The 144,179-nt window shown below is 40.8% G+C and overlaps 1 protein-coding gene across 1 annotated transcript; it reads left to right on the forward strand.

Annotated features, from left to right (window-relative positions):
• Positions 1-1,001: 1,001 nt before the first annotated feature.
• Positions 1,002-87,417, forward strand: LOC110558245 (pyroglutamylated RF-amide peptide receptor-like). The gene is made up of 6 exons (XM_021653051.2): positions 1,002-1,562; positions 72,537-72,695; positions 79,240-79,301; positions 82,672-82,907; positions 84,097-84,194; positions 84,886-87,417. Exons 1-6 carry the CDS (start codon positions 1,226-1,228, stop codon positions 85,242-85,244), a joined length of 1,251 nt encoding a protein of 416 aa, XP_021508726.1. The 5' UTR covers positions 1,002-1,225; the 3' UTR covers positions 85,245-87,417.
• The last annotated feature ends 56,762 nt before the right edge of the window (positions 87,418-144,179 follow it).

The following is a 144,179-nucleotide window of genomic DNA, read 5'->3' on the forward strand; positions in this document are numbered from 1 at the left end:
GATGGAGGCATTTTCTTTACCAGTTTCCTCTTCTCTGATAACCCTACTTTGTGTCAAACTGATAAAACAAACAGACAAACAAAATAAAACAGTCAGGACAGTATCACCGACAAGACAAACTTCTTGGTGTTTCCAATAATAGAAGTGCAAACTATATCCATACAAAAATTAGTTCGTGTTCTTTATAGCAGTTTCATTGTTAATAGGCTAAAGCCAGAGACACCCCAACTGTTCTACAATAAGTAAACTATTAAGTAAACCAGTCCATATCAGCAATACACCTCACAACTTGGGTAGATTTACAGCATGTTGTGTGAAGGGGGAGAAGATCACACACACAACGTATATCTTGTCTGATTCTGTTGATGTTACACTCTTGATAGCTTGCAGAGATGGCTAGAGGTTAGAGCTGGTGGAGGGTAGCGTGTGACCACGAAGTCCAGAGTGTGGTCTGGATGGTGACGGAGTTTCGTATCTCGATTCAGGTGCCAGGTCTGGTCCTGGAATCAGGACATAGTCACTGTCTGTCTGTCTGTTTCCTTTCCATCTCAATCCCCCTGTGTTTGTTACACACACACACACACACACACACACACACACACATACCTCATATCTACGTCACATCATTTCTGGGTTTGTACTGTACCATACATAGTTAAGACACAACAGAGAAAACTACGTCTTTGTGTGATACTCTCTTTTTATGACTGCAACTTTTTTTCTGTAATTAGTATTTCAATGCAGAAAATGCTTAATCCCCATTTTGCCATGGGTAGTTATGGCCCATACATGATTTCACAAGAGGAAAACCATGAAGCCCTTCATAACCTCAACAGCAGTTTTCATTTTAGCATCATAAGCCTGGGCTGGGGCAGCAGGGCGCTGGGTGTCTCCTGCCCAGGCAGGATGGTGGATGCTGGGTGCTTTACTGCGGAGGCGGAGGCGGCCCTCCAGGGGCTGGGGAGTGCGCGGAGGGGCGGGGTTCAGCTCTACTGGAGTCCAGAAAACTGTGCACTGAGCCTCACGCGGCACCGCGAGGCTTCCGAGGATCGCAGCGCCCGGCTGGGAACTTTCTTAGAACTGCAAACAGTTTGGCCAGCGGCTCTGACTTTGGTTTGGTCGCTGCTAGCCTCTCTCGCGGCTGGCACCGAGGCGCGGCTTCTCTCCCGCGCCTCCTCGGCCTCGGGCGGCTCCACGCGCGGCCGCGGCGACTCCGGAGCCCGGCATGCCGTGGAACTTGACCGCGGAGCAGCTCTCGGAGCTGCTGCGGCTGCACAACCTGACACGCGCGCAGTTCATCGCGCGCTACGGGCTGCGGCCGCTGGTGCTCACCCCGCAGCTGCCCGCACGCGCCAGGCTGGCCCTCCTGCTCGCCGGCTTACTCATCTTCGCCCTGGCGCTCTTCGGCAACGCCCTGGTGGTCTACGTGGTGACCCGCAGCAAGGCCATGCGCACGGTCACCAACATCTTCATCTGCTCCCTGGCGCTCAGCGACCTGCTCATCGTCTTCTTCTGCATCCCGGTCACCATGCTCCAGAACGTCTCGGACACCTGGCTGGGGGGTAAGGAGGTCCCTGCTGGGCATCCTGCTCTCTGGTCTCCTTTTGTTTCTCCATCAAGAGAGCCGCTGAGTTCTTGGAACTTCTCTGCAGGACTTGGGCGTTTGTTTCTTTGTTTTATTTCCTTTTCCGCTTCTGCTTGGGGTCAGCACCCCTCCTTGTCCCGCAGATATACTGGCTGCGGTAAGGATGAAGTACTGTCCTGGGCAGGGGTGATTCCTCACTCATTTCCGCTCCTTCTCATGATCACAAGGTTTTTCCCTTGTGATTTTACATTTTAATTTACATTACAATTTTAGAATAATCTTTCAAATAAAAGAAAAACCCACTAAGGTAAGATTTTTCACTCCTTGCCCCCAACTTCCAGGCTTCCTTCCCAGTTGCTTATGTGGCTCCCAGACAGGTTTTTGCAGATATTAGCTAATACGCAGACTTAAAATCTTTCACAAATATATACTAGAGAAAAAAACTGTCTTGGTTTAGTTCTTTTTAGTAGGCGTGTCCCCTCTTCACTTCTAAAGGACAGGGAAAAATGCCCTTCATTAGAACAAGGAGTGGAAATGGCAAAGAAATCACCAAGACTGGAGTCCAGGAAAGAGGCAGTGGGTGGAATGGAAAAACCTCAGGACACTGGGTTCCCGGGGCCTCCAAAGAGCTTCAGCAATGTTCTCCCAACACCTCCCCGGTTTCCAGGGGACCTTGGGCAGGAGTACTACTGCTAACGTGGGTGCTATATCTGGTGGGTGTGCTGAAATTCTTATAAAGTGGTTGTAAATGCATGAGAAATGGATCATTATGCCATCTCCCCCTGCTGGTTCTGCCCCTAGGCTAATTTCTTTAAACACATGGAGGCGTTTTTTTTTTAAATCTCACCTTACCTACCACTGGGGGATTACCAGTTAGTACTTTCAACATTGGCGTTTTTCATAAACTTGAGCTGCATTAATTATTGGAGATAAGGATACTAAATTGCTCGCTGTCATTTCATCTGTGATGTATTTTCTAAAAAGTGTCAAATATAGAGTGCATAACATGGACTTGAAAGTGATCCGGAGTATAGATGATTGTAAACTGATTATAAAGTAGAAACTTTTTGTATTCTCTGATAAAATAATTGCATTTGGGCATTTTAGGGATACCAGTTACAGCTAACTCCATCAAATTAGTGGGAGCATTCTGCATTATCAAATAGAACTTGCTTTTGGAGGAGAAGTCATAGAGTTGCTACTTTCCCTGCTCACATATGTGTTTAGAAATATATTTTTATCTCCTGGGTGGTTTTATCATCACTGTGACAGTGAGCACGAGCAGCAAATCTTTGCTGGCCGTGGAAGGACCAGGTTTACTACTTTGGCTCTATCATGGGCTAACTGAGCATGCCTGGGTCTCAGTTTTTAAACAGCGTGTGAAAATCTGGAGAAGTTTGCAAATAGAACGAGGCAGATTTTCTCACCATGTTGAGGGATTTTCTCACCATGCTCAGGCAGGTCACAGATCTTCCCGAGTCACCAAGCCTTCTGCCTCTCCTTCTTTCTTTGGGGAAGATATGTCACTCTAGCTCCCAACTCTTAACCAAGGGCCATACGTTGTTCTTTATTTTATAGAGATGGTATAAGAGTAAAGTACGTTGCAAAAGTGGTTTGGAAAAGGTTATTGTCCCAAGTATGGTAGGACAAACCTCTAAGTTGAGTACTGAGAGGGGTAGAGAGGAAGGAGGATTTTAAGTTCCTGGCCAGCTTGTGCAGCATGTTGAAATTATGTCTCAAAACCAGAAACAAAACAGTAAAGTGGTCATGTCATGGAAGTACAAGGTGTTAGGAAGTGTTTAATTATAGGTGGCATCTCCTTATTTATCTAGGACAAGACTTACAGAATAAATAATATTCCATATATTGAGTGACCAACAACAAAACTTAATAAAAGTAGAAATGTCTACAGAGAGACTGGACAAGAGAAGATGGGAAGAGAAGTAACTTGTATATTATAAGTTAGGATAGTATTGCAAAATTCTTTTGATAAATTAACAAATGACAAACTGAGCTTAATGAGAGCTAAAAATTAATTCTTATTTTACTCATTTGATAAAGTGATAGAGAATCCATTAAATGGCAAACTGTTTTTTCCAAAGTATATCTGCACCCTTGTGGGTCCTCTGGAATAGAATATACCCCAAGGGAGCCAAGATGATATTTAATATTTAGAAGAAGCTCTAGTCTGCTCTTGGACCATGGGAGAGCTGAGGGGGCTTTGGTGGACTACGGTGCCCAAGCTGGGTCTTGAAGGATGATTCAGGTCATCTTCCACAGAGGAGGATGCTGCAGGAGCACGATCAGCTCACAATCTGGGGAGAGGAAGGTCTGATGATTTAAGAACACCGTGGCAGGTGTTTCAAGAATACATGGGTGGTATGTGGGGAGTGGCAGGGCATAGGAAAAGAAGACTATTGTAACTGAGGAGGAAAATGTTATATGAAATTGTAAAATATGAATATTGCTAAAATGCCTCCAGGGATAAAGTGGGTCAGACGGTGACGAGAGAGAGAGAGAGAGAGAGAGAGAGAGAGAGAGGCTGCCTCCTGGAAGGGCAATATAGCCTCCTCCAGAGCTGTGGGCAGGGCTGCCACATTTTCTAGTGTAATCACTATTTCCATTTCTCTTCCTCTCTCCTTCCCTAAGAGAAGCCATGAACATAGATTTTTTTTTTTTAAATGATACTGCCATCTAACTCATATTTAAAGAGTAAAATAAAGCATCTGTTTAGCCTTGGTCATACATAACCCACAAGCTTTATGTTCCCAGATTTTTCTAAACATTCCTCTTCTAAACATTTTGACAGCAGTGGTCTGTGAATGACTGCCTTTTCTTGTAGTTCGCTTCTCTCCCATCCTAGTTTCCTTTCCATTCCTGGGCTAAAACACCATGACCAAAAGCAAACTTGGAGTGGAAAGGGTTCATTTGTCTTTCACATCTGGATCATGATCCATGGTAAAGGGAAGTCAGGACAAGAACTCAAGGCAGAATCTTGTCGGAAGGGACTGAAGCAGAGGACATAGAGGAATACTGTTTGTGCACTAGTAGGCTTGCTTTCTCTGCTTGCTCATACCACCTAAGAACATCTTCTCAGGAGAGGCTCTGCCCACAATGGGTTGAGCCCTCACAGTAGCCATTAATCAAGAAACTGCCCTTCAGACTCGCCTGCAGACAGTCCGATGGAAGCAATTTCTTAATCAAGGTTTCGTCCTCCCAGACCAACCACTTTAGCTTGGGTCAAACTGACAAAGAACTAAAAGGCATATCTGCCTTCTTAGTGACCCCAGGTACCTGCTGAATGAGCATTTTACCAAGACCCTCAGGTGAGATGTGTGTGTGGCTGGAAGCTGGTAAGCTCTGTTGTAAAGCTGCTGCTTTTAAACCTTCCTGCAGAGACTCTCCTGGAGGACTCTCAGAAAAGAAACTGCTTGTGTGGGCCCTCTTCCAGACAGGAATTCTCAACTCAGATCCAGCTTGCTCTGACTTTTGGAGCCTGTGGCACTCAACAGCTCTACACAGGGATTGTGTCAGGATGTTTTGTTGTGGGTTTGAAATTATCCCTAGTTGGGAGCATTTACATCATAGAAATCAACAGCTACAAATTAGGCCTGAAATGCAAAGAGCCAAACAAATGAAAACATCAGTCAGCCTCTGCTGTGGCACCACTGAGCCAAGACCTTGTTTCTTTCCGTATCACCAATGATAGCTCAGTCAGCATATCTGTAAACATGAGTTAATTTGCCTGAATTTCATTCCTTAGGAGATGCACCTGATTTTCAGCAAGTTACGTTTACTTTTTATCCTTCTTTACGATGTGTTAAAGATTCCTGTGGCTTCACCGAACAAATGTGTTTTGTTTCCAGCTAAAATCAGAATAATTGAGTTTGCTCTGACCAATTCTCCAGAGCACCTTTCTCTAGTTTTCATTAACTCCTATCTTCCTTTTACTCCCTTTGCATTTCTATACCCTTTTTACTTTTAACAGTCCAGTCTTGATGCCTGAGCATGGAAGCAGTGTGCAATTGCTTCTCTCATGATTCCTTTCTGTGTGGAGGTTACCGTCAGGTCTCATCTCTGGCAGACTCTAAGCTCCGTGCTAATCATTGCTTGAAGGAGGGGTCTTGCACCCGAGCTGCAGCAGAGGCTTTTACAATAGCACATCCTCTCTGCGTCCAGGGTGCCCTTACCATACGTTCTACTTCTGCCCAGTCTCACACCAGTCTCAGTCACACAGGTGGTCAGCATTTTGCTGCAGGTGTGCTGCAGGTGTGAGGAAGCAGCATCCTTGGGGGCTACTTGGAAGGGGAAGGGAGTATTCAGGGAAGAGATGGGAGAAGAGGGGTGAATCTGTGGTGGTCAGCGCTCCTGAGGGCATGGTTCTGGGCAGTAAGGAGCAGGACTCAGCAGGCAATGCTCAGACCCTAAGGGGTTGGAACTGGGGACAAGGGGAGGTCTAGAAGAGAGAGGTAACTTAGGGAAAGAAAAGCTTATGGCACAGTGGAACTGTTCTGAAGATATTCCAGAAGGAAGTGAGACACCAGTCCTAATTCTACCTACGTTTTAGGTTCTAGGCATCAATAAGCTGAGACAGAAGTGTTTGGGAGGAGCCTGCAGTGATTGTGCCCATTTCTTCCTACCATGGGTGCAGAGCAGACAGGGCAGTCTTTTGAACATGCAGAACTCAGTGAATCCTCCCACACTCTTGTGTGGACAGTGACAGTAATTTTTCTAACAGCCACTGGAAAAGTAACCAAAAGCAGTTTTAAAAAAGAAGAGGTTCCCAAAATATCCTAAGTGACAGTGGCAAGCTCAAGAGTGCTCATCACAGATGGCTTCCTTTTGAAAGGTGCTCACAGGGAACGGAGAGGTAAGAAGCTGGATTTCCTCCTGGCTGACCTGACCCTTCTCCTGCAAGGAATGGTTCTTAATCTTGTCAACTCATAGAACCTCTTGAGCCTTGTGAGGTATGGATACCTAATTCCCGCCCACACAGATATGGAATTCTTTGGAGTGAGGGTGAATACTGATACTGTGCTGTCAAAGTTCCAGAGATGAGCAAGCGTTATGATTACAGCTAAGGCTGAGAACCATGGAGGCAGAGGAAATGCCTACAGTAGCAACAGGGTTAAAACAAAGAAATGATGAATGCAGCACTTTGAATAGCACTGTCCTATTAGCATGCACCAGCTAGGCTTTGTTTTTAATTTAAGGAATAGAATTTAAAACTGCTTGTAAAATACAGATGGTATTGTATATATAAAATAAAAGTTCCGCAGAGACTCATGGCAATTGTATTACATGCAGGCTGGTGTGTCTTCATCAAAGCCCTTAACCTTTTTGGAGTCTTTTAAGATGATTTTAGGATACCCAACTCAATCTCCCCACACATACACACACAGGTGAGCATATTTCTATATACACATGCACACACATACATCTTATACACACACTACATTCCATATATACCACAGTACATATGCACACACACACACACACACACACACACACACTCACAAAGGTAGGTTGGAATGAAAAACACAAGAGTAGAATAATTAATAATCTCCTTCATAACTTCAACATAATTAGCACACTTCACATCAAAGGTTACTGGTCTGTTTTACCCACAGCAACTGCTGTGGATGGATGATGCAGGGGGATGACTCTTAGGCTTCATTGGAACAGCACCAGCTTCTCCTGTTAATAAGCAGAGCTTTACACATGACTTTATGTGAGATATGTAACAGATTTTCACTAAAAGGGAGGGAGAAGAGAGGGAAAGAAAGAGTATGCATGTGCACAGCTAAATGTATTAGGTTAGTTTTTAGAAAATGGTATCCATTTGGCCTACATGTTCAGAGTGATAGCCTGGCACTCTTTTGGCTTTACTACTTGGCTAGGGATTAGGGAACATGAGTTATGTTTGCTATAAGTTTCCCTTTTCTATGACACTTTAGACATTTACATATAGTGAAATTGTTATGATATCAGGACTGCTGTACATTTTTCTTTTTAAATCTATTAACAGGAATGATGGCAACTGTTTAAAAATGGTCTTTTTTTTTTTTAAAAAAAAGAGAAGTATTAAAAAAGGAAAAAAAAAGGACTTCAGCAAGAGTTACTCTTGAGGTGAAGTGAGGGATTGGGCTACGTGGTAAGCCCCTGGCTGCTCTTTGCTAGCCGTCAGTCTGGTACACATTTTGAAAGGTAATGGCACCGTAAGTCAAGAGAGTCACTAAGTTTTCCTGAGAGATGGAAGGGCACCAGTAACAGCCTCAGGTTTTTGTTTTGTTTTGTTTTGTTTTGTTTTTTGTTTTTCATACATTTGTTTTTTAAGATTTATTTATTTATTTATTTTTCAATGCAGTTTATTTAGGAACCTTGAACAATCATCTGACCCTGGGGAAAGCCAGCCCACAGCCTCAGGTTTTTATTTGAGAGAGCCTTTCTGCTTGTGTCAGTAGTAGCTATAGTTACATCATAGGAAAAGACAGCAATGGCAAAGCCCCAAAGTTTTTCTTGTTCCCTTAACTTGTGGCCCAAACTCTTTTCAGTTCTTACGCATGCGTCCTGTGATGGTGGTAAGCTATAGTGCTTGGGAGAAGGGCTAGACTCGCTCCTAACTGAATAACGTGGGTAGAATAGGTAGAGTAGGCAGGTCATTTCTGCCATGACATCCTGGACAACTTAATGTCTTCACCCAAACTACACAGGCTTCAGCATCCAACCCGAGCCTTCACAGGATTCCTAGAGATGCCTCCTGGAGCAAGACACTACTCAAGACAGTTTCTTAGCTCTTCCTTGTGGGAAATTATTTCCAGTCATCTCCCTACTTTGGTTTCAGTTGATCTTAGGACTTCTCACCTCAATACAGACTAAACAATGGCACAAAATTCTTGGCTTTGTGTGTTCTGCTCCAGCAGAGTGACTCATTGACTATGTCACTGGTCCTCTTGACCTTTAACTTTGCTGTTTTTCTCTTGGACTAGAGACACAAATTGCTGGTACCAGGTAGATCTTGCTTGTTCTTTCTGTGTGGGAAATGAACTTCTTGAATCTGAGTGGATTAATATGGTTTCCTATTAAATGACCACATGTGTGACAGGTATGGCAAGCCAAGCTAACAGCTGCACCAGAGACACTTGTGACCCATTAGCTATGAACCTGCTGGGGAATGTTTGACTGCTGGAAGAGAAGTTTTTCTGGAGGAGGAGAATAATCAGGGATGAGCAGTGAGCTTCATACAGTTGGTCACAAGCATCTGTGGGGCTGAATTTAGCTGCTGGGTCTCTAAGATCCTCAAACATACGTCCTCTGCCTTTGATTTCTTTGATGTTCACCTTCATAGCCCAAGTCCCAAAGGAGGCTTTCTGAGATCAAGATGAGCCCCCGTCAACTGCTCCGAGTCAGGCGTGGACACCACTCTCTCTCTGCCATTACTTTTGTGTTTACATCCTCTGGTGGGCCAACTCCCGTGCTCCCAGTTTTCCTGGCTGCCTGTTGTTGCTGAGACATCATTGCAGGTTAGTGGATGGTGTTAGATACCTGGCCAGTTTCCTTTCAGTCTGTGATGCTGGCAAATATTCAGAAGAAGACGAGCTGCCTTCCATTCACATATGAAAACTGCAGTTTTCCAATGAATAGTACTGAGATAAAAGCGTACTTTTTAATGTAACTTCACAAAACTTAAATTGAAACAGACTTCATTCACTTCCTATGACAGAGTTTCTAAGAAAATTGTACTCATACAAATTCGACTGTAGACCATTCACATAATGGAACTCTGAAAAGATAGTGAGTCTGTGCCTCTCCTGTGAGAAAGACAAAGGCAGTGCAGGGCTGAAACACCAATGTATCTTATGGAGCCACACCGCTTTGGCTGCCAATTCTGTTGTACAGTTTATTAGTTGTTGTATTATCTAGATTGTACAATACATGCCTGGCCTTAAATCACCCCCTATAGAGGACAATAGTTATAAAATTACACCCAGTGCTGTCCCCACAGTGTTACACGAAGCAGTAGAATTATATGGCGAAGATGTAAGTTGAACAACTTGCTCAATTCTAGCAAAAATATGAAATCACATCCAGTTTTTAGGATTTTTAGGACTTTAACATGCATGTAATATTTACATCTTGGGGATGAAGAGATTGCTTACTTGTTATAGGCACACTTGTTATTCTTGCAGAGGACAAGAAATGGGTTCCAAGCAACCATGTCAGGCAGCTCACAATCACCTGCAACTCTAGCTTCAGGGGGTTCAGCACCCTCTTCTGGCCTCTGTCCCTTCACACATGTGGTACACACTCACGTAATTGAAAATAAGTCTTTAAAAGTTATTTTTATTTTTCACCTATCTCTTTCAAAGCCAGGTGTGGCAGCTCATGCTTACAGTTTAAGTTCTTGGGAGGTTGAGGCAAGAAGATTGATGCAGATTTGAGGCCCTTTGAGTTACTGTGTGAGACATTGTCTAAATAAATAAATAAATAAATAAGGAAGGAAGGAAGGAAGAAAAGAAAAAATCTTCAGTATATGAATGAAAAGAGATCAATATTTTAAAAACTCATTGTGGAACTGAAATTCACTTAGAATATAACTTGGCAAACACAGTATTTGACATGGGGGCATTTAAAAAATATATATAGTTTCTTCACTTGTACTCTTGGGAAAACAGATACACTTGGAAGGACTGATGTGGGAATAGGGATCTTATGCATTAAAAGGACTGAGAACTTACCAAGACCTCACTGAAAGGAGACTACAATTGTTACAAATTCAAAATGTTGCTTTTTAAGTATTGGTGTGTAGAATAGATTTTTATCAAATAAAAATGATTAAAATAAAAACTGGAGAGAAGAGGTAGCTCAATTGGCAGATTGTCCAGCATGGTTAAGGCTCTGGATTTGATCACAGCACCATATAAACCAGGTATAGTGCTACACACCCCAAATCCCAGCACTTGGAAGGTGGGATAGGAGGAGCAGAAGCCAAGGGCATTCTCAGCAGCATAGCAAGTTTTAGGCCAGCCTGAGATCCTTGACACTCTGTTTCAAAAAGCAAACCCATGGGGGTGAAGAAATGGCTCAGCAGTTAAGAGAACTGACTTCCAGAAGAAGCAGGATTGGTTGCCAGCACCCATTGGTGGCTAACTCTGGTAACTCCAGTTCTAGTCGTGTCATACAGGCAAAACACCTATCCACATAAAAAATAAAAATAAACCTCAAATAAAAGAAAGTATCAAGAAGTTTTTAAAAAACTGCCACTATGCTGTTAATAACATCTTAAGTACATTCATTCTGTATTTGTACAAAACAATTGCTTTAATTCTATCAATTTACAGATAATGTATCGAATTGTTATATAATAATCATTTCTTCTATTGTAGAAATATTAGGATCCAGACTGGCCCTTTCAACCTAGAAAACAGAGAACAGTGCTGCCAGAACCAGCGGCAGATCCCTAGGGAAGAATAATGGGGGCAGGACTGTGAAACCTCTGCTGGGTTCACACTGCTTTGGTAAAACCTGCAAGGCTCATGGGACCTTCCAGACTGTAGGGATAATATTGAAATATTATATAATATTGAGCATAAAGTGGTCCTCCAGACTTGTTTTCCTGCCTTTTAACTGAGCAAAGTTTTCAACAAGTCACTTGTGACAACATTGCTCACATCACTCCTCTTACACACACACATCCTCAAAACACACACGCAATCCCCTTTCGTTATGGTCACACATGGGTGTTTGTCTGTGCGTGTCCTTGCTGTCTGATTCCTGGCCTGGAAAGGAGAGGAAGCTCTGCTGTCTTTGCCCACCATGTCCAGGGGTACTGGGAAACAATGATGCTGGTTCCAGGTGTTGAGTGCTTTTCCCCACAATGCATAGATTTTTCTTGGTCTGGATTGTCATGAGCCTGACTGTGTGCTTCAGAGATGAGACAATAACCATGTACTCGGTACATTATCTTCAGTTCACAGGTGAGAAAGGGGGGTTGGCTCCAATGTACTATTTTATCAATTATCTGTTCTGTGGAATACACGGTTAGAGAAACCATTGCTTACCTCTGGAGGGGCGGCACTTTCATCCTGGATCAAATGAGGGCTTCTTACACCGCCCTCTGTGGAGTCACTCATAAGATGACAGTCAACTAACGACCTGTTGGGCACTCATTATTTTAGATGTCCCAAGGAAGGGAAAAGCCATCTCTGCCCCAGGTGGTTTCCTTCCTCAGGGGAGGCCACAATTCCTTTCATGGAGCCGCTTCAAACGCTTCAAACAGGATAGCCCTGCCCCCTGAGATTGGAAATTGCACAGTGTCATCCTGTGACAGAGCAAGTCATCTCTGCTGGAGATTAAGTTCTGAGCGACCTTCCGCATCGAGAAAGGTAGCCAGATCTACAGAGCGGAGGATGGAATTTGTAGCCTTCTATTTTTCTGCCTTACAGTAAACGATCTGTGCTCACTTGGGATGGAAGTGCTGATGCTGGGACTTAACCTGAAGAATCTGCCTCACTGTGAGGTTTTAACCACAGTGGTGGTTATCCTAGGAAATTCACCTCAGTGACTCATGCCCTCATCACCTGCTGCAACATCAGTAAGAGCTCTGCTCTCACAGTCAGTTTCTGAAAGGAAAAATTTTCGTATTTTCAGAGACCATTGTGGAAAACTCTTCTGTTAACTAACTTCCCTTGACCCTGCACTGGCAGGAATCCTAGCATTTGTATGCACTCTTAAAGCATAGAGGCGCTGCGGTGCTGTTCAGTAGATGACAGATACCACACACTCAGTTTTTAGATGTTTCTCTACGCCGACTGAAGACAATAAAGAATTTATTTTTAATAGCACATATTTCATTGGATTAAAAGCGAATCTGAGTATCAGTTTGAGCCTGATTCAAGCAGTGACTTAAACCAGCAGGTTCTGAGAAAGAAACATGAGTACAGCCTGAGACTTTCTTAGTGGCGAGGCAACAAACCCTTAGACATTAGAAATGGCCACTGTTTAAAAAAAATTAAATCAGTATTAAATGAAATAAAATAAAACCCCTCCAGTTAATTGATATTACAGTATAATCACGGAGTGTAATATGTTGGCAAGATGCTAGAGTAGCTGGTTGGTTTAGTGAACTCAAAATTCAAACTTTTATTTTTAGCGGTGAGAAAACAACATATCTGGGTAATCTTATGGTCTTGTGGTCATTTGCTTATCTAATAATTTCACCTCCCAGCGTATTAGTACTCTAACGTCAGAAGCTATGTTTAATCTAGCAGCCTGTTGAGCAGTTCCTAGCACAGATTCTAGACACTTGTATGAATGAATTAGTGAAGATCATCTCCCACTGTAGTCATGTTTGAAGCCTTTGGGGGATGGTCAGTATTCATTTCTGTGACGGCACTGGAAATTGTACCTACTTTTTTGGTATTTTGTACAGGCTTTATTTGGTTGTAAGGAACAAAGATTCAATTTGCCTCAAGTAATTGATGTTATGGGATGGCTTATTTTGTGGCAGTAATGAGGGAAGCTAGTGTCTTTTGAGTATAAGACAAGAGGTAGGTAGATGTCATGGAAACTGAAGTAGAACTAGAAGCAACAGCTCTCTGAAGCTCAGCAAAAAGTATTCACCATCTCCAGGCTCAGCCACAACTGTGACTTTTGCCCTTCTCCACAGTGAACAAAGAACTACTAATTAAGGTTGATTACATTTTATCACCAATTTCTACTTACTTGATATATTCTGTCTTGTTAATTTTCCTAACTTCTGCTTTCCTCTTTATTCATGGAAGGGTGAGTAAATCCTTGCCCTCAAGAATTTGCTAAAGCACAATGTAAAATTCAACTCAATGTGGTTCAATGAACAACGCTATGCAAATGAATCTTACTGTTTAATCATTTATTGAGAGGAAATTTACAGGGATTTCAATCAGCTGCTCACCAAAATCTTAAATCTTTCTCTTACTTGAGTCTATTCAAGTCTTCCTGCTTCACTCAGTGTCAGCTCACAGCTTCGCTTTGCAACGTTCACGTGTCTTCTCAAGCTACTAACATCAGCACAGAGCTGGTATTCTGACTGGGGCCTTGTGTGTAGTGAGGACCTCAAGGTCCCCTTAATGCCCCTTAATGCTAGCTCTGCTTCCCATCCCATTTGAATCCCATTTGATAAACTTGAATAAACAAGTTTATCAGGTCATCCTTTGGACACCCTTGACGTCCAGTTCCTCCCCTCCACTGTAGTAAGGCTTTTTTAATCTCCTCCCTTTAGCCTTTTTGTTCTTCACTTTTCCATCCCCAGTTTCATTCATTCAAATATCCCTTCCCACTTTCCTCATATCATCCATCACTAACTCCACCCACCTGTTTAATTAAATCCAGCAGAGGGTACTCGCCATCAAGCATTTCCTTTTGGTAAGGATGGAGGGAAGAAGAGAGAAGGAAGGGAGGACAACTCTGACCATGGTGTTCGACTTTGATATTGCTGTGAGAAAATACCCAGAGGAAACCGTTTAACGGGTAAGACTATTTTGCTTTGTGATTTTCAAGCTATCAGCCCGCCCTGAAGGGAGAACTTGTCAGCTTTAGAGCAACTCAGCTGGCTTCATGGTGGCCAGAATGCAGAGAGAGGGAGAGCCTGGGCTGTGCCAGTTCTATTTCCACATCCTGGTCCCCAGCTTTTGCATGGTAGTGCCCGCATCAGGGCTCATGTAGCCTTTGAAATAATCTTCTCTAGAAAGGCTCTTAAAGATCACCAGAGTGTGCCTTGATAATCTTCTAGGCGTTTCTTTTTTTTTTATTTTTATTTTTTATTTTTTTAGGTGTTTCTTAATCCATGCAATTAGCATAAAGATTAGGTATCACATGCATTAATATATTTTATTTGTCTTTATAATACCATTTTCTCAAATCCTTGTGGTGCTATTCTTTTTTTTAATTTTATTATTTTTTTTATCAGTTACATTTTATTAACTCTGTATCCCAGCCGTGTCCCGATCCCTCATTCCCTCCCAGTCCCTCCCTCCCTCCCTCATCTCCACCATGCCTCTTTCCAAGTCCACTGATAGGGGGGACCTCCTCCCCATTCATCTGATCCTGTTTTATCAGGTATCTTCAGGACTGGCTGCAAAGCCCTCCTCTGTGGCCTAACAGGACTGCTCCTCCCTTCGGGGGTGGGGAGACCAAAGAGCCAGTCATTGAGTTCCTGTTAGAAATAGTCCTTGTTCCCCTCACTTTGGGAAACCAATTGCTTACTGAGCTACCACAGGCTACATCTGAGTGGAGGTTCTAGGTTATATCCATACATGGTCCTTGGTTGAATGTCAGTCTCAGAAAAGACCCTGTGCCCAGATATATTTGGTCCTTGTGGAGCTCCTATCCTTTCCCCATCAGACTAACTCCCCTTCTTTCTTATGATTCCCTGTACTCTGCCAAAGGTTTGGTCATGAGTCTTTGCTTTGAAAACACTGCTAGTTAGAGTCTTTCAGATGCGCTCAGTAGACTCCTGTCATATGTTCAATGCACATCCCATCTGTCTTTCTAAACGAGGATTGATCATCTTACCCCATGTCCGCTCAATTGATTATCTTTTTTAGGTGTATAGATTTCGTGGTGCCATTCTTACCCATGGTTTTTCTCCATATCTTTATGAATTCATCTCCTGTTTTAACCTCATTATTTTTTTCTTTATTGTCAAGAAAGACGAATCTCTGCTGGTTTGACTGAGTTTTCAACTTGATTGAACTAAGAAAGCTTCAGTCAAGCCTGTGTGTCTGGGAGGTTATATCCCAATGATTGACATATGTATCAGAGACCAGACCCATCCTGAATCAGAGGAGATCCTAAAGTGGACAAACTGCCTGGATGTGTAGGGCATAAGTGAGAAGGCAGTATTATTTCAAAGGCTACATGCAAGTCACTAAGCTTCTGTGTTCTCAGTGACTGAGGCTATCCCTGCTGCTCCCTGCCGATGTCAGACAGCTCTATTGACCATTCAACACATATGCAGTACTAGTGACTCTCTGCAGAGCCTCCAAACTTTCAGAGTCAGATCAGTGCTACTGTGGTGCTGCTCCTCCTTCAGGGGGGAGGTGAAGCTCATGAGTTCATGTCAGAAAAAGTTTCTCTCCCGCTTACTAGGGTACCCACTTGGATATTGAGCTACCATGGGCTATGTCTGAGCAGAGTTTGTAGGTTATATCCATGCATGGTCCTTGGTTGGATAAACAGTTTCATAGAAGACCCCTGTGCTTAGATATATTTGGACCTTGTGGGGCTCCCTGTCCCCTCTAGGATATACTAATTCCTCCTTCCTTCATATGATTCCCTACACTCTGCTGAAGGTTTGGTTATGGGTCTCAGCATCTACTTTGATACGCTGCTAGGTAGAGTCTTTCAGGTGCCTTCTGTGGTAGGCTACTGTCCTGTTACTTGTTTTCTCCTATTTCCAATGTCCATCCCCTTTGTCTGTCTAGATGAGGATTGATCATCTTATCCCTGGACCTCTTTCTTGTTTATCTTCTTTAGGTGTACATATTTTAGTATGTTTACCCTATCTTATAGGTCTATATAAGTGAGGATATACCATGTGTGTCTTTCTGCTTTTGGGATACCTCACTCAGGATGAATTTTTTTCTAGATCCCACCATTTGCCTGCAAAATTCATGATTTCCTTGTTTTTAATTGCTGAGTAGTATTCCACCGTGTAAAAGTACCACAATTTCTGTATCTATTCCTCCACTGATGGATAGCTGGGATATTTCCAGGTTCTGGCTATTATGAATAAAGCTGCTACAAACATGGTTGAGCAAATGTCCTTGTTGTGTACTTGAACATCTTTGGATATATGCCTAGGAGTGATATAGCTGGATCTTGAGGTAGCACTATTCTAATTGTCTGAGAAAGTGCCAGGTTGATTTCCATAGTGGTTGTACCAGTTGACATTCCCACCAGCAATGGAGGAGGGTTCCCCTTTCTCCACAGCCTCTCCAGCATGTGTTATCTCTTGAGTTTTTGATCTTAGCCATTCTGATGGGTATAAGGTGAAATCTCAGGGTTGTTCTGATGGCTAGGGATGTTGAACATCTACTTATATGTTTCTCTGCCATTCTATATTCTTCTACAGAGAATTCTCTGTTTAGCTCCATACCCCATTTTTTAATTGGGTTACTTGAATTATTGTCTTTAACTTCTTTAGTTCTTTATATATTCCAGATAACAGGCCTCTGTCAGATGTTGGGTTGATGAAGATCCTTTCCCAATCTGTGGGCTGCTGTTTTGTTCTGACAACAGTGTCTTTTGCTTTACAGACGTTTTTAAGTTTCACGAGGTCCCATTTATTGATTGTTGCTCGTAGGGCCTGTGCTGATGGTGTTCTGTTCAGGAAGTTGTCTCCTGTGCCAATGAGTTCTAGGGTCTTCCCCACTTTTTCTTCTAACCGATTTAGAGTATCTGCTTTTATATTGAGGTCTTTGTTCCACTTGGACTTTAGTTTTATGCAGGGTGATAAATATGGATCTATTTTCATCTTTCTACATGTAGACATCCAGTTAGACTAGCACCATCTGTTGAAGATGCTGTCTTTTTTCCATTGAATGGTTTTGGCTTCTTTATAAAAAATCAAGTATCCGTAGATGTGTGGGTTTATTTCTGGGTCTTCTATTCAGTTCAATTGATCCACCTTTCTGTTTCTATGCCAGTACCAAGCAGTTTTTATTATTATTGCTCTGTAGTACAACTTGAGATCAGGGACGGAGATACCTCCAGATGATCTGTTGTTGTACAGGATCGTTTTGGAGATTCTGGGTTTTTTGTTTCTCCATATGAAGCTGAGAATCTTTTTTTCAAGGTCTGTAAAGAATTGTGTTGGTATTTTGATGGGAATTGCATTGAATATGTAGATTGCTTTTGGCAGGATGGCCATTTTCACAATGTTAATCCTACCAATCCATGAGCACGGGAGATCTTTCCATCTTCTGATATCTTCTTCGATTTCTTTCTTCAGAGACTTGAAGTTTTTTTCAAACAGGTCTTTCACTTGCTTGGTTAGAGTCACCCCAAGGTATTTTATGTTATTAGTGGCTATTGTGAAGGGTTGTTTTCCTGATTTCTTTATCGGCTCTTTTGCCTTGGGAATACAGGAGGACTTCAGAATTTTTTGAGTTATTTTTGTATCCAGCCACTTATCAGCTGAAGGAGTTCTCTGGTTGAATTTTTGGGGTCACTTAGGTATACTATCATATCATCTACGAATGGTGAAACTTTGACTTCTTCCTTTCTGACTTGTATTCCCTTGATATCCCTTACTTGTCTTATTGCTTTAGCTAGGACTTCAAGTACTATGTTGAAGAGATATGGAGACAATGATCAGCCTTGCCTTGTCCCTGATTTCAGTGGGATTGATTTAAGTTTCTCTCCATTTAGTTTGATGTTGGCTATACGTTTGCTGTATATTTCCTTTACTATGTTTAGGTATGTTCCTTGTATCCCTGATCTCTCCAAGACTTTAAACAAGAATGGTTGTTGGATTTTTTCAAGTGCTTTTTTGGCATCTTAGGAGATGATCATGTGGTTTTTACCCTTCATTTTGTTTATATGGTGGATTACATTGATGGATTTCCATATATTGAACCACCCTTGCATGCTGGGATGAAGCCTACTTGGTCATGGTGGATGATATCTTTTCCATGTTCTTGGATTCAGTTTGCAAGTATTTTATTGAGTATCTCTGCATCAATGTTCATAAGAGAGATAGATCTGAAGTTTTCTTTTTTTGTTGGATCTTTGTGTGGTTTAGGTATTAAGGTGACTGTGGCTTCATAGAACGAGTTTGGTAATGTTCCTTCTGTTTCTATTTTGTGGAATAACAAAATAGAAATCTCTCCAATAACAAGATTGGAGTTAGCACTTCTTTGAAGGTCTGGTAGAATTCTGAACTGAAACCATCTGGCCCTTGCCTTTTTTTGGAAGGGAGGCTGTTGATGGTTGTTTCAATTTCCTTGGGGGATATAGGGCTCTTCAATCTTTCTACCTGGTCTTGACTTAATTTTGGTAGATGGAATCTGTCAAGAAAATTGTCCATTTCTTTTAGATTTTCAAACTTTGTGGCATATAGGCTTTTGTTGTACAACCTAATGATTGTTTGTATTTTCTCATTGTCTGTAGTTATGTCTCCCTTTTCATTTCTGATTTTGCTGATTTGGATAGTTTCTCTCTGCCTATTAGTTAGTTTGGCTAAAGGTTTGTCTATTTTGTTGATTTTCTCAAAGAACCAGCTCTTGGTTTCATTGATTCTTTGAATAGTTTTATTTGTTTCTAATTGGTTGATTTCAGCCCTGAGTTTTATTATTTCCAGACATCTGCTCCTCTTGGGTGTTTCTGCTTCTTTTTTTTTTCTAAGGCTTTCCGTTGTGCCATTAAGTTGTTTGTATGAGATGTCACAAATTTTTTTCTTGAAGGCATTTAGTGCTATGAATTTTCCTCTGATCACTGCTTTCATTGTGTCCCATAAATTTGGGTATGTTGTGCCTTCATTTTCATTGAATTCTAGGAAGTCTTTAATTTCTTTATTTAATCCTTAAACCAGCTGTCATTGAGAAGTAAGTTGTTAAGTTTCCATGTGTGTGTAGGCTTTTTGCTATTTACATTGTTGTTGAGGTCCAGCTTTAGTCCATGGTGGTCAGATAGTATACAGGGGATTATTTCAATCTTCTTGTATCTGTTGAGGCTTGCTTTGTGACCAACTATATGGTCTATTTTGGAGAATGTTCCATGAGGTGCCAAAAAGAATGTATACTCTTTTGAGTTTGAGTAAAAAATCCTGTAGACATCTATTAGGTCCATTTGAATTAGGATATTTGTAAGTGCCTTTATTTCCCTGTTTGGCTTCTGTCTAGATGATCTGTCCCTTGGTGATAGTGGGGTGTTGAAGTCTCCCACTATTAAGGTGTTGGGGTCAATGTGTGATTTAAGGTTTAATAATGCTTCATTTACGAATGTAGGCGTTCTTGTATTTGGGGCATGGATATTCAGAATTGTGATGTCTTCTTGGTGGATTTTTCCTTTGATGAGAATGTAGTGCCCCTCTATGTCTTATTTGATTAATTTTGGTTGAAAGTCTGTTTTATTAGATATTAGGATAGCTTGTTTTTTGGGTCCATTTGCTTGAAAAACAGTTTTCCAGCCTTTTACTCTGAGGTAGTTTTTATCTTTGTTGCACAGGTGTGTTTCTTGGATGCAGCAGAATGTTGGATCCTGTTTCCGCACCCATTCTCTTAGTCTGTGTCTTTTTATTGGAGAGTTGAGTCCATTGATGTTGATAGATAATAATGACCGTTGAATGTTATTTCCTATTATTGTGGAGTTGGTGTTACTGTGATTCATTGCTTGTTTTCTTTTGATTTTTTTCTGGGAAATTATCTATAACCTATGTTTTCTTGGGTGTAGTTGTTTTCGTTGGATTGGAATTTTCCTTCTAGTATCTTCTGTAGGGCTGGTTTGCTGTTCAAATATTGCTTAAATTTAGTTTTGTCATGGAATATTTTGTTTTCTCCATCTATGTTGATTGAAAGCTTTGCAGGGTATAGTAGTCTAGGTTGGCATCTGTGGTCCCTTAGAGCCTGCATGATATTTCCCCAGGCCCTTCTGGCTTTCATAGTTTCTGATGAGAAGTCCAGTGTGATTCTGATGGGTCTACCTTTATATGTTACTTGGCCTTTTTCCCTTGCTGCTTTTAGTATCTTTTCTTTGTTCTGTAGATGAAGTGTTTTGACTATGATGTGCCATGAGGAGTTTCTTTTCTGGTTTAGTCTATTTGGTGTTCTGTAGGCCTCTTGTATATTTATGGACATCTCTTTCTTTAGGTTGGGGAATTTTTCTTCTATGATTTTCTTGAAAATATTTTCTGGACCTTGGAGCCTGGAATCCTCTTCTTCGTCCATTCCTATTATTCTTAGATTTTGCCTTTTCATGGCGTCCTTGATTTCTTGGATGTTTTGTGTTTGGGATTTTTCTGATTTTACTTTTTCTTTGAGAGAAATATCAATTTCTGCTTGTATATCTTCAGCACCTGAGATTCTCTCTTCCACCTCTTGTATTCTATCAGTGATGCTTACCTTTGTGGTTCCTTCTCTTTTCTCTAAGTTCTCCAGTTCCAGGGTTTTCTCAGTTTGTGTTTTCTTTATTGATTCTAATTCTGTTTTCATGCCTTGCAACATTTCCTTCATCTGTTTGAATGTGGATACCTGTGTTTCTAAGATGCTCTCTATTTTTTTGTTTGTTTCCTCTCTTAATGCCACTACTTCTCCCTCCATTTGTTTGGCTATATTTGCCTGTGTTTCTTTAAGAGCTTCATTCACTTCATTTTTCTGTTTCCATTTGGGAGGCCAAATCTTTGAGAGATTTATTTGTTTCCTCTTTAACTGTTTGACTTTCTATAGCTAGTTCTCTGAGAGATTTGTTGGTTTCCTCTTCATGTGCCTTAAATAACTGGATAATCATAGCTTTAAAATCATTTTCTTGTGTTTCTGCTGAGTTGGAGTATCCATTAATTTTGGGGGTAGCTGGTGAAGCCATGATATCTTGATTTATGTTGGTTGTATTCTTTTGCCAACCCCTGGCCATTTGGTTATCTGTAGTGTTCACTGTTTGTTCCTGGCTTCTGCAGATCAGACTGGTCTTTCTCTGGTGTCTGGAGAATTCTTCAGGGAAATGAGAGAGGTCCAATGGTTTCAGTGTGTACGTTGGTGATTCAGCTATACCTGTAGGAGGAAAGTTCGCAGGCGCAGAAGGGCAAATGCAGGGTAGCATGTGATCGAGCGTGTGCTTGTAGGTGTGTCCTAAGGGACAGGGTGTTGGAGAATGAAGAGGCCTTCAGTGTGTGAGTGCTTTGCAGGCACTGAAGGTGTTGCAGGTGCTTAAGGGATCGCAAGCGCTGTTGAAGATTGTGGGCGTGTACTGTTTTTGCAGGTCTGCTAGGTTTTCGTGTCTATTCAGCTGGTTATCTGCCACTGAGGGGTTGGATGGCCAATACAATCACTGGCTGGGCAGCCCTGTGTAGTCAGTACTGCCACTTGCAGACTTGGGATTTGGGAAGGATTGTACTGCAGATCTGAGTCTCTGTGTCTGGCACTCTTGGGGCGTGCGCTCTGGCAGGGTGGGGTTTCTGGTGGTGCATGCACTCCAGCGGGGCCTGGTGGTGGGGGGTGGGGGTGTGTGCTCCGAGGGTCCAGAGCTCGGCAAAAGGGCACTAGGCAGGGCATGGGTTCCTCAGATGTGTGCTCTGCGGGGTGGCGTTCAGCAGGTGGTTACAGCTCTCCTCAGTGGCTGAGGAGCCTGAAGCCCTGCCTCTGCTGTCTTAGGCCCCAGGCACTGAGCTTTGCGGATTTGGGCTCCAGGAGGGATTGTACTGTGGAACTGAGTCTCTGTGGTTGGCACTCTCTGGTTGGCCTGCGCTCTGGCGCTGGTAGTGGGTGCTTTTCCTTGTGGCAGGGTTTCCGGAGGTCTGTGCATTCCTCTGGTGTTGTAGGGTTTCTGGAGTTGTGTGCAATCTGGTGTGCCTGGGTTTCCGGAGGTGTGCACGCTCTTGCAAGGTGGGATTTCCGGTGGTGGGTGTGCTCTGGTGGGGCGGGATTTCCCTTTGGAGGGGCAGGATTTCTGGAGGGACCTGAGCTCCGCTGAGCTTCTTGTGGCTGGATCAGGTCCCGGGGTGGGGTGGGAGGGGATGCTCTGCAGGTCCGCAGCTCCGCAAAAGGGCCCTAGGCGGGCCGGGGTATGGGTTCCTTGGATGTGTGTTGGAGGGGTGGTGTTCAGGGGGTAGTTACAGCTGTCTGCTATGCAAAGGGGTCTGGAGCACTGTCTCTGCTCTCTTACTCCCCAGCTGTATGCTTTGCACTCAGTTACCTGGTTCTGTGTGCAGGCTTACCTGCGAAGGAGGCCCGGACAAGGGAAGCGCCCGATCTAAATCTACAAGCACTTCACTCTTCTGTGGTGTCCTCTCTCCTCTAGAAATCCCAAAAGTTCAAATTCTAGTTTTGATTGTCTCTCCACTCACCAATTTTGGAGATTCGTGTCCTCTGGTTCTTCAAAACAGTGCGCTCTGTTCCCCGCCATCTTGGAACACCCCCATCAATCTATTTTAAACTTACCTCAATACAGGACTTTATTTGTTCTGTAAAACTATAAAAACTTCATGAAACTGCTTTCATGTTGGAACGTGGAATTTGGGGTAGCCCAAATCTGTGATGCTGGGCCATGGTTACTCGAAATGTCTCCAGAATAAACTTCCTCCTAGTCCCTTCAGATGAGGGCTCTGGTCTTAGCACAGACATTAACAGTACCTCGTGTCAAGTATTATTACTAATCTGAGTTGGATTTACTGCTCCCAGGGCAGAATGTGCCAAGCTGCTCTTCAGATTAAGATGGGAGGATTGCTGGGCCTCAGGAGGGAGAGTTTGTACAACCTAGGACTGCATAACTCTTTCCACTCCCAGAGAAGAGTTACATTTGCTTTATCCCCATCAGATAATCTGGAAAGGGCACACATGTTGAGGTGGGAGTCAAAGGAGAAAAGACACTAAGGAAAAGAAGGTATCTTCTTGATTAAACCATCTGACCTCCATTACAACACAGGTGGGTCAAGAGACTACAGTACTAATTTGTGGCCTAGTTACTTTAGTTATAAGAACACTTGGGTTTAGAAGAGCAAATAAGATTTCTCCAGTACAGTGAGGTCAGCTTCCTACCTTAGAACTTTGGTGCCACTTTCACCAAGAACTTTGTTAAAAAACAGCCTCAGATACCATCCCTAGTGTGCGTGGCCAAGTTTTAGAACGGGTTTTACTTTTCTTCTGGAAACTATGGGATTGCTAATTTTTTCCAGTGTATAGGCAACCACAGGGTGCTTTCTCTTGGCAAATCAATGTGGCTGCATATTTCTTCTGCTTCAACACTATACCCACAGCATGATTCCTGAAGTAATTAGGATTTCTTTTTTTGCAGTGAATAACTGCTGTTCCACATCACTCTGCCAAGGATTGATGTAAAATTTAATATGTGATATGTCTGTCTCTTTGGATTGTTGATGACTGACTGACATTTGGATGAAGAAAATAAAGTGGGTGGATTGGTTAATTTTCAGATTACAATAACAAATAAGCAAATTAGAGAAGAAAAGGTTAGTTTTGGTTCAGTTTTGTTCTCTCGTACTAAGGGAGGATGGTGGTTGGTCTATGGGGTTGGAGTGTGTGGGATAGCCTGTACACATGCATGCATATTGTGAGTTAGAGAGCTCAGGGGCTGGGCTATAACCTTCCAGGCGTATCCTGGCAGGCTTTGTCTACCAGTTAGCCCCCAAATCCCAAAGGGTTCACAACCTCCCAGAACAGTGCCAACAGCTGCAGACCAAATGACCAGACACCCGAGTCTCTGGAAGACTTTTTCACCTCAACAATAGGTAAGAATGTCTTCACAGTACGCAGAGTCTTTATGAAACTTTTTACTCTGATGTAGTTGTCCACTTTTCATTGCTACAATTAAGTGCCTACATCTCAGTGGTGTTTTATAGCAAAAAGCGTTTTATTTAACTCACCATTCTGGAGGCCCAAGGACCCACCTTTGGTAATGGTGCTCTTCCCGGTAAAATTTCCAGATGAGGTAGGGTATGACATCTCAAGAGTCAAGGATTGCTTTGTGTGTGTGTGTGTGTGTGTGTGTGTGTGTGTGTGCGAGAGAGAGAGAGAGAGAGAGAGAGAGAGAGAGAGAGAGAGCTGTGTGATCTTTCTTTCCCTCACACTATCTCTAGTCAGTCATGGGGGCTTTACCCTGATGGCTTCATGGAATTATGACTACCTTGGAATGGCCACTTCTACATACGATAGTCAGATTTATTTCACCTCCTCACTACTTTATGATTAATGCTAACTCAAACATGAGGTCCAGAAGGGACAAATTACAGCTTGTTTTTAGAGAATTACCATATCTCATAATTATAATTAAAGAGGCAGAATGCTTTTTCTCCCTTCTATGGCCTTATGCAAGTGCTTAGATTGGTGTCTAAGAGATTATGTCAGAGTGCATCCTTCTGAAAATATTCTGATAGAGGCAACTGTATTCTGAATCAAGGAATTTAGAGCTAGAAGTTATAATCTAGTAATAAGTTAGGAAGTCTTTTGGTAAGCATTAGGCGTTAGAAAACAACAACAACAACAAAACCCAAAATGCATAAAAACAGAAAGCATCAGAGAGCATAATCATGTAAACTTTTAACTATAAATACACATTGCTACATATTTGCTATATTTTGAAGCTCAAAACTCCCCCAAAACTCTGGTCATGTGTTAAAGGTTTGATCCTCAGGGATATTAGAAACGTTCTGAGGTGGGAGCTAGGGGCAAGTCTTGAGCCATTGAGGGATGACTTAGAAGGGGATAGTGAGAGCTCAGCCTCTTCTTACTCCATAGTTCATTTCCTGGCATGAGGCAAAACTGATTTGTTCTACAATATATTCCCACCATGATGAGCTGCCTTGATCCAAAAATCAAAGGGATAATTCTTCACGGGCTGGAAGCTTCAAAATGAGCAAAACATTAGCATCTATCTTTATCTGCTAGTTACCTTAGGCATCTGTTAGAATGATGTAAAGCTGATGAGCACTCCCATCTGAACCATATACCATGGTCATAATCAAACCCCTAAAGGGAATTAGCAAATGCAGCTGACTGTAGCAAATTAAACCTGTCAGTGGGGGTATGGCAGGAGACACAGCCCAGAGCTGCTACCAGCAGCCTGGAGGAGTTCTCTTAGCCTGTACAGACCCCCACTCTGTTAAGGCTGCATCTTCAGCTGACCAAAAAAAAAAAAAAAAAAAAAGAATCTCAGGATGAGTTAACATGAGGCAGATTTGTAGTTTCTTAGGAATAAAGTTGAACAGATTTAAGCATAGGGATATTAACAGAAAGAGAGGTCTCAGGGAAAGAAGAGGACAGCATGGGTATAGGCTTCACAAAGGGCAGTTACACTTAACAGTTGTCATTTATGGGCTTTGGGATCCCATTGCTCAAAGGGTTACTCCATCTCTTTTCCCCTTTTCAGTAACTGATATCGAAGGGTGGCTCTAGAGGCACCTTAGGCAGAACTGTAATCTGATCTTAAAACCGTAGATTGCAATAGTTGCATAGGGGACTTAATGTCTTTTACTATAAGTGGGATTTTTTTTTCTCTGTGTGAGATACCAAGAAAATTGGAGGTTCTCAACTGGAAAAGGAGGAAGAGAAGGCCATAAAAGTTTAATATTTAAGCATAAATCATTTTTATTTCAATAGTCCTAATTTAAATATATCCTGTTTTTATACAGATGACTTTTACAGCAAATGCTATTAATTGTGTTGGAATTCTGGATTCTCAGCCAGTTCAACAGGCTCTGGAATGTGGGGCTCACTTTCTTCTTATGTCCCAATAACTTCAACTATCTTTCTCTCATGCCTCAGTTTTCCTTTGAGATGTTGGTTCCCAGTCTTAAAGGCTGCTGATGGCTGAAGTTCCATGTTCTATAATTTATCCAGCCTTCTGAGGTTAAACCCTGCCTCTGCAAGGACTGACAGGCTCAACCTGCTTGGTGTAAGGGAGGTCACAAGCATGTGTGAGGAGCTGGAAATCAGCAGATCCTCATTCAGCAGACTCTGTAAGACAAGATGTCATTCTCAAGACATCAAAGCACATGGAGCATACATTATTCAGCAGATTGTAGTATCAAATGCTGAGATTAGTGCCTAAGATTTGAAGATATATTCTACCATGGGGTCACTGGGAGATAGAGTGCTAGTAAAAGCCAGCAAAGTAAAAGACAGACTCTGATATAGATGTGAGTATGCAGATGTACTGAAGACATGGTTCTGGAGCTGTTAAGTATGTGTACCCAGCTCTCTATTAATGCCACAGGTGCCCTCTTATACTGCTGTCAGTATATCAAGACACTTTAGTCTTGTAGTACAACTATTCTTAATTAACATTTGAATTTAGATGTGGGATCCATTGAGCTACAAATAAACATACTGATGGTTGTGTATTGAGAATGTGCCAAACACAAAATCATAATTCCAAGGAAGAATCCAATGGTGGAATGGACAAAAGAAATACAGTGTGAGATTTTAATTATCCAGTATATAGTATGCCAGTAGTGCTTAAAAGGAAACCAGTGAAGCAAACAAAAACATAAATCAAGGATACTAGTGATGAATTTATTAAATGAGGTTTCTGAAGCCCCAAAAACATTATAGGCAACTGAGCCTGCTGTTGGTTGCCTGCCAAAACTGAGTAGTAAGATTCCATTGCTGAAGATACCACACACCCTATTTCCAGGACATGGAAAAGCCAAAGTGGAACTGAGCTGGAATTCCTTTTTAATCTTATTTATATATTTATTTACTACTATTTATTCACTTTGTTTTTTTAAATTTTTATTAATTACAGTTTATTCACTTTGTATCCCCTCTGTACCTCCCTCCCTCCTCCCCTCCCAACACCATTCTCCCTCCTCCCCTCCCAATCCTATCCTCCCTCTTCCCCACCTGTGTCCCTCTCCCAGTCCACTGATAGGGGAGGTCTTCCTCCCCTTCCCTCTGATCCTGGTCTATTAGGTTTCATCAGGAGTGGCTGCATTTTCTTCTTCTGTGATCTGGCAAGGCTTTTCCCCACTCAGGGAAAAGAGGGGGTGATCAAAGAACAGACCAATCAGCTCCTGTCAGAGACAGTCCCTGTCCCCATTACTATGGAACCCACTTGGATACTGAACTGCCATAGGCTACCTCTGTGCAGGGTTTCCAGGCCATCTCCATGAGTGGTCCTTGGCTGGAGTATCAGTCTCAGAAACGACCCCTGTGCCCAGACTTTTTAGATCTGTTGCTGTCCTTGTGGAGCTCCTGTCCTCTCCAGGTCTTACTATCTCCCACTTCTTTTCTAAGATTCCCTGCACTCTACCCAAAGTTTGGCTATGAGTCTCAGCATCTACCTCGCTATCATGAAAGGTAGAGTCTTTTGGAGGACCTCTGTGGTAGGCTCTTGTCTTGTTCCCTGTTTTCTCCCTCCTCTGATGTCCATCCTCTTTGCCTTTCTGAATGGGGATTGAGCACTTTAGCCGGAGTCCTCCTTCCTGATTAGCTTCCTTAGGTGTACAGATTTTAGTATGTTTATCCTATATTATATGTCTAGTATCCACTTGTGAGTGAGTATATACCCTGTCTGTCTTTCTGCTTCTGGGATACCTCACTCAGGATGCTCTTTTCCAGTTCCCACCATTTACCTGCAAAGTTCATGATTTCCTTGTTTTTTTTTTTTATTGCTGAGTAATATTCCATTGCGTAGATGTACCACAATTTCTGTATCCCTTCCTCAAGTGAGGGGCATCTGAGCTGTTTTCAGCTTCTGGCTATTACAAATAAAGCTGCTACAAACATGGTTGAGCAAATGTCCTTGTTGAATACGCATCTTTTGGATATATGCCTAGGAGTGGTATAGCTAGATCTTGAGGAAGTGCTATTCCTAATTGTCTGAGAAAGCACCAGATTGATTTACAAAGTGGTTGTGTAAGTTTATATTCCCACCAGCAATGAAGGAGGGTTCCCTTTTCTCCACATCCTCTCCAGCATGTGTTGTCACTTGAGTTATCCATCTTAGCTATTCTGAAGGGTGTAAGGTGAAATCTCTGGGTTGTTTTGATTTGCATTTCCCTGATGACTAAGGATGTTGAACATTTCTTTAAGTGTTTATCTCCCATTTGATATTCTTCTGTTGAGAATTCTCTGTTTAGCTCTGTACTCCATTTTTTAATTGGATTACTTCATTTTTTGCTGTTTAACTTCTTGACTTCTTTATATATACTGGATATTAGCCCTCTGTCAGATAAAGAGTTGGTGAAGATCCTTTCCCAATCTGTGGGCTGTCGTTTTGTTCTAACGACAGTGTCCTTTACTTTACAGAAGCTTTTTGAGTTTCATGAGGTCCCATTTATTGATTGTTGATCTTAGAGCCTGTGCTGTTGGTGTTCTGTTCAGGAAGTTGTCTCCTGTGCCAACGAGTTCAGGGCTCTTCCCCACTTTTTCTTCTAACAGGTTTAGTGTTTCTGGTTTTATATTGAGGTCTTTGATCCACTTGGACTTTAGTTTTGTGCATGGTGGTAAGTGTGGAGCTATTTGCATTTTTCTACATGAGGACATCCAGTTAGACTAGCACCATTTGTTGAAGATGCTATCTTTTTTCCATTGTATGGTTTTGGCATCTTTGTCAAAAATCAGGTGTCTGTAAGTGTGTGGTTTATTTCTGGGTCTTCTATCCATTTCCACTGATCCACCATTCTGTTTCTATGCCAGTACCATGAAGTTTTTTATTACTGTTTCTCTAGAGTACTGCTTGAGATCAGGGATGGCGATACCTCCAGTAGATCTTTTATGAGCTGGAATTTTTATTCTTTCTCATTAACCCCATGTTGATAGAAAGTGCTATGCAGGACATTTGTCATCAGCAGTCTTTCTCAGTTGTGGTCCGTGAATACTACACTGCTAACCAGTCAGACACAGTGTGCCCCCTGGGCATTGGTGACCAACCATGTAGGTTGAAAAACCCTTTCTAAGGTGTGTGAAGCTGCTCCAAAGGGGAAATTTTATGTCTGCTACTACAAACCCGGTCAAAATCTCACAGCTTAGAGATCACAATGGCTTCCTGGTGGGGAGGCCATTGCTGCTAATTTGCAAAATGAGCATCATCTATCTGCCAAATTGCCTTCTGAATAATTACCTTTATGCTCATAGATTAGTGCTGTCGCCAGCTTTGGTTGGAGAAGCTGCTTTGGGTAGTGGGCACTGATGGCTGAAGAGATTCATCACTTGTCAAAATGCTGGAAATAAGTGACTGTTGAATACTTAGCCATGAGTGAGATGCCATGGAAAAGGGGGCAGAACGAATGTCAGAGCTGGATGAAGGGGTAGAGTGCCATGAGACACTATCTGCTGGGCACAAATGATCCTTGAGTTCATGGTAGTTATGATTACCTGGACAAGACCTGCCCAAGATTGGGCCCATCAAAGTCCTGCCATGGAGGATGATAGGCTTATGAGAACCTACCTCTTTCTGAGCAACAGCAGGCAGATACTAGTTGCTGGTGGAAGAAAATACATTTTCTTCAGTTGCTTAGCTACTTGGAAGCTGCCCATACTCCTGCAAATAAAAACTCATGCTCTTATTGTAAATGTTGGAACCCAGATGTAAATCTTGTTTTTATTTCCTCAGACTAGGGGATGAGATGACACCCATACTCAAGCTGTAGGAGTACATGGCTTGGGCTGAGCCCAGAACTTATCTTTTGTTCTAGCTATCTCTAGTCCTAGGCCTGGAAGCTTCTAGTCTCCAGTCTATTGTTCTGTAATCTGAATCTGGGAGGCTTCAGCTCCTAGCCTCCATCTGCTAACCTAGGCCTAGAATGTTTCAGCCTCTGAGACTTACTGCTGAATAAGCTCAAATTTTATAGCTCTTTCTGAACTCTCACTGGCTGGTTCAATTTAGCTCTTTTGACCCAAACGCCTCTGCAAACTGACTGCTTTAATCTGGGTTCTCTCTTGGCTTCTGACTGAATTGCTCTGGTTGGATTCGAACTAACTCTGGCAATATTTTCTAATCTTCTGGCTCCTTCTCATTCTCTGGCTCCTTCTCTTTGCAACCTGTCTCTGTAAAACTGTCCCAGTAAAACTGCCACACACACTGCTTCTCTTCTTTCCCCTTCCCCTTTCATCTTCCTATGCTGCCCTTAAGTAGCCTCTCTTTCCTATCTTTTTCTCAGGAGAGTTGGGAATATCTTATCTCTGACTCTCTCTGATAGATCATTCTCTGATTTGTCACTTTGTATGACCGTCAATTAAAAGACACTTTCAAACTGGCTTCTTCCTTCTATAACCTAATCTTACTTTCATTGCTTGGGATTAAATGTATATACTAAGGATGTGTTTTTATTTAGCCAGATCATATTATAATCCAGGTGTGTCTGCATTCCATCCAGATCACATAGACCTAGAAGGTCTTTAAATATGATCCCTTGCCAGAGCAGCCATGTCGCTGGATTGAAATCCTCTACATCTATAAATAACCCTAATTAAACACAGAAGAAGCAACAAATAAAACCCTATGAAAATAGAAGAAAGGAGTAGTTAGGGAAAGGAAGGGAATGGAAAATGGATGAGAGAGGTCAATAGGGATAAGATGGTGGACATGATCAAAATACACCATACACTTGAACAAAAATGTCACAATGAGAATGTTATTACATGTTAGTAATACATGCTGAAATGTTTTATCAAAAATAAAATTTCTTTTTAGAATTTTTTTAGAAAAAACTCCTTGTCAAAATGTATATCTACTGTAAAACTTTTAGTTTAATATGTTTTATGATTCCAGTGAATGCTATTTTTACATAAATAATCTATGTTTCTAGCAAGATATTTTAGATGTTTATTGGTTCTCTGTAATACTTGCTTCAGAAGATTAGCTATGAGGAGTAGCTATCAGGCACTCCTGTGGGCTGTTTTTCTGGGTATTGAAATGATAGATCCAACAAAGGGCTTCCCTCAAGTAGTCTTTTCTTGCCAACTATTCAGTTGTGTGGGAAGAAAATGAGTCAGTAGACAGAGGATAGCAAGGAGCAGGCTTGGTCAGGGTAAGGATGACAGCAGAGTAGACATTGGAACAGAGTATAGAGCTGAGTCTAAAGAGAAGTAAAAAGCTACAAAGTACTGGAGAAGAGAATCTGCAGGCCCAGATCACAAGAGGAGTTCCCGACAACAGTTCAGTCTCTAGGTTAAGCGTCTCAGACAGCTGGCAGAGATCTGTGATGTGGCAGCTACCAAAAGCCTAGGAATCAACAACACCTCGACATATAGGCAAGCTGTGACGCCAAGTGTTATTACCAGGGGCAACCTAGACTTCAGGCTCCTAATATCCCATGCGTGGACATCAACTGTTACAGTGGAGGGACCCACGTGCTGCCACTCTCACATGCCTAAGACCAGCACTTGAAGAGGCTCAATTCACATCTGCCCACAGGCAGTTGATTAACCAATACTCTCATTAGAAAACAGACATCTAAAATAATAATAGTAATAAATATAAAAGATAGAAACAAACAAACCTGGCTAGGACAAAACAAACAAACAAACAAACAAATAGGAAAACAAAGAGCCAAAGAAAAGGTACAAGAAACACATAGAGACATAGAGATACACATATTGGCACACACACAAATCTCCTAAAATTAAAAAATCAGAAATCATAATGTATAAGTGAAAGTCCTGAAGGGTAAGAAAAAAGAAGAGTGGAAAAAAAATGCTTAAACAAAGCTTGTGAGACAAAGAACCTCCAAAACTACCATTGAGTTTATTTTTGTTGGCCATCAACTATCGGGTAGGAGACGTGGTTTACAGAATTGAAACTCCTTGTTTTTAAAACCCTACTTTATTTGGGGTGTTTAGGCCTCTACCTATCTTTCAACCACTTAACCCTATGTAGAAGAGAGTGGGAAGAGGGGGCACAGATCTCTTTAGTTCTCACGGTTGTTTAGGGTCAGTGGGTCATTGGGGGATATACCAGTCTCTGGCAACAGTAAACGTGGCAATCAATCTCCTCTAAGCTGCTGGTGCCCCAAGCATTTATCTCCATCTGTGTGCTCCAAACCACCACACTGTCCATCTCTCTGGTCTCTCCAAACTGCTACACACCACAGGCCAACACTGCATACCACTCTTCTCTTTCTCAGCTCTCAAATTTATATCCTCAGAGCCCTAGACCACGCCCCTCTTCGTGCCCACAGAAGGCATGAGGCAAAAGCTGTGCCCTGCAGAAGACAACTAACAGTTATGGACAAACTATGACCCAACTAAAATCCAACTTGGGATGAAAACAAAAACTTATTTACATAACTGAGTGGTTAAAGAAACTAAAATGTCCATTACAAGGCTTTTCCCCACATTTTCTTCTATCATATTTAGTATATCTGGCCTTATGGTCAGGTCTTTGATCCATTAGGATTTGAGTTTTGTGTGGGGTGATAAGTATGAGTCTGTTTGCATTTTTTTACATGCAGCCAACCAATTTGACTAACACCATTTTTTTTGAAGATGTTGTCTTTTAAATTTTTTTTTTTAATCCCAGTGTGTATTTCTGTCTTCTTTATCAAAAATCAAGTATTTATAGATGTGTGGATTTGTGTCTGGGTCTTCAATTTGATTTCATTGATTAATGTGTCTGATTTTATACCAGTATATCCTTGTTTTTATTTCTGTACCTCTGTAGGACTATTTGAGATCAGGAATGGTGAAATACCTCCAGCAGTTCTTTCATTTTTCAAGATTGTTCTAGCTATCCTGGGTTTTTATTTTTCCATATGAAGTTGAGAATTGCTTTCAAGGTCTCTAAAGAATTGTGTTGGAATTCTGATGGTATTGAATTGAATCTGTAGATTGCTTTTGGTAAGATAGCCATTTTTACTGTGTTAATCCTACAGATCCATGAGCATGGGAGAACTTTCTATGTTCTGATATTTTCTTCAATTTTCTTTTCTTCAAAGACTTCAAGTTTTTATCACATAGGTCTTTTACTTGCTTGGTTAGCGTTATTTCATTTTATTTGAGGCTATTGTTAAAGGTGTTGTTTCTCTGATTTCTCTCTCAGACTACTTGTAATATATAGAAAGACAACTAACTGATTCTTGTGGGTTAATTTTGTACCCAGCTACTTTGATCAAATTGTTTATCAGTTGTAGGAGTTTCCAAGTATAATTTTAGGGTTACTTATGTACACAATCATACCTGAAAAATAAAGATACTTTGACTTCTTCCTTTTCAATTTGTATTTTCTTGATCTCCTTTAATTGTCTTATTGTTCTAGCTAAAAAGTCATGTTGATTAAGCTAAAACTTATATTGATTAGGTGTAATGAGAGTGGAAAACCTTGTCTTGTTGCTTATTTTAGTGGAAATGCTTTGAGTTTCTCTCCATTTAGGTTGATGTCAGCTGTGGACTTGCTGTAAATTGTCTTTATTATATTAATATATAATTATAGTCCTGTAGAGTATCCCTACTCTACAGGACTTTCATCATGAAGAAGTATTGGATCTTGTCAAAGTTTTTTCTATGTCTAATAAAATGAATTTGTATTTTTTCAGTTTGTGTATATGGTAGATTATATTTATTAATTTATGTATTTGGGGCCATACCTGCATCTCTGGGATGAAGCCTACTTGATCATGGTAAATGATCTTTTGATGTATTCTTAGATTCTGTTTGCAAAAATTTTATTAACAATTTTTGCATCTATGTTCATAAAGAAAATTGGTTTGCAATTATTATTCTTTATTAGGTCTTTTTGTGGTTTAGGTATCAGGCTAACTCTGGCTTTGCGAGAACAATTGGGCAATGTTCTGTTTTCATTTTGTGGAGTAATTTGCAGAGTATTGGTTAATTTTTCTTTGAAAGTTGAGTAAAGTTTGTATTAAAATTCTGGCCCTGATCTTTTTTTTTTCCCTTCTTGGAGACTTTTAATTACTGCTTCTATTTTACTAGGTGCTATATGTCTGCTTAAATCGCTTATCTGATCTTGAATTAACTTTGGTAGGTGCTGTACATCCAGTTTTCCATTTCTTTTTATTGTACAATTTGGTGGCATATGGATTTTTAGAGTATGTATTTATGATTTTTTGGATTTCCTCGGTGTCTGTTGTTAAGACCTCGCCCCTCCCCCATTAAGCCTTTAATTTTGTTATTTTGGTTCTTTTTACTCTGCCTTTTTAGTTAATTTTGCTAAGAGTTTGTCAATCTAATTGATCTTCTCAGAGAACTAATTCTTTGTTTCATTGATTCTTTGTCTTTCTTTCTTTCTTTCCTTTTTCTTCTTTCTTTCTTTCTTTCTTTCTTTCTTCCTTCCTTCCTTCCTTTCTCTTTCCTTCCCTTCTTTTCCTCCTTCCTTCCTTCCCTCCCTCCTTCCCTCCCTTCCTTCCTTCTTTCCTTTTTACTGTTTTCAGCCCGGAGTTTGATTATTTCTTGTCACCTCCTTTTTTAAAATTATGATTTATTGTTTTAGTTCTTTAGAGCTTTCAGGTATGCTATAAAGTTACCAGTATATAATCTCTCCTTTTTTTTTTTTAATGCAGGCATTTAGTGCTGTAAATTTGCCTTGTAGAATGGCCTTCATTGTGTCCCATAAGTTTGGGTAGATTGTGTTTCCATTTGATTCAATTCTAAAACTTTTTTCATTAATTAATTATTTCACTTTACATCTTGATCAAAGCCCCCTTCTTCCTCTTCTCCAGTCTGACTCTTACATCCCCCTTCCCTTTCCCTTATTTCTTACTTCCTTTTTCCTCAGAGAAAGAGGCCTCCACATGGGTACCATTCTGGCACATCAAGTCACAGCAGGACTAAGAGCACTTTCTCTCACTGAGGCTAGACAAGGCAGCCCACCTAGGGGAAAGGGATCCAAAGGCAGGCAATAGAGTCTTTTATTTCTTCCTTGATCCATTTTTTCATTCAGTAGACAGTTGTTCTGGTATTTTTGTTGATATCCAGTTTTAACCTGTGGTAGCCAGATAGGGTGCAGGGTGTTATTTTAATCTTCTTGTATCTGCAGAGACATGCTTTGTGTCCGAGCATGTGGTCAGTTTTGGAGAAAGTTCCATGAAGGGCTGTGAAGAAGGTATAGTCTTTTGTGTTTATGTGAAATGTTCTATAAATATCTGTTAAGTCACCTAGGTTTTCAGGGAGAGTGTGGCTTGTGTGTTGACTGGTGAGACAAAGTTCTAGGGTGAGGAAGGGTGGTTGTGGGAGACTCTGCTTGGTTCTCTGGGAGTCTGGCAGAGAGGAAGAAGAGGCCACAGCAGGTGTTCTGCTACAAAGTTGGAGATTAGACTTTGGGATTGGAATTGGAGGATGCAAAGGAAAGTGAAAATTTACTGCTTGATTACCTGGCTGGCAGTATGGCCAACAACAAATCCAAACCAAACCAACCAACCAACCAACCAAACAACCAAACAAATAAATAAACAAACCTGAGTCACAGTTGAGAAAGGGGATGCAGGAGTGATGCTCATGTAGACTCCCTGACAAGACCTGTGCCCTAGATGATGTTTATGCATGGCTCTCTGACAGGAAATGTGTCCAGTAGCCTGCCTGTGCCAGCAAAGCCCAAGAAGCCTTCTCTTGCATCTTCTAAACAAGCTAATGAGAATCTAATTTTCAAGGTTCCTCTGATGCTCTGGAGTCTTTAAAGGACACAGCTAACTATTCTGCAGTTTCAAAGGAGCAGACAGTTCTGGATGTTCCCAGAACTCAAACTTCTCAAGAAGATTTGTTGGCAGAAATGGTACACACACACACACACACACACACACACACACACACACACACACAAACTCAATAGAGACAATTCTTATCCTGGATGTAAATTGACCCAGTAAGAAGCATGGAGATGAGTTAAGCCCAGGGAAGTGGCCTGAGTGGTCCAGAAACCATAGATGCTTTTGGAACGTGACAGTACCAGGCTGCTCATAAAAGTGAGGATGAGTGTGTATACTGTCTTCCTTTTCATCTTGCTGAAAACAATGTGTTTGTGCAGCTAAATTATGGTGCCATGTACTAAACCAGACTGGCCCTTCATGGATTAATAGAATTCTAGTACTGGTGCCAGCATCTAGTGAGCAGCTCTGCCAGTGATTCTCAGCTCGGAAGAAATGGAGCGTCCCTCCTACTGTTTAAAACACTATGTAGGTTTAACATTCATTATCTGAATCCAGACTGTACATACTGTCATCCCAGCAAGGCATGCCTTGGAAGGGATTCGACACCAACCAGAAAATGATAGCCCAATCCTGCTGGCAGAAAAACATACAGTTTGAAAGCCTAGCCAGTGAAAAATTCTACAGAGCTTACCATGTCTTTGAAATTAGAATACATCACTTTTATAACATGAAGTTTATTGCCTAGGTATCTGTTTTTTTCAAGGTTGTAACTATATTATTTTCAACACGGTTTTTGTTTGTTTTGATTATGAACAGTTTAAAGAAAATGGAAATTCTCTGAAACCCTCAAGGCGTGCTTGGACACTGCTGTTCAACGTCACCGTTCATTGGTCCTGCAGCTCAGGGCGGCAGTACTGTGCGTAGCCCAGTGTCTTCAAAGATGGCACCGCTTTTCTAAAGAAAGCAGAAAGAGCAGTGGCCACCAATACCAAGGCATCATCACACCAGCAGTTCAGATTTGCCTCTCAAGGTTTAATGAGTTTGTTTTGAGAAAGATGATAACACAGACCTCTTGGTATGAGTGCTACATTGGCAAAATGGCCCCTAGGTCACTCGTTTTCTGTGAGAGATGGCAGATGAAGAAGAAAACCAAAACTGAATTTACATGGAATGCCAAAACCCAGAGGCTTGAAGTGATGGCTGACATGAATCAAGCCCTAGTAAGCTCAGAGAGTGGCCATGCTCTCAGTGGTAGGGTTCTAAGAAAAGAGGAGGAGATGGATGAGGGAGGCAGGAGGCAGGGGGCAGGGACTCCCAAACCCTTGCCACATTTTAGCACCAAATGTTAGATCAGGATTGATTCATGCAAAGTGGTAAATAAAGGAGAAAACTTTTATTTTATTCTTTGTTTTTTTGCCCTTAATTTTACAATTTACTGTTAAATCCCTGCATTGTAGCTGGTTGCTATTACAAAAGGAGAGAGGGGTAAAAAAGAAGTAGAAAAAAAGATGAAGCAAAAGCCTCCAAATCTTCTCCCAAACACACTCACATGAGTACATATGTTAAGTTAGGCATGTGGAAAATAGCAGTTTTGTGTACAATAACATTTAAAAAGTGTAAAAGTGAAATGGTCACACATTTTATTACTCGGTATTTCTAGGAACTAGTTTTGGGCATGAAAACAATTACGTAGAAACCATGAACCCATTATACAATCATATTATCTGAGCAAAAGGAGCACTCAGTCGATCAAGCGGAAAGCTTACATCTTCACTTCTTTGAGACGTATGAAAGGTCAAGTGAAAGCAGAAGATCCAAAGGCTAAGTATATGTGCACATGTAGGCAACGTGATTTTCTATTTTTTATGCAGAGAGGGGTGCATTTTGAGAATGTACCTTTTTGAGGAAAATTGATTCCTTTTGTCATTTCAGGCCAAAAGGTTTATACTTTCTGGTTAGTAATGAGGGTAAACTACATACATTAGTATGCCTGTGTATCTCAAATAAAAGAGCCTGAGAGGAGGAGAATGAGACAGAGGTACAGTACAAACCTGGGATGCTCACTGTCATTAGCCATCACTGTTTATCACATATTTAAACCCAAGGTACTAGTTCTGCCTGGCCTGTTCAGTACAGACATTTGCTGCTCATTAGATCCAAAGCTCAGTTGGATATTTTCTATCTGGGAATGGCTGGAGACCTTTGCTACATATACTTTATAGTCTTTCTCTCTCTCTCTCTCTTTGTCTGTCTGTCTGTCTGTCTCTCTCTCTCTTGGCTTTTTTATGACAGGGTTTCTCTGTGTAGCATTGTGTTCTGTGTCCTGGTTAGTCCTGCAGCTCAGGGCAGCAGAACTGTGTGGAGGCCAGTGTCTTCAAAGCTGATGCTGCTTTCAGTTTTCTCAAAGATGACATGCTTTTTTAAAACCCAACACAGAAAGAGCAGTGGCCACCAATACCAAGGCATCATTACACCAGCAGTGTCATGGATTCATTTTGTAGACCAGGCTGGCTTCAAACTCGCAGAAATCTGCCTGCCTCTGCCTCCCAGCCTCCTCGCCTGGCTCTACAGTGTCTCTTTATAGGAATCCAACAGTGCAGGTGTACCTAACAGTTGGGTAAGGGACACCCCATGGAGTTCACATTTATTTATTTTGAATCTTAAGAAAGCCTCTTCCTGAAATCTCAGTTAGAATCAATAAATAAGATGGGCATGGTGGTGCAGGCCTTTAATCTCAGAGCTCCAGAGGCTGAAAGAAGAAAGTGAATCTCCGGGTTTGAGGCCAGCCTGGTCTACAAAGCAAGTTTCAGGACAACCAAGGCTACAAAGAGAAACCTTGTACTGAAAAACAAAAACAAAAATCCAGAAATGAAGATGGAACCAGAGTCTTGCAAGGAGAAATCTTGAGGCTATAAAGGCAAACTGCCAGGACAGATAGAGGAGGAAGTAAGGGGAGATCCCCATGCCTGAGAAGGTTAGTCTCACAAAATGCCAAGCAGAAAGATCAGGGAGAGAAGGTTTCAGGATGAAGAGAGAGTAAAGAAGTATCCACTCCAAATGTGTTTTGGATCCACATCATACAGCTGCATGAGCTTTGCCTCCTGGCTACCAACCCATGTGGTGGTACTATAATTGTATAGTCTTTTCCAAGATTTCTGAGTCTCCATTTGGGAAAAATTTGGATTTGTCTGCTCCCACAGCAGTGCTATGTCAGAAGTCTTTATCATATCTAATGTCACACAGAGTCCTTTGACTTACTTTATAGTTGATATAACTATACAGATGACCTTTTCCACAGTCAGTTCAAAAATAATTTTTTTTCTGTTGTTGTGATACTTGATCAAAGCAACTTATAAAAGAAAGAGTTTATTTGGGCCTTCTGGTTCCAGAGGGTTAGAATCTGTGACAGTTTTGTCAGGGAGCTTGGCCAGGTATTTTGGTAGAGCAGTAGCTGAGAGCTCACATGTGGATCTTTAAGTAGGAAGCAGGAAGAGACTCTGGGACCCACACCCCCAGTAACACACCCCTTCCAATAAAGCTATAGTCCTAATCCTACCTAAAGAGTTTACTAACTGGAGGCCAAGTATTCAAGTATATGAACCGGTGCAGGCCATTCTCATTCAAATAAAGCAGTATTTATAATTCCTTAAAAATTTCTCTAGGATTTTTATTACCACATTCAATCTATATTTTTGGAGAAAATTGGCATCTTCATAGTGTAGCCACTGAGCGATGCTGAGCTCAACTCATAGTGTTAGTATAAAATAAGGTGCTTTAATGATTATTTCTTTCCCAGCACTTATGCTTGTGACTGTATCCCTTTGTGTAGAAGAGGGGACATTGCTGATACAATTAAGTTAAAGATCTCTCGCTGGGGTATGGATTATCCAGGGGCTCAATGTAACTAACACAGATCTTCATGAAAGGAATATCAGAAGCAGATAGGGATGTGTGAAGATTGTCTGAGAGCTTGAGCTGATGAAGGGGCACAGTCTGGAATTGTCAATGTGGCTACTTTTGGACCAACAATAGTTGACATAGGCCAACCAACCTACAACCAGGATCATTCTTACCTTCTGGGTTAACTGGGACTGAATCTCCTACTACATCTTTCCAACATTTTTCAGCTGCTAACATTACACCAATCAAATATTGGATCATGGAACTGAGGAAAAGACTTAAGCCCATTTTCTTTAATTGGTTTGAAATATAGTTCCCAAGTGAGGTTTATGGGTTATTAGGGTGCTCTGTCTTTATTGGATGCTTATCTTTTGTATTAGAACTATGGTAATGTCACAAATGATGACACCCTTCATTCATTGTTGTTTCAATTTGACTCCAAGCCCGGAACAATGTGTTCCTCAAAGGAAACTATTTTGTTTATAGTAATGGACTCATGGATTATATAGAGGTCTTTGAGGAGGGTTCAAGCAAAACATGGTATAAGAAATTGAGAAATTTAAGTGAAATTCTGGATGTAGGGTATGTGTGTGAGTGTGTGTGCATGTGTGTTATTTGGACATATGCCACGGACCGGCCCAGTCGGGCTCCTGGCGTCCGAGGGAGAACAAGGCTTTGGACAGGAAGACACAGTTTCGGCGATGAATTGACAGACAGAGACACCTTGATGGTTTTGGCTCTGCTGCACTTTACTGAAGTCAAGCTAGTATTTTTATAGTGATCTCACAAGGAAGCACCTTAAAATGGGCATGCTTTCCAGAACATTCAGACTTTTACCAAGGATACAAAGTTTATGTTTTAACATAGGGCAGTGCCCACAAGAAATCTTTGCCTAGAAACTTTCTGATCAACGCAAACAAGAAACAAAAACCTCAAACTATGGTTTCATTATCACTGACTAGTGAAGAGGAAAGTCAGGAGCTGTAATAGCCCTCCAAGCCAAGTCGAATACCTGTCAAAGTCTAAACACACCTTTGTCAACCATCCTCCCTAATGTCCTGCTAAAGATTTATGATCTTCCCTAGGAACAAGACGCTGAAGGGAGGGGCAAACTTGTGCCAGCTGTACTTCTCATGTTATTTTTTCTTAAGAAGGAGCCCATTATGTCTTTTACTATTCCTATAATGCCTTTTGATACTGAATCTAATTTATTACCTTTTTAAAATTTATTCTTTTTACATTTTATTTTTATTAAAGCCTTTAATAATTTTACTAATAATAAATTTCTTTATAAAATTAGTTGTACTGTTTTAGGAGTAACAGAGAAAGTCAATCCAGCCTCAGAACCGCAACTGAAAAAGCGTAGAAATCTCAGGATGCGTCTCTTTGCCAAACGAGGGGGTCTGCCAGGGACCTTCCAGGGAGCGAATTTCCGAAGAAAGCGTGTCTCCCGCCCTGTAGCACATGCTACTATGGCAACACTGTCGTGGGTGTAGCAGACATATGTGTTCCAAAGGGTGTGTGTGGAGTCAGAAGACAATCTCAGGTGTTGGTCCTCCCCTCCCATTTTGTTTAACACAAGGTCTAATGACCCAGATTCTGCTGTCTCTGTCTTCCACTTTCTTATAGGAAGACTGGACTACAGGTGTCACTGTTGTGCCTGACAGTTACATGGGTTGTGGGTCTTCAAGCTCAGTGCTGACAGGCTTGCTCAGAGAAAGCATTACCCACCAAGCCATTTCCTTAGCCCTAGATGCCTTTTAGAAACTTATTTGGAGGATGTAGTTAAGAGTGCCTGCTGCTCTTGCAAAGGATTCATACTGTGTTCTTAGCACTTTCATGGTGGCTCACAACTATCAGTATTCCAGTTCTAGAAGACCGTATACCCTCTTCTGACCTCAGAGATTATACCAGGCATGCTCATGATAAACAGACAGATCTGTAGGCAAAAAAAAATTATACACATAAAATAATTAAACAAGCAATCATTAAAAATCATTTGGACCTGATGCATAGTTCTGTTTTTTTGTTTTGTTTTGTTTGCTTTGGCCAGGTAACAGCTCTTCCGAGCTCTTAGGAGAAAATGAAGTCTGCACACAAACTCTGGCTAAAATTCTGGCTGAATTTAGTTCAGTAACAAAAATCTACTGGAATTGAATAGGATAGAGCCTGGGAAGTTTTCTTAGAGTGAACTGGATGGATTTGGCTGCCAGTGCTTCTGAAGACAGTTTGATTTCCCTCAGGCAAGCTGAGCTCCTGGTGTGCTTACACATGCCCATCCTCACAGAATATTGGTATGATCTAGAAGTTGTAAAGAAGTGCTTTCTGAGAAACACCATTTATATGTACAATATTTATATCATACTTACTTCCTGGGGCCGTGTTTGTTTCCTGTTGTTGTTTGCTTGCTTGTGTGTTTGTTTGGTTTTAGAGATAGATTCTCCTTCAGCAGCACATGCTGGCCAGGAACTTGTGGTCTTGCTGCCTCAGCCTAGGTTCTGTTTTGACAAGTGTAAGCCACTGAGCCCAGTTGCTACTTCTTTCACAGCTGTTGGGCCATAACAAATCATTGATGTCACGAAATCAGAGGCAACTTTGAACATGAAAAAGTCATGCAGTTCTGTGCTTTGACACTTGCTAAAAATAGATTCTATGGATCATTTACCAACTTGATTTCACAATTAATTAAAATTATTCCTGCTTGTTTCTTCATGTTCAATTTGTATGAATTTGAAAAGGACCTTTTCTAGAAACACAGACTTCTGAAACAATAATTCAAATAATGTTATTCTAATCAGTTGTTTTTAACTGAAAACACAGGCGTGACTCGGGGGCTGGTACATGGCTCAAAGGGTACAAGCATTTGCCTTGTGAACCTGAAGACCTAAGTTCAACCCCCAGAACCCACATAAAGAAGGCTGGACACTGGCACACATCTCTAATCCCAGCATGCCTAAGGTGAAATGGAACATGGACACAGAAGAACTGCCCAGTTGCTCATGAGCCAGCTGGCTTGAGTGTACAATGTGGCAGAGACGAGACAAAAACAAGGTGGAAGGAAAGAAAGTTGTCTTCCAGTCGCCAAAATCGTACCCTGTTACCCATATGTACACTCACATCATATATGTTTATATATATAGCATCTGTCTACGTACACATAGTAAAATAAAAAATTCCAGGGTGGGAGACCATTCGTCTGCTATGAAAAGTTTGTCTTTCTTCCCTATAATTAAGATGAATAGTAATTTCTTCTCTGTCTCCAACTCAACTCTACCTTAAAAAGAATACTTCTTGCTAGAAATTTAGAAAATAATCCACAAATAAGCATCACTCAGCATTCTTGTAGAGAAAAATCACTCTTTATCATGGACCTCAATCTCTGAGGGTTTGATGTTAGATATTACAGCGTAACTCCATTTTATTGAGTAGGCTGGCTACTTTAGAAATTTTTTAAATTGAATGATATATTAAAGACCCCTGGATCTTATACATATTTAAATTATGTACATATGTAATTAATAAAGAAGACAACAGAAGACAGCCATGCAATGTTATCATTCACAATGGCCAAATAGCACACTAATTTCTTTAATTCAAACATATTAGGTTCTCACCCTTAGTTATTGCTTACAGCCTCTCGTGAGTTAGGTTTCCTCTGATTAAAGTGGCCGTTCTCTCTAAAGCCATCATTTGTGTGGTGTGGAGATGCTGGGTTTGATGAATAAAGAGCATCCTTACTGTAAGCCAGGAAGCAGTGAAACCACAGACCGGGTCCACTCCATGGGACTGTGGACAGAAAAGGTTAATTGGAAAAATGGCTGCCGCATGGCTATCTCTTGGGTAGCTGAAGAGAATACCCAGAGGTGTCTGGGGAGTCCAGAGCCGCCATGGTTAGCTCTTGGGGACAGAGAAAGGAGCGAAATGGGAAAAAGCCTTGCCAGTTTAAATAGAACAGGTGGAAGAGGAAGCTGTAAGCTGGAATAGCCTGGGAATTAGTGTAGAGTAGGAGAGACTGCGGGCGTGGAGGCTAGTGTGGGGCTCATCCATAGAGACCCAAAGAGGCCAGTGTGGGACTCATCCACAGAGACGGGGGAGGCTAGTGTGGGGCTCATCCACAGAGATGGGAGGAGGCCAGTGTGGGGCTCATCCACAGAGACCGGGGGAGGCCACTGTGGGGCTCATCCACAGAGACCGGGGGAGGCCACTGTGGGGCTCATCCACAGAGACCGGCTTTTAGAGGTAACCAGATGCTCTATTTGCTTGAGGCAGGAAGAGCTAAGGGGAGTAGCTCTTCTTGGCCCACAGAAAACAGGCTCACAGGTTCCTGGGGAAGCCCAGACTGTTGTCCTGAGATGGTCAGTGCTGCCTTTTGGAATGTGGGACAATTTCTAGTTCTGTCATAGGGGAGTTTCTGTCAGTTGTAGCAAACGTGCAGTTCACTCAAAGACTCCCACTGTTTTTTCACCAGGGAAAATAAACAGGCTGCACAGGAACAAATCTGACTGTTAGCACTTTAATATACGTAGCTGTTCTCCTACTTTTGACATAACACCCATACATCCATCCTAAAGAGAATAAGGGATAGTTTATTCTGGACCCATCTCGAGTGAACATGGCCCAGGAACACAGATTTAGGTTATCCCAAATTCCATGCTCCAATGTGGAAGCGCTTTCACGAAGTTCTATAGTTTTATAGGACAAGAAAGTCATAAATAAAGGCCAATCTGAAATATGTTGGTGTACACATTAGAGCGATAGACACAAGAAAGATGGGGGAATGTTTTCTATAGGTCTAAGATCACACTTTTAGCTTTTGGATTGGTGGGAGTTAGTGGTCTGATAAGTTAAAGGGTTTTTTTGTTTGTTTGTTTTTCTTCTTTGTTAGTCACAAGATGTTAGCTCTGACACACAGGTAGGCAGGAAATGGCTGTTCTAGAGGGCTAGAACTACCCCAAGATAATGGTATAGTTCTCACTAGTCAGCCAGTCTCTGCAAGGTAGAGAGCTGTATACTTGGTAAATGTACATAATGACTATATAAAATCCCTATATTTTCTTATAGTTTTAAAGGTATTTCTGAAGGTCACTTTAAAATATATTTTGTTGACTCAACAAATTCTTTCTAATGCTGACTCTGAGCATTCCTGTTCATTTCCCAGCTTTTTAAAATAAGTAATTCCCTTCCTGTTGCTACACAATGGGTTGCTTTAGCATTCTGAACACAATAAAACCATTACTTCTGATTTTTGTATTATTGTCTTAATGTTTAATGGGGGCTCATTTTAGCCTATTATTTGAATGGTCTATTTTCTGGTCATTAGTGGGAACTAGAAAGCCAATTCTGTTATTTTTTTAAATAGCATTTTTAGCAATTAGAATAACAAAAATTAGACTACTATTATAGATAGTTTTATTCAGGTGAATTGGTCTTTTGGCACAGATATGCCAGAGATCTTTATCATAATGTGATCAAAGGAGCACCCTAAGGGGAAATAGAGGGTTCCTGTGAGCTAGCTAGGAATTCTGTAGCTGAAAAGCTCCAGGTCTGGAATCCATGAGGTTCTCGGTGTGGATCTGTCTCTCTAGGCCTGGCTTCTCAAGTCAGGAGCCACAGGGAGACACTTCCTTGCTCTGCTCATAGATGCATGAATGTTACAGGCTTGTCTGAGTCCAGAAGGCAGGATGCAAGAGTGCAAAGTGGGGCCCTAGAGTGGTGAGTCAAGATCTGTACAGATCTGTGTTGTGTCATTAGTGTTGTGTTAATTGCTCCCACGTTCATATCATGTGAGTTTTTCTGAGCATGTTCCTTTAGTTGCATGAAGCCTAGGTAAGGAAGGGCTTCTGGACTTTTCTTGGGTGCTGCCCTTTACATGTAATCCCACACGTTACATGCGGAGAAGGAACCTTTTCTTCCTCCACATTTACTTTACTGCTGTCTCCTGAGGACAACAGGGGACTGCTGGACATTGAGAGAAACATTTCAGAGTAATAGGGAACAGGTCGAACAAATAAAACCTGGAAAGAAGAGGGTTTGTTTGTTTGTTTGTTTTTATAGAAGGGGATTTAGAGGCAAACGTTAATTTGTAATTTTACTTTAATGAGATATTTTAATAGATGTCTCTTCGCTTGCTATTTTTCCCATGGGATTCTTACTCCCTTCTGAGATGAATGTGTCACCCATTCTTGATGACTATGTAAGAAAAAAAAAATGGGGCCAGCAAGATGGCACAGCACAAAAAGGCTTTCTCTTCTAAGCTTAATGACCTGAGTTGGATCCCTGGAGGCCCACATAGTGGAAGGAGAGAATGGACTTCCCCAATTTTCCTGTAATTTCCATACACACACCCACACACACAATAAATAAGAAAAGAAAAGATGCCTTCAAACTTAATAAGACGTTCTAAACAAAATTATATATGTACACATTCTCAAGTTGTCCTCTAAATGAAGTTGGAAGAACATCAATATCACAAGTGATTGCTTTGGAAACACGTCTGGTGTTCTCAAAGGTAGGCCTGTGCTTAGGGTTAATGATGCAAGAGGATGTGCTACCTCATTTGACTCAGTGTGAGGTGTTCTCTGCAATTGTTACTTAGTAAAAAAGACTAGCTGTAAAGGAGCTGGAAAAGATGCTAAAGTTCAGTGTCATGCTGGGAAATCGGATATTCAACTTCATTTAAAACATCAGTCTGCAAAAGTTAGGCACAATGATAACCTGTAATGTATCAAACCGGTGGACATCACTTAATGGCTACGCACCCAGAGTGGCAAACTTGTCTCTGAACTTGGTGGCCTTCAATTGCTTTGTTTTTCTTGTACCTCTATGCAAAGCATTCTATAAGCATGAACTTGAGACTAAAAAGGGATTGCAGCTCCTTAGTTTCATACCCTGAAATGATAGCTATTTCTCTTGAAAATCCATCTAGAGGTCCCTACCAAGACATAAAGATGATAAGGAATGTGCCAGTATTTGAGGTTCATTGTTTGACAGAATCTGCCTGCTTCCATCCAGTCACCCGTTACTACACATCTGCTTCTCCCTCCTTTCCTTCCTTCCTTCCTTCCTTCCTTCCTTCCTTCCTTCCTTCTTTCTTTCTTTCCTTCTTTCTTTCGTTTTCAGTTTTCTTTCTTTTTCATGAATTACAGGTCACTTGTTCCCCTATTTCTATTGCAGATTGTTCCTATATCTCCTTACATGTTTATTAATTTCTGTGTGCTAGCTGTTCTGCTTTGTTAGAAACATGTTGCTAATATAGAACAGCTGAACACAAACTATTTTATAAGAAAAGGAAAGCTTGTACGAATTTTGTAATCAGAGAGAATGTCAAGTCCAAAGAAAACTGCAGTTCTCCAGATTCCAAAAGGTGGTCTAAATATCCAGAAATGTATCCACTCTGGACTATGGCAGGATTTCTGGGGAACAGATAAAAGGTAGCATTCCTCAGTTCCCACCTACTGAAAGGAGTCATTTCCCTTATCTCTGGAAGAAGGGACAAATGGCTATCTCTGGGGCCTATGAGCATATCAAAGCTCATGCTGGTCTCCAGGCTCCTTCAGCATCACACACACCTGTTATACATTTCAAAGTCCATGCTAGTACCCTAACCTAACATTTCCTGCCTCCTCCCCTACCCTGAACTGTCTCCAGCTCATAGGCTTCCTACTTCCCCACTACTCATTCTCCTTATAACCCTGGTATTCTTTATACTCTCTCTTTCTCTCTCTCTTTCTTTCTCTCATGTTCTGTTCCTGCTTCTCTCACTATGTTTTCTTTATTCTCTATACTCTGCTATTATCTCCTCTTTCAGATTGCTCTGGCCAGATCCAGTCTGGTGGCTATGTTCAGTTACTTTTTTCTCTCTCTGCTCTGGACCCTTTCCGATGCCTCTGGCTGTTCTCTCTCATACTGACAATAAAAATCTCGCTTTAACCATGCTATAGAATGTTCATGTTTATACAGGAAACTATTCTAAGAATATTACTTATGATATGATAGTCTTCCACTCAATGGATGTAACACTCAATGGAATTTGTAGGGAATGTGACATTTTAAGAGATCAGAATACATTTTCAGATAGTCTGTCCCACTTTCAGAGACAGGTTACTAAGCTGAAGTGCTGTTACTTGCTATAAGAATATAGTGACTTTGCAAATCAGAAGCAGTCTCCTCTGGAAAGACTTTCAGGACAAGGAAAGGTGCTTACCAGTGAAAGTATAGGAGCTGAAAGTATACACAAAGAAGAATTGTAAGAAAAATGCAAACCTGTCTCTCTATATATAAATTTATTCTTTAGACAAAGAAGGATCTGATCAACAGGAATGCCATAAAAATTGTGCAGGAAAATAGCCTCCAGATTTAAAAGGAGCACCAGAGCCAAGAAGGAGGAAACAAACAAATAACCCCCACAACCAAACAAATTAAACAGAAAAGAAATAGGCTTCAGCATGCCGTTATTTCAGAATTCTAATAGTAAAGAAATCGATAAAGGCTTCCTAGTAATACACCAGGGTATTTATAAAGAAACAAAAACAGAGTGACTATGTTTATACAAAGTCACTGGCAGTGCATGCCAAAGTCAGCACAGCTGGGTCCTCCACATTCCCCTTTAAAGGAAGGCAATATTGAGTATGCCATTGCAATAGCTATTTTCTTTTTTTTTAAATTTTATTTTTCTTTTTAGTTACATTTTGTTAACTCTGTGTCCCAGCTGTATCCCGCTCCCTCATTCCCTCCCCAACCCCACACTCCCTCCCTGGTCTCCTCCCTGCTCCTTTACAAGTCCACTGATTAGGGAGGACCTCCTCCCCTTTCATTTGACCCTGTTTTATCAGGTATCTTCAGGGCTGGCTGCAAAGTCCTCCTCTGTGGCCTAACAGGACTGTTCCTCCCCTGGGGGGGTGGGGAGGTCAAAGAGCCTGCCCTTGAGATCCTGTTAGAAATAGTCCTTGTTCCCCTTACTTTGGAAAACTACTTGGTTACTGAGCTACCACAGGCCACATCAGAGCAGAAGTTCTAGGTTATATCCATAGATGTTCCTTGGTTGAGTGTCAGTCTCAGAAAAGACCCTGTGCCTGGATATATTTGGTCCTTGTATAGGAGCTCTGCAATAGCTATTTTCAAATAGCTTATTTTGCTCATTTTTCAAAAGTTCCTTGGAAAAGACTTGTTAAGAACAAGACTGAATTACAAGAAACACACCTACCGATGGAGAGGTGGTAACTGGTGTGTCCACTCTGGAGATCAGAGTGGAGAATCTGCAAAAAGCTAAAAATAAATCTACCACATGACAGAAGCATCCATGGCAATCAGCAGGTTGCTAAGGGCAGTGATGCAATGTTTCAGCCTTTTCTGCAGGTCATTCTGTTTCAGGGAGCAAGTGAAGTCATGATTAGCAAATAAGCAGTACAAGCAGTACTTTCAGTAAATCACTACATAAATCAACCAATCTGTATCCAATAATTCATCCTTATTTAACTTTACCAGCTACACCACTCCTTGGCATATGACCAAAGGACTTGACATCCAAGTCCAGATACTTGCTCAACCATGTTTATGACTGCTCTATTCACTGTAAGGGAAGAAATGAAAACAACTGAATGTTCTTCAACAGATGAAAGGATTTGATTGGATTTAAGGCTCACTGCTTGACATAGAACCCATGTCCGACACTGCTTTGTCAGCCAAGAGCCTGACTATATAGGCATAGACCTAGGGAAAAAACAATCCCAATTGTTCTGTTAAAGTAACATAGAAATAAAATGATTTCTGACAACATTCTGCTATACTCATAGATAGTGTCTTAGCCTTCGCCAGAGAAGTTTTCTCTGCAGGATATAGGAACTAATACAAAGATCCAAAATTGGTCAATGTGCAGAGAGTGAGGGGCCTTGGAATAGTCAGTTCTAAGTGGGACGTTTTCTTTCTCTCTTAAAAAAAAAGATTTATTTATTTTGTGTATATGAGTGCTCTATCTGCATGTATATGCCAGAAGAGGGCATCAAATCCCAGTATAGGTAGTGGTAAGCCACTATATAACTGCTGGGAATTGAACTCAGGACCTCTGGAAGAGCAGACAGTGCTCTTACCCACTAAGCCATCTCTCCAGCCTCCAACTGAACTTTCTTTCTTCTTTCTTTCTTTCTTTCTTTCTTTCTTTCTTTCTTTCTTTCTTTCTTTCTTTCCTTCCTTCCTTCCTTCCTCCTTCCTCCTTCCTTCCTTCCTTCCTTCCTTCCTTCCTTCCTTCCTTTCTTCCTTCTTTCTTTCCCTCTCTCCCTCCCTCCCTCCCTCCCTCCCTCCCTCTCTCCCTCCTTCCCTCCTTTTCTCCATTCCTTCCTCTTTCTTTCTTTGACAAACAAATACATGTTTTACTGATGATCAGGTACCAGCCTTTCCATGACATGGAGTCTTTAAATAGCTAATGAGAAATTTTATGCAAAAGACTTATCAAATAACTAACTTTAACCTTTACTGATGATCACAGCTTCTTTTCATCAATATCTTTCTCTCGGGAATTAGCAACTCTGTCAAAGGGAAGTACAAAGATTGGAAGAGTCAGTAGCAATGGAAGACCATAGGAAAACTGTGCCTTCCAGACACAACAGGACTGACACATGTATAAATTCGCAGAGACTGTGGAAACACACAGGGGCCTACATAGTTTAAGCCAGAGGGGTCTGTCTTGGGGTTTTGCTTGCTTCAGTGAAACACTATGACCAAAATAGCTTGGGTTTATTGGTTTTACACTTCCATAGCCCTGTTCGTCATCAAAGGAACTCAGGACAGGAACCTGGAGGCAAGAGCTGATACAGACGCCATGGAAGAGTGCTGCTTACTGGCTTGCTCCTCATAGTTTTCCCAGCCTGCATTTTCATAGAACCCAGGACTGCCAGCCTAGAGATCACACCACCTACAATGGGCTGGGTCCTCCCCCATTAATCACTAATTAGAAAAATATCTTATAGGCCTACCTACAACCACATCTTATGAAGGGTTTTTTTTTTTTTTTAATGAGGTTCCCTCCTTTCAGATGACTTCAGCTTGTGTCAAGTTGACATAAAACTAGCCAGCACAGTGTCCCAATGCTGAGAGGGGACCCCATCCCTAACGTAGACGGTATCTCCGATCGATAACCACTTATAAAGGAAGTCTCACTGTAAAACTATATAAACTATACTTGAGGGCAAGCCTCACAAGCAGCAATAGATGACAGACACAAAACAATCTCTATGTCATGTTTTGAAATGTTTTGTCTTATAATGCTTTCTTTGAGAATTTTTTTCTATTTTTTTATTTTTTATTTAACTTTTATTAATTACACTTATTCATTTTGTATCCCCCCATAAGCCCCTCCCTTCTCCCCTCCCAATTCCACTCTCCCACCCCTTTCTGCATGCATGCCCCTCCCCAAGTCCACTGATAGGGGAGGTCCTCCTCTCCTTCTTTCTGATCTTAGTCTATCAGATTACATCCGGAGTGGCTGCATTGTCATCTTCTGCGGCCTGGTAAGGCTGCTCCGCCCTCAGGGGGAGGTGATCAAAGATCAGGCCAATCAGATTATGTCAGAGGCAGTCCTTCTTCCCATTGCTATGTAACCCACTTGGACACTGAACTGCCATGGGCTACATCTGTGCAGGGGTTCTAGGTTATCTCCTTGAATAGTCCTTGGTTGGAGTATGAGCCTCTGGGAAGTTTCCTGTGTTCAAATTTTCTTCTTCTGTCGCTCTCCTTGTGGAGTTCCTGTCCTCTCCAGCTCTTGCTATTTCCCACTTCTTACATAAAATTCCATTCACTCTGCCCAACAGTTGGCCATCAGCATCTGCTCAGCATCTGCTTTGATAGTCTGCAGGGCAGAGGCTTTCAGAGGCCCTCTGTGGCAGGTTCTTAGGTTGTTTCCTGTTTTCTTCTTCTGGTTTTCAGAGGCCCTCTGTAGCAGGTTCCTAGGTTGTTTCCTGTTTTCTTCTTCTTCTGATGTCCATCCTCTTTGCCTTTCAGGATGGGGATTGAGCATTTTAGTTAGGGTCCTCTCTTTTGCTTAGTTTGTTTAGATGTACAGATTTTAGCGGGTTTATCCTATGTTGTATGTTTATATGAGTGAGTATATACCATGTGTGTCTTTTTCCTTCCAGGACAACTCACTCAGGATGATCCTTTTCAGACCCCACCATTTACCTGCAAATTTCATGATTTTCTTATTTTTCATTGTTGAGTAATACTGTATTGTATAGATATACCACAATTTCTGCATCCATTCTTCAGTTGAGGGGCATCTGGGTTGTTTCCAGCTTCTGGCTATTACAAATAAAGCTGCTACAAACATGGTTGAGCAAATGTCCTTTTTGTGTACTTGAATCTCTTTTGGATATATGCTTAGGAGTGGTATGACTGGATCTTGAGGAAGCACTATTCCTAGTTGTCTGAGAAAGCGCCAGCTTGATTTCCAGAGTGTTTGTACAAGTTTACATTCCCACCAGCAGCAGAGAAGGGTTCCCCTTTCTCCACAACCTCTCCAGCATGTGTTGTCACTTGAATTTTTGATCTTGGCCATTCTGATGGGTGTAAGGTGAAATCTCAGGGTTGTTTTGATTTGCATTTCCCTGATGGCTAATGAGGTTGAGCATTTCTTTAAATGCTTCTCTGCCATTCGATATTCCTCTACAGAGAATTCTCTGTTTAGCTCTGTTCCCCATTTTTTAAGTGGATTACTTGGTTTGCTGCTTTTCAGATTCATTAGTTCTTTATATATACTGGATATGAGTCCTCTGTCAGACAAAGGGTTGGTGAAGATTCTTTCCCAATCTGTAGGCAGTCATTTTGTTTTGATGACGGTGTCTTTTGCTTTACAGAAGATTTTCAGTTTCATGAGGTCCCATTTATTGATTGTTGTTCTTAGAGCCTGTGCTGTTGGTGTTCTGTTCAGGAAGTTGTCTCCTGTACCAATGAGTTCTAGGGTATTCCCCACTTTTTTTTCTTAGCCGATTTAATGTGTCTGGTTTTATGTTGAGGTCTTTGATCCACTTGGACTTCAGTTTTGTGCAGGGTGATAAGCATGGATCTATTTTCATTTTTCTACATGTAGACATCCAGTTGGACAAGCACCATTTGTTGAAGATGCTATCTTTTTTCCATTGTATGGTTTTGGCATCTTTGTCAAAGATCAGGTGTCCATAAGTGTGTGGGTTTATTTCTGGGTCTTCTGTTCAGTTCCATTGATCCACAATTCTGTTTCTATGCCAGTACCATGCAGTTTTTATTACTGTTGCTCTATAGTACAGCTTGAGATCAGGGCTAGAGATACCTCCAGAAGATCTTTTATTGTAGAGAATTGTTTTAGCAATTCTGGGTTTCTTGTTATTCCATACGAAGTTGAGAATTTTTCTTTCCAGGTCTGTAAAGAATTGTGTTGGCAATTTGATGGGAATTGCATTAAATCTGTAGATTGCTTTTGGTAAGATGGCCATTTTTACTATGTTAATCCTGCCAAGCCATGATCATGGGAGATCTTTCCATCTTCTCATATCTTCTACTAATTCTTTCTTCAGAGACTTGAAATTTTTTTCATACAGGTCTTTGACTTGCTTAGTTAGGGTTACACCAAGGTACCTTATGTCATTTGTGGCTATTGTGAAAGGTGTTGTTTCCCTAATTTCTTTCTCAGCCCTTTTGTCTTTTGTATACAGGAAGGCTACTGATTTTTTTTGAGTTAATTTTGTATCCGGCCACTTTGCTGAAGGTGTTTTTAAGCTGTAGGAGTTCCCTGGTGGAGTTTTTGGGGTCACTCATGTATACTATCATATCATCTGCAAATAGTGATAATTTGACTTCTTCCTTTCCCATCTGTATCCCCTTGATCTCCTTCAACTGTCTTATTGCTCTAGCAAGGACTTCCAGCACTATGTTGAAGAGATATGGAGAGAGTGGGCAGCCTTGTCTTGTCCCTGATTTCAGTGGGATTGTTTTAAGTTTCTCTCCGTTCAGTTTGATGTTGGCTATAGGCTTGCTGTATATCACCTTTACTATGTTTAGATATGTGCCTTGTATCCCTGATCGCTCCAATACTTTAAACATGAATGGATGTTGGATTTTGTCATATGTTTTTTCAGCATCTAGGGAGATTATCATGTGGTTTTTTTCTTTCAGTTTGTTAATATGGTGGATCACATTGATGGATTTCCGTATATTGAACCACCCCTGCATACCTGGGATGAAGCCTACTTGGTCATAGTGGATAATATCTTTGATGTGTTCTTGTATTCGGTTTGCAAGTATTTTGTTAAGTATTTTTGCATCAATGTTCATAAGGAAGATTGGCCAGAAATTCTCTTTCTTTGTTGAGTCTTTGTGAGGTTTAGGTACCAAGGTGACTGTGGCCTCATAGAATGAGTTTGGTAATGTTCCTTCTGTTTCTATTTTGTGGAATAGTTTGAAGAGAATTGGTGTTAGCTCTTTTTTGAATGTCTGGTAGAATTCTGCGCTGAAGCCACCTGGTCCTGGGCTTTTTTTGGATGGGAGACTTTTGATGACTGCTTCCATTTCTTTGAGGGATATAGGACTATTTAATTGATTTACCTGGTCCTTATTCAGCTTTGGTAAGTCAAATCAATCAATAAAATTTAGATTTAGATTTTAAAATTTTTTGGCATATAGACTTTTGAAGTAAGTCAGAATGATTGGATTTCCTCAGTGTCTGTAGTTATGTCCCCCTTTTCATTTCTGATTTTGTTGATTTGGGTGGTGTCTCTCTGCCTTTTAGTTAGCTTGGCTAAGGGTTTGTCTATCTTGTTGATTTTCTCAAAGAACCAGCTCTTGGTTTCATTGATTCTTTGAATTGTTTTATTTGTTTCTAATTGATTGATTTCAGCCCTGAGTTTGATTATTTCCAGCCGTCTACTCCTTTTTGGTGTGTCTGCTTCTTCTTTTTCTAGGGTTTTTAAGTGAGCCATTAAGTTGCTTGAATGTGCTGTCTCGAATTTCTTCTTGAAGGCACTTAGTGCTATGAACTTTCCTCTTAGCACAGCTTTCATTGTGTCCCACAAGTTTGGGTATGTTGTGTCTTCATTTTCATTGAGTTCTAGGAAGACTTTAATTTCTTTCTGTATTTCTTCCCTGACCCAGCTGTCATTTAGTAACAAGTTGTTCAGTTTCTATGTGTGTGTAGGCCTTTTGCTATTTCTGTTGTTGTTGAGGTCCAGCTTTATTCCATGGTGATCATACAAGATACAAGGGATTATTTCAATCTTCTTGTATCTGTTGAGGCTTGCTTTGTGACCAACTATATGGTCTATTTTGGAGAAGGTTCCATGAGGTGCTGAGAAGAAGGTAAATTCTTTTGTGTTTGGGTGTAAAGTTCTGTAAATGTCTGTTAGGTCCATTTGATTCATGACCTCTGTCAGAGACATTGTTTCTTTGTTTAAGTTCTGTTTAGTTGACCTGTCCTTTGTTGAGAGTGGGGTGTTGAAGTCTCCCCCTATTAATGTGTGGGGATCTATGTGTGGTTTAAATTTTATCAATGTTTCTTTAACAAATATGGGTGCTCTTGTATTTGGGGCATAGATGTTCAGGATTGTGAAGTCTTCCTGGTGGAATTTTCCCTTGATGAGTTATGAAGTGTCCTTCCCCATCTCTTTTGATTAATTTTGGTTGAAAGTCTATTTTGTCAGATATTAGAATGGGTACTCCTGCTTGCTTCTTGGGTCCATTTGCTTGGAAAGTCGTCTTCCAACCCTTTACCCTCAGGTAATGTCTATCTTTGTGCCTTAGGTGTGTTTCTTGTATGCAACAGATTGCTGTTTTTTTTTTTTTTTTAAGGATCCATTCTGTTAATCTGTGTCTTTTTACTGGAAAATTGAGTCCATTGATGTTGAGAGAGATTAATGACCAGTGGCTGTTAGATCCTTTGATTTTGATGTTGGCTGTGATCATAAGGTTGTGTGCTTGGTTGCTTTTTGTTTTACTGTAGTAGGGTTAATTATTTCCTGTGTTTTCTTGAAAGAAGCTAATTTTCTTGGGTTGTATTTTTCCTTCCAGTGTCTTCTCTAATGTTGGATTTGTGTGTAGTTATTGTTGAAATTTGTTTTTGTCATTGAATATCCTGTTTTCTCCGTCTTTGAGGGCTGAGAGTTTTGCAGGGTATAGTAGCCTGGGCTGACATCTGTGTTCTCTTAGGGTCTGCATGATATCTGTCCAGGCCCTTTTGGCTTTCATAGTCTCTGTTGAAAAGTCAGGTGTGATTCTAATGGGTTTGCCATTATATGTTACTTGGCCTTTTTCCCTTGCAGCTTTTAGTATTTTTTCTTTGTTCTATATACTTACTGTTTTGATTATTATGTGGCGGGAGGATTTTCTTTTCTGGTCAAATTTGTTAGGTGTTCTCTAGGCCTCATGTATTCTTATTGGCCTCTGCTTTAAGTTGGGGAAATTTTCTTCAATGATTTTGTTGAAAATATTTTCTGGGCCTTGGAGAAGGGAGTCTTCTTTTTCCTCTATACTTATTATTCTTAGGTTTTGTCTTTTCATATTGTCTTAGATTTCTTGGACGTTCTGTGTCAGGAATTTTTTGGATTTAACATTTTCTTTGACAGATACATCGATTTCTTCCATTGTATCTTCCACACCTGAGATTCTTTCTTCCATCTCTTGTAGTCTATTGGTTATGCTAACCTCTGTAGTTCCTGTTTTCTTCCCTAAGTTCTTTCTCTCTGCAATTTCCTCCATTTGTGTTTTCTTTAATTTTTCCAATTTTATCTTCAGATCTTGAGCCATTTTGTTGATTTCCTTCACCTGTGTGACTGTATTTTCCTGTTTTTCCATTACTTCTTTCAGCTGTTTGTTTGAACCAACCTCTGTTTCTTTTATTTCATTCAATGCTTTAAGCATTTCCTTTCTAATAGCCACAAACTGTTTGGCTGCAACTTCCTCTATTTCTTTACTGATGGCAATATTCTGTGTGGGTTTATCTTCCTCTATGTCTTTACATATCTTATTTGTTTCCTCTGTTATCATCTTCATGAGCATAGGGGTTAGGTCATCTTCTTGGGTTTCAGTTATGCTGGGGTGTCCAGGGCTACTTGCCCCTGGGTAACTGGGTTCTGGAGATGCCATATTGCTCTGTCTTTTGTTGCTTGAGCTTTTACGCTGGCCTCTACCCATTGGGCTATCTTAGGTGTTTGGGGTTAGTTTCTGGTGGTTCCTGGGGATCCTGTGGTGGAGAGAATCCCCTTGGCAGAAAGCTGGTTTTTCTTGAAGGAAGTCTTCTCAGATTTTTGGGTATAGTCCCTGGATGGCTGGCGTTTTTTCAGGAGTTGCTGCTGCTCACCTCAGGGATAGAGACCTAAGTGGTAACTGTGGTCGTTGTTAGTCGAGAGGATTCTCCTCTTACCCAGGGAAGTTCTGAAGACAGCTGCCCTGTTTCTGGGTTTCTTGCTGTAAATTTAACGATCAGCTGCTGTAACACAGTTGGACATCTGGCGTGCAGCAACTGTTTGTGCCTGTGTCTGGAGCACAGCTCAGTGATGGTGGCTAGGCCCTGCTGGTCTGCAAGACTTTTTCCAGGGAAGGACTGGGTGATTTAAGTCAATACAGTTTCCTTCCTTCCCTGTGGATTCTCTGGAGACAGGGACTCCCAGTCTCTTTTTTTGCCCTGGTGGGCACCGCTCATTCTCTGCCAGGTAGCTGGCACGCAGAAACTACCTGTGTCTGCCTTTCCGGCCTTTGGGAGCCTGGGCGTCTGCCTAAACTGGGTAATTTTCCCGAGACCTTTTCGGGGTGGTGGTATCAGCTGAGTGCTCTGAGATCAGACCAGCCATTTCCCTCCCTGTGGGTTTGCACCTGACAGTGAAACTCAGTCTCTGGTGCCCTGGGGCCCACAGTTCTAGCTGAGGCAGCAAATCAGGCGCGCAGGCAGGCAGGGCTCTGTGCAGGCGCCTGGGTCCCCGGCTCTGGCTCCAAGCTGGTTCCTGGGGCGCCCACAGAACCTGAGTCTTTTCCAGGGGATGTCTGGGTGACCTAAGGTCGGTCTCAATCGTTTCCTGCACTGTGGGGTTATCTCTCGACTGAAAATTCCAGTCTCTGATAGTGTGGTGCTCACGGTTCAGTCTGGGACCGTGACCAGAGCATGCTGGTGTGTGGCTCTGGGTTGGGGCTGGCGACCAAGCATCTGGCAGAACTGCGATCTCTTCCGTGGTTTAGCCGGGTGAGTTAAAAGCTGATTGAATCCCCCACCGTGGGGTATCCTCTCACCTGGAAACACAATCACTGTGTTTTATGGCCGCGAGTTCTGATTGCTGGTCACTGTGCTGATCCTGCTGTGCTGCTGGTCAGAATGAGAATCCTCCCCGCGCCGCCATCTTGCCCCACCCCGAGAATTTTTTTTTTAACCTTAGTTTTCTTTTGCTTATCTAGTATGGTTTCAAACTTTGTGGGTTTAAAAAAAATGGTGTGTGTGTGTGTGTGTGTGTGTGTGTGTGTGTATCTGTCTTCATTTCTTGTGATTTTTCTTTGGCTTTGTTTTGTTTCTGATTGCATTGTTTTATTGTTTGATTTTTTAATTGGTCTTGTCTAGGCTGTTTTTTAAAGAGATAGAAAAAGACAGCATGTAGTTGGGTGGGTACAGACTTGGGAAGGATCTGGGAGGAGATGATGGAAGAGAAACCATGATCAGAATATACTATATGAAAAATTATTTTCTTTATTTTATTTTATTTTTTTATTATTAGTTACATCTTATTAACTGTATCCCAGCTGTATCCCGCTCCCTCATTCCCCCCAACCCCTCCCTTCCTCACTCACTTCCTCATTTCCTCCCTACCCCTTTCCAAGTCCACTGATTAGGGAGGACCTCTTCCCCTTTCATCTGACCTTGTTTTATCAGGTATCTTCAGGACTGGCTGCAAAGTCCTCCTCTGTGGCCTAACAGGACTGCTCCTCCCTTGGGGGATTGGGGAGGTCAAAGAGCCTGCCATTGAGTTCCTGTCAGAAATAGTCTCTGTTCCCCTTACTATGGGAAACCAATTGGTTACTGAGCTACCATGGGCTACATTTGAGCAAAGGTTCTAGGTTATATCCATACATGGTCTTTGGTGGAGTGTCAGTCTCAGAAAAGACCCCTGTGCCCAGATATATTTGGTCCTTGTAGAGCTCCTATCCTTTCCACATCATACTAACTCCCCCTTCTTTCATATGATTCCTTGAACTCTGCCCAAGGTTTGGTTATGAGTCTTAGTATCTGCTTTGGTACACTGCTAGGTAGAGTCTTTCAGGGGTCCTCTGTGGTAGGCTCCTGTCCTGTTACTTGTTTTCTCCTATGTCCAATGCACATCCCATTTCTCTAAGTGAGGATTGATCCTCTTTCTTGTTTGTCTTCTTTAGGTGTATAGAGTTCATTATGTTTATCATATCTTATAGGACTATATGAGTGAGTATATACCATGTGTGTCTTTCTCGTTCTGGGATACCTCACTCAGAATGATCTTTTCTAGATCCCACCAATTGCCTGCAAATTTCATGATTTCCTCGTTTTTTGTTTGCTGAGTGGTATTCCATTGTGTAAAAATACCACAATTTCTGTATCCATTCCTTCATTGAGGGACATCTGGATTGTTTCCAGGTTCTGGTTATTACAAGAAAAATTATTTTCAATACAATATTGTATATGTGGAATACTATTCAGATATAATGAAAAATTAAATAGCAGTTTGTATACAATGGATGGAATTAGAAAACATTATATTGAGTGAGGTAACTCTGACCCAGAAGAACAAATGTTTCATGTTCTTTCCAATCTGAGGTTCCTAGCTACAAATCTTCAGATGTGAGTATAAAACCTGAGTAACTGCAAAAACCAGGAAAGTTCAAAAGAACTATTGTGGGGCTTGGGGGTGGGGAGCGATGGAGAGGGAAATATGATGGTACAAGTGATCTGAATGGGGGGGGGAAGAAGAGGCTCTATTTAGGGAGAGGGAGAGGGATAAATATAGAAGGAGGACGGAGGAGAATAATAGCAAGTTTATCTAAAAGAGTCATAAGGAATCACACTATTTACTATCTACATAAAATAGTCACACACAAATTGGTGTATTAAATACATAGGTATTTTAAATAAAAACTTCCATTTGGGCTGACAGTGTTCCATCTGATCGCTGAAGAACATCTAACAAAAACCTCAATACAGGCATGAGAAGCCCTTTGTTGAGTGGTTGGTCAGAGTGGTTCAATAGACTCCCCAAACATTATAGGCTATTGCTATTGCCCATGGTTACTCCTGAGAGATGGAAGGTAAATTCCTCTTTCTAAGAACTTTACACTCTTCAGAAAAAGTGTCCAGAGGCCCATGAGCTGCAATTGACTTCAAAGCCTACTTTTTGAGTACTGTTTTTAGTGGTTCCAGAAGGCACCATGCAAGCTTCCAAAGGATGGAGTCATCAACAGTCCTACAGAGATTTCACAACTATGAAGCATCTCAATGATTAGCATGGAATGGTGACCCTACAGGTGCATGGTGACATACACACTTTCAGGTAACCAATAGCGCTCTAATGGCCCCTTAAGATGGCTCAAGATGACGAGTAACAAGGCTGTTACTGAAAACCTAGGTAACTGACCATGCTAATGAAATCATGATTATTAGAAGAGAATCTACAACCAATAATTTACTAAACCACCACAATCCATTACAGTAATGTATAAGCATTTGACACAGACAGACAACCACAAAAAACCCACAAACAATAAGTTGAGTTGTGGATCCCAGTCCCGATGGATATGTCTAGAAAATACCTCCTCACCTTAGGCTCAGGGAACCTTTTGAAAGAGGGGGGTGAAAAGATTTAAGAGCCAGAGGCTAAGAAAGTTTGCTCTGACCTTATGTACCCTAGTAATATCAGAAACTCCACCTTTAAAAATCTCACCAACAGGACCACTCAAATGTGGGCTAAATAAGACATGAATGAACCTGCAATATGCACAGGGTGAAACCCACAAGGCCCCGACCCTACAGAAAAAGAACTATAGGCAACTGAGGAAAACTGGGAGCAGCAGAGGTGGCCTACCCTAGGGGAGATCACACCAACTGGTTGTCCTGTTCCAGTCAGCCCTGAAAACATACATGCAAGTAACATTGTATGGACTCAGGGGGTTATATTCGGGAATACGTATGTTTATACAGAAACATATATCCATACAATAAGAATTGGTGAAAAGAGAGACCATGGATTTGAGGGAAAGCAAGGGAGAGTTAGCAGGGAGGAAAGAGAAGGGAGAAATGTAATCAAAATACAGTTTCAAAAATAAAACAAGAAGCAAAGAAGAATGTATCCTATAATCCCAGCACTCAGAGAGGCAGAAGCAGGTAGATCTCTGTGAGTTCAAGCCAGCCTGGTGTACAAAGTGAGTCCAGGACAGCCAAGGCTACACAGAGAAACCCTGTCTCAAAAAACCTAGGAAACAATTGCACAGTGATGTATGTGCTGTTGAAAAGATGCAGTAGCTTTTTTTAAACCAAGCACACAGTCACCAACAAGGTTAGAAATAGATTTGGGATATGGTTTTAATTAGGTGAAAACTTGTATTCATACTAAAGTCTGTATCTCAGTTTTAAAACTGACTTATTTGTAATAAACCTGGAATCTTCCCAGGTCTCCCTTAGTGACTAGAGTTACATAAACTGGCACGGACGCAAAGGAACTATCTACTGAAAAAAGCGATGGCTTCTGTGAGTCTAGCAAATGACCTGGATGTTGTCATTACTAATGACTCCACTTATATATTTTTTTTTAATAAGAGACAAGATTAGAAGACTATAAATGAAGGGCAAATAGTGATGGAGGTAGTGCTGACACTGATATGGTTGTGAAAAGAGCATAAGATATGCTGCTGTGGTATTGGAACTGTTCAGAGTCTTCAATATGGAGGTGTGGATTCACAAACCTCCATAGGAAATCACACCTATGCACACAGGCAGGCACACTTGCACACACACATACACCTGGGAGGGAAAACTGATCAAAACACAGTGGATTTTACCTGTAGTGTGCTATAGTTTAATAAGATATTGTTGTTGTAAAAAACTATGTTAAAGAGCATTCCATACATTTTCTCTTTTTACAGTTGCATACGAATACTAGTCTCATTTCAAGTAATAAAAAGGAGATGACAAGTAAACCTAAGAGTATCTGTCATAGTAATGGTCACACAGCAAGCAGTTATTTTAGTACAGACATCATGATACACACACAGCCACGCTCAAGGGCTGTGTGCCTGTGAGTTGAGCGACTCTCCAGGCAACAGGTAGCACCTATAAGTTGACATCGGACTGAGCCATGAGCGGGGTGTCATGTCTGCAGCTCTGCTCTCTACCCAACCTCTCCTTCCCAGTCCAAGTCTCCCTTTCTCTCCTGTCTATTTCATCTCGCTCTCTGTTCTCACCCAGCGTGTGTGCCCTCTCACTACAGTAGACAGCTTCTCTTTTCTCCCATGGATTCAGGAAACATCTCTCCTTCTGGAGCCATGTCTACCTGCAAGCTTTCTATGCTGGTCTGCTATGTCTCTGCCTGGTTCCAGGAACAGAGGACTTTCTCTGCAGAAGTCCAGGTCCGCTGACCTCCCCATGCCTGTTTGTCCTTCAGAAAGGCTTTTCTTCCTGTAACAAAGCTCTTCCCCCTCTCCTATATAAGCAAAAGTTCAAAAGTCATGGAAAAACCATATCAAGAAGGTTGAGGTCAGGAAGAGGAAGGCGGCTCATGTTTTTGAAAACATTTATTATATAGTTGTCTTTGCTGTGCATAATTTAAATTAGCAGTTCTTAATCTGTGGGTCTCATATTAAATGTCCGGCATATCAGATATTTACATTACGATGCATAACAGCAGCAAAATTGCAGTTATGAAGTAGCAATTAAATAATTAATTTTTCTGCATTTTATGATTTATTTATTTAGAAATTTTATGTACATTGGTTTTCTTGTATGTATGTATGTATGTGTGTATGTACGTGCGTGATGGTGTCAGATCCCCTGGAACTGGAGTGAGACAGTTGTGCTGCCGTGTGGGCGCTGAGAATTGAACCTGGGTCTTTTGGAAGAACAGTCAGTGCTCCTAAGTACTGAGCCAGCTCTCCCGCCCTACAATGAAATACTTTTATGGTTGGAGTCACTACAACATGAGGAACCATAGAGAAGTGTTGCAGCATTACAAAGGTTGAAAACCACTGGTTGAAATTGCCATGATTTACCGATGTGTAGATATAAGTTCTATTCCCAGTACCCACAAATCTATCTTGCCAACCAAAAGGTAGCAAAAACAGCATATCAAGTAAGTTTAGTTTATTTCAAACAACAGCTGGTAAAGAAGGAGCTGAAGGGAGCACACTGGTTAGTATTTTGGAGGTCTGTGGGGTCAGTATAAAGATGGAGTAATGGACCCCAAAACAGGCAAGGCCCAAGAGTGGTCAGAGGTGATTAGTAACACAAAGTGTAGATCTTTTAGGATACATACAGCCACACCACCCCAAAGCCCCTTACATCTCTATTGCATTCTGTCAAAACACAGCTAGATCTTACTACGCTTGCCTGCTAGGGCTAACTTGCCTAGTTAGGGCTCAAAACCCAGCCTGACCATAGCATACAGCTGCAGTTCATGAAAGATACACTTTATACTTGGTTTATGGGAATTTTATGAAATACATGGGTCTTTTGGCGGATGACTATTACTAAAACCTTTTTATAAAGGATAAAATTGAGAATCAGAGTGGCTAATCACATAAGTTAAGGTCAGAGTACATCATAACATCAGGAAATATTCTATCTTAGCAAAATGGATAAAATGAATGCATTTATAATGAGATACACTGCCACAAAACTTCTGATTTATTTGGGTAGTTCTTCCTAAAACATACTGATAATTAATGTGTTTATACTGTAAGAAATGACTCCTGGTTGTTCCTTTATCCTTGAACTGTCTCAACATTTCTTATAAATAATTTGATTAAAAAAACAGAGAAAAGTTTGACCAAATTTTTCTTCAAGATGGGCTTATAAGTTTAGTCCTTTTTTTATGTATCATATTCAAAACAGGATTTGAAGCAAGTTAATTGACTGATACCGTAAGAGTTCTTGAGACTTAGAAACATTTAGAGCACTGATAGTAAATTTCTGCGCTTGAATTCTCACCTGTCATCTGGAACAAGGAAGGACCTTAATTTAGAACAGAACTAGGATTTGGGAATCTGTAACAGGGAACGGAAATGAGTAGGGTTGATTGTTCGGTTGTCATTTAGAGTTCCAAAAAGAATGAGGAAAGGAGTAATATCTGTAGTTACCTCTCCAGGTCTGTATTTTCTTAATCAACAGAGAGGAGTGAATTAACAAAAATTTCCATTCAGTGGACCCAGTTTGTTTCATTGATTTCAGGGTCCCCAGAAGTCAGTAATGTGAAAAGTCTAACACAAAGGTTTATGTAAGCTGGTAACACAAGAAAGTCTCTCAGTTTCTGTCCAGGTCACCTCTAACTTGAGTTTAATCATCCAGGGAGTTGATAGATGTCTTAGTTAGGGTTTCTTTTGCCGTGAAGAGATACTATGACCACAACAAATCTTTTGAAGGAAAGTAGTTAATTGGGGCAGGCTTACAGTTCAGAGGTTTAGTTTATTATCGTCATATTGGGAAGCAGGGTAGCATACAGGCAGACATGGTGCTGGAGAGGTAGTTGAGAGTTCTATATCCAAATCAGCAGGCAGCAGGACGAGAGAGTGGCACTGGGCCTGGCTTGAGCATCTGAAACCTCAAAGTCCACTCCCAGTGGTATTCGTCCTCCAACAAGGCCACACCTATTCCAACAAGACCACACCTCCTAATAGGGACCCTCCATATGAGCCTATGGGGACCATTTTCATTCACACTACCACAAAAATTCTGAAGAGTTTCAAATGAAGAACATCTAAATGAGTCAATTAGAAAAGAGGAAGGGCAGAAATATGTGAGGAGCCAAATATTAAGAAAAGGTTGTTGGTTTGTTTTGAAACTCTAACAACAAAATTAGGAGTGATTAGAACTAAAAAACAGTTTTCAATCAGAGCTTCTAAAATTGAATGGGATACCTTTTGCACATTGAGAACTCTTTATAACTTATTGTCATCAACTGGAATGCTTACTGAGCTGTTCTAAATAGTAGGAATTTATCAATGGATAAAATCAACAAATATCTCTTATGAGTAGAGAATTTTTCAGTAAGTAATAAAACAAATTAATAAAAATCTACATGTATCATCCATTTATTAATATGCATTTATATGACACTAAAAATGTGTGGCAAAAGATTTTTAAAAGAATGAGAAGAGATGGCACTGGACCGGGACAGAATTCCATTAAAATTTCCACTGTTAGCCTCCTGTCTGCAAGCTTAGCAGAGCCTTATTAACAGTGTCAGGGGTTGGCATTTTTCCATAGGGTGGGTATTTGGTTGGGCCAGGCGTTGGTTAGACAGTCCCTCAATATCTGCTCTATCTTTATGCCTTCACATCTTGTAGGCAGGGTAAATTTTGGATTGACATTTTTGTGTGTGAGTTGGTGTTCCTCACCTTCTACTAGGAGACTAGTCTAGTTATAGTGTCTCCTCTTCTGTCTCAGTGGCCTCTGCTACTAGGAGTCTCTGCTTGAGTCCTTCTAATATCCTCTGAGGACCTTACTTAGGTCTCCAGCTCGTCACAGAGATGAACCCACCCTCAGTTTCTCTTTTCTCTACAGGCCTTCTGCTCTCTCACCTTCGCTCTTCCCAGGTCTGATCTCCACCCTTATATTTCTCTGCATCCCCTCTGTGACTTTGTTTCCTCTCTTTGACCACTACCTCTGTCTATCTTATTTCCTCTTCTAAGTGAGATTTTCTTTGGATCCTCCGTGTTACTCGTCCTCTTTGGGTCTCTACCTTGTAGTATGTTTATCCTATACTGTATGGCTAAAATCCACTTATAAGTGAGTACATACCATGTGTGTCTTTGTGGGTCTGAGTTACCTCACTCAGGATGATCTTTTCTAGCTCCATCCAGTGCCTCAAAAGAGATACTTAGACTCATAGCCAAATACTGAGTGATGAATAGGGAGTCTTGTTGAAAGTGGGAGGAAAGAGAAAAGGAGCTGGAGGTGATAGGGGCTCCACAAGAAGACCAACAGAGAGAACTAAGCAGGGTCCAGGGGGCCTCAATGAGGCTGTAGCATCAGCCAAGAACCATGCATGGGCTGGAGCTAGAACACCCTAGAAAATGTAGCCAGTGGGCAGCTAGGCTTCATGTAGTTCCTCATATGGGGACTACAATTAACATGAACTCTATTGGCAGCTTTATTTATCACTTCCCCATGACAGGATTTCCTTGCCAGGCCACAGGGGAAGAGGAGAAGCTTAGTCCTGATGTGACTTGATGAGCTGGGGTGAATGGAAAGGAGGACTCCCCTTTTCTGAGAAATAGAGGCGAGGGAGATCGGAGGGAGGGTAGAACTGAAAGGTGAGCAGGAATGGGGATACAAGGTTATAAGGGGAATACAAGATAAAAGATTAATTAATTAACTAACTAAAAGAAAAAATACATTGTTAATGACCAGCATGATAACATGCTCATGGATGCAATAGTGGTACAAACATTATGGAGATAACCAACTGTTCTCTGTTGAATTTTATGCCTGTGACTTCAAATCTAAGAACCCATGGTTGGAGATCTCATAGTGGTCATCCTACTACGGTTATCAAACTGTCCTCTAACTTCATATCTTGACCTGTAGATTAGTCAAGCTCTGAGCCTTCATCAGAGAAGCTTCTTTGTACATTGGGTGGTAGTTAACATGGAAACTCACAACTTTTCAAGGTAAAGAGAATCAGTATCAGTGGAGTGCTCACCCACCAATGGGACATTTATAGCACACTTTCCACCCTGAAGGTTTAGGGACTATTGAAAAATAGGGGGAAGACGTTAAGAGCCAGAGGTCATGGAGGACTGGGCAGATCCAGTGACTTTTGGACACAGCAGGGCCTCTTCACTCTTAAATTCACAGAAGCTGTGATTGCCTACACAGTATCACTCAAAACTCCACTCAAAAAGCCGCTCAAAAGTCCAGCATGGAAAGAGAAGGGGTCCAAATCCTCTATCCCTAAATGGGGGTCTATGGACTATTGTTGGCTTCTGAGGAAAAGAGAGCCAGTTTTTTATAGAGGTATACTTTCTGTTTAGATCAGTCATGCTCCAGTTGATGACCCAGGAGTTTATGACAGCACAAATTGGTCCCAATGAGTTATTTTTTTTAAAATGGGACATGAAGTTGCAGGGTATAGAGAGTACAATGAATCTGGAAGGAGAGGTGGGGAGATTAAAGTATAACAAAATTTCAATGAGTTAAAAAATTAAAATACGTATACTGTTGTTAAAGTGGTTGGCCTCATTGTAAAGATGAAACCAATGTTATCTGGAGAAACAGAATCAACAGGACACACAGAGAAATAAAAAGAGTATTTTTATTATTTAGTTATTTTTATTTTTATTAATTACAGTTTATTCACTTTGTATCCACACTGTACCTCCCTCCCTCTTCCCCTCCCAGTCCCACCCTCCCTCTTCCCCATCCCTGCCCCTCTCCCAGTTTACTGATAAGGGAGGTCCTCCTCCCCTTCCCTCTGATCCTAGTCTATCAGGTCTCATTAGGAGTGGCTGCATTGTCTTCTTCTGTGGTCTGGTAAGGCAGCTCCCCCGTCAGGGGGAGGTGATCAAAGAGCAGGCCAATCAGTTCCTGTTAGAGACAGTCCCTGTCCCCATTACTATGGAACCCACTTGGATGATACTGAACAGCCATTGGCTACCTCTGTGCAGGGTTTCCAGGCCATCTCCATGAGTGGTCCTTGGCTGGAGTATCAGTCTCAGAAAAGCCCCCTATGCCCAGACTTTTTGGATCTGTTGCTGTCCTTGTGGAGCTCCTGTCCTATGGGGTCTTACTATCTCCCACTTCTTTCATAAGATTCCCTGTACTCTGCCCAAAGTTTGGCTATGAGTCTCAGCATCTACCTCGATACCCTCCAGGGCAGAGCATTTCAGAAGCCCTCTGTGGTAAGCTCCTGTCCTGTTCCCTGTTTTCTCCCTCCTCTGATGTCCATCCTCTTTGCTTTTCTAAATGGGGATTGAGCATCTTAGCCAGAGTCCTCCTTCCTGATTAGCTTCCTTAGGTGTAGAGATTTTAGCATGTTTATCCTATATTATATATCTAATATCCACTTATAAGTGAGTATATACCCTTTGTGTCTTTTTGCTTCTTGGATACCTAACTTGGGATGATCTTTTCCATTTTTCCATTTCCCACCATTTATCTGCAAAGTTCATGATTTCCTTTTTTTTTTTTTTTTTTTTTTTATCACTGAGTAATATTCCATTGTGTTGACGTAACACAATTTCTGTATCCATTCTTTAAGTGAGGGTCATCTGGGCTGTTTCCAGCTTCTGGCTATTACAAATAAAGCTGCTACAAACATGGTTGAGCAAATGTCCTTGTTGAATACTTGAGCATCTTTTGGATATATGCCTAGGAGTGGTATAGCTAGTTCTTGAGGAAGCGCTATTCCTCATTGTCTGAGAAAGCACCAGATTGATTTCCAAAGTGGTTGTACAAGTTTACATTCCCACCAGCAGTGGAGGAGGGTTCCCTTTCTCCACAACCTCTCCAGCATGTGTTGTCACTTGAGTTATTCATCTTAGCCATTCAAATGGGTGTAAGGTGAAATCTCAGGGTCGTTTTGATTTGCATTTCCCTAATGACTAAGGATGTTGAACATTTTTTTAAGTGTTTCTCTGCCATTTGATATTCCTCCATTGAGAATTCTCTTTAGCTCTGTACCCCATTTAATTAGATTACTTGATTTGTTGCTGTTTAACTTCTTGAGTTTTTTATATATACTGGATATTAGTATCTCCATCCCTGATCTCAAGCTGTACTATAGAGCAACAGTAATAAAAATTGCATGGCACTGGCATAGAAAGAAACAGAATGGTGGATCAATGGAATTGGATAGAAGACCCAGAAATAAACCCACACACTCATGGAGACCTGATTTTTGACAAAGATGCCAAAACTATTCAATGGAAAAAAGACAGCATCTTCAACAAATGGTGCTGGTCTAACTGAATGTCTACATGTAGAAAAATGCAAATAGATCCATACTTATCACCCTGCACAAAACTAAAATCCAAGTGGATCAAAGACCTCAACATAAAACCAGATACACTAAACCTGTTCAAGGAAAAAGTGGAGAAGAGCCTTGAACTCATTGGCACAGGAGACAACTTCCTAAACAGAACACGAACAGCACAGGCTCTAAGAGCAACAATTCATAAATGGGACCTCATGAAACAGAAAAGCTTCTGTAAAGCAAAGGACACTATCGTCAGAACAAAACAACTGGGAAAAAAATCTTCACCAACCGTATATCTGACAGAGGGCTGATATCCAGTACATGGAGAGTTTTAAATTTGAGGGAACGCTCACACTCTTATTCAGGCTCAGGTATCCCATTATCTGCTTTCTGGAATCTGAAGGCTCAAGAAATCTGGTGGTGTAGTTCCAGTACACCCCCAAGGGCCTTGGAATGTGATGTCCAAGGTCAGATGTCTCAGAGAGTGGGCTTGCCCTCTCCACCCTACTTTTTATTTAAGTGCTCAGCACATTAGATGTTGGCTATCCACACGGAAGAGAGATCTTTATTTAGTTCACATATCAAAAGGTTAATTTCTTTCAGAAACACATCTATAGGTACAGTCAGAAATAGTGCTTCACCGGCTATTTAAGACATTCATTATTCCAGTCAATCTGACGTACAGAATTAATCATCATAATGATACTTGAAGGGAGATTTGTGTGAACAACGTGAGAAAATTATTTTAGAAGGAGCATTTCAAGGAGAAAACAGCATCATGCAAAGGGCTCAGGTGGGTGTGTACAAGTGAGGGGGGCTGCCTTGAAAGTGTTTGCCAGAGTGTTTGTGAAAGGAGATGAGAAAAATTTCCAACAATTTCTCAAGAATTATAAAAATATCATTAAAACACGGCTGTTAAAGTGGGTTGCCCTCATTGTGAAGGTGACTACAGGAATCCAGTGTTATTCAGAGAAGCAGCGTTGGTATGACAAGAATTTGGACTATAGAACATCTCAGGTTTCCTTCATGACTTGCTAGTTCTCCGATAGCAAATAGGAAGAGGCAAGAAGAACAGACGCTGTGTTCTTTGGAATAGGGTTCTCAACTTTCCTAATGCTGCCACCCTTTAATATGTTTCCTCATGTTGTGGTGACCCCACCAAAAATTATTTTTATTCCTACGTCATAACTGTAATTTTGTTATTGTAATGATTCATTATGTAAATATTTGTCTTTTATGATGGTCTAGGAGACTCTTGTGAAAGGGTCATTCAACCCCAAAGGGGTTCACAACCCGCAAGTTAAAAACCGTTGCTCCATGGTAACAACTTATAGAGTAAATCTCTCTTTGTGTATCAAAGGGAATTTATTAAAATGACTTACAGACTGACCCAACAATGGCTGGCTGTGAATGGAAAGTCCAAGAATGCAGTAGTTGCTCAGCCCACAGGGCTGGTTGGCTCAGTTGTTCTTCAGTATATGCTGGAAGAAGTAGGCTCTAATGTCAGTGAAGGAGTGGTCTTGCAAGAAAGGTGAAGGAAAGCAGGCAAAGAACAAAAGCTTCCTTCTTCCATGTCTTTATATAGGTTTCCAGCAGATTAGATCTAGATTAAAGGCATGTCTTCCTACCTAAACAAACAAACAAACAAAAACCTGCTTGATTAGAAGTGGATCTTCCTACTTCAAATTAAGCAAAAATCTTTTCATTCTTTAATTCCGTATGTAGTCAAGTTGACAACCAAGAATAGCCATCGCAGAGACCAAGAAGAGCAGACACGGCAGAACAGGGCTTATGACTGAAATGGTAAAGGGCCAGGCAGAGCAGGTCAACATCTAGAAGGTTTAGCAATGCATTCAGATGTTTAAAAATATCACACAGACCAAGGAAGTATGTTTACAGAGCAGTGTCTTGCCCAGCCATGCCAGAGGAAGCACAGTCAGGTGAAAGGCTAGTGTTGGAAGACTTATATAAAGCTTTGGGCAGAGAGCCATGGAAAATTTAAAAAAGAAAATAAAATAAAAGCTATACTCTGAGACTCTGCTGGAGTTTTTCCCTTAGTATGACTCACAGAGATGCGAAAGGGGAGGGAAGAGAGGACCCTGCAGCTCAAACCCTAAGAACGTGTCATACTTCCCTGAACAAGAGTCATTGTTGTCATTTTATTTCTGAGTCAGGGTTTCACTGTGTAGCCCAGGCTGATTTAGATTTCATTATGTAATCCAGACTGGACTCAAATTCTCTGGGTCCTTCAGCATTTTATCTCCCCAGTGTTAGGACTGTAGATATGTTCCACCATCTCTACTTACCCACATGAATGTCTTTCTGCCTAATATCAGGATTACGTATGTATTTGTTCCCCATTGTTTTAGCTTGCATAATTGTTTAGCAGTTAGAACATTAAAGTCTGATAGAGAAAGAAGGCGTAAGCCCAAACACACTTCTTTAATTAATCTGTCTCTGTACCGTTGTTTTAATTATGAAGACTTGTGCAGAGGATTAAAATTAATTAACTGTACCAATTAAAAAGACACAACAAAGACATTTCCTCAACCATGTTCGTAGCAGCTATATTTATAATAGCCAAAATCTGGAAACAACCCAGATGTCCCTAAACTGAGGAACAGATACAGAAATTATGGTACATTTACACAGTGGAATATTACTCAGCAACTAAAAACAAGGAAATCAGGAAATTTGCAGGCAAATGGTGGAATCTAGAAAAGATCATCCTGAGTGAGGTATCCCAGAAGCAGAAAGACACACATGGTATATACTCACTTATAAGTGGATATTAGCCATATAATTTACGAAAAACATACTAAAATCTATACACCTAAAGAAACTTAGCAAGAAGGAAGACCCCAGGTAAGATACTCTGTCCTCACTCAGAAAGGCAAATTGGATGGACATCAGAAGAGGGAGAAAACAGGGAACAGGACAGAAGTCTACCATAGAGGACCTCTGAAACACTCTACCCAGCAGGGTATTAAAGCAGATGCTAAGGCTCATAGCCAAACTTTGGGCAGAGTGGAGGGAATCTTATGAAAGAAGGAGGCAAAAGACCTGGAGAGGATAGGAGCTCCACAAGTTGACCAACAGAACCAAGAAATCTGGGCCCAGAGGTCTTTTCTGAGACTGGTACTCCAACCAAAGACCCCTTGGAGATAATCTAGAACCCCTGCACAGATGTAGCCCATGGCAGCTCAGTGTCCAAGTGGGTGTCCTAGTAAGGGGAACAGGGACTGTCTCTGACATGAACTCAGTGGCTGGCTCTTTGACCATCTCCTTCCTGAGTGGGGAGCAGCCTTACCAGGCCACAGAGGAAGACAATGCACCCAGTCCTGAGGGGACTTGATAGGCTAGGGTCAGAGGGACGAGGAGGAGGACCACTCCTATCAGTGGACTTGGAGAATGGCCTGGGAGGAGATGAAGATGGAAGGGTGGGATTGGGAGGGATAAAGGGAGGAAGCTTCAGCTGGGATACAAAGTGAATAAACTGTAATTAATATTAGAAAAAAGGACTGGTTTTGCAAGTGGATGTTTACTAAACTTCGACTCATTTGCATAGATATTTACATAGTAAAAAAAAGAGACAGGCTAAATACCGTTATTTTTTCATATATATATATATATATTTTTTTTTCTTTTCTTGCCATAGGTGCCTTCATTTGCAAGATGGTGCCATTTGTGCAGTGCACAGCCATTGTGACAGAGATCCTTACTATGACCTGCATTGCTGTGGAAAGGCACCAGGGGCTTGTCTACCCTTTCAAGATGAAGCGGCAGTACACCAATCACAGGGCTTTCACAATGCTAGGTATGTTTGCCATTTTGTATCACTGTGACAAAGCACCTTAATCTAAGAACTTAAATAAGAATGGATTCTTTTTTGCTGGTTGTTTCAGCCTGTGGTCTGTTGGCTCTCTTGTTTTTGGGCCCTTGAGGCACATCTTGTCATGGGGAACATGTGCCAGAGAAGGATGGCTTACCTCATGTTAGACAGGAAGCAGAGGGACAGAAAGCAATGGTCTAGGGACAAGAATGCCTTTTAGAGTCAAATCCTTAGTAACTTACGCCTTCCACGCAGACCTGTGTCCTAGTGGACCATTCAACTCAAATTTATCAAGGAATTAATATGCCTTTGAAGTTATAGCCCTCACTTCTCAAATCTGTCAGCTGACAACCAAGCCCTCAACACTGGGATCTTTAAAGGACATTTCAGATTCAAAGAGTAACAATAGGTAAGACCACCAGGTACGCCAACTCTGTGCTAGTGCCATTTCTCAGTACAGGAAAAAGAAATAAGCATATCTATACCTTTTGAAGGGTAGCTTCTCACGATGGGTAAGTATCAGGGTGTGATTGGAGAGGCCCAGTCTTTTCATTTTAATATATCCAACTGTTCTCTCCTTTCTCAATTTTGAAAATGTGTCATTTTGAGTATTCCTCATTTTAAACCCTAAGCTTGTAAGCATTGCATTCACCTAATCAATGATAATTATATCTAGGGCATTGCCACAGTAACGTTCGTCAGACCAGGAGGCTGCTCCTCTGAAGTAGCTTTTAAGCTTACAAGGGCAAGTGGTTTGTCAGAGAGCAAGGAAAGTGCTTTTTAAGAAACCTGAAAACCAAATTATTTTCCTAAGAAATGCCATGTATCCAGATGTTCGGTAACTGTTACAGAAGGTCACAGGGTACTAGGAAGCTAAGTAGAGTCCTAATATCCCTGAAAAGAACAAAGTCTGTCTTCCTCCTGATTTTTGAAGATACTAGATACTCACTTTACTGTAACTGTCCCCAGTGAGTGTGTTATAACAAACAGCAGGTTCAAGGAAGTATCCTAAAACCTAGCACAGTAGAGTGGGAGAATTTACCATTCACTGATGATGAAAACTTGACATGCATCGTTGTTTCAATCTGTAATAGCTAAATACCCTGAGGTAAAGTGAGCAGCTAATATGATAGTGAAAGAGAGAAACTTCACTAATGTTCACATGACAGGAATAAGCAGAGTTATTAGTTACATGAATGTACCCAGTATCTGAATGCAGGATTCTAGAAAGCACTACTGAAGTCTTTGCAATCCCAAAGTTATTTTTAAGCAGTTGGAAGTGAGCAGACAAATTGATAGGGAGAAGAATTCATTGATTACTGTGAAATTTATGTCATATCTTCTGTAAAAACAATTCAAATATCTCTGAGCTTCTAATAATTAACAACTTTCCAATATTCCACGCCAATATACAGGTGTAGAAAGAGCTTAAAGGAGTCCATGGAGAAGGAAGATCATTAAAAAGCAAGAGAAGTAGGGTGACTCTCAATGTTGTAAGTGCAAAGATGGTAACAAGCAGTTAGAGCTGTTCCAACTGAAATAATCCAGAGATAACAGCAATGTTCGAAAACCAGGATGCCCTCATGTGGGCTGGTGTGCACTCTTCCCTGATATCTTCCTGTCACTTTAACACCGTGAACCATCCCTGTCTTTCACTGACCCTGTGCCTCCTGCCTGAAACTGCCTAGACTCCAGGCTTAGGCTGGGGACACAGGCTTTCTCATCCTAACAATGTAACAAAGTGTATCTGTAGTGCTTTTCTAGCCCTAGGGTTTCCTTTTCAGGAAGGTGAAGGTCCCAGTAGGGTTGACAATGAGCTTAATCCAATTAGACTCAATCCCTCTGGAATCTGCTAAATTGGAAAAATGATTGGACATATAAGATAATGTTATGCAAACAGAGTAGAACAAATAGGTTTATTGATCCCAAGTCAGAGACACACAGAAAGATTTAAAAGCCCTTAGAAGCGATCATGGTAATATTTATGGGTAATGTCAATTGTGTTTGTCCTTCTGGTAAGCCACAGTCATGGCTTGAGTCTCAGTTCCTTGAAGCTACAAGTAATGCCCTGTTTTCTAAATGATAACAAAACAAGTAAAGAAAGAGCAATCAGAAATTTATCCTCCTCTTATTCTGCTAAGATTCATAGACAGAAATGGCCTTTAGTATAGTAGTTAATCTATTCTTTCTTTGCCAATGGCATATAATTAAAATAATTTCAACAAACTCCCAGAGGACACGACATTTGGAATGAATGCTATATTTTTGTTTATTTGTGTTTGTTTTATTAATACCTATTTTCTAAGTGAGTAAATGGTGCTATGTAATAATGCTCAAGAGGAATATATTTTGAGGCTTCTGAGTAAGATGATGACAAAAATAAACCATGTAGCTTCTTTGTACACAAATAACAAACTTTGTAAGAAAGACATCAGAGGGAAACTCCCTATTCACACACTATCTTCTAAAATGTATCTTGGAATAAACTTAACCAAGGAAGTGAAAGAACTCTAGAATGAAAACTTAAGAATGCTGAGGGAAGAAACTGCAGAAGACACTTGAAGTGGGAAGGCTCCCCCCAGGCTCATTCATTGACAGGGTTAACATTGTGCAGGTGGCTTATATTATCAAAACTGATCCCCAAATTAATACAATTTCCATCAAAATCCCAATGAAATTTTCCAGAGAAACTAGGAAAAGCACTGTTAAAATTCATGTCCACAAAGACACTGAACATAATAAAGTCAACCCTAAGAAAAACAAACACCCCACCAAGGACCATGTATGGATATAACCTAGAACCTCTGCTTGGATGTAGCCCATGTTAGCTCAGTAACTAATTGGTTTTCCCTAGTAAGGGGAACAGGGACTTTTTCTGACATGAACTCAATGACAGGCTCTTTGACCTCCCCACCTCCCAAGGGAGGAGCAGTCCTACTAGGCCACAGAGGAGGACATTGCAGCCAGTCTTGATGAGACCTGATAAACTAGCATCAGATGGAAGGGGAGGAGGACCTCCCATATCAGTGGACTTGGAAAGGGGCAGGGAGGAGATGAGGGAGAAAGGGTGGGATTGGGAAGGAATGAGGGAGCGGGATACAGAGTTAATAAAATATAACTAATAATAAATATATATAAAAAAACCAAAAGCCAACAACAAAAAACACCCCCCCAAAAAAAAACCCTCCCCAAACCCAATGCTACAGGTAGCTCAATACCTGACCTCAAATTATGTTACAGAGACATGGTTGAAAAACAGCACAGTGCAGGCAGAAAAGCAGGCATGTAGACCAGTGGAACAGGAGACTCAGATACAACTCACACAGCTATAGCCACATAATTAAATTTTTATTACATTGATTTATTTCATCACACTATTTATTTGTGTGTGTGTGCTTGTGCGTGTATGCATTTACACTGTACATACTTGTGTCTGCATCCCACAACAAAAGTGTGGAGCTTGGAGAATCATTTGCAGGAGTCCGTTCTCTTCTTCCACTGTATGGGTTCTGAGACTCAAGCTTAGGTCCTCAGGCTCGACAGCATCTTTACTGGCTAAATCATCTCACTGACCTCAGCCACATGTCAAAAAAACATGTAGAGAGAAAAGATGTCCTCTTTAACAAATGGTGTTGGGAAAAGTGGTTTCTAAATGTTCAAGAGTGAGGCTAGATATATATTTTTCACATTGCTCAGAAATCAATTAAAAATGAATTAAAGAAATAAGTGTAGATCCTGGAACTTTGAACTTGCTGGAGGAAAATATATAGTGCAGACTATTCCCAAGAACTGACAAATATGGGTACATAGAATAACAGTCACCAGAGTCTGTGGAGTACCACACAAGATGGGAAAATCTTCGCTAAGTACACATCAAATAGGATTGATATCTAGAACATATAAAGAACTGCAAAATTAAAATGCTAGAAAAATTGAAATCAGACAGTGGGCTAAAGAACTCAGTAAACAGTTCCTACGAGAAACAACACAAATGGCCAGTAAATTCTTGGAAAAGCATTCACCATCCTTAGCCATGAAGAAAATGAAAATTTGAATTGCGTGAGATTCCATTGCACCACATTCAGAATGGTTGATCATAAAGAGAAAAAAATTGCAACAAATGCTGATGAGGACGTCAGTAATGAAACACATCACTGCTGTGGGATGTGAAACGGCAGCCACTAGGGATGTCAGTCTGAAGCTTTCTTTAAAAAAATGCAGCTACCACATAAATAGAGCTCCTGTGTGCACCAGCTCTCAGCTGTAGACTCCACATCCACATCCCCCAGGCATGCGTCCATAATTACTGCTTTCATTCACAATAAGTAGGAAATAGAAATATCCCAGATACCCATCACCATAGGAAAGGAATAAGAATATGTGGTGCATTTATAAGTGGAATTTTTTTAGTCATAGAAAGTTATGACATTTGCATGAAAATGAATGCAAGATGTAATGATTATGTTAAGATCTTTCATTGCTACTTTCCTCTCTCTTTTTTTCTCTCTCTGTCTCTCTGTTTTTCTCTTTCCATCTATGTGTGTGTGTTTCTGTCTTTCTGACTCTCACATACACACGATTTTCTAGTTTCTAGTTTCTGCATATGAGATAAAACATGAGGAATACATCGTGCTGTGGGGTGTAAAACTGCAGTCACTAGGGAAACCAGTCTGGAGCTTTCTCAAGAAAACAAGAGTCAGCATGTGCTCCAGATACACCATTCAGCTGCATTCTGTTTGCCTGAAGGACTCCGAGTCAACATCCCTTGTGAAAGCAGAGGGGTTCCTTTTACTAGGGGATACACCCCCCAATAGGAGGTAACAGCAGGAGTAAGAACACTGGAAAGAGAAGTATAGTGTGTAACGACAAGTAGGCCTAATAATATAAGGCCACAATGAAACCCATTTTCTCCAATGTTAACTTTAAAATTAATGGAAAGTGCGTGTTTTGGGCGCTAAAGAGATTGCCCATCATTTAAGAGAACGTTCTGCTCTTTGAGAGGACCTGATTTCCATCCCTCATTTTGGGTTGGGTGACTAACAATTGCCTGTAACAGTTGCCTGCACCAAGGAACTGAATACCCTCTTCTGCCTCCATAGGTACTTGCACACATGTGGTATTCACTCACACAGAAACATAAATAAAAATAATAAAAAGAAATCTCTTACAATGATAAATAAGTTAGATTTGAAGAAGAAACGATAGGAGGTGGTCTGTAATATGTTCGAGTTGTTTATTTCAGGGCTGGAGATAGGAGTCAGTGCTTAAGAACACTGGCTATTTTTTCCCAGAGGATTGTTGTTTGCTTCACAGCACCCATACATAATGACTCCTAACTGACTTTAATGCCAGTCCAAGGGCATCTGACACCCTGTCGTGGACTCCGTGGGCATCAGGCATGTGCATTATTTACAGACATACATGCAGACAAAACACACATAAATAAATACATAAACAAATTAAAAATTTAAGAAGTTATTCATTAGCCCAGCAAACATGGATCAACTTCTACTAAGGGCTAAGAATTTTCCTTACATTCTCATTTGAAGAAAAAGAAGGGGGGTGGGGAGTAAGTGGATTGTCCTTGCCCAGCAGGACTTTAGGGGAAGTTGAGAAGACAAGAATAAGAGACATGATGTGGGTGGCCCAGACTCACAAAAAAGTAGTGTTCGTTTGGAAATGACAGCAGCCATCAAGTCACTTAGGGAAGGTGACTTCTGAGTTATCCTGGAAACAAGCCTATAGGTGGACAGTGATGATAGAGTGGCCCATCCATGTTACACATGTAATGTGGATCAGGGCAGGGCATTCTGGGATTCAGGAATGGACGTGAACTGCCATACATCCTTCTCAGTAGGGCTTACGTGGGAAGACGTGCTGGTGGAAGGAAAGAGTTAGGATGTGGGTTGTCAACCTGTACTGTAGAATGTTGAGTTTGACCTTCTAGGTAATGCAGTCATACAGAAGAGTTTTTAACACACACACACACACACACACACACACACACACACACACACACAAAGCCTTAGGATCTGGGGAGCTGTCTCAGTGGGTAAACGAGGGTGTTTGCTGTGCAAACATGAAGACCTGATTTTGGATACCTTACACCAACATAAAAATACAGGTTTGCCCAGACATGTCTGTAACTCTACCACTAGGCTTGGGGAGGTAAGAGGATTGTGGGGTTTCTTGGCCAGGCAGTCTAGCTGCAAACAGTGAGCTCCAGCTTCAGTGAGAGACTATCTCACTGCAATAACCTGGAAAGTTTTAGATCAAAACACCTGATGTTCTAATCACACACGTACACATACACAGGCACACATACACAGGCACACATACACAGGCACACACACACACATCCCTCCCACTCATCCCCTACAGCCCCACCTTTAGAATGACCAAAGATAATTGCTCTACCCCATGGCAGAGAAGATGGGAGCACTGGAGACCAGGGATCTTGATAATTAGAGAATTAAGCATGCATATAGTTTACTGAGCTTTGTTACATTTTTCTGTCATGTTTTTGCAGGTGTGGTGTGGCTGGTGGCCATCGTCATAGGATCACCCATGTGGCATGTGCAGCAACTTGAGGTAGACTCAGGCCTGAAATATTTTCTCGTCCTTCCTAATATTTATTTTTTCTTCCTTTGAGAATATTGTGGTGAATTTCTATGACCTCATCTATTTCAGTGAAATCAGATGTTAAAAATTCTCTTCTTTGTTACCTAAGTCTATTAGATCCTATACAGCTAAGATTCAATGTTAAGTTTACAAAGAAATAAGTTCTAAAGTGACCTTATCCACTTTTTTGGATTAATTGTACTTCCTAGAATATCCTAGACTTGTTAAATATTCTCATATGTTCAGTGACTGTTTTGACTTTTATTTTAAGTCACGTAAAATTGTAAGAGATTGTCTTCTGGATAGCTGATATTCCTGTTGTCCTAGCCATTGACAAACTGAAATGGGAATTAGAATCATGCCCAGCTCTTGAGTTTCTCCCTCTTTCTTCAATCCCCACAGCTTTCATGAGATTCTCCTGATACGTGTAGGGGTTTACTATAAAAGAGCAGCTTAGGATGGTAGCTCCCGACAGCTTAGCCTGTCTTCTGGGGTGTATGTGAGCATAGCTTGAAATGTAACACAAGCAATAGTCTTCAAAGACAGGAGGGCATCCATCACACAGCCCAAAATGTAATTATAAAGCAATGTATTTCTTTGTACTTTGTTAAGTAGAGATAGACAAATGTAAATCTTTCCTGAGCATGCCATATCCTTCAACTAGGATTCCAAATGAGACCTGAGATGAAAGTACATTGAAGAAAGTCGCCCAAGGGCAAGGGTGCTATCCCAGCAAGTGCACTCCCTAATACTTAAAACTCAAGAATAAATAAAATAAAAGTGTGTGTGTGTGTGTGTGTGTGTTTGACTGATATGTTGAGGGAGCTGGCCTCTGTGAGAGCAGAAAGTGGCTTTACTCTGTTGCCACCTATGAAAATGTCACCTGAGAACTTCATAATGAAATATGGATGAAACTTTGAGCAGGCCCTGCAATATCTCAAGTCATATAGATAATTAAATTCTTGAGGCTCACGTCAGTCAAAAGAGCAGTATCCATTCTGCTAGAAGATGCCCAGGCTAGTGCCACGTCACCTAAAACCATAACAATGGTCACTTTAAGACTTGATGCTCACTCTGGCAGCACACACATTAAAATGGAATAGTTTAAAATCTTGTCCCTGCTCTAGTTTGAATTGTTTACAGGCTCCTGGGTCTGTCACCTACTCCCCGCAGTTTGGCATCTCTTGCAGGGAGCAGCAAAGAGAGGAGAGATGTCTTGGTACTGGCATGGGTGTGGCCCACGGCTAACTCTTTCTATCTGGGATTCCTAATAACACCTTTGAGGTTTGGGATGGGCCTCCGTTCTTCAGCCCATTAATCATTTCAACAGCTGCCATGGCTGGTTCCTTCTGTTGGTACCTCCCATACTGCCAGCAGCGTGTTTTATAAATTACAAAATCTAATTTTCAGTCCTGAACCTCTTTCCCTGCCCATATTGATAAAACAGATTTATCATTTTAGTAAAATGTTTTATCGTGTATACTACATGTATAAATCATTTAATTTGCAGAAAATGTGTCTGCCTGATCTAATAGGCAAAGCCATGCTCATTGCTAAACAGCAGTCAAATCTGATTTGCTTCTTGTCAGGAAAAAGTCAGATTTCAATTTTGAAATAAATATATTAATGTGCATCCCAGAACCGTGCTCATTCTGAAACTCTATTAGAGAGAATTCAATTGAGTGTGGGAGCCTGAGCCTGTTCTTGGATGAAAGGCAGCATCAAAGCCAGCCAGTCATGATGATGCTGTCTTGCTCTGTTTTATCTGGGCTCTCGCAGGAGTGAGCTGACTCACAATCTTCAGAAATGTAAATGAGAGGATTCAATTAAAATTGTTCTTACTTTTTTCCCCTCAGTGGATACAAATATGAATTCACAGCACTCCCGACCTCATCAAAATGCCACATTTCCCTAAATCTGGTTTTCTTGAATAGAAGTTTACTCAGGACAGAGAAAAGCAGAAGTCTTGCCCAGTGGATTTATGTTGCCTGGGTCAGAATGGTTTTGATGACATGAGTCATTTGAATTGCACTCAGCAGCAAGGCTTAGCTTGGATGAGGGATATGGCTGTCTGAGTTGGAGCAGGTGCTGACAGAAATGGGACTAGAGATGGAGCTCAACCCGAGCCACAGTTGTAAACAGTGGAAGACTGGAGGAATGTTTACTTAGAAATAAACCCAGGTTAGGGGTACAAGTCATTGATAGTGCATTTGTCTACATCTGTGCAAGGCTGGAAGTTTGATCCCTATGGCCATAAAAAAAATGACAAAGAGAATCTGAAACTAGTTGCCAAGAATCCATCTTAAGATGTGTTTGCAGAGCCTTTGCCGGGCTCTGGCATAGTATGAAGCCATCTGGAGAGTCAGTTTATCACTGAGCTTTAGGATCTGTCAGTGCATGGCCACTGTGGTCACTGACCCTTGTGGGCTCGGCCTACATGGAGTCAGAAATGATTTCATTCCCACATCTGTTTTATTAAGCTTATTGGTCATTATCATTCCTAGTTGTGCACATCAATAAAACAAGGACCACAGCTGAAATTGTCTTAATTTTGAACTGATGTTAAAGATGGGTGATTAAATTTGCTAGGACTATAAGCAGAAATGTACCATTTGGAACTCTGCAGTGACTGAGATTCAGTAAGTCCTCTCCTTATTGTTGCCATATATTTTAAATGTTTACTTTGCCTCTGAAAGGAGACTTTTAGCGTTTGATGCTATCTATCATTGTTGTGATCAGTGAATTTGGAACTTGGAAGGCGAGTTACTCAGAATAGTAACTTATTAAATGAATACAATCAAAATGCCTGTAGGTTTGCAATAGTTTAAAATGCAGCATCTCATTCACGTCAGTATTTAAAAGCTACCAGCTGCCTTTCCATGATCTTTACAATCTGGTGGTTCTGACATGAGATGGTGGTAGAAATGTGGCTAGGTTTCCCTTACTTTGAAGAAGATTGATCCTTGCCAAGTCTGTTTCATCAGAAATTGAGGAGGCTAATGAATCAGCTGAATTCATATTAAACCGCCTAACAAATGATGTACAATAGCTTTCTGTGTGTGCTCTCAGCCAACTGAAAGTCATGGCCATTGGAAATAAATGTTGAGAAAGATAAAAAGTGAATGTACCTGATGTAGTCCTGCATTCATTTAAAATCATAAAGCACAAAAAATCAAAGCCTTAATGGTTCAGGGAAAACCTACAATTTACCACACACAATAGCTCTAAAGGCAGTTTCAAGTTTGAAAATTATCAGCAGCTGTGTGAGAGGTCTTGGAGATGGAATGCCCTTTGGGTGCTGATTTCTGGAGTTTGTAACTGGATTGTTCTTACTTTAAAGATTAAGTATGACTTCCTATACGAAAAAGAACACATATGCTGCTTGGAAGAGTGGAGCAGCCCCGTGCATCAGAAAATCTACACCACCTTCATCCTTGTCATCCTCTTCCTGCTGCCTCTCTTGCTGCTGCTTGTCCTCTATGGTAAAATCGGTTATGAGCTCTGGATCAAGAAAAGAGTGGGGGATGGCTCAGTGCTCCGAACTATTCATGGAAAAGAAATGTTCAAAATAGCCAGGTCTGTTCATTAAAGCATTTGCCAAGTGTTCAAAATACGTTTCATTAGTTGTGCTGGAAGAGACAGCTGCCCACGCATCATTTCTAAATCAGTTTGAGAGCATGGGCTTGAAACCATGACGCTGTGGGCTGGTGTCAGGACCCTCTGGCTTCCTCCTCCCTCGCTGCCAGCAGCATTAGGAATATGCAGGACACTTCGCCTCAGAGGAGCCCAAGTTCCCCCATGAGCAAGGCCACCCATCTGCATGTGCCCTTAGCCCCTACCATTTGAGGATGCTCCTAAAATACTGGGATGGCATGAAAATCCTACGGAGCCCCAGAAAGCTACATATTTTCAGTGGTTACATTTAACAGAGGCAGTGCTCATTTTATTTATTCCTGTCAAGTTCAACACACACTTTCCTGCTGCATTTGGAGTTCCTGTGACATAATTTATGTCGAATAACTGTTAAAACAAACAAGCAGCATCTTGCCTAGATTAATGAGTTGATGGGATTTTATTAATTCTTCAAGTGTGCAGTGACCTCTAGTGCCCAGTTTGTATAAAGAAAACTTTCCTCAGCAGAGACCACTTCCCAGAAAAAGGGTTACCGGGACTGAAATAACAACCAACGAGTCTGGAAGTTTGAACTGAAAGCCCCAAGCAAGTGTGTAAATCTGAGCAGATGTAAATTTAGTTTTTGAGGAATGAATAAAATCAGCTAGAATCGCTGGCTGACTGTATTAAACAAAGTTTTAATTCTATCCTTAAGGCTCACCATATTTTATAGATACTGATATTTAGCTATTAAAGGTCTGGACTGCTTTAAACACATGCTGAGTGAATGAAATCCGTGTCACTGAAGAGACACTCCTAAACCCAGAAGGCATCATTTACTAGCCACCCTACTGTGAATTCAGCTTCTCTCCTCCCCAGTTTCTGCCTCTGTCCACCAGCTTGTTAAGAAAATGAAAGACATACTTTATATCTGTAGCCTAGTGGAGTTCCAGACTCATACTAACACTTATCACGGGAATGCGTAAGGTATGGAGGCTGTAAAGACAAGGGAAAGCTGATGGCTGCCCACAAACGGCTTCAGGAAGTCCACCTACACCTGAAAAGGGTGAAGTGGGCTCACACTGTAAAGCATTTGTTATCGACCTAACCCATCTGCCGAGGCAAAGGTAACCAATGCAACACTTCCTTGCAGGAAGAAGAAAAGAGCTGTGATCATGATGGTGACAGTGGTGGCTCTCTTTGCTGTGTGCTGGGCACCTTTCCACATCGTTCACATGATGATTGAATACAGTGAGTGCCTCTCTCTCTCAACCATTTTCTACGATAAGACACATGAAATCATCGCTTTCTCACGGGTTGCTGTTCACTTGGAGAGTCAAATATCAGATACTTAACACTGCTTTTGCATGTTAAAGAACACCATCCTGTGGCAGGCGACTGCACGGCTAGGACTAGTCACCTATAATTGTAAAAGCTATAAAAAGCTCTGTGAGTTTCTCCTGCATCGCCCCTCCTCTTCCTAAGCTGTCTAGCATGGGGAGACGCCTTGAGAGTCTTCTCTGTTTGGAAGCTTGGCTTGCTCTTGGTGAGCTTAATGTACCTAGGATTCCAGTCAGATGCCCAGAAACAGTTACCCTTCATGTGTTCTCTGGGACTCAACAGGATTGTTTCTGGAAGGCAAGAGAACATTTGAAGGATAACTGTGCTTCTAGGGTATATATATGAACCTTGGTGTCACTGAGGTGAAAGTTTTTGAGCCCTACAGTGTATACCATACACCAGCCAATGTGTGGACAAATGAGCACATATTACAAAGGTGCTTGTATTCAGACACCAGATGCATTGTTCTAAGTAGACATGAGAATGTTTCATATCTCTACCCACTTGCATAAGTGAAAATCTTTGTAAATACACATGATAGAATTTTACAGTTATTTCTTGATAAAGTCAGTAAGCATTCTAAAGTATTACTTTATTTCAGGTAATTTTGAAAAGGAATATGATGAAGTCACAATCAAGATGATTTTTGCTATAGTGCAAATAATCGGATTTTTCAATTCCATCTGTAATCCCATTGTTTATGCACTCATGAATGAGAACTTCAAAAAAAATTTTGTGTCTGCGGTTTGCTATTGCACAGTAAAAGAAACGCTCTCTCCAGCACGGAGGCATCGGAGTTCAGGGGCTATGGTGATGCAGAGGAGAGCAAAGTTAGCTGGGGGAGAGAATCCTGGAGAGATCAAAGGAGAAGCATTTGGGCACAGCAGTGTCGATGTGAAGTGGTGTGAACAGCCAGAGAAGAGGAAGAAAACATCTCAAGTGGCGTCTTTCCCTCTTTAGCTATGGATTTCTGAGAACTCTGCCATAGATGTGGACATTAACTGTAACAGTGTCTTCAAAATCAGCACCTGTCATACTGTAATCAAAAGAAAATTATTTTGTGAAAAAGTCAGACAGCATTCATATTAAAAATGTTGACAAGCGCTTGAAAGGCGGAGGCAGGGGAATCGGGAGTTTAAGGTCATCCTCAACTGCATAATGAGTTTGAGGACAACCTGGGCTACAAGAGACTTTGTCTCAAGAAGCTGAAATGGTTACAACAACTATACTTACTAGTGATAATGACAGAATATTTTTCGTTGAAGATACATATGAAATACAATTTTGGAAAGTTATTGGACCACCCTTATGGTTAGTTACTAGGTGGAGTGTTGCTTTGTTTTGTTTTATTTCATGTGTGTAGGTGGTTGACCTGTGTGTGTGTCTGTTTATCACATTCATGCCTGGCTGTCCACAGAGGCCAGCACAAGGCATCCAGTCCCCTGGAACTGGAGTTATAGATGGTTGTGAGCTGCTACATGGATACTGGGAATCAAACCCACGTCCTCTGGAAGAGCAGCCCTCGCCCCTGCCCTAATGTGGAGTTTTAAATATCTTGTATAAAAATCAGAGTTTTTGGATAGCAATTTTCATCTGTGTGGTTAATGTGATATGATTTTCTATACATTGTTAACTTGGATGAAACCATTAACAATGTGCCTTCTTCCTAGAATAGTAACTTAATGGTTGTGCATCACACATGGCTGTTGAAGTTATGCCCCTTTCCTTTGCAAAGGAAGCCTGTACCAAAGTCAGTAAGTCCAGAAGATGGAGAAGCAGCCAAGCATGAGCACAGGTCAACAGTACGTGGACTGGACCTTCTTGTAGCCCGAGTGACCATTTCTGTGGTGACTGACAGCTCTCTTGCCTCCTTTTTTAGTCTCTGTTCCCATGCAAACTGAAGTTGATAGCTGCACTATTTCATGAAGCCACCATGGAAATGAAATGAGATGCAATTAGAAAAACATTTGTAGTCTAAAGCATTCTTGCATTTTGAAGAATTGTCCTGCTTGTATCTCCACCCTCCCTCTCCTCTTCCTGCTCTGAGTCTTGTCTTGACTCTGTCTAGCTTTTTTCCTCATACATATATCTAGTTTCTCTACTCAGTAGTTTGAGGAACTCCATGTATTGGCAGGGTCAATATCTAATATTGTATGTGTATAACAAATGGTTTAAAAATCTGAGATAAACTCTAGCGGGATGAACGTGTAATATATAAGTGTAATATGTTGATGAGGGTATGACTGGACTTTCCCTGTGAAATTTTGCTGTTCCAGGGCTGCCCCAAGATGTGGGTGAGGATGCTGAATAGATTTGTCTGCCCAGATTTCTTCCTTCAAACCCATTTGGTCATCTAACTGCCACATGTCACAAGCATCAGAACACAGGGTGATTTCCCCTCCAGCGTCTAGTATTCAAAGCTTAATCGTAGCCACATAGCTTAAACGTTTCTTCTGCCTCCAGTTTCCAGCCTTGACTTTTCTCAGCTGAAAACAAAATGCCAAGAACATTCAGGCTGCTTTGTGGTTTAAGCTTTAAGTCTGGGAAGAAACCCACTCAGGCTCCTGGCTGTTCAGTACACACTGTGTGTATCAGTGAAGCATGCGCAAAAAAGACTAAGACGAAATAATGTGTGGTATTAGGGGAAGGAAAAAATGCCAATATGACAGAAAGATTAGCAAATCAAAGAAAGGGGGCTGTTAATGTTTTTGGGAATGGATTGTTTGGATTTTGTTGTTAAGTGCCTGTCATGCCTCAAAGTCCTGTTGCAAAGCAGTGGTTCATTAAACACCAAACAATAAAATGAATCTGAATCACTGGCTTTGGTTACCTTCATTTGTTGGCCGCATCTGCATAACTTCTTCTACTCCAAACATGATAGCAAAAAGCATGTAAGTCAGCAGTTATTATCCTCTCAATTATGAACATTAAAAGATTCCCAAGTAGCGCAGAGCTGAGCCTACACTGTTCATAGTGAATATTTAAAATTGTGGCTGTCCTAGGAGAGTGCCAAGTGTGTTTTCAGATATTCATTGGCTAGGTATCTGTAGCTCTTCCTTCAACAACCATCTATTCTATTTTGATTTATTGTTTGGGTTATTGGGGATATTAAATATGGGCAGATCATTATAGATTCAGGATATTAATATCATTTCATCAAAATGGTGGGAATTAATAGATGTTATGCACTTGCCACTCCAACAAATATTCCTTTAAATTTTGACATAGAAATTTCTTAACTTACATGTTTAATTTAAATGTCTATTAAAATATAGCAGTTATTTTGTCTTAGTAGCATAATAAAAAAATAGATACTTCATTGAGTGGAGATTTTAAAAAGGAAAGCATAAAATTTCCTTTGGCTAAAACACTGGGAATTGAACAAAAATAAATGCTCGCCCTGAAATTGCAATCTGTGTTATGAAACAGAGAGAAAAGGATTCAGATAAAATTCACAAGTTAAAGAAAACAACTTGGGCCTTTAAAGAATTGGCTGTTTTGGAATGGGGAGTGTTGGAGATGATGAGCAATGGGCATCACGAATAAGAAAGAAGATGAGAAGAGTTGACCATGAACCAGAAAGCAGATAGGCCTGAGATAAACATGGATGTTTTTAAAACACTAAACATCCTTAGTCAGAAGCTGGTTCGTGGGATATTAAGCTTTCTGAAAACTTTTGCTCTGAAACTTTTGATAGTGTGGGGAGATTTCTGCCTTCTGCTGGTTACATACTATGCTGGTTCAAACATTTTTCTGAAATAGTTTCTCCTGTTCTCTTTTCCAGTGGCAAAATGCACACAATACAAACTTTCTGTTCTTCTAGCGTACAAAACTGAACACCCTTACCCTTAAACGACATCTTTCCCTTCTCCTGCCCCAGCAACCAGACTCTCAATCCCTTCATATGCTCATTTCCTTCTGAGTCCTGTCATTTCTGCAGGGAGACGGGACCCTAAGGGCGTGTTTAAAGAGACAGGCTTACAAGTAATTTGAGTTTAATTCCTCTCTGGTTGCTTTTCCTGTCCCATTGTAATAGTACTGGCAACACAGCTGTAAGAATTGTCTGGGAAGAGTCTGACAGCATGTAGATTATGAGAAGTTTACATGTGCCTGGTTTATTCTTAGTTTTGGAATTTCTGACAATTTTTTAATTGCACATATTTCTGAAGTTTCCTCTGAGTATTTTAGTGTACAGAATCATTTTGAGAACTTTTGACAAGCTGATTGCCAAACTTGCTGATTCTCTTTTGGATCTCCTCATGATTTTTGTCTCTCTACTTCCCTTAGTTGAACTCTCTTTCTGCACGCTGTCTAGTTTCCTCCTAGAACCAGATAGCAATCTGACACCCATGTCATTTCTCATCTGGTTATGGGGAGTGCTTTCTCTCAGCAGACTGTGTTCCTCCTTGGTTTTCAGAATGCTTCTACCCATTACCAAAGACCAGCGTGATACATCAAGACATAAGAAGTGAGCTGACAGTCTTGGCCAAGTGGTGTCATGTTAGCAGGAGAGAAAATTATGCATTCTTTGAGGCATAAAAGAGAGGAGTGCATTAACACTATAATTGAAAAGGCACATTCATGTGTGTTGAAGGTTTTCCTTTTTAATTTTCTAATTTTTATGATAGGGGAAGGGCACACATGTGGACAATTAGGGACTCGGCTCTCTCTTTCCACCATATGGGGTCCGGGGGTCACACTCAGGACTTCAGGTTCCTAGCAAGGGCTGTAGTCGTTGGGCCACCTCATTGGCCTGCAACAGTGAAACAAATGAACTCAACTGCATTTTCCCCCTAACAAGGTAAATGTTTTCATTCAGGTCACAAATATATTTGATATTTGTTCCATTATTTGAACAAAGTAATTTTTCCAACTGATAGAAAGGGATGTTTTTATAGAAACATTATTTGAAATAGTGATCTGGAATTGATAGCAATATTCTAATATAAATTGCAAGTGCGTAGTGTGTGGAATGAGATCGGTTCACAAGCCCATAAAAGAGACTGTGACGGACTGTGTTGTTACCATCACAGTGGGAAGCACGGACATGAACCTGAGAGCCCTAACATTGTCTTCTGATTCTTTTTAAAGGGGCCTTATACTGTATCTCTCTGCAAGAGAAGAGCAACTTTAATGAGTTAGTATAATGCTTGGAAGAAAAAAAGTGCTGCCATAGCCTCACCTCATACAACATGCCAGTATAAACTACAGCTTTATTTACATGATTACTAACCACACCATGATGAGCATCCTCTTACTGGAGAAACACTCAACCCTGAAGCCTTCAGATAGGCATTTGGTTGGTGACAGGCACTGGTTTGGTTGATCTTAACCTACCAAATTCTCGCTTCATCTTCTTCTCTTTCTAGTAATGGTTCAGGGCCACATTCCTTGATCAAAGCATCTAATCATCAGGACTATATTTCTTCCAGGGGCAGAACAGGACCAAGTTAGGTCTGGCAGGGAGACACAGAAGGTTGCTTAACTTTCCCTTCGCGCCATCACCTCTAACAGAGCTTCATGCATCACAAGTTGAGTTTTGCTCTTTTCTCATTGTCTTAACCATTGCTCACACATACAAAGGCCCCTCATTAGACTTTCAGCACCACCAAAAGAAAAATAAAAACTAGAGCCTGAAATAAAATGGGAAAAGTAGATGAGAAGATAAATTGTTGCTACTAAATCTCAAAAAGAAACTTTTTTTAAGGTTACAAGAACTCCTCGCACTCAGCACAGAGTTGTGTTAGCCATGCAAGGAGGTGATGGTAAAAACATACAGTGTAGAAAGATAAATGATTTTTAGTCTATGAAATATTCTCAAGTAATCACACACATCTAGGATTAAGTGAGTACTTGATGAGACGAGGTTAACATTCAAGTCAATTTTATTTTTTCATGCCAAAGGGAAAAACAGACATGTGTTACACAGAAAGAGATTTACTTTCAGGAAGCTCTCAAGATGTAAAGGCCCTGTGAGGCCAGCATGGGGTCAAGCACCTCACAGGCTGAAGACATGGGGGGATCGTGGATCAAGTCCAAAAGTCATCCTCCAGAAGGCTGAGAGAAGCTGGTCAGTAGGTTAAATCCAAATCCAGTCTACCAGAGAAGCACCTCAGGCTTGGAGAAGGTCAGGCCTTCCACTCGTCACATGAGACCCGCTTGCATTATGGAATAAAGACTCTAGAAATAGACACAAAACTGCACAGCCAATTTTGACAAATGTGAGGTAATAATTCAAGGCCAGATGGAGCCTTCAACACTGGCAGAGAAACAGCTGGCAACCACTTGCCAAACCCCAAGCCTCAAACTGTATCCCACAATGTGGGCAGAACTTAATGTAAAAGAAATTATGGGATTAAGCTTAAATGTATAATTATACAATATTCTAAAAATAAAATATGTACGTGCAACACAAGAGTTCCTAGAACTGCCACCCTCCCCCCCCCCCAAGCACTTTTTAAAAGGGAAAATTGGGAAATTGACAAGAGGGAGTTTGGGGACTCACAGGTGGAAATACGCACATGGCAGCACTGGATGAAGAAGATGCAGAGAATGGCATCGTGTGTCTACAGCTCTGGGGGTGCACGGAGCTCCACAGGTTCTCCAGGAAGCAGGCTGACTGTGTCTCACAGCATTGTGTTTGAACTGCACTCTCTGGAGTGGCCATTTTAAAAAAAAATCCTTTAGAAAATAGCAAATGTAGGAGACAACATGGAGAAATTGGGTTTTTTGTATTGCTGGTGTTTCCTGCAAAAACAGACTGTAGAACTGCCGTCTGATTATCACGTGATAAACAAATTTCACTCCTGAGTAGAGTACATGCCACACAGAAGTGAAAGCAGTGGCTCCAACAGATTGTTGTGAGCTGTGTTCATGGTGTTACATCCACAAGCAAAAGGGGAGAGCAACCCAGCTCCCCAATGATGAACAAATGTGATGTGCTCGAAGGATGGGATCCTGTTTATGCTTCGAATTAACCTTAAATATGCTGAATGAATGGATCTGAGTGCAAAGGAAGAAACACGATAGACTACCCCCTTCTCCCCTTGTCAGTCTCCCACTCCCTTCTTGCCTTCCTCCCACCCATTTTCCACTCCCATCTGTCTTTCATACTGGGAGTCAAACACAGGGCCTCGAACATGTTAGGAAAAATGCTATCCCGCTTAGCTGCATCCCTGGGCTTGTATGACTCTGATATTCCTAGAACACACCAAGTTTATAGGGACTGAAAATGAAAGAGGAGTTGCAGGGGTGGAGGGGCTACTCCTTCCAGGACTGAAATTCTGGAGACGGATAGTAATGACGAGCACTTAATAATGTGAGTGCACGTGGACCAATTTAACCAAATACCCACAATGGCCAAAGTGGGTATATTTGACAGTACAAATCAGATCAAAGCAAACACTGAACAGGCAGGCAGTGTCTGTGAGATGGTTCAGTGTATGGATTAGCTTGCTGCCAAGCCTGGCAAGCCAAGTTTGTCCCCGTGGCTCACATGGCAGAAGCAGAGAGTCCACTCCCCCAGTGGTCCTGTCCCGACCTCCACACACATGCTTTGGCACACATAAATCCCCCTCGCCCACATACGCACACACACACACAATGCAAATAAATAAAATACAATGAAAAATCTAAACATGCGATGATCTTATGACTGAGCAACCCAGTCCTTGGGCATTTATACTAGAAAATTGAGAACTTGTGCTCAAATGAAACAGCCACAAATATTGAATGATACTTCACTGGCAACAAGTTAGACCTTGACTTAGTTAAATTGTTCTTCAATGGATGACAGGTAGACAGTGTGGGAATGAATATTCCTAACATAATAAATGTATGATAATAATTATAACAAAATATGTATATAAAATGTGGACATTGTCAACATTTGATACAGAAGCAAAAGTAAATTACTTTAATAGGAAAGAAAATCTTAACGTTTATAGGCTATCATTAGTTTATGCCCAGAAAATCTCCAATGACAATGAGCAGAATTGATATTTAAAAACTCATTTTAGAAATGATTGGGTTTTGCCCATGCATCCCTGGCAGTTTCCAAGATAATCTGTGTCGATTCTGACATAGCAGTGATGGTGAAGATGCCACAGAATTAAGAGAGCAACACTGACCACAGCAACTGGCTATCTGATACCAAAGGTTAGCTCTGAAACATACATGATTGACTATATAGGTGAGCAAGGTGCATTGTAAATATAAGTATGCACATATACATATATGGATATAACAATAATTAATAAAGAGACCATGGGTTTGAGAGAGACCAGTCACAGTACACATTCTGAAGACAGCATTATATTTGGAATTCTGCAGATAGTCTTTCAACATACCTTCATTTGCAACACACAGAATATTAACCTATGTCTCCAAGTATCGTAGAACAATTTTATTTGAAAGAAATGAGAGGAGAGTTATGGCTAGTCAGACATAGGTATTAGGCAGATTTATTTCTTTGAAATGAAAGGAAGTTAGCTCATCTTATCAAGGAAAACAATTTTTGATTTCAGTGTTTAAAAAATAGTCTGCAACATATGCTACACACACACACACACACACCTGACAGCTTTCCAGTTCTGTACCACTTTTTTTGTTGTTGTTAGAGTTCTGGTAATATTCAGTTTCTCCTGCCAATAAGATGTAAGAGTGTAAAGATAAAGCAGAAATTGAGGGAATGGTCAACCAATGACTGGCCCAGCTTAAGACCTATGCCGTGAGAGAGAGCCCACCCCTGATACTGTTAATGATATTCTGCTATACTTCCATAGCTATCATCTGGGAGACTTCACACAGCAACTGATGGAAGCAGATGCAGACACATACAGCCAAAGATTAGGTAGAGCTTGGAAAATTTTATGGAAGAGGGGACGAAGGATTGAAGGAGCCAGAGAGGTCAAGAACACCGCAAGAAAACATACATGCAGAACCAACTAACTTGGGCCCATAAGGATCCACAGAGACAGAACCACCAAACAGAGATCACACTTGGGACTGACTTAGGCCCTCTACACATATGTAACAGTGGTGAAGCTTGGTCATCATGTGGGACTCCTAACAGCAGGAGCCAGAGCTATATCTGACTCTGGCTGGATCCCTTACTCCTAACTGGGCTTCCTTGCCTAGCTACAATAGGAGAAGATGCACCTAGTCCTACCACAACTTGATATACCAAGGTGAGTTGATCTCCACAGGAGGCCTCCCTTTTTCCTGAGGAGAAAAGGAGGATTGGAAGATGGCGGGATGTGAGGCAAGAGGGAGCAACTTGGAGGAAAGGAGGGAAGGGAAGCTTAGGTCAGGATGTAAAATTAATTAATTAATTAATTAATTAATTAATTAAAAAGAGTTGTGGTAAAATTAACAAATTAGAGACTAGCATTATCTGAGAAAGCAGTAATGTTTAGGAGCTCTACATCCCTTTTAAATCAGTGTTCTCCACATGACTAAATTGTGCTTGGGTAAACTGTTACAGAATAATGAAGCCCTGGTAAAGACGAATAATAAAGATGTCAAGACTTTATTGATATGGCTTCAGAATCTGTTTTGAAAATAACCTTCAAGAAACTACTTGGCCACATACTTCTAATGCAACATCAAAAAAGAATACATTTTCAGCAAGGGCTGTTAGAACACCTTTCTTTTCCGAATCGTATTCATGAAAGCTGGATTTTCCTCCTGTGAGTCAATTAAAAGAATGCATTGCACCTGACCAAGAGTCAGCACAGAAGTGAAAACCCAGCTGTCCTCTACGGAGCCTGCTGGGCATTTCTGACAGCGTGAAACAATGACAGGCTTCTAAAATTGGTTTTGTCTTAAAAATTACCAGTTTTATTTATTTGTTTTCATTGACAATTATATAGATGCCTGTAATGCATTTTGGGCATTTTTATCACCCCCAGTTACCATCTCTCAACCCATCTTACTCCTGTTGTACTCCTTAGCACAAGTCTCCTTCTGCTTCACTGTCTTGTTTTGTTTTACTCGTGACTGAGTTTAACTAGTGTTACATGCATAGTTGGAGGGTTATTTACTGGAGTTGGGCAACTTACCAGGGGCTACACCACTGAGGAAAATGGTTCCCCTACACCAGTTGACAGTGCTAGGCATGTGTTCCCTCCTGTGGAGGAGGCTTCAAACCTAGTCAGTCATGGTTGGTTCATTCATTTTTGCATACACCACCAAAATAGCTGCTAGTGTATGAGGAAGCCAAGTTATCATGCACAGAGGATGCACAAAAGCTTTGATAACTGTATAGCCATTCATTTGGATGACTATATGTGGATTTCAGATGACTCAGCCTCAAACTTGAAGTCTTCCTTGCAGTGGATCAAACAGAGATCTTCTTGGTCAAACTGGTGAATAAAACACCTATTTTTTTTTGTTTTGTTTTGTTTTCAGGGAGAGTGTGGCTTACTATACAACAGTAGAAAATGATAGTGTATCACCCTACCCTAGATCCAACATGGTGAACTTTTTTTTTTTTTTTTTTTTTGCTGACATTATCAGGAAAGATATGTTTATTTTCCTTTTCATGAAACAGTACACAGTTCTATTTTATACAAACACTCAAACATGCGTGCACACATAGTGTCTAAGTTTGAGATCAGCCAAAAAGGTATCACATTCAAATGATTTGTTTCCATACTGAGTAGTCCCAGTCTCAGCTTCAGGCTGATGACTAAAAGCAAAAGTCTGGAGATATCATCTAGAGATGACACAGCTGATTATAATTGGTAGCAGGCTTGACAAGACCAGGAGATGCCATTTCCGGCAATCATTAGTATCTTGCTATGACTCACTGTGACTTTGGACAGTTCCTTCACCTTTAAATATCAGAGACATTTTGTCCCTACACTGCAACATTTAAAGGACAGGTGACTAAGCATGAAGAATGGCAAATATCAGTGATCCTTCTGGCTACATTCACACGACCCAATATAATGATAGCAACCTTTAATTATCCCCCTTTTTATCTGGTGCTCCTCACTTTAACAAATATTTGGTTTCCCTTCTGTGTTGGACACTCGAGTCACACTACCTTGAGCAAGGCAGAGACACTGACAATTTCATATGGGTGATGAAAGCTGTAATGAATGAGAAAAGATTTCTAAACCTCTTGAGAAGTGCTGGCTTTCCTGAACTTTCTGCAAATTATGTGATCTGACTCCAGACTGGAGGGAAGATTAGGAGAGAGGAATGGGATTGTGGGTATGGGTTGTGTGCAGACCAAGATGGCGGGCAGGCTAGAGGAAGCAGTTTCACATGAGTGTTTTTCTGTATTTGATTGACTGGCTCCAAGTTTTTATTTATTTTTATTTTTGTCTTAGCAATAGCATGGAGAGGTATACTAAGACTGAGATGTGAGAACAGAGACCACTGAAGGAAGACCACAGAGTGATATGCCCATATTTATGTTTTGAAAAACACTAGAGAAACTAAATTAGGAAAGGATCACATCAGCAAAGCTGCTGCTTAGAACTACTGTAGAGGAGAGCTGCCATGGCCACTCTCTCAATGCCAGTCCTCCCTCAGGGCCTGGTTTATGGTGATGGTGGCTCTTATTTTCCCATTCATGTCTATCCAGTGGCATCACACACCCTTTCTCAGCCTGTGGAGCCAACATCTTTCCCTGCTGTCTTAGGATTTCTATTGCTGAAATAAAACATCAGACCAAAAACAGCTTGGGAAAGAAAGACATATATATTTCAGCTTACAGTCCCCCATCAGAGTCCATCACTGAAGGAAAGCAGATCAGAATCTCAAGACGGGAACCTGGAGGTGGGATCCAAGCAAAAGCCACGGAGGAATGCTGCTAACTGGCTTGCTCAGTTTGCTTTCTCATCAGCTAAGAGGCCCTGATCAATCACCAATTAACAAAATGTACCCACAGGGTTGCTTACAGACAAATCTCATGGAGCCATTTTATCAATAGTTGTTCTAGTTTGTAACAAGTTGAAAAACAAAAACAAACAAACAACCCAATCAGGACACCCACACTCCAGAACCCAACCAACAGACTCAACAGCTCATTTTCTCACCCTGTTGTTCATTATTTTCTGCTAACTGTCTTAAATGAGGAATGACAAATTTTATATTTTGTTGTTTATTTAATATTTATCCATATTGTTTATTAATATTTATGGTTTATTTTATAATGACTACTTCTGAGATAAACACAGATCACAATGCTTGCTTCCTTCTGAATACCCATCAGTCCCTTCAGTGTAACTCACTGCACGAAGCAAACGAATACTTTGATAACTAACCACTACCAGAGAGATGATACACACAATATTGAAAAAGTTAGTGTATATTCTTTCTAAGCATTAGCTTAAATTACCAAAGCTACAGTCATTTCTTACCATGATTCTAACATTTTGCCAAGTGGCTGTAGGAACATCAGAAGTTATGCTACATGTACTTAAAAATGATTTTTATTATTTACATGTATGTGCATCTGTATATAAATGTGTGTGTGTGTGTCTGTGTGTGCGCACGCACGTGCGCGTGCGTACATTTGTGTGGGTATTCCCTGGAAGCTTGAAGCAGATGGTGGATGCCATGAGATTAGAGTTACAGGCAAATGTGGACTGCCTGATGATAGTGCTAGCAACTGAACTCTAGTCTTCCGGAGCCTTCTTAACTACTAAGCCATCTCTTCAGTCCCATATCAGACATGATTCTGAAGCCTGTTTATAACATTTATGCACACTTAGTGGGTTAATTTTGTGCATGTGTGTGCATACGTGTGTATATGTTTCGTGAGTGCTAAATCAGGAGATGGCAGATTTAGACCATCCTGAAGATGGGCTGGGCAGGAATTGTTGACTTCTGTGGGTAGGAGTGTATCTATCTGCATCTGTATCTGTATCTGTATCTGTATCTGTATCTGTATCTGTATCTGTATCTGTATCATCTGTATCCGTATCATCTGTAGTGGCGTTGAAGGATGTACTTTAGTAGGGCTGAGGGAGGGCTCACAAGGGTTCACCCTGTCCAGTGGTCACTTCTCAGAAGTGATGGGAAACTGTTCCACTGGGCAAGTTGTTTTGAGAGCTGGTAACTCCTGGAAGATGAACATATAGGATTTATAGTAAACTGTGACCCATGTGTCTTTGCACATAATCATACACAGTTCATCAAAACAGCTGTCCAATGCAAAGGAGCCACTCGTGCCCTTGAGACTTGCTCTTTCTTGTGTCAGAGGAGATCATGTACAGTGCTACAGGAAGGCAAACTGTTCAAGAGTGGTAGACACTGGAAGTGGACATGTTTATTCCCGGTAAAGCCAACAATTAGGCTTTCTCACAATAGTACTCTCAAAGGGAGTTCTCAGTAAATTCTCAGATGCCAGGCACCTGCCTAACATTGCAACATTTCTTTCTTTGCAAAATGCAGAAGGAAATATAATCCCATGGGTTAAGCTCCACACTCGGAGTCAGAAATCAGCTGCTAGCACTTAATATGCGTATGACACCGCTTATGATAATTAGTCTCCCGGAATGCTGCATGGTACCTCCTGCATGAGTTTTGAAGATCAATTAAAATTACACATGTAAATTACTTACTGCAGTACCTGGCCCGAGGTGAGCAGTCAAATGATGTCAGCTGTGATCACGAGTTTCAAATGCTACAAGCAGCTTTGCGAGACACTGCAGAAAATAGCTTTCCAAGTTAGACGGAAATGTGACCAGCTTTTAATTTAGATGGATACATTGCTTCAACTCTGAGCATCTGACTCTAGAAGCTAGATCATGTTCTCAAATATCTGACCCTGAGAAATGCACCTTTAACCTGATGCAGAAGGGGAATAAGGCAGGAGGAAATCTCAGTACTGTGGTGAGTTTTGTCCAGCATCTTCAAAGAGCCAGGTTTCATGAACTACACGCTTTAAAGCCAGATTCTTTTAACCCCGATGACTACTGTATAATACCAGGCAGAATGAACTCTGGCTTTGCTGTGTTGAGATTCCCAGTAAGATGTGATTTCTTTCTTAAGTAAGGAGAATACAGATTTAGTATGTTTATCCTATATTTATATGGCTAATATCCACTTACAAGTGAGTATATACCATGTGTGTCTTTCTGCTTCTGGGTTACCTCACTCAGAATGATCTTTTCTAGTTCCCACCATTTGCCTGCAAATTTCATTATTTTCTTGTTTTTAATTGCTGAGTAGTATTCCATTGTGTAAATGTGAAAGACTCTACCCTGCAGGGTATCAAAGCAGACGCTGAGACTCATAGCCAAACTTTGGGCAGAGTGCAGGGAATCTTATGAAAGAAGGAGGAGATAGAAAGACCTGGAGGGGACAGAGCTCCACAAGGAGAGAAACAGAAAAAAAAAAAAAAAAAAAAACTCTGGGTGTTTTCTGAGACTGATACTCCAACCGAGGACCATGCATGGAGATAACCTAGAACCCCTGCACAGACATAGCCTATGGCAGCTCAGTCTCAAGTAGGTTCCCTAGTAATGGGAACAGGGGTTCTCTTTGACATGAACTCAGTGGCTGGCTCTTTGATCACCTCCTCCTGAGTGGGGAGCAGCTTTACCAAGCCACAGAGGAAGACAATGCAGCCATTCCTAATGAGACCTGATAGGCTAGGATCAGATGAAAGGGGAGGAGGACCTCTTCTATCGGTGGACTGGGGAAGGGTCATGGGAGGAGAAGGGGAAGGGAGAGTGGGATTGGACGGGGACGAGGAAGGGGGCTACAGCTGGGATACAAAGTGAATAAATTATAATAAAAAAGAGAATACAATTGCAGATATAGGTATAATTAAAATTTAGTTAGATTAGAGATTACAAATTCTACATATTTTAAAAGACATTTAATATTACAAAGCAAATCAACATAATTTTTGTAACATCTTTACCAAGTATATACATGTAGCAACTTTTGGTGTAATTTTTCATAACATAGTCTTTAATCACCTCTTAAGTATTTAAAATATTATCATATTATTATGAGGTGTTCAGAATTATTCCCATTTTATCCCTCTCTATCTATATTGCCTTTGCCGTTTACCTCTGTAGAGACCTTCATTTTGACTTTGGGCTTAACTAGATGTAGTGGTTTGTTTTTTGTGGGAAGAGGAAACCTCAACTGAGAAGCGTCTCCATCAGATTGCCTCTAGACAAGCCTCTGGGCATTTTCTTGGTTAATGACTGATGTTGAAGGGCACAGTACATTGTGAGTGGTACTATCTTTGGGCAGGTGGTCCTGGGTGGTATAAAAAATCAGGCTGAGCAAGCTATGGGGAGCAAGCCCATAAGCAGTGTTCCTCTGTGGTCTTAGCTCCACACTCCTCCCTTGTATTCCTTTGGAGATGGAATAACCTATAAGCCAGATAAAGCATTTCCTCACCAAGGCGCGTTTTGTCATGGTCTTTATCTCAGAACTAGTAAGAAAATTAGGGCCACACAGACAGATCTGGCTATGGGTGTTAGGTGAATCTGAGCCAAGTAACGCTTGAGTGACACCTACACTACTGTGCTCCCCTCTTGAAATTCTGCTTTTGTAGCTAAGATGCACTTAAAGCAGCCTAGAACAATATTCCTAACACAGGCGCACCCCTCTTGTGTTTTTTTCAAGACAGGGTTTCTCTGTGTGCAGCGCTGACCGTCCTAGTTCTTCCTTTGCACACCAGGCTAGTCTTGAACTCACAGATCTGCCTGCCTCTGTCTGCCAAGTGTTGGGATTAAAGGCATGTGGCTGAAGCTAGCCAGCAAGCCAGGACCCAAAAAGAGCCAGGTAGTCAATTGTTCTTTAATTCCATCCTCAGCAGCTGAGTTGCTTATGGTTGAATATCATGAGGGGTTACAGTTTTATATAGCACAGTCCTACTGAAGCAATGGATAAACAGAAATTAGAATGCTTAATTCAGCATAGTTAAGCAGCAACCAATTTTTATTATTGATTTAGAAAAGTTTCTAAGGAAAAGTATGCACAATGTTAGTATTTTATAATGTCGTTATGAGAAAACTGATAGAGTTAAGGAATTAGTTTTGAAATTTCAAAGAAGAGAAAGTTGTGAAGATAAAAATCTTTAATCAAAGTAATAAAAGATTTTATTGATTTCTACTCAAAACCTATTATTTTCAACTCTTACGTTTAGAATTCTCTGTTGACCAAAGACCATTTAAGGCCTTCATTAGGGTTTTTGATTTCTTATCTCACACAGATATTTCTAAACTCACAATGATGTTGCAGTCCCTTGAAAGTTGAAAACATTGAAAGTAGGAAAAAAATGCATTTAGCACAGTTGACAGTCAGAGCTCAGCCCACACTAGTTCACACGTTCTCAGAATGCTAACTTGCACTACACTAGGTGAACAAAATCATCTAGCACAAACCTACTTTATAATCAGTTTTAAATATCTTGTGAGAAGTATTAAAAAGGTCAAGACTCAGGGTTCAAATATGGTTTCTACTAAATATGAACAGTTTCATAATGTCATTACATCAAAGCTTTCCAGTTGAGTCATCATGACCCAGAGACGCTTGCAGTGGTGCTTACTTCTGGGTACTCATTAGATTAGGTTGGCACATTTTGAATACCAGTATCTCTAAGTGTACTTATTCATAATTTTGTAATGATAAGGCCAAATTAGAAGCAGAACTTCATTCCTATGCAAGAACCGCAGTGGTGCTGTATGTTTACAGTGGAAGATGCCATGCCCACATTTATCTGATGAAGATTTTAGGACCTGTATCCGACAGTCAACATTCTTGCTGCTCTTTGAGTCCATGAGCCTGCACCCATGATTACTGATTTGAGTGCTAACCCAGATGGATACACATGTTCTCAGGAGACATCACCAAGGCATCTCATCTCTGTATGGACCACAACCCTTATTGTTTTTGAAGCATTTCACATGGAGGAACTACAACAAGCAAGACTTGTGTACTGACATAACATTTTGTTTTTCTTAGCCAAACAATGAAATGGAGGTCCATTTTTCCTTTATTTGCTTTCTGTTTATACTATAACATTAAGTTTTATTTTCTTTTATGTGAAAGAGACCTCTGATTAAAAGAAAATTGAGTATAGGCAGCAGTCTGAGTGACCTCTTCTATCCCTTGGCCTATTTATTGGTCTTCTAGGGTTTGTCTTGTGAAGTAAGAGAGAGAAAGAGAGTTATGGCCACAGCATTCATTTCTAAAGCTTCAAGATATCATTAAATGCTTATACAAATGATGTTACTATTATTCTGAGAATTGCAGCTGATATATAAACTTTCAACTATGTTTTCCAAAGAACACTGAGCCATGAAATTATCATTGGCATGAAGAATTCAATCAAATGGCTGCCAGAGGAAATAGCTTGTTATCAGTTTAGTTCAGATTGGGTTATGTTCAGTAAATGTGGGGACCTGATCAGAGCTGCTTGTGGGGGTCATTGCTGCCTAGTGAAAAATAAAATCAACCAGATAGGAGAGGGATATTTTTTTTTAATTTATTTTTTTTTCAATGCAGTTTATTCAGGAACCTTGAACAATCATCTGACCCTGGGTAAAGCCAGCCCACTTTAAATAGCCTCTGGGTAGCCAACCTCAGCATGCCACGTGGGCAATGCAGATAGGTCCACATACATGGAAGCAAGCCAGATCCTCAGCCGTAGCCAAATGTGGAGTTGTTTGTGACAGAGAGCACTCACCATCGGGAAGGTGGAAGGCGGAAACCAGCTCCATCTTTCAGGCGCAGCATTACGCAGCTCTCTACAGTTCCCCCTTTTTGTTTTGGACACATCAGGCAAGAGTAGAGGTCTGATCTCTGATATTAGAAATAAATTGGGACTTTGTACTGATGTTCATTTAGGTGTCATCCACCCAAAGAGCATCAGACCCGTCCAATACCTTTTTCTCAGAGGTGGGACCTGGGGCATCAACCCGCATGCAATCAGACATGCTCTTCTTGATACCCTATGGCAAATCGCTCAACTTGGCTGTCAATGAAAGTATGCTGGACTTTGAGTCACTAGCATACAACATGAGAATTTTCCCTGTGCTGCAAATCTGTCTAAACAATTGTCTAGCTATATTTTAGGTAATTGGACTGGAGAATTCGATACTACGATGGAGCAGCTGAGAGTGGCCGTTGTCATGGTAAATTCTACCAGAGTGGACGCAGGACTAGCCACAGGATTATCATCATGGATTGCTGCAGCCATGAATCATCTGAAGGAATGGGCGGGCATGGGAGTGTTAGCAGGCCTTCTGGTGTTGGTCACCTTGGTTTGCCTGTGGTATATATGCAAGATTAGAGTCTCACAACAGTGTAATGCAGCCATGACCATTCAGGCCTTTACAGCCATTGAAGCAGGACAGTCTCTTATGGTTGGCTACCATAAAAAGCCAAAATGTTACGCTCAGGATGCGAGGCTAAGCACTGCACTCAGGGTCAGCTGCTTTGGACCCGGAGAGGGATATTTTTAATGCAAAACCCCATGTTGCACATTGTCCATTTCAAATTTTTTTAAGCTTTACAAAATTCATTCATAAACATGAATTTCTTTTTTTTTGGAACAATAAACTGCTGTAGGGAATAGGGCATGCATTATTGCTAGTGTGTATACAAAAGGCTTGAGAATTTGAGTTGTGAAAGTCACTTATAAAAGACCACAACTAGCAATATGCAGGGCCCAAGCTTGTTCCCAGGCTTCTGCACTTTTCCAGTGATCTTCTTATGTAGTAACCCTCTTCCTGTATTTATTATGTTTGTATATTCTGAGGACTTGGGGTTCTTGAAAGACTGCCCGTCTCCCTGTAGCTAATTTCTAGAGATAGAAAACAAGTTTATTCCCATATCAGCAACAAATCCAACACTTTACTCCCCAAAGCATCTCCTTTCTTTGAGTTACTCTCTCAAATATTTCCTTTCTTTGACTCTCGTAAATCAACTCACTATTTTCAAACCCTAAACCACCACAGGGCCAGGTACCTAATGACTAGAGACCATTCTGTAGCCTTCATCCTGGCATCCTGGCAACATTGTCCACACTGACCAGCCTCAAACTTCTTACCTGGCATTGCCCATTTCTCCCAGAAAAGAAGGAAAAAACCAGATATAAAGGTATGGAAGGAAGAAGGAGGAGAAGGAGGTGGTGGGGGAGAAGCCTCTATTATCTAAGCAGTGAACTGAAGATCATGTGTGGTACCCAGATCCTGGGTCTACTTTTCCCCCATTATAATAATAATAATAATAATAATAATAATAATAATTATTATTATTATTACTCTTTTTGTAAACTACTGAGTCCCACTAGTACTTCCTATGTGTGTGGTCCCTGCACCTCTGGCTCCTACAATCTTTTGGTCCCCTCTTTCACAATATACCAGGAGCTTTATGAGCAGAAGTGTTTTTCAGATGTATTCTTTGGGATTGGCTTCACAACTCTACATTTTGATTGACTGGTTTTTCTGTAGTGGTCTCCTTCTGTTGTAAAGGAAAAGTTTCTTTGATGATAAAGACTATACCTCTCTGTGTTAGTGATTATAATTATAATTATAGATTGTGATAATGAATTCTGATGGTTTATAAATTAGTGATTGTAGATTCTCCTGAAAGCATGACTTTGCTAGCACTCATTATCATTCTGGGTTTCCAGCATCAGGACAGTTTTCTTTCTTGTCGAGTGGGTTTCAAGTCTAACTTAAGAGCTGTAGGTTACCACAAGGTGTGAGTGCCACTGGTGCATCTGTAGTGTTGTACGGAAGCTTTTTACATTCAGGGAGTCCCATTTTTCAATTGTTATCCTTAATACTTGGGCAAATGGAAGTCCTTTTGCTACACCTAAGTCATGTAGGATGTAGGATATCGTCTGTGCTTTCTTTCTTTTTTTAGAAGTTTCAGTGTTTCTGGTTTCACATTAAGTGTTTGATCCATTTCGAGTTAATTTTTATGAAAGGTGATAGATAAGGCTCTAATTTAGATCTTCTGCACAAGGATATCCAGGTTTCCTAGTTCCTTTTTTTCTAGCATTTTTGGCATCTTTGTCAAATATTAAGGGGCTGAAGGTATGTGTGCACGTGTTTGAATCTTTGGTTGTGTTCCATTGGTATACGTGCCTTTTTGTGCCTGTACAATATTGTTTTTTATTACTATTACTCTGTAATATATCTAAAGATTTGGAATAGTAACCCTCCCAAGCATTGTTCTTTTTGTTTAGGTTTCATTGGGCAATCTTGAGTCTTTTGTGCTTACATATGAATTTAAGTATACTTTTTCTATTTCTGTGAAGAATGAAGTGGGGATTTTGATTGGAATTCCATGAAATCTGTAAATAGCTTTAGGTAGAACCACTATTTTCACAATGCTAATTCTAGCAATCTATGAGCATTGAATGTCTCTATTTTCTAGAATCTTTATTACTTCCTTCAGAACTTAAAGTTTTCATTGTAGAGAGTCTTCACATTCTTGGTTAACTTTATTCCTAGAAATTTTATTTTCTTTTTGAGGCTAGTGTCAATGGGAGTATATCCATGATCTCCTTCTATGTATGTTTGTTGGTGATGTATATACAAAAACTATTAATTTGTGCAAGTCAGTTCTGTATTTTGCCAAATTGCTGAAATTTTTATTATATCCAGAAGCTTTCTTATAGAATTTTGGAGATGGCTAATGTTTAATACCATGTCATATGCAAATAGGAATAATTTGATTTTTTTTCCTCTATTTGTATCCCTTTGATTTCCTTCTCTTGTTTTATTGCTGTAGAAGGCATGTTGGATTTTGTCAATGGTTTTTCTGCTTCTATTGAGATGATCATGTGATTTTTGTCTTTAAGTGGCTTATTATACATACTGACTTGCCTATGTTGGACCATCTCTGAATTTCAGCCAACTGAAATATACTCTTTTTGACATATGTCTGTATTCTGTTTGCAAGTATTTCATTTAGTATTTTTGAGCTATGCTCATTGGGGATATTAGCCTGACATTTTCTTTTTTGTGACTTTACCCGGTTTTGGTATCAGAGTGATCCTGTCTTTATAGAAAGACTTTGAGAATGCCCCACCCCCACATCCCCTATATTTTGACTAGTTTGGGAAGGGCTGCCTGTAGATCTTCTTTGAAGGTCTGGTAGAATTCTTTTGTGAATCTACATGGTCTTGATATTTTTTGGCCAGAAGAATTTTTATTACTGTTTCAATCTTCTCATGTGTCATGGGTCTGTTTATGCTCTTCGTGGTTTAATTTTGGTGCTTTGGCTGAACTTAAGAATTTGTCCAGTTCTTTGAGGTTTTGCAGCTTAATGGAGTCCAGGTTTTTAGGATATTAAAACATATTTAAGATATTTTTAAGATTTATATCTTTATAATATTCTGAATTTCTTTAAAGATGTCTATCTTTACAATATTACGTAACATTTCCATATTCATTTCTAACTCTGTTAATTTGAGTCCTCTCTTCCTTTCCTTTGCTTAGTTTGGGCCAATGATCTTTGCATTTTGCCCAATGCAAATGCAAATCTAAGAACCAGCTCTTAGATTTATTGATCCTTTCTATTGTTTTTGTTTGTTTGTTTCTATTTTATTGATTTCTACTCTGATTTTTGTTATTTCTTGCTGTAAACTGACTTACAGAGTTTGGATTGGTTTGTTTTTTGTTTTTTCATCTTTTTGAATTGCATTACTAAATCACTTATTTGTATTCATTCTTATTTATTTATTTATTAGATAGGGTTTCTCTTTGAAGCCATGGCTGTCCTGGAACTCACTCTGCAGACTAAGCTGGTCTCAAACTCAGATTCACCTGCCTCTGCCTCCTGAGTGCTAGCAAGTGCTGGGATTAAAGGCATGAACCACTACTGCCTGGCTTCTTTGTAATTTTTAAAAATTAATTTATTTTTTGTTTACAATACCTTCTAACCAAAGTTTTGCCTTCCTCCACTACTCCCAGTCCTCTCCCCTCCACTTCCCTTCTCCTCCAGATCCACTCCACCTCCACTTCTTAAAAAAATGTATGTCTCTTGGGAATATCCACCAAACACAGTATAAGAAGATACATAAGGCTATGCACAAACCCTCATATCACCGCTGGGGAAGCCACCCAAGTAGGAGGAAAACAGCCCAAGAACAGACGAAAGAGTCAGACACCCCCATCCCAACCCCAATACAGACTCTGCTAGGAGTCCCACAAAAACACCAAGCTAACAACCATAACATATATGCAGAGGACTAACATAGACCCATGCGGGTTCCATGATTGCTGCTCCAGTCTCTGTGAGCCCCTGTGAGCCCTATGTGGTTGATGTCTTTGGAGTGTATTCTTCTGGTGTCTTCCTTAGTGGAGGAACTTAGAGCTATAAATTTACCTCATAAAACTTCTTTCAGTGTGTCTCAGAGGTATGTGTGTTGTGTTTTCTTTTTTTTTTTTAAGTTCTACTAAGTTTTTTTTTCTTGATTTTTTTTTGAGCCATTTATTCATCCTTTAGTAATGAATTGTTAAATCTCAATCAAATTTCACTTTTACTGAAGGTTTTTGTGCTGCCAATTTTAAGTTTTATTGAATTGTGGTCAGATAGAATACAAAAAGTAAATTGAAAATCATTTTGAATTTGAAAAGATTTGTCTTTCTGTCACAGGATGTGTTCTGCTTTAGAAAAAGCTTCCATGTGCTGTTGAGTAAAACATGTATTCTTTGGTGTTTCGGTAGAATATTTGCTAGGTATCTGTTAAATCATTTGATGTACGACATCAATTAATTTTGATATTTCTCTGTGGTTTTTTTTTTGTTGTTGTTGTTGTTGTTTAGATGCCCTGTCTACTGGAGAGAGTGGGATATTAATAAGGCTGAGTTAATCTGTGTCTTTAAATCCAGTAGTACTTTTTTTTAAATAAAATAAAATAAAATAAAATAAAATAGGGCCCATTAGAGTTTGGTGTATACATGTTTTCTTGGTCAACTTTTCTCTTTGTTAGAATAAAGGGTCTCTCTTTAGTTCTGCTAATTAATTTTAATTTGAAGTCTATTTTTTCAGCTATGAGGACAGCAATGCCTGCTTAAATTCTATTTCATTGGTGTGTTTTTGTCCATCCTTTTATTTTAAGGTGGTATCTTAAACTAGACTGTGTTCCTTGGAGGCAACAAATAGGTGAATTTTATCTCATAGTCTTTTCAGTCCGTCCATATCTTTTGATTTGAGAATTGAGGCCACTTAAATTGACAGTTAAAGTTATTATTGAAATGTGTGTATTAGATGTGGTCACTGTGTTGCTGATTTTTGTGTTGTTGTTTTGTGTTCTCAGTGATATGTTGTGATTTAATAATTATGGCCTCATTTCTTTCCACAATATCTCTGGTGGGCTTTCTTTGTCCCGAAATAGTGCTTTATTTTCTTTAGGTTTGAGTTATTAAATATAAACTTTATAAGCTGGTTATGCTGTGGAAAGTCTTTCTTTCTTCTTCCACCATGGTAAATAGCATTGCTGGGTATATCATTCTAGGTTATCATCATAAACTTTTAAAACTTGGAATATATCACTCCAGGCTCTTCTAGCTTTCTAAGTTTCCATTGAGAAATCAGCTTTTATTCTGATGGATTTTATGTTATATTGTGATTGTCTTTTTCATTTTGTAGCTTTCAATGCACTTCCTTTGTTATATATACTTGGTGTTTTAACTATGATGGGCTGTGGAGGACTTTCTTTGTCGAGTCTATTTGGTGTTCTGCGTGCTTCTTGTATTTGTGTGGATGGGTATGTCTTTGCTTAATTTGGGAACGTGTTTTCTATGATCTTATTGAAAGTCTAGTTTACGCCACAGTCTTGGGATTCTACTACTCCGTCTATGCCTGTTCCACATTTTCTGTGTGTTCCTATCCTGAAGTTTTAAAATGTATCTATTTTCATGTTTCTTCTTATTTAGTCTAGCTCCTCTACCTTTGAAACCGTATATTCTGTCTTTTTCTTGATTCCTCCTACTTATTTTTTTATTTTTTTTCTTTATTAATTACACTTTATTCACTTTGTATCTCCCCTGTGGATCCTTCCCTCCTCCCAATCCCAATCCCTTCCTTCCTCCACCCTCTGCATGAAAGGGTCCACTGATAGGGGAGGTCTTCTTTTTCTTCCTTCTGACCCTAGTTAATTAGGTCTCATCAGGAGTGGCTGCATTGTCTTCTTCTGTGGCCTGGTAATGCTGCTTCCCCCTCAGGGGGAGGTAATTAAAGAGCAGGCCAATCAGTTCATGTCAGAGACAGTCCCTGTTCCTATTACAATGGAACCCACTTGGATACTGAACTGCCATGGGCTACCTCCGTGCAGGGGTCTTAGGTTCTCTCCATGCATAGTCCTTGGTTGGAGTATCATTCTCAGGAAAGACCCCTGTGCTCAGATTTTTTGGTTCTGTTGTTCTCCTTGTGGAGTTCCTGTCCTCTCCAGATCTTACTGTTTCCCACTTCTTTCCTAAGATTCCCTGCACTCTGCCCAAAAGTTGCCCACAAGTCTCAGCATCTGCATTGACAGTCTGCAGGGCAGAGGCTTTCAGTGGTCTTCTGTGTCAGGCTCCTGACTTGTTCTCTCTTTTCTCCTTCTTCTGATGTCCATCCTCTTTGCCTTTCTGGTTAGGAATTGAGCATTTTAGCAAGAGTCTTCCCTCTTGATTAGTTTCTTTAGGTGTACAGATTTTAGTAGGTTTATCCTATATTATATGTCTATATGAGTGAGTATATACCGTGAGTGTCTTTCTCCTTCTGGGATAGCTCACCCAGGATGATCTTTTCCAGATCCCATCATTTACCTGCAAATTTCATGATTTCCTTGTTTTTTATTGCTGAGTAATATTCCATTGTGTAAATATACCAAAATTCTCATCTTCATATGGAACAACAAGAAACCCAGAATTGCTAAAACAATTCTCTACAGTAAAAGATCTTCAGGAGGTATCTCCATCCCTGATCTCAAGCTGTTCTATAGAGCAACAATACTAAAAACTGCATGGTACTGGCATAGAAACAGACTGGTGGATCAATGGAATTGAATAGAAGACCCTGACATAAATCCACACACTAATGGACACCTGATTTTTTGACAAAGATGCCAAATCCATTCAATGGAAAAAAGACAGCATCTTCAACAAATGGTGCTGGTCTAACTGGATGTCTACATGTAGAAAAATGCAAATAGATCCATATTTATCACCCTGCACAAAACTAAAGTTCAAGTGGATTGAAGACCTCAACATAAAACCAGACACACTAAACCTGTTAGAAGAAAAAGTGGGGAAGAGCCTTGAACTCATTGGCACAGGAGACAACTTCCTGAACAGAACACCAACAGCAAAGGTTCTAAGAGCAACAATCAATAAATGGGACCTCATGAAACTGAAAAGCTTCTGTAAAGTAAAGGACACTGTCCTCAGAAGAAAACGACAGCCCACAGATTGGGAAAGAATCTTCACCAACCCTATATCTGACAGAGGGCTAATATCCAGTATATATAAAGAACTCAAGAAATTAAACAGCAAAAATAAAAAAATAAAATCCAATTAAAAATGGGGTACAGAGCTAAACAGAGAATTTTCTGCAGAGGAATATCGAATGGCAGAGAAACACTTAAAGAAATGCTCAACCTCATTAGCCATCAGGGAAATGCAAATCAAAACAACCCTAAGATTTCACCTTACACCCATCAGAATGGCTAAGATCAAACACTCAAGAGACAACACATGCTGGAGAGGTTGTGCAGAAAGGGGAAGCCTCCTCCACTGCTAGTGGGAATGTAAACTTGTACAACCACTCTGGAAATCAATCTGGCACTTTCTCAGACAACTAGGAATAGTGCTTCCTCAAGATCCAGCTATACCACTCCTAGGCATATATCCAAAAGAGGCTCAAGTACACAATAAGGACATTTGCTCAACCATGTTTGTAGCAGCCTTATTTGTAATAGCCAGAAGCTGGAAACAGCCCAGGTGTCCCTCAGTGGAGGAATGGATGCACAGATTCCTCCTACTTATAAGGCTTTCCTTTGAGTTTTCCAGTTGAGATGTTCGGTTCTTTAATTACATCTTGAATCTTATTCAATGTCTCTTTCTCCTGAATGAATTCCATTCTCAAGTCTTCATTTATCTTCACCATTCCCATTAGCCTTATGTTTGTATTTTCTTGAACATCACTTAGGAGTTTTACTCTCTTTAAGAACTAAATTTGTAGGTAAATGATGGGATCTGGAAAAGATCATCCTGGGTGAACTATCCCAGAAGGAGAAAGACACTCACGGTATATACTCACTCATATAGACATATAATATAGGATAAACCTACTAAAATCTGTACACCTAAAGAAACTAATCAAGAGGGAAGACTCTTGCTAAAATGCTCAATTCCTAACCAGAAAGGCAAAGAGGATGGACATCAGAAGAAGGAGAAAAGAGAGAACAAGTCAGGAGCCTGACACAGAAGACCACTGAAAGCCTCTGCCCTGCAGACTGTCAATGCAGATGCTGAGACTTGTGGGCAACTTTTGGGCAGAGTGCAGGGAATCTTAGGAAAGAAGTGGGAAACAGTAAGATCTGGAGAGGACAGGAACTCCACAAGGAGAACAACAGAACCAAAAAATCTGAGCACAGGGGTCTTTCCTGAGAATGATACTCCAACCAAGGACTATGCATGGAGAGAACCTAAGACCCCTGCACGGAGGTAGCCCATGGCAGTTCAGTATCCAAGTGGGTTCCATTGTAATAGGAACAGGGACTGTCTCTGACATGAACTGATTGGCCTGCTCTTTAATTACCTCCCCCTGAGGGAGAAGCAGCATCACCAGGCCACAGAAGAAGACAATGCAGCCACTCCTGATGAGACCTAATTAACTAGGGTCAGAAGGAAGAAAAAGAAGACCTCCCCTATCAGTGGACTTGGGAAGGGGCATGCATGCAGAGGGTGGAGGAAGAGAGGGATTGGGATTGGGAGGAAGGAGGGAACCACAGGGGGGATACAAAGTGAATAAAGTGTAATTAATAAAGAATTAAAAAAAATCTACCTCCTTGATTTCACTCAGCTCTTCATATCTTCTCTAAACTCTTTGAAATCTTTGATGAAGCTTGTGATGTTCTTTCAACTTTTCTGTCCTGGAGTTTATGCTTCTCGTTGACAAGCATGTCTCCAGGTCTTGTAGGTTCTGGAGAGAAGATACTGGATTGATTTTACATATTCTTGGTATTCCTACAATGAGACCTGGGCATGTGGACTTCCTTTGTTAGTTAGGAGTTTGTTATGAATAAAGTAGTTGGAAAAGAAGAGATTAGAGGACAGGGGGTGTCTAGAGGTTGGAAATGTTTTGGGTGGAATGATCTCAGGTTGACAGAGGGGACTGGACTAGTATTCAGGATGTTTTTACTGGTCCAAGTTTGGAGTGTGATGGAGACCTGTCTGGGTAGAAAAGTTTGATACAACATAAAGATTCTTTGGTTTGGGGGATAGGTAAGGAGGGTACCTATCCTTTTCAGTGAAGGCAAGGGAAGGCCAGTGTAGGCTGGTGCGTTAGTAGTGGAACCCAGGCTAAATCTGGTGGGTTGAGAAAAAAAGTGTGGATGAAGCATACTCACTAGGTTAGACTCTGAAGAGCATAGGAGGTATGGGTGCCTACCAGAGCTGTGAAGGAAGCCCAAAGGGACCTATGTGTAGTTGCAGGCAGAACAGATGTTGGTGGGAGCCTAGAACTTGGCAACCTTACACCCAGGGATGGTCAGACTAGGCTTGGGCAAGGGATGTTGGTCCTGGGCTAGATCTGGCAGGTTGAAGAATAACAAGAATGAGGTGGTCCATGGTACTCACTAGGGAAGATAGACATTAGAGGAGGATGTGGGAATTCTGGGTATAAAATGGGTTTCTTCCTTCCTTCCTTCCTTCCTTCCTTCCTTCCTTCCTTCCTTCCTTCCTTCTTTCCTTCCTTCCTTCCTTTTCTCCCTCCCTCCCTCCCTCCCTCCCTCCCTCCCTCCCTCCCTCTCTCCCTCCATCCCTCCCTCCCTCCCTCCTTCCTTCCTTCCTTCCTTTCTTCCTTGCTCTTTTTTTGACAGATTATCACACTGGCTTTGGAAGTCACAACTTAGGTGAGACTCAATGGCCAGTGACCCCAAAGAATGTCTGTCTCTGATCTCCTTCTTGCCACTGAGATTACAGGCTGAAAACACTAGACCTGGCTTATTTTACATGAGTTCCGAGGACTGAGTTTTAGTTTTCATGTTTGTGAAACAAGCTGTCATTCCTATTCATAATAGCTCTTGACAGAGATATAAATTGCAGTGTGAAATGTCAAAACATAGGCTAGGGAGATGGCTGAGCAATTAAAGTGCTTGTGGCAGAAGCATGAGTAACTAAGTTTGAATACACAGTAACCACAAAAAGAAAATCCAGGTTGCACATATCTGCAACCCAGTTCATGAAAGATGAATAGAAGCGAGCGGCTATCTGGTGCTTATTGGCCAGTCAGTTTAGCCCAGTTTAGCCCAGTTGATGAGCTCCAGGCTCAATGAGAAATTCTGCATCAAAAAATAAGGTGGCAAGCTGGACGCCATGGTCCATGCCTTTAATCCCAGCATTTAGAGAGGCAGACGCAGGCTGATTGCTGTGAGTTCAAGGCCAGCCTGGTGTACAAAGCAAGCCCAGAACAGCCAAGTTTACACGGTAAAACCTGTCTCAAAAACAAAACAAAACAGAACAAAATGTCAAGAATGGGAGATGGAGAGATGGCTCAATCAGTAAGAGCATTTTCTGCTCCGCCAAAGGAATGGTGTTCAGTTTCCAGCATCTGCAGGGCTGCTCACTACTGTCTATACGTCCAGTTCCAGATGATCTGATGCCATCTTCTGGCATCTGCGGGTACCCAACACACAGGTGATAGACAAACATATATACAGGCAAAACACCCAGACACATAATTTAAAAACAAAGGTTGAAATGACTGAGGAAGACTCTCAGCATTAATCTGTGGTCTCTATATACTAGTATATGCACGTAAACACACATTTTTGTGCATATATGAACATAATCACATAAATGTGCACACATATCATAATCACATATACACAAATAATAATATGGAAAGTCAAATGAGGAAAACACCAATGTAAACCTTTGGCCTCCACATACATGCACAATCTCACACGTATATGCACACACACATACATACATACACACACACACACACACACACACACGCACACACACACTAAAAGCATTGGAAGTATTTGAACCTATGGTAAATTAGCTTTCTCCAAAAATATCTAAAATATGAGAATTAAAATGAAAAGTACTGCTAAACATTCCAATAAAAAGTTAACTAAGAATAACATTTTAATTAGATTTCTTTTATTAAGAAATTCCTACAATTTTAGAGTTTAATATCCATTTAGTTGCCAATATAGAAAGCAAGTATTCCTTTCACACACATTACCCCAGCTAGCATTAACTCTCAACTTCACGACCTAAAATCACCTAAAAAAGGAATCATTTAAAAAATATTTTGAGAATTTCATGCACGCATATGGTCGGTGCCGTTTGATCAAATCCATTCCCATTTCCTCCTCTCCATGCCTTTCCCACCACTGGCAGCAGCAGTGTTATAATGCCTGGCAAATACTGTCTTGCATCAGGCAACCACTACCACTGGTTCTTGTAATTTTTCTTGCTCCTCTCCAGAGATGATCTGTGAGGGCAGAGCAATGAAAATGGAATTTTAATTGAGTAATTGTCTTTATCAGATTGATCTGTGGGCATATCTGTAAAGGACTGTCTTGATGGATAAGCTATGTGAGACAGCTCAGCCTTCCACAGTGGGTACCCCGTCCCTAGAAAGGGGTTTGTAGGCCATGTTAGGAAGCTAGCTAAGATGAGTCTGAAAGAGCCAGAAAGTAACTCTGCAAGCGGAATTCTTCCAATTTCTTGCCTTGAGCTCCTACTCCGGCTTCCCTTAGTGATGGACTGTCATGGAATCAGATAAACTTCCTTCCTCAGGCTGATTTGCTGCTTTGGCGGAGGTGTTTGTCACAGCGAGAGAAGATGTGTATCTTCTGATAAGCACCCATGCAAACTAGGTATGCACTGGTCAGCTATTTAATATGAATTATAAATTGTTACTTAGCAGCAATATATGCAGCTTCTATGCATTCCTGGCTAATTCATAAAATGTGCTTCAGAAGCACAAACTAGCACACAAAAATAGAGAAAACCAACACTGGACTACCAAAAAACAATCTGTCACTGCTTATAGTGTCTGACAGTTGGAAAACCAAAGACTAATTATTTGTAGTAACAATAGCAAAGGTTATTAGTGGATGTAGAAGTTCCATTTCTCATTTTATTTTGTGGTTTTATCATTTCCCTTTGCTCTTTGTTGCAGTTATTTTAGGACTAACTTAAATAAATACCATTAATTCAAATTTTCTATAAATATACCTAATTAGATCCTTATTCTAATCCAATTGAAAGACTAAAGTGTTGCAGGATATTTGATCCCATTGTGGAGGTCAAAATTGTGAACTATAAAATCCCGTTTCTTCTCTGGTGTGGTTGAGCCCTATCACACACCTTTAATCCAAGAGCCTTCTGTCCACTGGGTTTGATAACGTTAACCCTGGGGCAAGAGGTGACAGGGATTAAAGAATAGGAAGGACTTTGAGTTGAGTTTTTAAGACAGTGTGGAGAAGGAGAAGTAACGTTTCTCTCAAGCTCTGGCTTTAGCTTGGACTTCAGCAACCTGGTTTTTTTGGGTTTTAAACTAACAAGCTTTCTGTCTTGGGCTTTTTGGACTTTTGCTCCTCGGCTCTCCGTTGAACTAGTGACCTTTTGGGTTTTTTTCATCCAGACCTGAACTGAGAAGGAAGGTCAGTTGGGTACTTTCTCTGCCTCTCTGAGCTAGAGATTTTCATCCCAGCATCTGGCTCCTGGGTCTTTATTGGTAAAATAGAACGGTTGGGATTTTCTTTTTTTCTTTCTTTCTTTTTAAACTTGTTTTATTTCTTATTATATCAAAAGTTAAACATACACAAAAGTGAATAGTAAACCCCCATAACTAATTACCTAGGTTAAGCTTTTAGCCAGCTCCACCATTGTTTTGTTTGTTTGTTTGTTTGTTTTTTGGTTTTCAATACCTTCCAACATTTTATATCTCTATTTTAGAAAAAGCAAAAGACTGTATGAAAATAGTCCTTTCCTCTGCTGAGAAAAATAATAGAGGAGTTCTATTTGATTCTATCAAATTCCAAGGAGACACTGAACCTTAAAACATGGAAATAGCCTGACTCTGGCGGCACACACCTGTAACTCCAGCACTTGGGAGGCAGAGGCAGACAGATGTCTGAGTTTGAGGCCAGCCTGGTCTGCAGAGTGAGTTCCAGGACAGTTAGAACTATACAGAGAAACCAAGTCTTAAAAATCAAACAAACAAAAACCTGGAAATACATAGGCACATGCTGATACTTTGCAAGGTTTTTCTTTTTATAATATTTCAGGAAATATGCAATCTAAATAATTTGTCAGTTTGTCAGTCCAGACCAGAGGCTGAATTCCAACTGTCTGTGGAGGACATACTGGTGCAATGGTGGTTTCTATCTATACAGACAAGAAAGTAATGTTTTCATTTTTTTTTTAAAACAACACTACAGGGTTACCAGCTGTTTAAATTACTGTCTTGCCTTTACGTAGAGAAAAGGATTTTTATAGATAAGATAATTATTTTATTGTGTAGATAGATAGATAATAGAATATATATATATATGATAGATAAATGAGTAGATAGGTAGGTAGATGATAGATACAGAGAGACAGAGATGAGACAGAGACAAAGACTGGAAGGCAGTCTCACACAGCTGGGGCTGGCATGAATTCATCATGTAAGTGAGGGTGAGCTTGAACTCATGATCTTCCTGCTTGCACCCCCTATATCTTGAGACTGCAGATTATTGCCATGCACAGCTAGCAAAATGTTTGATTCTGATATATTTTGAGACAAAGTGTCTCTATAACTTGAACACTGAATCTTGGCTTTTGAGTTCAAAAGGAGAGAAATGTTAACCACACAGAAAGACTTATTTTAAACACTGACATTTAATCTTTCCCATAGCATCACTGATAGAATCTTAGTTTATCATCTTTCCTGGCCACGAAGTGATAAGCCTACAGTTCTACATTTCTAGCTCAGCAGGATCATTCAAGCCAAGGAGTTCAAGGCTATGCTGGATAACACAGATATCCTTTAAGCAATCTTTATATTCAGTTGTCTTATGTCAGTTTTCCTTTCATTGTTATTTGCCTTTAGTAACTATTGCCCAAACCCACTCCCAGCAACAGCAACAAAAGAAGCTGATTTTAAATATCAGAAATATCTCCCAATTTCTGCTTATAGAAGTACTTTTCATCAGACAAAATGGAACAATTTATAGATACAGTGAGGAGCATAAAGGTGTTGGGATGGCATCCTGAAGGTCCTTTTATTCTCCAAGTGACAGAAAAAAAAAAAAAAAAAAGAGGATCAGGACTTTGTCATTTTCTTCTCATGGGTTAATTATTAAGAACTCCTAAAAATCCCAATATATTTTGTCCAATCTGACAGAAAGAGCAAAGGTGGAAAGACCCCGCATTTCTTCCCCACTGAGCACAGATAATTAAGGCCCCCAGGTTTTGTAGTGGATGTCTCTAAACACCCAGACACGTGAATGAGTCCCCGAAAACTGGGGCAGAGGTATATGTGTGAAGGTGGCAGTCCTGCTAGTCACATGGCTTGTAAGTATCGCTTAGGTTTCTTTCAGTGCCCAGAACTTAAAGTCCTCTAGTGCAAACAAAAATAAAGTAAAACAGAATTTAATGGGACAAAATAAAGATAGTCAGTGTGCCTGTCCAGCTCCTGAAAGATTCAGAATGCTGGAACTGGAATAAATTTTGGAGTTTCATTTAAATACTGGCTCCCCACATACACCCTCACCCCCCACCCTCCAGAATTAAAACATGGTAGAAAGAGCTGATGGCTTGGATAATGCCACGTCATTAGACCTGCTGGCATGAAGAAGCAGAGTGTGGCAGGAAACTCAGCAGTTATGTGGAGAGGTATAACTCCACATAACTCCAAGGTTACTAAGACAGAATAGCAGCAGAAATATAAGACCATTCCCATGTTTCCACTCTTCAGCCCAATGCATCACATCTGTTTACAGTTTAAATAAAATAGGATACGGAATGCCTGCCACGTAGAAATGTTGTGAACATTGGTTTATTTAATTTAATTTTTATTTTTTACCAACCAAACTTACTGTGAACTACAAATCCTTACATTTTTAGTTCCCATTAAGGGAACTAAAAAAGGGGAAATGTATAGTAATATTTAAAAAAATAACTGACCTAGAAAACTCTCATAGCTGTGGGTGGCATTGACTCATTACTGTGGGCCTAAAAAGGCAGAAATGGTGTGTCGGTGGGAGGTCCCTATCTAAGCAAAGCACAGTACCGGTGAATGACAGTGCATACACATATGTAAATGTTCATAGCCTATAGCATCTGCATCCAGCTGGTACAGGGCTCAGCCACAACTGGCTCTGCTCTTTCCTGACTCATAAACAGCATTGAGTGACTTCCTGCACTCTACTGAAATGAGTTCTCTTTCTGCCCACCCAGTACCCCACAGCCTGCGAACCTGCTTCCGCTTCAGAAGGTGACTCACTGCCTTCCTTTCTACCAACAGATTTCTTCATCCAGTCTCTTTTAACTAAGCATTGGCAGTAGCCTAAAGCGTGAGTGGGTCAATGGGGCCAGCAATTCCAAAAGAAGTAACACATTATTGGCACCGGGACTTTTTATTTGTTAGACTGTGGTATGTATTAGGGACACTATCACCCTGTTATGCGCCATTTCTTTCTCGTTTGTTTATTTTATTCACTTTACATCTTTGTAGTGCCTTCCTTCCTCCCCTCCCAGTTCCACCCTTTCTCCCTGTTTCCTCCCTCTTCCCTTTTCCTCAGAAAAAAGGAGCTCCCTTCTTCATCCATCCCCGCTCATCAAGTTACATCAGGACTGTCCTCTTCCCCTGAGGCCTGGCAAGGCGGTCTTGCCAGGGGAAAGTGATCTAAAAGCTGGCAAGTAAGTCCCTGTCCCATACAGTCCTCACTTTCCTTCCTAGAGGACCCACATGAGGCCTAAGCTGCCCATCTGCTACATCTTTGTAGGGGGCCTAGGTCCAGTTCATGCATGGTCCTTGGTTGATGCTTCAATCTCAGCAAACCCCTCTGGGCCCTGGTTAGTTGGCTCTGTTGTTTTTCTTGTGGTTCTCTTGGCACTTCTGGGTCCTTTTCTCTTTCCTCCCACTATTCCACAAAACTCCCTACACATCGACTAATATTTGGCTGTGAGTCTCGGCATCTGTTTTGAGGCACTGCTGTGTAGAACCTCTCAAAGGACAATTCTGTCAGGTTCCTAGCAGAGTATCCTTCATAGTGTCAGGGGTTGGCACTCTCTCATAGGGTGGGTCTTTGGTTGGGCCAGGCATTGGTTGGAAATTCCCTCATCATTACTCTGTCTGCTCTATCCTTATCCCTGCACATCTCAGGCAGGGTAAATTTTGGTCGAAGTTTCTGTGGGTGGGTTGTTTATGGGTTGGTTGTTGTTCCCTGCCCTTTACTAGAAGACTAGTTAGAGGATGTCCTCTTCCATCTCTATGGCCTCTGCTACTAGGAGTCTCTCCTTGAATCCCCCTTATCCTCCCAGGAGCCCAGCTTGTCAGAGAGAGACCCCCCACCTCAGTTTTTGTTGTTGCTCTCCTCAGGTCTGATCTCCACCCTCTTATCTCTCTGTGCCTCCTCTCCTACCTTGTTCCCTCTCTTCAGTTATTCCCCTTGTCTATTCTATCTCCCCTTCTGAGTGAGATTTAGGCATCCTTCCTTGGGTCCTCCTTATCACTTATCTTCTTTGGGTCTGTGCCTCGTGGTATGTTTATCTTGTACTATATGGCTAAAATCCACTTATAAGTGAGTACATACCATGTGCATCTTTCTGGGTCTGGATTACCTCACTCAGGATGATCTTTTTTAATTCCATCCAATTGTCTGCAAATTTCATCATTTCTCTGTTTTCAATAGCTGAGTAGTGTTCCATTGTGTAAATGTGCCACAGCTTCTTTATCCATTCTTTGGGGTAACTCTTTCTCTGTCTCTGCCTTTCTGTCTCTGTCTATCTCTGTGTCTCTGTCTGTTTCTAACTGTCTGTTTCTCTCTCTCTCTTTCTCTCTCTCTCTCTCTGTGTGTGTGTGTGTGTTTTAAGAGGCTTCTATATTCATAGGTTATCCTCCAGAACTTACCACCTCAGTATCCCCAGAAGAGCTAGAGTCCAGATATTCAGATAATAGGGAAGAGTGTCACAAGTCACAGTTAGACCCTATTGCTGAAGACACATAGAAAATGGAGAAATTAGCAGGTACTAACCTAGGATCTCTATCTCTACAAAACAGTTTTCATAGAGCTGGAAAGTGCAATGTATACTTTCAGAGGAGGAGAGTAATCATCAGTCTTACTCAGCTGTGAACAGAACCACATGTCTTTGTAAGACATGCTCATTTGTGCAATGGTGGCATCAACATTGAGTGTAAACAACTACTTTCATGTTGGATTAAGTCTGTTTCCATCCTTTCTGCACTACCCAGGGACAGGCCCATACAGTGTTGTTCTTTATTCCCATTGTCACTTAAAGGGAAACTTTTACTAGAAGACTAGTTAGACGATGTCCTAAGAAAACATTACACAATGTCCAGAGCCCTTGATGTCCTGCAGATGAAAAAGGAGTATCCTGCAAATTCCTTGCCGCAGTCACCCCCTTAGATGGCACCAACCTTGACTTTCAGATGGAGCAATACATCTACAAAAAGAAGAGTGATGGTATCTACATCATAAATCTGAAGAGGACCTAGGAGAAGCTGTTGCTTGCTGCTCTGGCTATTGTTGCCATTTAGAACCCTGCTGATATCAGCGTCATCTCCTCCAGGAACGCTAGCTATACTGAAGTTTGCTGCTGCCACTGGTACTATGCCAATTGCTGGCTGCTTCCCACCTGGGAGCTTCACTAATCAAATCCAAGTTGCCTTCAGGAAGCCACAGCTTCTGGTGGTGACTGATTCCAGGACACACCACCAGCCCCTCACTGAGGCCTCTTTTGTCAACCTGCCCACCATTGCTCTGTGCAACATGGATTCTCCTCTGCGCCTTGTGGACATTGCCATCCATGCAACAACAAGGGAACTCACTCAGTTGATCTGATGTGATGGATTCTGGCCCTGGAAGTACTCCGGATGAGTGGCACTATCTGCCATGAGTACACATGGGAGCTTATGCCTGATCTTTACTTCTACAGAGACTCTATAGAAGTAAAGAGACCCCATCGGAGATTGAGAAGGAGGAGCAGGCTGCTGCTGAGAAGGCCGTGACCAAGGAGGAATTCCAGGGCAAATGGACAATGACAGCTCCTGAGTTCACTGGTTCACTGCTGCTCAGCCGGAGGTGGCAAACTGTTCTGAGGGTGTGCGGGTGCCCACTGCACCCATCCAGCTTTTCCCTACCGAAGACTGGAGTGTCCAGCCAGCAAATGAGGACTGGTCAGCAGCTCCCACAGTGCAGGCCACTGAGTGGGTTGGAGCCACCACTGAGTGGTACTGTGTTTCTCTGCAGACACATGAGCAAAGGAAAAAATCATGTGAAAGGAAAATAAAGTTCCTAAAAGATGAAGCCTTTGCCTCACATCCTAATGCCAAATATGATGTCTACATGAAATGGAAGGAAGTTTCCCAAAGTGAGTTAAGCCACAGTCTTCTCAGGCTGTTGATTCTCAGAATGAAGCAGGATTAAGCCAAGTTGTTGTCTCTACTCCTTGGTGTCCATAGTGACCCAGTTTCACTGAAAACAGAAGGTAGCTAGGAACATGGATGCCAGAAACTGGGGACTATGGGATGGTTTTGGAGACTATACACTGTGCTTCCATAGCATTTCTTTCTGAATCCCTGGGCTCACTTATGAAATATTTTTTTGCTGTGGATGGAAAGGTTTTGCCTCCCCTGGCAAACTCAGGCAGTGACTCTCCAACCAAAATGATAGCATTTGGCAGTAATAAATCATAATGATAAACCTTTATGGCCTGTTACTGTCCTGTTGAGAAGAGACCTCCTCTCTCTTCACACAGCAAAAAGACAGCCCCCGGAGAGCACAAAGAGCTCTCAGTATCTCCCTCTTGAACTTCCAGCCTCCAGACCATGAAAAACTGTGCTGTCTTAAGTTGCAAAATTTTCTTTTTTCCACTGTAGGCTAAGCTGGTTTTGCAGTCTTCCAACACGGGATCCTTCCTTGAGTTGAAATTTCCGGGTGAGTTAAATGATACTTTTAATGAGGCAAATTAATGCAGGTAGGTTGATAAAAAAATAAGCTCCAAAATATATTATTAAACATAAAAATCAAGATGTGAAATGGTTCTATTTTAGCATGTCATAAAACTGACAGACTAAAAGAGAAACGTAATGATATCTACTAGCAATAATTTCAGAAAAGAAGATTAAGTTTATATTTCTGATTTTCACCTTATTCTCAGCACTATTTGAAATTTTTAAACTTTGAAATTTTGAACTATTTGAAAATTTGTGTCCCTTTAGAAAACAAGTTGATATTCGAGGTAGTGATATTTGGACCAATTTATATTTTTGCTATAATTTTCTGCCTGTAACATCCCATAGTACTTAAAAAAAAATAAGTGTATCAGTCAAAAACACTATCTTCTGCTAGGAAGGACTGAAGACATTAGAGACAAAACAAAACAATAATAAATACAATCCTGAAGTAAGACAGTATGGTATTTTGTCTCTTCAGGTGAAGTTGCAGAGTTAAACCAATTACTTCCTTCGAGACGAGACATAGAAGGAAACTGTGAACAACAGGTGCCCGTGCTTCAGGACACAGCACACATCTTGCTGCAATCCATTCTCTAAACACCACATTAAAGCTGTGATGCACAGAAAAATAGCCTGGAACCAGGCCTCTGTCGGGATTCAGACATAAAGCAACTGGGAATTGGTTCCTATTATCTTCCTGACATACAGGTAAACAAAACAAAACAAAACAAAGCAAAGCAAAACAAAACAAAACAAAACACTCGTCTTAAAAAGGTTTAAAAAACCTTGTAAACATTTAAAAAAAAACCTCTTGTCTTGAAAATGAGAAGTGACACTGATGAAGCAGGTGATAACTGAAGAGGTTTTCCGTGTAAGCGCCCTCTCCCCAATAGGAGGCAGCAAGATGGGGGTCTGCCTAACAAGATGCTATGTCAAGCTGTTGGAGACAGCAGCCACCAGGTGGCACCAAACTGCAATTGTGGATCAGGGTAGATTCAGCTGTATGCACAGGTCTTAGTCACTGATGGATTCCAGGATCTGAAAGCCAGTTCACCAGCCTGGAATGAAACCACTTCATCTTCACCTTGACAGTCAAAGCCAGACCTGTGTGCTTATGCTAGAATGTTGTTGTTGTAGTTATCAGGTAACTTCTCTTACAAGTGAGTGATTTCTTCCTAATACAGTAACATCAGATGAGAATTTATAGTTCTACTGAAGCATTTGACATGCCATCTCCATTAGACTATTGGCATAAGGAAGACAGGGGATGGACCAGATGCTAAATGTATTCTTAAAAATATTTTTTAGGAGAAAAAAGGTAAAAATTTAGAAAGTTAACTTTCCCCCAGTTTTCCACTGTCCTTATTTCATGATCTATCGTGTCAGTGTGGAAAGGAGTAGTGTGTACCTGAGTCGTTGCACCTTTAGAATGCTCTCGGCTCTGAGTGTTGCAATGCATCCATTTTGATATGCGGGGATCTTAGCAATTCTCCCCAACACAACCAGCACTGGAGTCTGAACGTATGTGATGTTGATATCAAGTCAATAAGTTGATACCTACTCTCTAGCATCACATCCCCATTTATTCCAACTTAATCCACACTCCTGGCTTACTTTAATTTATTGCATATGTAAGCATGAAATTAGAATAAAATCTTGTTTCTATGAGGGGAACAGCCAAAGCACAACTTAAATAGTGGTGAAGATGTAAACTGATAAAATAAAGTCTCACTGGTTCAAAAAGACTCAGGTCCTCCAGGAGAAACTGTTTCCTCAGGTCTGGTGTCTGCTGTTAGGTTTTTATTTGTGCCTTATAGTGGACATACAGAATGTGACTTTCCAAACAGAACCCACTATAGCAAGCATATAGCTAAATGTGCTTCAATACAGCATTGTCGTCCATAGAATCCATAGATTCCCTGGAATCCATAAATTCTGCGCAAATCACTTCATTCTGCTCACAGGCTCCCAAGTTCTTTCTATAAATTTCACTTAAAAATAAGTGATAAAAGATGCCAGTCTGTACAATAAGTTTTCTCACTTTCTTTTTGTGGGAAAAAAATCTTTCTCCTGTGTTGACTCTTACCACTCCTTTGGATAAGTATGGTTCTGAACTTTTTTTTTAAATACTAAAACCATGCTTATTCATTTTTGACCCAATCAATTATTTTTACAATTATCATAAAGTATAGTTACAAAACTCTTTTTCTTCCATTTCATGATTTTTTTGTTGTTGTTCTTGTTGCTGAAGTAGAAGTAGAAAAATCTTGTTTGTGTGAATTCCCTTATGACTCCTGATTTAGAGTGGCCCTTTCTCAGAGGTTATTTTGTTTTATTTTTATGTTAGTAACATGTATGTATGCTGTGTGTACACCTGAAGAAGCCAGAAAAGGGCTCTGTATATCCTTTAAGGTTAGAGCTACAGCTGGGAGCTGGGAGCAGAGCCTCAAATGTTCTTAACGGCTGAGTCATCCTTCCAGCCTCTCAGGCATTCTTGCCTATTGAAGGATGGTGATAGTCTAATTGGCTGTGGTTACCACTCTCCTCTGAAGCCATAGCCATGAAAATGATTATGCCTCGTTTTCTATGGGGAAATAAAAATACATTATTTGAAAAGTGACCTGTGGGTATCAGTGAGAGGCCCCAGATATACAGACTTGGCTGACTGCATGGCAGGCTTCAGTCTTTTGCTAGGCCTAAATTCACATTCCTCAGGAGTGAGACACCAGTTACAGAAAGAACCTCAGGAAAAGAGTAATCAGATATGGTCAAGACATCTGGCCTGGGGAAGATAAGCTTGTTCAACTCTTTTTACCTCATCCCTGAATTGGTCCTAGCCTCCACAGTCTCCTGCCAATCCTGATTGGAGTCATGGAGTCACATAGCCTCCATGGGCACTAGCCAGTCTCAATCAAGGTCACATAGCCACAGTAGAAACTCCTCTTTTCTGGCTTTAAAAGAGGTCTGTGTGCTCCCCTTGGGGATACCACCATTTTGTATGAGTGAATGACCCCAGTGTGCTGAAATTTTCTGTAGAATAAATGCTCTTTGCTCTTTGCACACTATCTGAGTCTGGGGGGGGGGGTTCTTCAGAGAGCTCTGGACCCCAACAATCAGTATTAAGTGTAAATAACAAAAATCTTTTTCTTTAACTTTATCCAGGTGTTTCCCCTTGGAAAGACTGAATGATGGAGATGAAGTTTAACAAGCGTGAACTGTCAATTTCTGGCGTCTGAAACAAAGTGGGCGGCAGGGGAAGGGTTGGAGAGAGAGCTCTTTTCTCTGCTTACGGCAGGGAGGAAGAGTTGACAGTTCACAAGGACTTGGTTGTCAAAGATCCCAAAGTCTTAGAATAGGCAGTAGAGACTAATAAAAATGAATCGTTAACTGCATCCTTTCATACAACACACATTCCCACTTGGTGCTTTCTCCAAAATCTTTAGTAAATTTACATTGCTCAATGGTGCTTTATAGACATGAGTTCCCGGTAGAGGAATCTGCAGATACACTGAGGCATTGGGGCGAGCTAGCTACAGAAGATGAGTTTAGGGATGAGAGGAAGGATTTCAATAATGTGACCCTCTAAAAATCACTGCCTTACCTCAGATCACATTGTGGGTCATAATTTCATTGACACATCAGAAGGTTATTTTTCCCAACAATTAATATTTCTTTGCTTATATTTGAAAAAGAATAGCTGTACTTAGCCTGTAAAATGTTGAGCTTAGTAGGGGAGCAAGGATTTGAAGATAATAATGTTTAAACATAGAGCCTGGATAACTCAAAATTATAAATTACATAAGTCAGTGATTTTCATTTAAGTTTAATTTTAATTTCTCTGATGTGTATTTTGTTTGTTTGTCGAGACAGAGTCTCTCTAAGAAGCCATGGCTGTCCTGAAACTCTTTGTATATACACCTGCCTGTGCTTCCCAAATACTGGAATCAAAGGCATGAGGCAATATACACACTGCTTCCTCTCATTTACACCCTGGAAAACCTGCCTATGATGCAAAAGGCGGGTCTAAGAGTCACTTGCATCTGTCTCCCTTCTGCTGACCCGCCATTCTCTCAAAGTAGCTCCTTTACCATCTCTGCTTTTGTCTTCCCTGGCAGAGCTTACGATGCTCACTCTGCCATGTTTTTGGCAGAGCACTGACTTGGCCGATGGGGGTCTTCGACGCCATTTTCCATCGCCACGCAACTGAGCACTGCAATTGAGAGGAAGTTCAAAGACAAGAGTGTGGGAACTGTATTTGCTAACTACAACTAATGCTCTTACTGTTCTGTCTGTTTAAACCTCCGTGTCTCCCCAGGCTCACCTGTGCTCAGAGAGCTGACATGCTGGCTTCTAATCTTGGGGGGCTTTGAATGAATGCATGAGGCCTTCAGTCAGGGGTTTCCTGACCAGCAAAATACCAGATCAATACTAACCCTGGCGATGATGTCCAAATTGTTTTTCTCTACTATCTCCCTCCAATGTGGCCTTCATCTTAGACCTCCAACATCACAACTTTTATTGAGATCCCAGATGCTCATATCTTAGACTCTAGAGGGCAATTTTCAGGCCATCACATGTGGAATTTAGACAGATCTTCCTTCCTCCTTTCTGCATGATTTCTGGAGCGCCAGTTTTGGTTTTCCTCCAGCTAAATACATGCTTTGTTCTTTTATCAATCAGTTGGTTGATTCTTGACCCTTCCTTTTCTTTTAGCACTGAAGCAGCCCAGAGCTTACTTTGGAGCCTTCTTCTCCCCTGGATGATGATCACCACTCAGACCTCAGGAATTTTGGGTCCTCAACTTCCAGCCAATGTATATTCACCCTCCTTCCTGGCAGTCTCTATGTCACATACCTGCTTAGCTCAACCTGAGGTCTTCCTCTTTAACCCTTCCATTCCTCCCAGTAGGGTCCTCATCAGTGAGGGACAAAAACACCCACCCGCTCACACAAACACCGACTTGCCACACATCCTCCAGTGTTCCTCTCATACTGCTCTGACCTCAGACAATACTCGATCTGGCCTTCAGATCCAGGAATCTGAGTAGCCTAGCCATTGTTTGTATCCGTGCTCCTCTAAAGGCTGTTCTCAACCTAGAATCTACAAGGATCCTTCTACAAAACAAAACAATATTGCAACATTATCCTACTCAGAGCCTTCCTGGCCCCAAATCTGTCAGAGTAACAAAGACCCATTAAGGCTCCTGGGTACTGTCTAATCTACTTTTTGTTAACTCCTTGCTGTGTGGCAAGACTTTTCATGTTTCTGCAGCTCATTACCACGTGATATGCTCTGTGCTTCACTTGCTGTTGATGCTCTTGTCTCTTCCAGTTCATTTTATGATCTGCCATGGGGTGGCGTGGAGGTTTGTTTCTTCTGGTCCCACCATGAACAATACTGGGCATAGAGAAGACATTTAGTAGGTATCAGTTGAAGAAATAAATAACAAAGATATAGCTATTTCTATCTGAGTACAGAACCCCTCCCACACTCCCAAGAGACAATGTCAGTTACTAATTCTACTTTCTACAAGTGATTTCTAAAGATTGTTTTCTCTCACACACTTGTTTTAATGTGTATGTTTCACATATTAAAATTAAAGATGATATGTGAAGAAAAAATACTACTGAAAGCTAAATTCTCCAGAAAATAAAATTCACATAAAAGTTTGAAACCATATAGTATTTGTAAAGGATTTTGGGTGAGATCATATATAGAAGGTTTTAATAGTCAGAGTGAGTACTTTTAAAAATATGAACAGGTAAGTACAAACTTACTTTTAGAAGTTGAAGGAGAACAAATTTTCCTTCTTGTTACCTACCTAATGTGAAATGTAGATTCGAGAAAAAATAGTGACCTTGAGTTAAGAGAGGCTTTACTTCTCATGAGCTCTCCTCCACATTAGGATTATTAGGACGTTCTGGGAAAATCAAAACATCATTCAGTAGTCTCTTATTCACCTTAAAAAAATGTATAAAGATGTGTCTGGTCCTGTGATTGCTCTGCTAAAACAGTCATATTCTCTCTCTCTCTCTCTCTCTCTCTTCTCTCTCTCTCTCTCTCTCTCTCTCTCTCTCACACACACACACACACACACACACACACAAAGGAAAAGTTCAATGTTAAATGGGAAAAGTCCAGTAAATTATTATTTCCATCCTAGGAGAAAGGATATATCTATAGAGCGTTTCCTTTGTTTCCGAAGTGAAATTTCAAAACGAATCAAGTCCCTGAGGTTTTCAAATGTGTTTTGGTTTTTTTTGTTTTTTTTTCCAATGCAGTTTATTCAGGAACCTTGAACAATCCTCGGACCCTGGGGAAAGCCAGCCCACAGCTTAAATAGCCTCTGGGTAGCCAACCCAGGCGTGCCACGTGGGCAATGCAGATAGGTCCACATACATGGAAGCAAGCCAGATCCTCAGCCTTAGCCAAATGTGGAATTGTTCGTGACAGAGAGCACTCACCATCGGGAAGGTGGAAGGCGGAAACCAGCTCCATCTTTAAGGCATAGCATTCCACAGCTCTCTACAGTTCCCCCTTTTTGTTTTAGACGCATCAGGCAAGAGTAGAGGTCTGATCTCTAATATTAGAAATAAATTGGGACTTTGTACAGATGTTCATTTAGGTGTCATCCACCCAAAGAGCATCAGACCCGTCTGATACCTTTTTCTCAGAGGCGGGACCTGGGGCATCAACCCGCATGCAATCAGACATGCTCTTCTCTGGGTCGAAAGCTGCTGACCCTGAGTGCAGTGCTTAGCCTCGCATCCTGAGCATATCATTTTAGCTTTTTATGGTATCCAACCATGCTTGGGGAGAATGTCCTGCTTCAATGGCTGTAAAGGCCTGAATGATCATGGCTGCATCACACTGTTGTGAGACTCTAATCTTGCATATATACCACAGGCAAACCAAGGAGACCAACACCAGAAGGCCTGCTAACGCTCCCATGCCCGCCCATTCCTTCAGATGATTCATGGCTGCAGCAATCCATGTTGATAATCCTGTGGCTAGTCCTGCGTCCACTCTGGTAGAATTTACTGTGACAATGGCCACTCTCAGCTTGTGGGATACAATCAAATGTGTTTTTTACATCTTCAACAGAGGATCATATGAGTCTAACCTCAGAAGACGGGCTTTCTAGTTAACAGTGGTTCTGAGCATCCCAGAAGCTGACCTGGTTCCATACAGATTGGAGATGCTGATGCTGAGCCAGAGTACCTAGGGAGGATGCTAAATAAACAGGTAATATCCAAGGGTAGCATCTGATATGTCCCATCCACGTCTGCTAAGCCCAGGCCCCCAGCTTCACAAGCTCCAGCAGTGCGTGAATCTACAAGGACTGTACTCACTTTTGCTTTCTTGTGCCAACACTGGCTTATTCTCATCTCGTCTTCCCTCTCTGAAAAATCTTGCCAGAAGCATGGAATAGACACGAGTACTTTGTGTGCATGCCATTCCTTCCGCATAACACATAAATGTAAAGAGCACTCACTCTAATATCCTGACAGATTCTCATGCACCATGTTTTAAACTGCTTTTATATATGGTATTTCTCTAAGCAGAAATATCTTTTTAATATTAGGCTCTTAAACTGGGGACCATAAAATTTAGTGTGGGGATTATGAAAATCCGGCAACCAGAAAAAAAAGGGTTCTAAATGTGCAATAATGAAATATTAACTCAAAGTTGAACGTGCCATGATCTGAGGTGTCCCTGCTGTGTCTGTCTACCGGGCATCACACAGCTTCACTACCGCCTTGTCTCTGACACACAGCATGCTGCCCACTCCCCATTGCCCACTCTCAGTGCCTCCGTGCAGCAGCTCAGCTCAGTGGAGCCGGGTGAGCTATGCATGCCTTTTTCTCTGCTCACACGGCCTTTGGCTCCTACACAAACACAGTGGTTAGTTATGGACCCAAAGCCTTATCATTTTTCCTACTGCCATCCCTCAGGATGTACCTGCTAAGAGAGAATCGGAATGAGAAAAACTCTGCACTGCACTGTACTAGGCTGTTTCCTTTTAAAAGCTGCTGTTTGAGTTGCTGGCTTTGGTTTCATTTAAAAAAATCTGTTAAGCAAATTTGATCTTGGCATCAAGACAGGGTTATCTGGTTTCTGAAATGGCTGTTAGCACACTTCTGCTGCTCGCAGTATTTATTTTTCTATGTGAAGCAGTTCGCTCGGCACTGGTGGCTATAAAACCAACTCTGAAGGTGCTGAAGACGCCTTAGGTCTGACAGTATCAAATACTCAAAGGCTGCTGCATCCATTATGAAAAACAAATATGAATATCTGTCCCATTCGTCTACAATTTTGTTTTAATCTTTAATAAATGCTGGCATGACATGAAAGCTAACATTGCCTTAAATTAAATTTCATCATGATTTGTTATAAATAAACCTTTAATTTGTATAAGTATTTTAAGAATCTATACACCTGGGTTCACATAAAAATATCTCTGGCAAGAAGGGAGTACAAGTGGATCAAGTTAAAGAGGCAATTGCTCACAGGGTGTCTTAAATGCTTTTTTTTATTTTTTATTTTTTGAAGTGTTTTGTATAGCCGCCAGTTTTGAGACTCTTGAGGAACAAACTTTTAAAGGGTATTTAATAAAGTAATCATTGCAATTCTGTTTCTCCTGAAAGGACTGAATCTAGAGGCGAAGTGAAAGCACTTCATCTGGAAAGTACCGCGGTGAAGTGGATGAAAAGAACTGAAAGCAATCTGTACAATGGGAAAAGTTCGCCCTGGAGAAATCTTACAAACGCTTACTAGCTAAGTCTTTAAACTATGAGTCATGGGTCATGATCAGTCAAGTATTGCTCTTCAGCTTTCAGTAACCATGAAAGTAGTTTTTGCCCTACCCGTGGTGATAGCTAGAAAGATAAACTCCTACGCAGAGAGGCAGTGGGCGTGTCGGGGGAGGTTACTGGCTGTGTGGGAAGCCGTAGGCTGCTGGGACATTTCTTAGTCCCAGGCTGAAGCCCTAACTCACCTAACTGAGGAGTTAACGCTTGGGATAGTTTCTTGCTCAGTGTGCTCTTCTCTCCCTTAAATGTGTCCCGTACTTTCAAAAAGCCAGCTTTGCTTTTAAAATGAAAACATTGGGCTTCATATTAACTTGTACCAACACAAGGGATAAATTATGAAGCTCTCTTACACATTTCTAGTATTCAGGGTTGTGTCTATGTTTAAACATATGGTTGGGTTGTTCCATTTAAAATAAGGGTCTGTGCATTCAATATATTAAAGTCAGCATTTCACTGGAAACTCCTGAAGGTTTTGGGTCACAGTTTTCACAGCTATTGCCAAGAATATATGACCTATATATTTCATTGTTAGCTGAAGACTGTGTCTCAGAGTTATTTAAGAAGACAATGTGCTCCTCAGCAAAAATGCCAATTAAAAACTGTTATTATGAGTTTGTTTTTAAAGTTAAAAAAATTCACCTTCCGATCTTCACACATACAACACAAGATGATTTTACTGCCTTAAAAACCAAATAATTTCAAGCTTTCAACATGTTACATGTATTTTTATATATGTATTCATATGTAAGAGAAAAGAAATACACTAAAGTCACAGCCCTTCCAGTTATTTTTCCTATTTCATGGACACCCAAAAGTCCTCTGATGCACAAGCTTGGCTGACAATCTGACCCCAAGCACCCATAGCTTCCCTGAGGAGCTTTGAGGTCAGGGGGGCGGGGCCTAGCATCAAGTGACTCTTTTTGTTTTGTTGTTGTTGTTCCTCATTTGTACAGGGCAATTAAACTAAGAGCCGTACTATTTTCCAAGCTCAATAATTCATCAGCACACCATGAGGAGAGACTTCCTATTTACGCACCGTTTTGGCAAAGGCTCTTTGGCCTTCATTTCTAGAACATAGCTTTCAATACATCACTAAAGTTGCTTCTGAGAACTAGGAGGAATGGAACCTCATGTCTCCACCTCCGTCAAGACAGAGGCTTTGGGTGTTCAGAGCCTGGCACACTTGCCCCGCAGCAGAGACACAGTAGGATTTCACAAAGCTGTGGTCTGGGAATGTCAGGTCTCCAGGATGACTCCCCTCATGGTGTCAAAAGTGAGATAGTCTTTCTGCAGCAAAACTAGGACAGAGCTTTAATTTTCAAGAGGAGTTTCCTGAAGAGTTAGAATTCACAGAAGCATGGCTAGAAGGCAGCATAGAAGGCAGCTTGGAAGGCAAATGCTTCTCATATTTTGGAACGGGCAGTTGTAGCTGTGAGTGGCCTGTTCTTGGGGTCAGCTCAATGCCCGCTGCCTCTCCTACCCTAGGACTCAAGGTCCTTCTGTTGGTGCATGTTGACAGAATACCTGATGACTCTTGGTACTTTGTCTGTGTGGTTCTCATTCTGTACAATCACCCTGCAATGAACAGCAATAATCTCTGTAGGGGAGAAAAACAAAGCTTCCAAAAGGTACAAAGAGCTTCAACAGTTCTTTTGGCTGAAGTCACAAAGACAGGGTGAAATTCGAGGATCTCTGCCTCATAGGATGCATTAGGGATCTAATGCAATGTCTCTGACACTAACCCTGAAGGGATAACCGTGAAATACTTACTGGTTCCTAAGGCAGATTTCAGGGACCATGAGGAAGAAGCCAGGCGATAGATAGCAGATACCCATGTCCTGTTTTGAGTTGTTTTGGTTTGCGAATGGTTCATCGTTTTGAGACATGCTTTCACTCTGTATGCCATGCTGTGGCTGAACTTGCAAAGATCTTCTTATCCTGAACCTATAGGTGTAAGTCAGCATGTGCAGCTACAATCCATGTTCTGGACAGGTTAGAGGAACTCACAGCCCTGAGCAGGGATTTCCTCCTGGGCCTCCTGGAAGCTCTAGTCTATTGGCCTTTGTTTCCAACAGAGAAAGCCTGTGTGCTCTGAGCTTCTGGGATAAGATAGATGTTCCCTGATCTGCTTCTCCTAGCATCAATAATTCCAGTAGGTGCTCATACTGTCCTCCCAGAACCCCCATAGGTGATAAGTGAGAAACTGTTAACAGTGGACTGTGCAAGGTGTTCCTGGTACCCAACTACTTGTTACATTCATTGAGTAACAGAACATGCCCAGTCTGACAGCAGCTATTGAGCAAATGAATAGAGAAGGGATGCCTCAACTTTTGTGAACTGGCTTCCATACTTAAAAATAGAAAAGAAGGCACTTTACCATTTCTCTTTGTATGTTCTATGATTTTGAACTGTTTATATTTTACATTGTTCTTATGATTGATATGTAGAATTTAAAAGTTAGAGAAAAACATTATTTCAGGTCTTTGGCTACTCCTACTTCTCTGAAATCCTAGCATATTTGTAATATAGAGAAGAGAATTTTGAACTGATTGCTTCATAAATATTAGATATTCTTATAGCATAGTAAAACATACAATCTTTCCCAAGATCAGCTTGCCTTGCCATAGTATTCAACTGTGCTGGGGGTCTAAAACTAGGTATTTGATACTCTAGGTTCATATTTGAAAAATTTTGAATTTCATGAGTAAAATAACATCAGAGCAAAACCAAGGCATAGAAAAACAATGTAAAAGTCATATTTAGAGGCTCTTTCTCTCAGCTATACATGGATTTTAAAATAGACCATTGGGGTTCTGAAAAGATGGCTTAAAGGTTAGGAGAACCCATTGTTAGTTTAGAGAACCATAGCTTAGTTCTCAGAACCCAAATGGGAATTTACAACCTCCTGTATCCACAATTCCAGGTCTGCTGCCCTCTTCTCGCCTCTGTGAGTACAGCATGAATGTGCACACACAGGCAAACACTAATGCACATAAAATAAAAGTAAACATATCTTTATGAAATAACACTCAGGTTTAAAAAGCAGGATACTGAAATTGTGCAGAATAATGACATGTGACATTAATACCAAGCTATATAAAAATGTGTTCTGTGATATTTGCAATACAAAATTGTAGCTTATTTGACCTGGAGGGATATCCTGGCATGGTCTATGACAATGTCATTTTCAGAAAAAGCAACTGAGACAACCAGTGCTTAAACAGACATGCTATATAGTGAGGCTGTTAGATCATATGTCACTGGAGGGGAGCACATTGGTTTAAATTAAACTTCTATAAATAGGCTTTTCTCCTTGGTGTATAAAATAACTTCCAACATAAGCTCTAATATTATTTTATGAGTTTCAAAGTGCTGCAGGAAAACTTTTACATTTGCAATATAATTTTTTGGCTCCTTTGAGATAAAACATTGAGGCCCTCTTCTAACTTCTGCTTAGTAAAGAGCTTTACTTTGAAATATCCATAAACCTATCCATAAGCCATCTGTATTCTTCTAAGGTTTCTGGTGCCTGACCTCCACAGTAGTTTGGAATTAAGATCTGAAGATCATAGAAATGAGGGTCACAGACAGTAGGTGGAACTAACAGATTATGTCAGGAATTATTTTTCTCTTTTTATTTTTCAAGTGAAAACAAAACATGTCCTAAGAAAACTATTCCTTCCAAAGGGTATATAAAGTTTCCAATACCTACTATCCATACCATGAGTGGAGGCTGTACTCATTACTTGATGGCTAGATTTAATGGGTTTGGTCCAAATCCCAGATCTCTAACTTATCCTCCCGGGTGGTAACAAATGAATGATCAAAGGTAATGCTGATGTTGAAAACAGGCAGGATCCTGGATTTGAATGAGAAAACACATCCATGAGCTCTGGAAACAGGAAAGGAGATGACGGTGAGCGTAAGTCACAGGTGCCGAGTGCTAGAGCTCTCCAGGGGCTGATCTGTGCCATCAACACCCAGGATTGCTTCTGACAGCTGCAGGCTCTTTCGGGTTCCCAGACAGCTGCGATTCTGATTCATCCTTCTCTCTATTCATCTCCTCCATTTCTGCCTTTTTAGGAAGATCGTGTATGTTTATCTCCTGCACCACACCTTCGCATGCTGTATCCTCCTTTGGAAAAGAATTTTGCAGAACAAAGCAGAATGTGATGTTTTTAGAGATTCAGCTCACATTTTCTTAAATTTCATGTGGTCTACCCTGAACTGTGTTTTAAAAGTACTTTCATGGGGTAATGCGAGCTGTGGCCTGGGGTAGTAGCAAAAATACATTAAACTGTTTTGTCTTTGAAATGATAATCACCAAACTTTAGCTAGGCTTACTTCTCATTCCAGGTACCCAAATAAGATAGAAAATGACTTTTTTTTTTTTTTTTAATGAATCTGGAGGCTTCAGGCTAACAACAAAATTTGCTGATAGCAGTTTGGCTTAGGAGACAGTGGAGCACAAGCCTGTCATATGACCTTTCCAGTTCGATACTCGCTTCAGCCAGGGCTCCTTGCACAACTATTTCTGTCCTTAAATAGTATCACAGGTGATGCCCTGTGGTTGTGAGAAAAATATAGTTAATCTCTGGTTTGCACCTCTCTTGCAAATCTTAAGCCCCATAGTGTGGAAAGAGTTGTGGCTTTCCTCATGGAAGATGCTGGAGAGTTGTCTAATATCCCAGTTCTCTGAAAATTATCACCTAACAGATAAAACAGTGTGTTACAACCATTGGAAGCTTACATCAGACAAGTGCTGCCGAACTGGCCCTGCCACATTTTAGAGGAACTTCCTGGTGATGAAGTCCTTGAAAGTGCAATCTGCAAACGAATCTACTGCTATCTCAGCTTCTGTATGTACTCGGCTTCAAGTCCCTGGATTGGACCCTGGATGCTGTAAGGCGGGGAGATGGCCTGAGTCCATGGCACACACACAGAAGAGAGCGCTTGGAATTTCTTTAGAAGGCAGAAGCCGTACCTGTGCACGGCCTGTGCTGGAGACAAACATCTGTAGGAGTTCACTGATGGATGGCACAGGCAGCTTGTCTTTGGAGACAGGCAAGGCTGACTTTGCTCAGGCTTGCAGGGTGGAAGCTGCTCACCTGAGACGTTTTACTACTCTTTGTGTTTGGAAGAAGATGCATGGAGTCAGAGCTTTTGTTTCTCCAGTGCTGACACTAACTGTCTTGTCTGACGTCATCTGTCTCAGCGTCTCCCTTTTCCTGACTCTTGTGCCCTCAAGGCGTGTGAACTTCATTTTTATCACCTTAGACATTAGCCTTTAAGTTTTATTAAAAATTTTAAGTCATTTCCTTGTTTTCCCCTGAAGACACATCATTGGACATTTTTCTTTTTTTAGCAGCCCTGGTCACTTAGCTGGCAGATGGCCAGCCCATGCTAATGTTGATGCTCAGTGGCCTGGATATACTGAAAGACTCAGGGCTTCAGGGATCTGTCCCAAAACTGCTCAGTCACAGCAATCTGTGGAGAGTCCTTTTCAGATGGCACGGCGAGGAAAGTGATAACAAAGTCTGTCTGTCCGTCTCACAGACTCTTCCTTCTCCAACATTGCCTTGAAGCTTACCTATCCATTTTCTAGGTTTTAGTGCAGATAACCTTTCTGCCTGGATTGACAGATTTGAAATACACACTCATGTGTCTCTCCTATAATTTAAATTATGCAGTTGATCATCCTGTATACTCACAAGGCTTGAGACAAGATGGATCTTCCATGAACTTTGGGAACTCTTCCGAACTGCAGTGATAATGCTCATGCCACACGTGTGTGCAGCCTTCTGCGCCGCCAACAGTGCTTGCAGCAAGGGAGTCCTGAGGTTCATGTAAAACTGTGTCCTGCAAGGACAGCTTAGCACCTCACCGTCTTGATGTTAATGATGTTAACATCTTCTTGCTCTTTTCATGTCATGCTAACATGACGTATTCTTGTGAAACAGTAAGCACTTATTTTTTTCACATGGGAACAAATGAACAGAGTAAATGTCATTTTGAGTTAGCTGAAAGGCTTTTTAAAGGGCATTTAAAAAATACTTTATATCTTGAAGCAATGGTGTTTCATTGACTATGTTTAATAACTCAGATTAAGGGACAGTTTATTTCCTGTTTTCTACTTTTTTGGGGTGGGTGAAGAGGGGTTACCTGACTGCTTGTACAAACTACATGAATTATTTTTTCTTTTGAAGATTTTTTTTTAAATATAGAAAAACACACAATTCTAAAAACTGCCATGACTTCACCTCTTAGAATTGGTACTTACAAAACATAGTAATTTTAAATATGCAGTTCTTTTAAGACTAGGTAACACTCTAACAAGTGCACATGGGAGTCAAATTACAAAGATGTGACATCTTGTGAACTTAATTGGTGTGTTTGGGTGTGACATGCCTATTCTGCTGAGAGCTAGGTTGGATCAATCAGACCCACACAGCAATATTTGTCATTATATACTCAACCTCACTGCACCTTCTTGACTAGTGAATTAAACATAAATAAATGGTATCCATAGCCAATGATGATTAAATTAAGTATTTCATCAGCAAACATTTCATTCCTGAACTGGTAGAAATGTCTGTATGTCTGCCTCACTCTGGAGAGGCATGCCTCTGCAAAGAGAGACAGTTTTCATATACTTCTGAACCCTACAGCACTAGTTAGGCAGCATAGGAGTTAGAAATATAATTTCTCCTTAATATAAGAAAACAGTCAGCCACTGCTATTTTTAAAAAGGTAATGGGCTTATTTCTGAATGACTTTTAAAGACTGTTATCTAGGTATTAACCTAGGTAGGTGCTTGTTCTCTCAGGGAAAGAAATGGTGAGGTGAAAGAGAGGAACATTCCTAGAAATGAGTATTTGTTCTGTGTGTTCTTTACAGTAAATTATACTAATTCAAAACTTCTGTTTATATGTGGCCCTTTAAAGCTGATAGAACGTTTCCATTCAGTGGGCAGGTGGCTTTCCTGTAGGACCCTAATTGCCTGTAGAGGTATGTTGTTTTCTTGTGTTTCCATTGCAACATTAGAGACTAAGAGGGAATCCTCTGTGGTATTTTGCATAGGTCGTGGATCTTTTATCTACAGGTTGTGTTTGTAGTGAGAGGTGAATATTAATAGCTACTGGCAGCAGAGCGACAAGGGGGGAGTTCCCTGTGCAGGGGCGGATTAACCTTTCAAAATACATGTTTCTATTTAAACCACGTAGTTACTGTTTGATTGGACCTCTGAAGACAAGGGCTCCATGTTACACCCCGCTGTGCCCTACCTCGGTCTGAGGGGAACTCTCACATAGAGCATGGTGAGTAACACACGACGCGGTCTTTGCTTTCATTTTGCTTGATTGTACTCTAGCTTTTCTTCTTAAAATGCTTACACTTTTCCTTTTGAAATAGTGTGCATGTGTGACTATGCGCTCAGGACCATCAGCAACCAGAACACGAATCTCCGTGTTCCAGGTGGGAGGTGACAAGGGACTTGTCACAGTGTAATAATTTGTGTTGTTTTCCTTTAAAATAGTCGCCTTAGAGCTTTTGCCATTTAGGTAGTTCACCCACATCACGCAAGTTATTGAAATGAGCTCCTTACTGCATGAGTGCAATTTAGATCAGTTCTGTAATTGATAACAATTTGAACTATATGAATAATTTTACTCCAGTCACTTTCTTAGGTTGTTACAGAGTTTAGCAATACCGACTAGATAGGGACCAATGAAAGCATCATTCAGTGTGCTCCAAAGCTGGTGAGCTTCTCTATTACATTCCTCCTGCTGCCATGTAATCACATCAATAGGGACTTCTAAAAGAATATATTTAAAAAAAATAAAGTTACTAGCTTTATTTAATTAAAATTTCCATAGGATATTAGAAAACAGATTTTTAGGAATAATTTAAATATGGTTTCAGAGGAGAGTTATGTTAGCAGTGGACAGAAGTAGTCTGTGGGCATGTGATACCGTTTCATTAAGCTGTGAACACAGCCAAGGAATTCCTCGCTAAGAGCTGCTGAGAGGCATCATCCTGCTTGAGCCACTCCAAAGCCCTGAGTGCATTCTGATACTTGGTGTGGCTTCTAGGAACTCATTCCTGCAGCACATAACCTCCACGGGCTCAAACAAAGATAAGGGGCAGCTACTAAAGTATTCGTGGAGTGGGTCAACTTTCACAAGCAGTTTTTTGGAAGAAAAAAAAACTGCCCTCAATATTTTGAGACATTAAAAATTACAAGCTGCAAAATATTTTATTGTTAAAAAACCTTCTTCAATTCCTCCTTTCCTTTTTGCTGCCTATGTGTCTGCATGTCTAGCCCTGGCCTTTTGTCTCTACAAATTGTTCCTACTCTCCGTCTCCATGAAGCATACATTTAATTACGACACCGCAGGCTCTAGTGTGACTTTGCAGCCATTGTTCCAGTTTCCATGTCATAAGGAAGTGAGGCACAAGGAAGCAATAACTTTTAATCATGAGAAGCTAAGTGTTGGGTTCAATCACTTCTCTTAAAGAAATATAAACCCCATAGGAGGCAAGGAAATGATTAGACCAGTGTAGTTCCTGGGAAAGCTGCTGGCTCTCTTCATCCAGGAGTGGAGGACGTGAGATAAAAGAAGGGAAAGGACAGAGCTGCTTGGTTCCTCACCACCCGAACACTTCCTGCTAATGGTAACTTGAGCTTCATTTTAACTATTTTAGAATGTTTTTGTCTAGTGCTCTGTCCTTTGGCTCTTTAATTTATATAGTTAACTTATAATTAATTAAATTATTATTTGTTTGGAATTATAATGGTTCTGATTTTTTAAAATATTTATTTCACCAAGGGTCAGTTCTTATGATGGAAGAAACTCACTTTCCACACATGTGTATTTAGCTTTAAATAAGGGGGGGGGGGGAACAACTTTCCTAAGCCAGGCATGGTGGTATACACCTTTAATCCCAGCACTTGGGAAGCAGAGGCAGGTGGATCTCTGTGAGTTCAAAGCCAGCCTGGTGTACAAAGCTAGTCTAGGACAGCCAAGGCTACACAGAGAAACCCTATCTCAAAAACAAAAATCTTCCCTTGAAACTGCATACATGAGAAAAAAAAATCAATTTTATTTGAATTAAAATAGGCTCAAAATAAAATATCTGCACAATTTTAACATAAAAACAGCATGAGGACAAGCACAGGCATGGTGGATAGAAAGCAGAGTCCAAACAAGTGAACCCCTTTGGTGACCATGAGACGAGGGGGACATCCTCACAGGCATAGTCAGCTCGTAGTTAACAAAGCGTTCTAGTAAGCACTCAAGGCCCAGCATCTTTTGCCTTCGCTGATCTGAAATGTATAAATCCTACAGGAGAAGGCTTGTTTTCTAATGCAGAGTAGCCAAAAGGAGGCATCTGAAGGGAACCTGCCCCTTCCATTCTTTTGCATTCCACCACAAATTGAAAATAGGCAGAAAGGTTTCCATTAGATGTAAGTAAATGTAGTTAAGGGCAGTAGGGTATGTGCAGGAGGCTCTGTTACTGTCCCTTGCCACTGCGCTCAGCATCATCTTTGGGATGTAGCCAGTCATTTTTCTTTTCTCCTGAGAAAATAGCCTGTATCATTGAATTTCCAAACAAAACAAGTAAATTGGGTGTGGCAGCCTGAGCACATAATTCCAGCAATCAGAAGGTAGCCATAGAAGGTGAGAAATGTAGTCTCCACTGTGTTCTAAGCCAGCCTGGGATACACAAGACCTTGTCAGAAACAAAAACAGTAGATTACTTCACATCCACAAATTCAGGGAGCACCAAGTGAACTCAGTGGTTTGTTGCTATTGCTGTTAGTTTTTTGATGTGGTAATTTAACTGCATTTCCCCCTTCCCATTTCTCCCAACAACTCCCTCACTCTCTTTCAAATTCATGGGCTCTCTTTTCACAAATTGTTATTGCATGCATATTGTATACTTACACATGTATATGTGTAAGTATATGCATATACATACTTTCCTAAATATAACATGTTCAGTTTGTATACGTTACTTGTATGGATGTTTTTAGGGCTGACTGGCACTAGACAACCAGTTGGTATGTTCCTGCCTCAGTAGAACCACCTCTCCCATCCCCGTCTTTCCTCAGTTCTTAGAAGTTTTTGGAAGTACTTTGTGTATGGCTTTTCCTCGTCCACTTTGCTTTGTTTGCTGGTGTCGACCTTGTCCAACAACGATGGTCATGTTGGTGCGATATGATGGGTGCAGCTATGAGCAGACAAACTCTTACAGCAAACTCCCTGATTCTCTGGCTCTCACAATCTTTTAACCTCCCTCTTCAGCAGTGTGCCACGAACCTGGACTCCACACCTCTGTTTTTTGATCCATTTTTGTTTTCTCTAGTCATGTCCCTCTGTTTCAAAGAAAAAGTTTTCTTAACGAGGGGAGAAGATTTATATGCGACATAAGAACAAACGTTTACAGACCACTGTTAGGGATTATCCTGTCTCAGTAATGTAGCAGTTGCAGGTTCTGTGCCGAAAATTCTATGGCTTCACTAGCACTGAGTAATTAGCTAGGCTTCTGGTACCATGCCTGGCTTCATTCTTGTTGAATGGGTCTTAAGTCCAATTAAAGAGCTGTTGGTTACCACCAATGTATGCATTCTACTACTGCACCTGAAAGGTTTTTGTGTTATGCTGGCCATTGATATAATTCATAGGTATCATAGCTGGGTAAGATTGTAGATTGTTTCTCTCAAGGTGCTTAAATGGCACCCTCTGGTACCATGAAGGCTGGTCTTCAGGAAGGGGACATTTAGGTCAGTTCGAGCTCAGGGTCTTCTGGACCGTGTTTCTGAAGTGCACAGTATCTTCAGCAACAGAGACCTAACATCATGTCTGGAGGGTAACCAAGGGCAACCGCAATAGGCTGCATGTTTTGGGAGACTCTTAGACAGTTGCAGCCAACAATCCAAATGAGGGCTTTTCATGTTGAATTGGTGTAGCTCTTATATCTAATGAAGGAGATCATATAAGTCCAGATGATGAAACCGTATATATATACACTTATAACACACTGAATATATGTGTTATAGGGGTTTTGTAGAAAAATAATTAATAGCATAATTCCATGTGATTTTTCTCAGACATCCATATTGTTATTTTTTTTTTCTAACTCTCTCTTTTGGCTGTATTTGCCTTTTGCCCCCTTCCCTAAGAAGATCCCCTTTTCTCATCGGCCCTATCAGATCACTTGTATCTTGCTGTTTTTCTTTACCATCCTCCCTTGTTCTTCTGCATTTACCCCCCTCCCCATCCCTACCCTGCCACCCATTTCCCATTTTCTTATTCTGATTAATTATACTCTGTAATTCCCTTTCTATTGCTCTCTAACCCTCTACCCCATCTTAACAATGGTCTTGTTTTACTCTTCTACTTTTGGTAGTTGAATAATATTTCCACATTGTTTATGTATCACATTTTCACTACACATTTACCAGTTGAAATGCATTTAGTTGTTTTCATTTTCTAACTATTGTGACTAGAGCAAAAATAAACATGTCAAATAGCTGTGGAGTATGGTATTGATTTCCTTAGGTATATGCCAAAGAATGGTGTATCTGGGTCATGTGGTAAATTTACTTTTCACCTTTTGAGAATCGTCCACACTGATTTTCATAACACTTGCACCATTTTGCAATCCTACCGACTGAGAATGAGGGTTCTCTTTCCACTGGGCTCCCTCTGGCATTTGTTGTTGTTCTTGATTTTTCAATTCTGACTGAAGTAAGATGAAACCTCAAAGTTGTCCTGATTTACATTTCCATAATTACTGAGGACAATGAATATTTTTAAAGATATTTCTTAGTCATTTTTACTTATTATGAGAATTCTCTATTCAAGGTCCAGGCCTGTTTTTTTTTTTTTTTTTTTTGACTCTTTATTTTTCAAGTTCTTTGTATATTCTGTATATTATTACTCTGTTAAATGTATAGTTGGCAAAGATTATTTCTCATTCTGTGGGCTTTCTCTTTAGAAAGTTGATGGTTTCTTTAGCTGTGAAACTTTCTAGTTTCAGGAAGTCCATTTGTCAATTAGCATTAGATCTTGGGCAAACTGAGTCCAATCCAGGAAGCCCTTTCCTCCACCTCTGTTATGTGGAGTGCAGCCAGTGAAGTACATGAGACTCTGTTTGAAAATCAAAATAGTAGATTACCCTACACATGTATGCACATTCTAGTAGTACTATGTGTATTCAGTGGATTAAAAAAAAAAAAGCACATGAAGTTATGGAGGAATAATGGCAGGGGTCAAACTGGGGAGAAATCCTAGGGATGAGAAAGGGCTAGATTTGATCAATACATAATACATGCATATATGAAATTCTCAGACAATAAAAAATATTTTAGTGTATTAAAATTAGAGAAAGATTGTTCAGCTTCAATGGAAAATGTGCATATTTTGAATAGTCATTGTAGAGTGAAATAGAAAACATATAAATAGTATCAAACCCCCAATTGTTTGATTTATGATAAGAAGTAGCATAACATGCCTAATGCAGACAAATCAAAATTTGCCTAAATATGGATTAATACAGAAAAAAATTTGATTAGAATATCTGTTGCTTGTTTAAAAACTTGAGATAATATTTAGAAATAATAATGACTATTAAGATATAATTATTCTGAGAGGATCCAGCTTATAAAAGCTGAAGAATGGATTCTAAACCTGGCATCCATCCTGGCTCTCCTCACCAGCAGATGGCTGTTACCAATGCGGTCTGAGCTCAGGCATCATTTCTGATGGCTCTAACTGATTAGTCCTTCACTTATTTTCATTTGGAACAGAGAGACACGGCCCTCACTCCTTTGTTGCTCTGCAAAGAACCCAGACTCTGTGCTCCCAGCTTCGGTTCTTTGTATCTGGTGTTGTGAATCTTGAAATAAGCACTTTAGCATTGATCTGCACGGCACTGTCTGTGTAGCTCCGGTAATTACAGTGAGTACAATTGATTGACTAATTAGAGATGACAATTAAAAACATAAAACAAAACAGAACAGAACCCTTCTCATTGTTAAAAATTTACAATATTTAGGTGAAACCTTGTCTCAGAGAAACAGAAGCCAAACAAACTCAGTTTGGTGAGATTGCCGCAGAATGATGGGTTGCTGACGCGGCATAAAGGAGTACCTAGATCCTTCCGCTAGATCCATCCCCAGGCTCATAAACAGACGTTGGCTCAGCTTAGCCTTTCCCAGCTTCCCTTTCAAGAGCATGGGAATGTATCTGGAGCCCGGAGGGTGGAGGTGGGCTGGCTTACCTCTTAGAGACAGGAAAACCATCCATGACAGGTTTCCCCTGAGGCATACATGCAGACCCAGCTCGAGTGCTGCATCCTTGGCCTTCCTCACAACAGTCTACACCCAGCAATAATTACATACATGGTAATTACATGCATGTGTGTCTCTCTAAAACCCACTTTCTCTACAGGCTTTTTAGTGAGAGTTGACACATCAAACACAGTTTAAGTACGGCAGGAAGCACTAATCAAATCATCTCTAGTCAGGGAGCTGACGGTTGTCTTAAAGTGGACCAGCATAGCTGGGCGCAGTGACTCATGCCTTTAATCCCAGCACTCTGGGAGGCAGAGGCAGGTGGATCACTGTCAATTCGAGGCCAGCCTGATCTACAAAGTGAGTCCAAGACAGTCAAGGCTACACAGAGAAACCCTGTCTTGAAAAACAAAAACAGAGAGA

This window comes from Meriones unguiculatus, chromosome 21, assembly GCF_030254825.1.
Source record: "Meriones unguiculatus strain TT.TT164.6M chromosome 21, Bangor_MerUng_6.1, whole genome shotgun sequence".
Taxonomy (NCBI): domain Eukaryota; kingdom Metazoa; phylum Chordata; class Mammalia; order Rodentia; family Muridae; genus Meriones; species Meriones unguiculatus.

Bases quoted from the DNA above. Each gene is read 5' to 3' on its own strand.
- LOC110558245 (XM_021653051.2), top strand. From the start codon at position 1,226: ATGCCGTGGAACTTGACCGCGGAGCAGCTCTCGGAGCTGCTGCGGCTG. The intron at 79,302-82,671 runs GTAGACTCAGGC...CTTACTTTAAAG, and splicing joins GGCATGTGCAGCAACTTGAG to ATTAAGTATGACTTCCTATA. The intron at 82,908-84,096 runs GTCTGTTCATTA...ACTTCCTTGCAG, and splicing joins GAAATGTTCAAAATAGCCAG to GAAGAAGAAAAGAGCTGTGA.